General features: G+C 35.6%; 1 protein-coding gene across 1 annotated transcript; it reads right to left on the bottom strand.

The window, feature by feature from the left end:
• Positions 1-27,626: 27,626 nt before the first annotated feature.
• ARAP2 (ArfGAP with RhoGAP domain, ankyrin repeat and PH domain 2) lies at positions 27,627-143,239 on the bottom strand. The gene is made up of 33 exons (XM_009101440.4): positions 143,066-143,239; positions 136,976-138,012; positions 130,748-130,818; positions 129,726-129,805; positions 124,976-125,058; positions 123,830-124,186; positions 120,763-120,832; positions 114,839-114,959; positions 111,999-112,180; positions 87,650-87,765; positions 86,274-86,473; positions 85,499-85,584; positions 84,630-84,812; positions 82,784-82,958; positions 81,172-81,306; positions 77,419-77,563; positions 75,084-75,186; positions 74,242-74,440; positions 72,152-72,215; positions 64,379-64,542; positions 62,787-62,999; positions 60,679-60,784; positions 58,681-58,828; positions 58,049-58,117; positions 55,747-55,821; positions 54,614-54,731; positions 50,016-50,144; positions 44,350-44,489; positions 39,780-39,862; positions 38,361-38,396; positions 37,819-37,882; positions 34,100-34,231; positions 27,627-30,770 (listed from the first exon to the last, which is right to left on the bottom strand). Exons 2-33 carry the CDS (start codon positions 137,836-137,838, stop codon positions 30,423-30,425), a joined length of 5,058 nt encoding a protein of 1,685 aa, XP_009099688.1. The 5' UTR covers positions 137,839-138,012; positions 143,066-143,239; the 3' UTR covers positions 27,627-30,422.
• Positions 143,240-144,179: the final 940 nt, after the last annotated feature.

Genomic DNA, 144,179 nt, shown 5'->3' with positions numbered 1-144,179 from the left:
GTACACATTTTTAACTGTGAGGGGAAGTAATTAGAACAGGTTGTACGGGTTCCTCTTGAAAACTTAAAAATCAAGACATTATTTTCTTTTGTTGCAGGTGAAAAGTTGAGGATGTCCTATGGCCTACAGTCTGAAACTAAATCATCACATTGAATGTATCTGATCACTGATTCAGAAGGTCCTTCAAAGAGATACTGGCTTTGCCATCTGCTAACTACCACAGATATTGAAGTTGTAATGCTACTGGAATGTTCACAGCTTAAAACCCAAGAGAAAGCAAGAATTAAAAGGAGATGAGATTTTTCTGAAAAGGTTAAGTGAAAAGGGGAAACAGGACTAAGGAGACAAGCAAGATTAGGGGAACAGAAATGATTCTACAGGTTTAAACAGATATGATACATTCTGAGATCGAAGTTAGGAATAGTCATTCTGTGCTTAATTTATTATGTTATTCATTTTTATTAACATATTTATTATGTTTGAAAGGAAAAAGGAGGTCAGTATCTGTAGAATAGATAAGATTTTTCCAAGAATGAAAAAAAAAAAAAAAAAAAGAAAATTATGCCAAAGGTTATATTTCCCCTACTGTGCATGATGAGCACTCTGCAGACCCCAAAATCTGTTCCTAATGTGTTCTAGGTGTTCAATAATGCTACAAATAAAGAAAATAAGCATTTCTATTAATTCTTTAGAAAGCAGTATCTTTAACTCAGCTTTAGCTTTAATAGAAAGGACAAAGCAGGACAAAGAAGTGCCAATTTTTTCTATATCCACTGCATCAAGGCTTAGTACACAGGCTGAGGAGAGCACGGATACTTATTAAAGATGCTGACAGTGGCATAAAAAGTAATTACAGTATTGTGCCTCCCTTTATAACAAACAACTCTACTTCCCTATCTCAGTTTGAGGTGACTCAAAGCCCTAAATTAGAATTCTCAGGGTTTCCCACATAGGCAAACACTGCAGGATTTGAACAAGTGGATATGCTTACTGCTCATATTGCTTACTGCTAACTGTAATTATAGCATTTGTGAATTTAAATCTTAATGACAACAAATGCAGTAGCTCCACTGCTTTTGTACTTGAGATGACACTTTTAGTTTTTACTCAAATGCTGTATTAAAAATGGGGGGACATTCAGAGGGTAAAAGAGAGAAATTTTTTTCCCCTTCCCTCCCTCCATTTTTATCTTTTCAACTCAGGCACTGGGACTCTTGGAGAGACTTCCATGCTGCACACAGAAACACTGATGCAAACCCTTAAATATTTGTTAAATCTTTCCTGAAAATAAATTAATAAATGAAAAGGAATAATGGACAACTGTGATCATACACCTCCAGCAGAGGGGACATGCAATGAGACCTTTTCCCTGCACCACTGTGAAATGATGTCCCATCAGAAGACTTCTGCTATTAAAATCAGTGAACCCAGAACTGCAGCCACAGCCTGAAGTCTACAACGGAGCTGAAGCAGCTCTTCACTGTGGAGGTTGTCTGCTTGGTGATGGTATCACCCTTACAGAAATGAACTACCAGAAGTTTGGGAGTACTTTCATGGTTCTCACAGGAATATATTATCTGGTATATTCTCCATCTAGAATGAACCTTTTCAGTTAAAAGAAAATTTAAATTCCTGGTGGTCTTAGATTGACATCATAAAGTAGGAGCATCTTTTGTTCCTAAAAGCTCTGAGAAACAGAAAAGTTATACACAGATCATGAAAAATAAATAGAAACCCAGAATATGTATGAATATTTTAGATATATGATTTATATATACATTAGTGTTTGAAAGCAAAAAAATTAAGCTATATGATTTATAAAGATAATTTTCCTGCAATTCGCAAGGAATTTTATAATTCCTTTTCTTTGTTTTACGCTTCAATAGATTACTTTGCTTTGTAATGACTATCAATGCATCAAAACTTTTGCTAAAGTATTTTAATTTAAATGGTTGTATTTACAGTTATTATATCATATTAATATTCCAGTAGGTATAAAATTTTCACTAAATAATATTGAATAATTAAGAAGAAATACATTATTGATCAGATAGGAATGGTTTCATACAATATAAAATGCTATTGTGCTGTGCTGTGTTTTTAATATCTGTTATTGAAACCTCAAGTTGATATTGGTAAATTACTTTCCACCATATAGACTAAGGAAATTTTAATTGCAAAACTACTGTTGTAGAGATTCAGAGGGCATTATCTAGTTTTGTAAATATGAAAATGAACATAAGTCTTGTTTATTCTCCACTCCAATATAAAAAGGGGGAGGGGAGGGGTTTAAATACCTGAAGATAGTAAAAGCTAAATTTTCTACTTCCTGTACTTATTAGTAAGTTGTCTACTTAGCATCTCACAATTCCCTTTGCGTCACTACCCAAAGGGACACTTTATCAAGTAATTCTTTATGTATAAATGCTCTTCTTTGTTATGTGCCTTGTGATATTTTTCAGAAAAAGCCTGAAATAAGTATTATGGGGTATCCTGAAAGTGATTATGAAAAGGAGATCATATTCTGAAATGAGAGTAATTGAGACTTTTCTCTTGCAAAAATAGTCTGTCGATGTAGAATTTCACAGTTTGAATTTTCTGTGGAGTCTCCTGGTTTCTCTTCATAAATGTTTAATGAATAGTCTTTGAAAATGCTCTCACACCATATATGTATATAGATAAATTTACCAAAATCCCATCTATTCAATCCCTATTATTCTTTTTTGACCCCTTTCTTGAAAATAAACCTTACAAATCTGAAGCAAATCTAATACAAAGGTGATGTTTCCTCTACGTATTAACCTTGTATCTTCAGAAATTGACTTCCTGTGATATCATTGTTTCTTCCCTTTCCCTCACATCTGCACACATTTTTGATCTTGTTTTCCAGGTCTGACTCTTTACAAGGCAGTCTCAAAGGCTTTCTCTAAACTTGAGGACATACATACCTGAGCCCAGCCCAGCTGGCCACTCACTGGCCTCATGGGATTCAGCTTTCTCTTCCCCAAGGGTGAAGGAAAACTCCTGCCCTGTAAAGAGCAGCAAGTGACTGGTGATACAGTGGGATGGGCCAAAAAACAGGAGCAGGATCTGGAGATAACAGCAGTAAGGAAGTTAAATATATTGTGGATGTAGAGAGAGACAGTAATATCATAGGGGGAGATGGAACACCTGCCATAAATGCACAAATAGCACACTCAGAATGGATGTTTGTACAGATTCCAGTTATTCTCAAAATGTCAGTTAACATTCCTGACCGTCATAATCCGTGATACACTCAAATGGCAGAGAATTAGAAATAACATGAACACCAGAGAACTGCAGTCAGTGCAGGGTACTGCCAGCAGTCCAGCTCTAGGAGAATTCTAGGATCAAATCCCTGAGATGCACAGTAGAAGCAGAGAAGCAAGCAGCACAAACATGCTGAGGTCCCTTGACAAAGAAATAGACTGAAGCTATGGCACTGGCTGCAGCTGGGCTTGGGAGGTGGGGAATGATTCTTTCTTTCTGTAGCAACACTCTGCAAACCCTTGGATGCTGCCATTGGAATCTGAAGTTACTATACAGTGATAAAAACTACTTCTTACTGGCACATTTTTAAAATGTTAGAAGCAGCTGTTCATCAGAAATCCTAATGCTGAGTGTAACTCCAGCACCTCAAGGAAAGCAGCACAAAGGTATCTCAATTGAGGTCTGGAAGAGTGATGATACAAATCATTTTATTTGCCATTCATTTTTTTGCCTGAAAAGAGGATAATCCAAATTACTCTTCATCCTAGAGGGAGTCAAACCTTCTACCTAAAGGTAAACAACACTGACAGCAATAACAAAAGTGCAGAGGTGATTATAACTTGATACTGAAAAGCATTTGAGTAAAGATTTTAAAATGAAAGTGGACTTTGTGTGCTCTGAATGACTCAAGTAGTGAGATAATTACTCTCTTGCACTAAAAAAACCTGGAAAAAATTCATTGAGATGGCAGATGTTTTAGGGCTCCTTGATTTCTCTGCTTTGTAAATGATAGAATTCTATTTAAAATTCTAATTCTTTCAGTAAAGTATTTCATCAAGCAGACACATAAAAAATGTACCTAAACAGCACAGAATAAAACATTATTTATCTGCACCTCACACAAAACTTTTTGTCTTTTTTTTCAAGTTAGTTTAACCCATCATAAAATTCTGTTCTGAGACACATACTTTTACAACATTCTGTTTTGAGACTGCTGTTTAGAACATGAAACTTCTTTAGCAGGTATTACATACCTACACTAGGATTTATATTACAGTATTTTATCACTTAAATTGTTGGATTGTGTCTGTAGGGAAAGGGAATTACAGTCATGAACAAGGCTTTTTGTTTGGGTTATGTATCTTTTGTTCATTTCTCTGTTGTTTTACTTGGAGAAACCAGGAGACATTGTTTGTTTTGCATTTAAGGAAATATGAGTCAAATTTCTCAAGGTGGAATCAACATATGAAAAATACAATAAAAATCATGCAAATGCTTGGACTATGATGGAAATAAATCTGATATAAAAAATAAAACATGATTAAACTTGAGTTAAAATATCAATTAAATATATAGATATTTCATCTATTTTCCTATTCATCGTAATTTTTATATTGCCACTGAACCATTAAATAAAACAGACATAACCTTTTCAAAAACACAACAGTAGGTGCAAATACAGCAACAATCAAAATAAATATGCTCACTGCTATTGAAAGACATGCTTCTGTTGGTTAAATACACTTGGGAATATTATTTTCTGTCAGAGCAAAAATATAATTTTACTTTAATCCCTATAGATACCTCAAAATTTACAGAAAGTCCAGGGCTATATTGCCATACAAATGGGAAATTTTTGATAGATTGGGTTACAAAGTGTAAAATTGACTGCAGAGAAAATCCTGAATATTTTTGCAGCAAGTGAGTCCTGGTGCAGGGGTGCGGGGGAATCATGAAAGTGTTTCTAATATGGCATTTGCAGGTGCTGAAATGTTATTACTAAGCTACCAACTGCTCTGAGGAGTCAGATGTAAAAAATTCATTTCTGGTATCAGAGGATCCACCGCTGAAACAAGGTAAGAAAGAATTTGTATGCGAGTGGCTTCAGTTTCTGCAGAAATCTTTTGCACATCATGAAACCTGAAAGGCTCCTCATTAGGATTCATTTGTAGATAAATGAACATGCTTTGCATGAAATCCAAACAAACTCAAGTGAAAAAGCTGCTTTTTAAAAGCGTGGAAGCAATCTGCCAGACATTGCAATGCAGCAGTTTCCAAATAATTTATTTAAATCTCTGACTGTAGGACCCATTTTTTACTAATTATGAATTGGAAGCACCAGTTTGCAGCATGTCCTGGCAATGTTGTGCTGAACCTGTAAACCATTCAATATGAAATTATCATGAAACAATACAATACAATAGTGAGTAAAATCTCAAATCAGTGGGAACAGAATAACCTCAGGTGTTGGAAAAGGGCTCCACAACCTCTCCTTCCTCAGAGGCTACATGCACTCAGCCCCGTTTGCAACTTGGTGTTTCAGAATCTAGTGAAGGTTTGTCCAGGGAGCAAACCATAAGTGCAGGAGGAACCATGCTGGTGAGGTCCATGGCAGCCCTCCCGCTGCTCCTGGCATCACATGGCATTGAGCAACAGGGGAAGAAATGGAGGTTCCCACTCTGGCAAAATAAATATATTTTGACACCAAATATTCAAGCAGCCACGATGAAAACAAGAGATTACACAAAATGAACCCTATTAAAAAACTTATTTGTATATTTACCTGCTCAACATAGGGCATCAAAGAACGAGAGATTTGTCATCTCAGCAGGTAAAATCAGTGGGATACACTCTGATTCCTTCCAAGAAAGGACATTCTTGCTGGTGGTGGCAACTCAGCCTAGACCACAAGTGTCCATCAGCCTGGCTGAATCCAGCCATACTAGCCCATGGTGGTGTCCAGGCACAGGCAGGAGGAGCTGTGGGATGGCTGGGAACTGCTGGCTCCAGCCAGTTCCAATTGACCCACGGCAGGGCATGGTGGAATTCCTCAACCAAGACAGCAGCACCTCTGGGAAAACATATTTGAGAAAGGGCAAAGATGCTGCATGGCTGCTGTGAGAGAGAGGAGTGACAGGAATCAGAAACAGCCCTGTGGACACCTAGGTGGAGTCCACGAAGAAGGAGGGGCAAGAGGTTCTCAAGGCACTGGAGTAGGGATTCCCCTCAGCCCATGGAGCAGATATCCTTCTCCAGCCCCCGAAGGATCCACCACTAGAGCACATGGGCTGCATCTCACACAAGTGAGCCATGCTTGAGCAGTCTGTGAAGAACTGCAGCCCATGGGAAGGACATTGGCAAAGCAACTGGAAGACTGCAGCCTGTGGGCTGAACCCCACGCTGGAGCAAGGGAACAGCCTGAGGCAAAATGAGTAGCAGGGAAAGTTTATTTTAGTTTCTCAGTATAAGCCTGTGGTTACCTTGACATTTCCTTTTCTGTCCTGTGACTCTGCAGGAATATATGACGCATGAAAATAAACCTCTCCTTGCTCGTAATAATAAAATTTCTAAAAGCAGGTTAGCCCATTTTGAAATTTTGACTTACCTTTACTTGAAATTATCATGTTTTCTTGCTGCTTTGAGGTAATGCATGAGAAGATCATGACCAAAAATTAGCAGGAAAGCCATAAAGTTACTTTCTTTTAACTTGAAGCCAATTTCAGTTGTTTCAAGTGAAGCAAGTTTTAGCAAAAAAAGAAATTATGTACTTTTTAAAGCATCCAAAAATGTATGAAAAAATTTTCATATGCATTTTTACTGAAATAAATATAAAACTTCCTTATAATGGTACTGTTGCCCCATATAATCCAGTTCACAGCAGTATTAGTTAAGGACAGGTAATTTTACACATAAAGAAAATAATAATTTTTAAAAGTTTTGCCATGAACATTGTGTTGAAAATTTCATTAATCTTATCATGAATGGCATGAAAATCATGCTGATTCTTAAAGTTAATCAATACTATTCAAATTCTATATAAAAGAAAATATATGACCTACATACCCCAGGAAAGCAAGCCAGAAGCTCTGAAATTTTGAGCACTAAAAAAATGTTGACAAATTTTATCTCATTAATTATGTGTAAAATTTATCAAAGGAATCAATTTATATACAGGAAAAATAATACAAGACTTTTTATCAAAAATATATTAGTTTTATCAATTTATTTATTTTTCATCTGGTTTTGCTTGTGTTTTATAATAAAGCTAATAATTCGCTTTGGCAAATCTCTTTCTTTACCTCATTCTTTTACAGTGCTAAAAATACTATGGAAAGAAGCCAAAAGTCCAAGTAAATAGGCACCTGTTTTTTGCTGCCCAGGTTTGAGCACCACTGAAGTGCTCTGTTCATCTTTAGGCCATGGCATATTATAGCAACATTATCTCCATACATGGCACCAGAAGGGAGCTGGAAAGATAACCCAGTGCCTGTCCAATGCAGGATCGCTCTCAGCTGCTTCATTCCTGACAGATCATGTACTCAGAGGCTCCTTTAACTCCTTAGACAACATGCAGTGCCTCACGGGCATCTGTTAAATTTCCCAACATCTGAACTGAATAACAGGCACTTCAATTCAGCCCAATTGTTCTTGTTCAGTCATAAATGAAAATAACAGAGGGGCTTTTTCTTACTTTTCAGTAACTGTGTTGGCATCTTGAGACAGTTAATGACCTGCTCTCCTGAAATTAAGTAGTGCTTGTATTTTAAAATCTTTCTCACCAAAATGGAAAATGACTAGACAGAAAAACATGCCATAGAAAAGGATGGGGGAATTACATTGGATCATAGGCTTAATATAAGTCAGTGTCACATTGTGACAATGTAGAAGGGGGAAACACCATACTGATGTGCAAAGTCTTTCCTTCTACTCTTCACCCCACTTACTTGAAAGAAAAATAGTAAATTTCTTTCCCTTTGTTTTCTTGGTCAATGCAATATGCACTTTCATATCCTACAGCAAGTGTATATGCTCAAAATAATTGTCTTGCTTTCAAAACCTGAAGATTAAAAAACCCTTATATTTCCATCAGATTAAGATTATCCCACTTTAACACAAGTTTAAGACTGACAAAATAAGGAATTTAATTTTAAATTCTTTCATGAGGGGTGCCCCAGGGTGACACCATGCCAACATAACCACATGCTTTGCTTTACAGAGGTAGCTTTGGCATCATAAGGGCTTGTGCTTTCTTCTTGGTTTTGATTTGTTTGTTTGTGTTGTTGTTGTTGGTTGATTGGCTTTTTTTAGCAGTGTGCGTATACATATGTATGCATACATATATAAATATGTATATAAGTATGCATACACATATAAATATGTATATATGTATGTATACACGTATACATTACATAGAGTACATAATTGCAAATGTATAATTGTGCTAATAAACTTTGAGTTTAATTAATTTCCTCATTATCAACATTCAATACTGCTGGCCAACTCCTTTGCCACACTTTTCATGTGGATATTGAAGAGGCTTCAGCAGAGCTTCACACATTCATGTAAATTATATCTTCATATTGTGCCATGACATATCCCGCTTTCCTTCTTACACTACTGATTAGTCCTTTCACACTTTCTTTCTTCTTGTGGTTTATCCAATGTGTAGAAAATACAGCACCCTTCCTGGTGGCACAGATTAAACTGAAACCATTTGTTTTTACTCTCACCCTACTCCTCCTGGACATATACAAAATAGAAATCAAAATGAGGTCCCTGGTTAGACCAAGGTGTATATTTCAGCCACCTTCAAGGAAAACAGGGCTTCATACCAAAGGACCACATTCAGCCTTCAGTTGCCTTTCATCTCTGAAAACTAGCAAGTACCAAAAAAGGAAATAATTTTTATTTAATATTTAACTGTTTCTTGACAGTAATGCAGACAGCACCTATATTTTCTCAGTCAGGTGTTCTCTGTACGGTTGATACAACATTGATTACTACAAATATACAGGTTACACCTAGGAAGAAAACAAAAAAATATTCCTAGTTTGCAGCAAATCACTGATTCTAAACCTTTCCTGCTTCCCACAAACACCAGTGCACCTGCATGGCAGCATAGGTGTCCATTCTTTTGAAGGGGTACTTGAAGGACCAGTTCACACTGTGCACTGATGACAGGGAGACTCTGAGCTAGGAAAGGACAAGACCAGTCTTGAAAGCAATGATTTTGGAAACCTAAGGAAGGAGTTCTAGTAAGGATCATAATTTAACTCACCAGACAATATAAAGAAACTAAAACCACCAGCAAAGAACAACACATACAAAGGATGGGGGTATGTGTGAAGTACTGCCTTTCTTGGTGCTGATGATTTAGGGCTCAAGGGAAACCTTGAGTTCACAGTTTAAAACTCTGTCACAGAGCAAGACATCCCCACTGTCCTTCAGAAAGGAGCAAAAAGTTCTCAGATTTTGCTTTTAAGAAAATGACAAAAGAGATTGAAATTTAGATGTATATTCAAAAGGAGTCAGAAAGGAAGCAACAAAAAAAGGATCAAATTTTAATGGAAAGTACATGAATAGGCATGAAAAAAATTTAATGAGATATTTTAAATTAATTTTAATTGCCACAAAAATGGTGGCAATCAAGAATGAAAAGTTATGTAAGGGAAAGACAAAGCTCAAAAGAAACACATTGTTAGTGAAAAATAACATTTTAAGGAAAAGTACTAGGGTCATAATTCTCTAAATAGCTCAGGAACCCTCTGGAGGCTTTTCCTGCATGCAGTGCTTGTGCAGGCAGCACCACAGCACACACACAACCAAGGTTATGATGCTTGCATATTCTACCAAGCATGACAATTAGGACACAGATGTGCAATCATTGCATATCACTGAAAGAGCAACTGCATTGAAGTAAGAGAAAAAATGCTGTTATTTGATAAACATGCTGCTATTTGAGAAAAACATACACATGTCAGAAAACTGGAAATAGGAATTTGTTTTTGCTAGGGCTAATTTGATCTTAGTGGGCTTGGGTTTTTTGTTTGGTTGGGTTTTTAAACAATAATGAAAAGTATCATTTTTGAATCTCTGATTTTATTTCTGTTTAGATAGTGTGCCATTTTTAGACTGTCTTAATGTCTGATAAGGGTGTAGGTTTCTGCAGATAGAATTTGGCAGTGAGTAAGGCGAGCAGATGAAAATCCTGATTCTAGTTTAGTTGTTCTGTCTCATCTGAGCAGCCTTGGAGAGCTCAAGGAGATATTTTACAGTTTTCAGTACAATTGAAAACTGCCAGGTTTATTTCCACAGACTTTTTCTATAAGGTCTGTTTTGTTTCAGAGATAACTTTATGCTTCTGAAATACATTTTCCCTCTTTTGTCTTAAGATCCTGTGTTCTATAATTCACTTTTTGGTTTTCATGTTAATCCTTTTAGCGATATCTGAGTGCTTAGGAAATGATCCATCAGACATTGAGGTTACCACTGAGCTTGTACACCAGTTAATTTTGCATAAGTATGATACTTCATAAAATCCAGACTATAAAGTGGTCAATGTGTCAATGATTAAGAAAACAAGTGAATCACTATGACACTGTTTACTGTACTTGGTAAAAAACCCAAATTAAAGCCTCCTATATAACTCTAAATACCTGAAATCTGAAAGAATCTTACACTGACCACATCATCAACCCTTCCACTGCTAGATACGCCATAGCATATCAGGAAAAAACAAAAAGAAAAAACTGAAGAAGGTATTGCACTCAACAGCATGGTAGAGTTCCTGTACTGCAGCAACATTCTAAGGTCATACATCTTACAAACCCTGCTGTCTCCTGTGGATTTAGTTAATAACAGAAGAAAGTTTCTTTGGGTTTACCTGCCAGATGTATGATGCACACTTCAATGAGAGAAATTTTTTACCATTCTACAATGGTGGCTTCAGAAGGAATTATTATTTCTAATTCATCTGTCTTGTAGAGACAAGTCAGAAGTACTAAAATGTAAAGCTCTTTTGTCAGCTGAATAGGTGTACTAAACACTTGTCACTTGCATATGTTAAACGAGCAACTATAAAGAGATAATTGCTCCTAATACATGTCAAAGCAGAAGAATTCTTTTATTGTTCAGTAATTTCTTTGTGTGGTTTGATTGCTCTACACTTCTAGCACTTCTCATATATGGAAGAAGAGTGACTAACGTGTTGCTACACCTTTTTAAATTCCAGGAACCCACAGTTGCTGTTACACATTCATTCTATCCTTCTATCAAAATGCAGAGAGTTTATGACCTTGGAATGGAGAAATACATGGTAAAATATTCCTAATAAAGTGCAAATGCTGAGTTCCACCAAACCTTAACTTAAAACTTCATTCTCTTTAACTTTTCTGGAATGGACATACTTTGCAGCAAGAGAACAATTTTCTTGGTAGACCATGATGTTTTCATTTTCTTAAAGATTTAACAGCCTTTAGAGGTTTTGTTGTCATTGCTGTTGCATTTTTAAGAAAAGTGAAATGGAAAACTTTCTTCTAAAATAAAAGGAATATTTTCTATTTGATTACTAAAATCCAAAGATTGTCACTGTTATCAAAAAGAAATTAAATATATTTTCATCCTGTGGAAAAATAACTTAAGTGACAAAAATAATGTGGCAATATAAAAACTATAAAGACATTCAAGAACTATTCTTGAATTCCCACATATAAATTATTCTTTTACTCTATTCTTTTACCTTAAATCACCTGCAGGCTATTCTAATTCTGGGAGATGCACCATAAAATGCTGAATCCTGACTTGGCTTTGTTCCTATTGAAATACAGTAAGAATGAAAACTACATCATCCAAACTAAGATGCCCAAAATACGTGAAGATATTTAAATCCTGAAAATAATAGTAGTTTTGCTTGAACAAAGAAACAATATTGTACATTTTGCAAGCACTCTTCAGAATTCTGGTAGAAAGAAAGGGAGCTTATCAGCCAGAGCTGTTATAAACAAACTGCAGCTCAGGTTAAGACATCCTTCAAGAATAAGTGCCTAACAAGACATTTCCTGGTGAAGCATTCAGTTAGTCAAGAGAGTGAGCATTAAAATAAGTGATATTTTTAAACATTCCCTCTGAGTCAAAACTCAATCTCATTTCCTGCTATCTTCAAGAAAAAAATCAAGCACTGGTAACACATTTCCAGTGTTCCACAATCTTGCACAGGTTGTCTTCCTTAGCTTCTGCAGGCTTACAGTCCCTACTCTCTTCTGGAAAAGTAAGAAACAAAGGTGCCGGTGAATTTATCAAGAAAATATTAACAGTGTTGGTGGATAATTTGCATTTGGGGCCCCAAATGAAACTGCAGCCTCTTCATCTCCAGCCTGGCTAAGCAGACCTTCTATCTTCTTACAGCCATTAAAAAATCAAAATAATAATAAATTTTAAAAACAGGTAAAAAGAAAAGTATTCCAATCTTACTTGCCAACTACAGACAAAAAAAAAATATGAAAGGACATCAAGCAGGAAATTATTGCAAATCTCTGGACAAATACTGTAATGTATTATTTTCTTCTATTCCACCAATGAAATACAGTTCCTATAATTTGTATAATGACTTCTGTCAAACACATGAAAACAAAACCAAAGCTGTGCAAGCTGTACTTGCAGTGTGACCTCAAACCTCTGTTTCCACACTAATCTGCACACAGACATAAATCCCTGTACATGCATTTCTGAAATAATGGAGGAAGGCTGAAATCACCTGAGGAAACTTGTGCTGTCTCATTTGTTTTTTGCAGCATGAGGAGTAATCTCTTTTCTGTGTAATGCCAGAAGGTACCAATTGCATTGCAGGAGGATTCCCCTCCTCTTCTTGCTCTCTTTCAAGAAAAAACTTCTTGTGAAACACTGGAGATTGTCTACATCAAAAGCTGGTCACAATGCATGGTTATGCTGGGGGTTCTGGAATCTTTAGGTCATTACTGAAATTTCTTGATCATTTAAAATTTTCATCTGGATTTTTTTTTCCTCTCTCTCAGAAAAAAAAAAAGGATTTTAAAATCTATCTTGGCCAAACATGGTATACTATACCTCCCACAGTCAGCTCAGCATGTGATCCATTGGTAACCCATCTCCTTTTCTTTCTCTTCCCTGTTCCCATAATTGTGCTCCTTTAGGTTAAGCAGCACTAACCTTTGCTTTGCCATTTAGTGTGGCCAGTGTGGCACCTCTAGTGTGAGTGTCAGGGAAGATGAAGATTCTGTTTTGGATTTGGGGTTTTGTTTGTTTTGCAGATTTTTTGCACAAGTAATTTTAGGAGGCTGGATACAGTTGCAGCAGGCCCCTTCTAGTTCTAAAGCCCTGTGCTGAGGTATTTAAAAATCCCTAAGATTTACTGGTTTAGGAACAGTAAAATGATTGCATTTTACTTGAATAGCACTCCTCCTACTAGAGAGCAACTCCAGCATTACTTTACTGCTGAATTCACCCTTCAATATACATCATTACTGATTTTTCTGCCACCACCAACACCCCCACCTCCATGCTATGCATTTCTGCATATTCTAGAACATTAAGACTGAAATTTCTGGGTAAAGCCACAGTGAAACTAATTTTAAAGGAAAAAAAAAATTCCACTTCTAAACAAAAAGCCTGCCCATAGATAAAGTTACAAAGTTAACATTGAGTGTAAAAAAAGAAGCAAGGAACTGTACATTCTCAATGTCACAAGTTGAAAGGACTTACAGAGCATAGTTGTCTGTCTCAAAACACTGTCAAAGCCAGAGAAGGAACTTGCCATAATTAAGCCACCACAGTGAGTTCTTGAAATAAAAATAAGAGGAAGGTGCAAATGCCAGGCCTAGCAGAGGTAAGTTCTGGTTAAAACATCCTGGTTACTGCATCTGGACAAAAATCACCTCTGTAGCAAACTATGGAAAAGGAAGAAACTGCTTATACAGTTGCTACTCCAAATTATAGCAAATAATTGGGGGTGGCATTTGTATAAACTATGCCAAATATTTGCATCCACCCTGTGGATAATTGTAACCTGGATTGCATAAAGGTGATGACTGAAAAGAACTTTACATAAAGTCCATATTACTGATTTCAGCATATGGTTTGCACATTAATTCGAATAGAATCAGGTCTGACTAATCAGATTATAACATGTGGTCAATTTGAATAGAAGGGAGAAGATAACCAAATTCTAATTCCAATCAAATAAGTCAACACTACATTGAAACATCTAATGCTTAGATGTTCTTTTTACAACCTATACAAAGTAAAAGCATTCCACTTGGATACAGTTTTAAATTTTTTTCATTGGGCTTAAGAGAAAGAAAAGGGACAAAATTAAATATAACAAGTAGACAATTCATAAAGTACACTAAGCTCGTCAATTCTTCACAAAAAAATACTGGGAAACAGCCAAGTTATTTAACTTTGCAGAGCAGCTGCTCAGCATTCACAATACTCAGAAATACTGATACTATGAATGTCTCAAAAAGCTCAGAATACTTTTATTTGGGTTAAAAGAAAGTAATTTGCAAAAGCAGTTCAGAAAGAAAAGCTGTTCAAAACATCTTTGAGAAGCTTCAACCCAGCTCTGATGGCTATACCTTGATTTCAGTTTTATCTAATCCTAAATAAGAGAAATTTATTTACCAGCTAATTTTCAGTGCAACTTCATGAAGTCAGTGGGTTTGCTTGAAGTATACTCCACTGTTAATATCACCATGTCTGCTGTCCCAGATCCATGAAAACAACTTCATCCACAAAGAGAAAACTACAATCCCAATATCAGTTTTCTACCACTTTTGTGCGTGTGTGTTTTGTCTTTTTTTCCTTCAGTCTGTTGTTATGGGACGAGGTTTTAAAAAGGCTTAGCAGCATAACAAAACCTTGAGCTTTCAGCAGAGCTATAGGCTAAAATACTTAACAGCTCAACCAGTGCAGGGAGTAGGGAACTGGTTGTTGCAGGGTGCTGGTAACCTAATTCTAGTCTGCAGCAAAAGAGAGTCCTTGGTCCAGGCTGATTCTGGGAAGGACAAATGAAGTTATTCTGCTTGCAATTCTGTCACTTTGATCAAGACTAGCAGAAGAGATGGGCAGAGCCATGTAAAATTAGCCATTTACATGTGGCAGGAACAGGGAGAAAATATTACAGCAGATGATCTTGATCCTTCTTGAGCAGGGTCAGAATGTAGAGTGCAGCATAAGAGAATGGCAAGAAAGGCATTAAGCTGACAATCTGAGCCTGGGAAACTTACCTGATCTCATGCTGGTGACTGAAAATCTGTGACATTTCTTAGTCTTGATGCTAGAAAATACATCTTCCAGTAAAACCACAAAAGAATATCTATATTTTCCTCCAAAGTAACTCCCATCTCTCTCTTTTGAAAAGAATTTTAAAAAGCTTGCATAGTTCATAAAAGCATCAATTTCTTCTAATAACTTCATCCATTCCTTTTGTCAAAGTTATTGTGCTGTTTTGAGAACTTTTTTTTTCCTTTTATAATTTCAAGGTTTACTGTGTTGTATTTCTATTGAGAGATCTACTTTTCATTCTGTGAAGTTTACCTTCTGTGCTGACAGACTTCCAAAGGCAATAAAGCAACAGCTGCCACAGGAACTGGCTATCATTTGTAGAGGAAACTCTCTACTCTGAAGCTGTCAGTCTGCTGTGAAAACATGACTGATTTTTCATCACTAAAACAATGAAATATAAAGCTTCACATATCAGGATTACAAAAAAATGTTATCGTTCGTTGTTCCTTTAGAAATTCTTTCATTTTCTTTTTAACCTACTAACCCAAGACTTCTCAATTTTTTTCTCTAATGTTTTTAAAATTCCTTTTAGGTCTTTTAATGATGCTTTTTTTTCCTCATTGCTAGCTAAGTAAGCATTATCTTCACAGAAAAGTTCACAACTACATTTTGTAGCTGCTACTTCTTTCACTTTATGTTGATATACACTAATATTTTTGTCTTTTGAACAAGAGTGTATATAAAATTGAAGTTGAATGTCCTTACTACAACACCAAAGATGGTTTGCTGGAATACATATGAATAATTCAATTTCTATATGAGTCATCTTATATTTTTTCAAAACTGTGCACCTGAACTTACATTCATGTTCTGCAATCTGCAGAACTCCTTACCTTTTCCCATTGTTTCTGCCACTAAATTCAGAAGCAAACACATATATCAAAGTGATCAGTGAAAAAAGACAGGACAATTTTCAAAGACTTCTTTTCCATGACTGCTGGTTGTGAATTTTTAGAGTGATAATATTTTATAAACAAAGTTAAGGCAAGATATATCTATATATATATATAGATATATATAGATATAGATATAGATATAGATATACAGATAGATATAGATAGAGATAGAGATATATATAGATATATAGATATATATATAGATATATATATGGATTATTTTCTTAACTCCACAGCACTAGGCAGGAAACACATGGGATGCATTCATAATGGATGGTACACCACATGGAAAAACTAGACTTCAATCTGAAATAATTTTTCTAAATACCATTAAGTAGCTGGAAGCTGCTGCAGGCAAACTGCTGTCTCCATCCAGGAAATATATCTGGTTTTCTGTTCAGTAAACCTTTTTCTAAAAAAAATGTTTTTAATTTTTAGAAAACATTAAAAAAAAAAAAAAACACATAGCATTGCAGGCTGTCCTGAAAAAAACAAAGTGAACATGATGTTGGATTTTTTTGCTAGTCTCAAGGAAGAGCATTCAGCAGAGTCAGTCAACACAAAAAAAAAATGTGCATTTATAAAAACTACAAAAAGACTTCCATGCCCATGACAGGAGGTGATTCAACTAGCTGTCTGGCAGTAAAGGTTGTTTACCAGGTTTTGGATTCCTAATTGGGTGCCTAGCTCGCTAAGTAGCAGCTGGTCTTTAATTAGTTGAAAAATTATTATCACTAAAAATTGCCATAAAAAGAAAGAGAACAATATAATTAAAGTGTTAGAATCCATATGGTGGGATATGTATCTTCACTTGTCAATAGCTGTTTTTCCTCTCTTTTCCACTCAGCACTAATAAGGAAAAACTGTTCATTTGCCAAAAAGTTCTCATTTTCTAATTTGAATTGAAAGTAACATTGAATTGGAAGTGTGCTGAAATACTGTACATAGTGTAATGTTTCTCTTTGACTGTGAAGTTATCCAAGAAGCTGTTTTCCACAGGGATGAGCTAGGATTGATGAGTCACCCTTGCCAGCACACCTAATCATGGTAGGACATCATTATCTCACCTTCATTCATTATTTATAAAGTAAAACTAGATGAAAACCTCTTTGCATGTAAGACTTAGCAAAACACAAATTTTATGCCTCTGATGTATTAAATATGATCATAGCCTGAATGCACATTACAATCTGCAACTGGAAATTTGCACTATAATTGCCTGAAAATATTTTATACACCACTTTCTCTGGTGGTTTACAGACCTTCTCTGCACTTCAGGATTATTTGCCTAATGCATGTGGAATGATGAGACTACATGTGAAGCAATAGCTTGTTGCTATAAATAATGTCCAGGCATATTTTATCTATAATATTTTTAACACCTGTGCTATCAATTTTAATATTAGAGTATTAAATTGTTTTTATATTTACTGTACTTACTGATTTTGTCAAGGGGGAATGGAATAGGATAATATTACTTAGTTTTGTAATAGCTGAATCGTCTCCAGTTCAAAACCTGGCAGAATCATCTTGTCTAAGGATCCATTTTGTGGTGGAGAAATTAAGTAGCTGGGAAAGATATTTCCTTCTAACAGTGGTGCAGTATTAAAGGAAAAAAACAGAAAAATACTAACTGTTTAGTGTCCAGATTAGAGATGAAAAATTGATAAATTCTACATTGCTCATATTAGCAATGTAGAATTTATGGATGAACTCCACTTATCTGCATCTGTTACTGTTTAAATAAGAGCAGAGAAATCTAGGAAATAATCTTCTACTGTACAGGAGCAGACTGCCAGTATTCCAAGTCTAGATAATCTCTCTTGGCTGAAGGTAAGATCAGGACATTCAGCATAAAAGAAAGGAAAGTTTCCAAGTGACTCAATTATCCTGAACTATCTGTTGAGAGAGTTGAGAAAATATGTTTTAAAATAGCCCTTCACCATAAAATAAATTGATTCCTGGCAGTAACTACATACAGTGGAAACAACCTTTTGTAACTTTACATAAGCCTTTCTTTAAGGTTATGAATTTTTAGACAAAGTAGAAAATATACATCAGATAAGCAGCACAGAGGAACATGCATCAGCTTCAGCCCTTCACTGTAATGCCTTCCAAAAGCTAAGTCATTATTTTTTTCCCTGCTGAAGTGGTCTTTTCTATCTAGATTGCTCCACATTCAGACCTCACTGGTATTAGGTCACAGCAAGGCACCACAAGAGATGAATGTGCTGTAAAGCAACTATAATAATAAAGTAAAAATTGTATTGACATTCCATCTTCAAACACTTACCACCAGGTCTCCAAATTACATTGCAGGGATTAGGAAAAAAGGTTTATCTAGGAATTCCATTCCATTTTTCCCTTGACCTGATTTTAATAGGATGCTAGTAATTTTCTGAATGTTAATATACAAATGGGTTTTTTGGTTGAACTTGAATTTAACACTTAAATGTATATAAAAAATGTGATTCCACTTTGGTACATGATACTGGACTTCCATTTAGATTTAAGGTTTGATCTGTGCCAATTTAAATTTTTGAAGAAAATAGCTTGAAAATGAAAATTTCTTAAATATTTTTTTCCATTAAACTTTAAATATTAATTTATGATTCAAAGACTACTGAAATAATGCTGTGTTCAACTACTAACTACTGATTCAACTACTAACTACTATTCTTCTATAATGCTTGAAAACAGGACTTAGCACTCCTGGAGAAGTGAGACAAAATTTTTTTAGTGTTTCATAAACAATCACTGCTTTTTACAGGCAGGGGAATTTGTGTGGGGATGGTGGTGTTTAAATTAATATATTTAGTTCTTCTACACTACTGCATTAATGATGGTAAACTTTTTTTTCTATCTCCCTGTCACCCAAAAATCAACAAAAATCTCTATGGTATGAAAAACATCAGTTGCATTCTTGACTCATTTTCTGGTGAAGAACTTCAAGAAACTATAAAAAGAAAGTGAAGGCACTTGTCTCTCATCTCTGCACTGCTGTTTTAAAAATATCACTACTAGTGTTTGAACCCACAATGTTCCCACCAATATTTTGGTTAACTGAGGTGTGTGACCATTTCTCAGTCTGTGTAGAACAGAGAGATCCTAATTTAATCTGTCCCCAGAAGTGTGTCAGTAGGATTGCAGGATGCTCTCCCCCTACAATTCTAGGAAGCATGGGTAGGAGGAGCTTGAAGAAAGGGAAAAATGGAGCCAGAGTAGCAAAGGTCAGGTTGGCATTCCTGGACAATGCAATCCACTGGGTGTCAACAGCACACCTGCTATGAGTATCACCACAAGGCAATGACAGCAGCTTTGAAATATATTTAATATACACATGCATAGCAACTCACAGCAGCAGAAGGGGCATCAGCATTAAAGAAAAAAAATTATGAACTGCAAAGAGAAGTGCATGACTAAATCTTTTGCATTCAAAATATTTAGTTATGCAAGCACAAAAGTGTATGTGTTCCCAGTCTGCTAAACAACCATTTTCTTCAAGTTTATAGTAGACATACAACAGTGGACTGCCATTTATTTACACTTACAGACAGCTTTGTTGTAGTCAGGACCCCAAAAGTTTTCCTCCAATTAAGCTGAATCCATATTTATACAAGTTTTTCTCTACTTTAAAATTCATTTTCATTTGAATCTGTATGGAAAAATGTATCAAAAAAAGACATCCTAGCTGCCAGATTGCTGCATGGACCTGGATTCAACCTTCATGTAATTTCCAGGGGCAGGTGATAAATGAAGAGCTGAAAAAAGAGAACTGGTACAGAATTCTGATGAGCAAGCCCTTTCTAACTACAATCACAAAAAATGAAAACTCTATTTGATTTCCATGAAACAGACTGTATATTATAAGCAGCAGCTGGAAAAGAGCTTATTAAAAGCATAACTGCTAAAAGATGACACTTATGGTATCTATTTTCTGTGAGGGCTGAGACTCCCTGACCTGTCTCACTGAAAATTCTTTAAACTCAGTAAAGCTTACAAGGGAAGCAGGATTAAACACAAAATAACAGCAGTAAAATAATAAAGTGAGAAAATCTTTATTTCTTTAATCAGAGTTATCAAATATAGTAATACTAGCCAGCATTCTGCACTGCAGAGTAGAGACTGGTACAAAAGATTATAAAAAATAAAAAGAAATTTTTGATTCTCTAATCTAAATCAAATCTCTGCCTAGTGAACCTGATATTTAATTTTCTGGAAAATCAGGCCATACTTTAAATTGGAAAAATAAAAATTTCACTTGGTAGAGTCCCTCAATATAATGTGAACAAGCTATAAAACTTAGTGTTTGTACTTCATAATTTCACTAGATATTGCAAGTGTGGACAACTTTTCTCCTGGTAAGTGGTCACAAAGACCATCTGCAAGACATTTAGATATTACGAACATCATCAGTTTAGAGATGTATATTTTTAAAACAGTCTAATACACATCAGTTGAAAATCTTGCAATCTATTATTCACTAGACTGGTTTGGTGGGGAAAAACAAACAAAAAACAAACAAAAAGAACCTACTTGATATCTTTTCTATGTAGAATTTGTTCATTGTTTCTGGGTTTTATGCTTCAATGAGGTGAGATGCCTGGTAGATTTTTCCCTCACAGCTTCAAGTTAATGCAAAGTTGTGAGATTTCAGAGACCACGAGGGGCAAAAATAAGCAACCTATAATAGCTTGCTTACATTATTCAGCATGTGGTATATAAGCACACATTATTTACAAGATTCATTTTACATGCACATTAATTATGGAAAATTAGAGACACCAAGAGAGAGTCATTAAGTGTCGATTAGACACTAAGAACAAGAATGCTGGCAGTGCTGGTAATGAGAAACCTAGATTACTTCCAAAGGGAAGGCAGTTCATTAATATTTTGCTTCTCAACAGTTCAATTATACCATGCCTAATGTGCTGGACATTAGCCTTTGGGGGCCTGAATCAAATTGTAGATCAGAGTGAGATGATCTTCCTTGTTTCTTAAAGATGCAGATGCAGCTTCCTGGGGAACTTTCACTGCTGTCAAACCAGTTGATCAATCATCTTATTCTGAAACGTCTTTAAAGACACACACCTCCTCCACCGGTAAACGTTTGGGCAACACCAAATAATCTGATGAGAAATTCTTCTCTTCCACCAGAAACTGGAGCTCCACAACTTAAAATAAAGAGGAAAAAAATACCAGGGAACACAAGAACAAGCATTTGGTCTTAAAAAGGAACATAAAAATTGGCAACATATCTTTTTTTTCAATTGTGTAAAATGTCTGGCACGCTGAATGGGGGAGGTGTCAGCCTACATGGGAAAGCTTTCTCGTGGTTCGGTTAATTGTCCACTGAGATAACTGATTGCAAAACAAATTTAAAAATACTTTTAAATTATAAATCCAGTTTGTTTCTAGAAATCCATGGCAAAAGTTCCGATTCAGGGAAAGAAAACAGTTTCTAGTCTACATATTAGTTCAAAAGTTGTTACTGAAAGCAGATGGTGATGTGAACTCTAGCTTCTTCATAAACTACAGCTATTGTCTGAAAATGGAATATATAAATAGCAATGTTCATGAGACATTTTTACTCAGAATAAAGCCTATGTACTTTTGCTTGCATTCAGAATTTTTACTCCTATTGGCCTACTAGACATTTCATCTTGATAATAAAAATATAGTGGGAGAAAGTAAGTAATTTTTCCAATCCAAGTACCCTATAAACTGGCCTTCCATTTAAGACCTAATCATAAATACAGCAACATTCTTTCACTGTGCAATTTCTTTTCACAGTTCATTAATTGCAAAGAGATAACTTGAATGGTGAGTTTACAATTTTATAATAGGGTCCTGTAAGGGCATGAGGGAAGGATCCACTTTTATGTGTTCATCTCACTAATGATGCATTAGGGAATGGAAAAGTGAATATCAAGAGCTAGAGCTGAAAACATTTATAAAAAGAGGCAGTATACACCATACTGTACTTTTGGAAGCAACAGACCTGTCTTAATTTTTACTACTTATTTTTCATCTCTGAACAGCTGTCAACAGGCCAGAAAAGGATCCTCTTCATAATAACAAGGAGCATGAGTGCACCAGAAAAAAAATTTCACCACTCTTTATTTAACAAATTTTGAAAAAAAAATTAAAGGTGTTGAAAACTGAGGTGTTAGGGTGAAATAAGGTATTTACAACAACATTTCTTATCTATTCATTGCTTTTGCTTAGTGCAATCAGGATAAACACTGTATCTGCTTAAAAAGCCCAAACAAAAACTTGAAAGTAAAACTCGAATGCCTGACGTTAGTTGATTTGTAAAATATCTTTGAATCACTTTTTAATTGTAATGAAATTTTTAGTATGAAAACCAAAGTGATGTAAGAGGATCATCAAAAAAGGTTACCAACAGGTAACACATGGCATAATTTAACACTTTCTGGTTTGTTACACACCTTCAAACGTACTAGGTTATGTCTACCAGAGATCCAATATCTGGCTGTATGACATGCCTGATTTGCCAAAAAAACCAAATCACATCTCACCTCCAGCATGTGTGAGGATGGAGGTTCTATTTATGCTAAACATTCAAAAGGAGATTTCACCACTGTTTTAGTTAATGAAAATCTGGACAAAAATCCACACAAAACACTTTGTCCATTTAAAACATGGTTGCATTTCAGAATATATCAAAAAAAGAAATTAGGCTAGCTCCACAAAAAAATAACTATCTATTTGGCTATAGACTTCATTAGTCTCTCTCAAAAAGTCCAGAGTGACAAAAAACTGTAAGGAAACCTACTTACTAATAAGATATGCTTTTGATATGGCTCAGGAGTGCAAGTCTAGGTACAGGTCAGAGCACTTGCTCAAAAGTGGAAAACTGCTGTGATCTTTACAGAACTACAGTGTCCACAGGCTGGAAGAGAATTATAGAAAGTCCTAAATTCTACCTTAAACTGCCTCAGGATATCTGCAATAACTGAAACAAAAATTTGATGAAACCATATAGACAACATTCACCTTTCAGCAAAACACAGGTGCAACACCTTCCCATTGAATTCTGATCTCAAGTCAAGTACTTTGAAACATTTGCTTGATCACCATAACCCACCTGAATGAAAAATAATTCTTCTAAGGCAAATAGCATCCATCCTCTGCAAAACTGATCTGAATTTCAGCATGGGTGTCCTCCCTCTGTTTTGTTAAATGGCTCTCAAAAATAATTCAATAAAGGAAGCTTCTGAAAACATGTTAAAGAGGAAGGTTATTTGTTGTAGGTGGTGTGTGGTTTTATTTTTTTTGTAATAGAATTTTCAAGATGAATTTCTGGCTTTACATTTTGAAGTCTAAGCTAGCATCTTTTTTTGAAACCCAAGAAGTCTGGAGAAACAGGAGATGGGCTGCAAGAGACTCAACTGGAGATAAATTAACACCTTGCTGCAGAAATATCAGATTTACTGTAACTAGTTACTCATCATTGTCCATAACCAATCAAGGTTGCATTACTTAAGTAAACAACACATTTGGGGCTGTTGAATCTCAATAGCAATATTTTCTGTAATACTGTCAGGTTATTTTTACAAACCCCAAAAGTAAATGGTAAATAACGTAAAGTTGGATTTTTTTATTAATTCAGTCATAGGTGGAAAACTTTTGAATTTTTTTCATAACTGACATTAAAAAAGATCAATAGTTATCACAAGATATGCATTTATCCCAGAAATACTATTCAGAGAGAACTAAAGTTAATGCTGCTATGAGATAACTAGCATAAACAAAAGAAAGCCTTTATACAAGGTCCCATAAAAAAATTATCTCTAGTACCTTATTTGTATCAAGATTTATGTTTTGAAAAATAAAATTTCTAAATTAGACTTGGTGACTAATACTCAAAATCCATAGAAAGCTCAATCTACTGAGAACTTTTCTCTAAAATCTGGAAGGAAAAAAAAGTGAAAACACATTTGTTATTTAATGAAATAGCAGAAACTTTCTTAAACTAATGGTTAGATTTATTGCTATTTTAGAGATGCTTTATATTTGATTTTCTGTGTTCTAGTTCTTAGAACAGATCCTATGCAAACATTTTCAAAACTCATTTACCTGGCCAAGCTGCACTTTATGAGATCAAGAAATGACAGAAAGGGAACCTATCCTACTGTCTCCACATTATGGATAAAGTGTACTCTCGTTCTACTCAGTGATTTAAACAAGACTCAAAGACACATTCTACTACATCAAAGTTCTGTAATCTCTCATGAAACATGATTTCGTCTGGAAGGAAAGCTTGTAAGGATTCTCATGTGAAAAATGTTCTACCTGTAACAGCCTGGGAACATCACAGAATTGTTATATGCAGTTTAAAATATTTATCATCTAATGAGCTTTAACAGTCCCAATACGTGGGATGAATGAGTAAACAGTGGGAAAGAGACAATCTGAAAGCAAATGTAAGTGCTGGACACAATAAACTAAAGGCTAATGGCTACAATCTATTTGAAGAAATGATATTTCAGTCATGCTGTAATTTAAATAGATATATAAAGCCAATACAGTCAAATACAAAGAAATTATCTGCTTTTAAATGAAACATATTGTAAATGTGGATGGGGAGATAACAATGTAATAAAACTCATACACAGAGCAAACCTCAACCTATTAGTTCTAAAACAGTCTGCAGTACTGGACAAACCAATGTTAATTAAATTCTGAAAGAAAAAACTTTATGTAGCCAAAGGTATAATTTCCAAGAAACTGTGTTATTACCAGGCACAAGAAATTATTATAGGATCATTAAGGAGCTGAACTAAAATAATTTAAAAAGGCAAAGAGAGTACATTTTCTTTAGTTTGCCTTCTGATTGGGTGAGGAATACAAATGTAAGTATGTGGAAGATTTTCAGAGGCATTTATAGGAATGAAGGTTAGAGAACTTTGGAATACCTATTGGCCAACAGCTAAACCTCTTTCTCTCTCGCTCTCTCTCTCAGTTACTTCAGCAAAATCCCTTTCTTTATGGTGGCACTGAGTAAAGCTCTAACAGGACTTAAAAAAAGGTTAAGGCAACCCTGACATGATGTCTTGACCACAATGCACATACTATCTGCAAACAGAGGCAAAAAAAATATTCAGAGATGTCATGGGATCTAACCAGAAATGGCTAGAGTTTGAACCAGACATTAGACCAGAGTGGGAGTGTGTATATAAGATACCTTAAAGATTAGGATACTCCTGAGTCTAAGACACAGAACAGGGTCTAGAGCAAAAAGAGGCAGGGCTAAAGTAAGGTCAGGTAGACTAAGCAAAATTCAGAATTGCAGTGAAAGTACAGGTAAGCAGGAAGATACAGTTGTCTGTTTGGCATTAACAACCACATCCTCCTTCCTCATCAGTATAACAGATCATAATGAATTTGTAGTGAAAAATGAGTGGCAAAGCATAACAGGAAAATTCCCAGAGAAATTTCAGCAAAGACAATAACTAAACCATTAAGCTACAGCAGAGGTAGGAGCTAAAAAGCAAGATTGGTTTTCCCCTTAACTGAGCTGCAGATGGATCCCATTTTCAGTGGAGCCACAAGTAAAGCAGTGTCATCTCCAAACTGACTGTGAACCACTGAAAAAAATTTGCGAGGTTTTCTGCCTTTCTACATAGAACAGTCTAATCTCAAGAAACAGTGAGCTGGACAAATGCATCATTTTTTAACAGCACAGAGAATCTCTCCAGTGGTTCAGAAGCAGGAATACTGTATTGGAGAATCCTGACTCTTCCCAGGCAACACTTTGCTCAGTTTTGCAAGTTAGTACATATTCTTGCAAACAATTCCACTTGGAATACACTCAACCCATCTATCAAGGTAGTCTGTTTCTATACAGTTCAGTCCCAACGTAACTTACTGAATCCAAAAACTTCTCTTAAGTAGCCCAAATCTAAATAATTTTGTAGAGCATTCCATGGTTCAAACAGGGACTCAAGTCAGCACTTTCTCGAGTCAATACTTTTTTTTTTTTTTTTAGTTTCCATTGGACTCAAGCAGAACTGAAGCTGCTCTAGTCCAAGCACAGTCTGAGACAGCTGACTCTCCCACTGAAACAGACTGCACTGGAAAACAGGATATAAAAATCAGAGTGGTGACATAACGGGGCAGGCCTATAACAAAGTGTCATAGCCAGTGAGAGATGAACCCCTTACTTCCTTACTCCTGCAGGTACCAACCCTGTCCCCAGCAGAGCATGTAATTTTTTCTTAGACTTCTTAATCTTGAATTTGAGCTGTGGAGATGGTAGAAACCTGGCAGCACTCATAGGAACACAAACTGTGCCAGCACTGTATCAGGGGAGAGGAAAATCATTGCAGTGAGATAAAATTGCTGTAACTTTTACTCTCAGATAAACCCTGTATCTCCAGAGCAGTCTAAAACTACCCCAATACATGACAGCAAAAGGCACCCCAGGGGTGCCTCTGGCAGACAGAGCTGGAGGCATCCTAACAACTTGCCTTAGGCAGAACAGCCCAGAGCTCTTCCCAAGGAAGAAACAAAAATCAATGATATGGCCAAACCTTCCCCATTAAGTGAAGAAATCTTTGGGGATATCCTTTCCCCACTGGACAGATTCTCAGATAACACTTGCAAAACCTTTTAATGCAAAAATTGCATCTCAGCCCCAGTGACATAGTAAAGGCAAGGTCTGCATGAATACACTCTGCAGATCCCAGCTGGTGAAACTGATCCCACACTAAGGCAGTCTCTGCTGAGGCACAAAACCTATTAGTCAAACTGCTTTTTTGAACTGGCATCCCAAAATAGTACCTCAGAAAGAGATCTGTTTTGAGGAAAAATTCTAAAATAGCAGACAATATCCAGCTCAAGTAAAGAAAAAGAAAATGAAGAATCTAGTTCATGTTTCTGCTTGGGTTTTCACTTGTTTTACTTGCTTAAGAAAGTAAGCTCTTACCTCACCCATCCTAATAAATATGAAAAAAAAACCCACACAAACAGAACACGGACATTATATTAACAACAAAAACAATACTTACATGTCAACTTTACACCTACCTATCATGATTATAGAAGTTTAACAAGGTGATGATGAACCTGAGATTTACTAAGATTTATTAAGATATTAATCTTAGCCTTCTAACTGTTACAGGCCCATACATAAAATACCAGTCTGCCATTTAATTTCATTTTGCAGATGAGAAAGTAAGCTCTTACCAGGTTATTCAGCAGTTTTCATATGGGCAGACACAGATTATATTTTTTTAACTCTTTTACTGGTTTTTTTCTGAAAACATCCATCACCTAGTTCTGAGAAGTAGCATCTGTTCAATTACAATTCTCTAAAAATTACACTTTACCAGTCCTCAACATGGCACAGGAACAACAAAAGATCAGCAGCCATTAAGATATTGCAACAAACCACATTTATTCTGCAGGTCTTAGATCAGTCTGAAACGTGTAGTGCAACAATAATGTCAGATTTTTGTTCAAAACTTTGATACCTATCTAAAAGAATTAATTTAAAATTTAATTTCGACTTCCCCAAATAAACTTTACTTGTGTTAACATTGTCATCATTCGGTGTGCCTCTGTGAATGTGCACATAAATGTGTTTGTGCATGAATACATACAATGCCAAATTTAAACACATTTTAATAAACATCTTGATTTTTATGGCCTGTTAGCAGCAGTTACACAGATATTTTACCTGTGACATGGCTTTGAAATAGTACAAATGTTTCTGCAGTCCTTAGACTACAGAATCATAAAAATACACAAACCATTTTCTTTGTGGATTTATTCACTCCAATGCACAAAACCCTTCCACTGCTCCATGTATTCCATTAGTGTGGTGGCTTAAATGATGCATGAGGCATCATTTCAGCAGTGAAGTGAATGTCATTCTTAAGGTCCCAATAAAAAGATGAACAATATAAGAACCAATATAACTCAATACTGAGAAATATCTGCTAATAAAAGTACAACTGTAAGTACTACATTCAAGTTCAGCCTGACAGAAAATAAAGCAATTTTTCTCCTGCTGGCATTAGTCCCCAGTTCAAACCAGCATTTAAGAATGTGTTTATTAACATTAAGCACCAGCTTTAATCAATAAAATGTGAGTTCAGGCTGATATGCTTCCATGAGACAGAGCCTCAATGATTAGAAGAGGCTCAATTACAAAGTGAAGGCAGCAAAACAGTCACTAGTGCACTGGGAAAATTAAAATCTACAAACTTGTTTCAGTTTGGTCAAATAAGTTAGGTGCAAAGTCTGAAAGACTAGACTTGCTTTGTCAGTGCTACATTCCAGATTAATAAATACTACTATAAAATATTTGAGTTTGATCTCATTTTCTCTCTGCTTCCTAGCAGAGTTGCCGGATACATTATTTGAGTCACTTGTCTAATTTCTTCAATCAAACAAATTATTTTTCCAATTAAGCTGCTCAATGTAATCAGGAATAGAAGTAAATGATGTGAGAAATGTTAGGGCACCTGTGACTACCAAAAATAGAAAGAGTAAGTGAGCATACTGCTTCTGTGCTTCCTCTCTCCTACTCCAAGAGATCTGGCCAATTCCAATCAAACACTAAAGGCATCACTAAGTTCTTAAAAGGCTGGTGAAAATCTGTGGCAGTCTGACTAGTCAGACCACAAAAGGGACAGCAGCAAAAATGAGCAGATGCCCTTATTAATGCCTCCCTTGAAGCAAAGTGCCTTGTGAGCTCATGAGAGCTCAGGTCTGTCGGTCCTGCTGCTTAACCAGACAGCATCTACAGCACCTGAAAACAGCCTCGGCACAGCAGTGCCTTCTGCCCATCCAGGTGCTATGGAACAAAGTCAAATCAGCAGTCCCAAGGGATATGTGAAGATAAAATCTACAAAACAACTGAAAATAATTTGAATAGGTTTTGTTTTGAAAAGAGATGCTGAATTTTAAATTTAAGGAACTCTGGGCCTAAAAATCAAAGTAGCTGTACTGTGCTACATCACCATCTTCAGGAACTGCTACCTACACACTCAGCAGGCAGCAAGCAAGGCTGCTCTCTCACCCTGGGAGCAGCCCTCACACTCAGAAGAGCAGTGGTAAAGTTGTAGGACAAGCATTTGCTAGTCCCTACAAACAGAATATTATTACCTTGGTCCTCATGGTAAAGAGAGGGGTAAATCTCTTCCTCTGTTTAGGATTTGGCACTTCTTAACACTTGGTGTGTTGGTACCATTCTGATTTGTTTGTGTGGGCACCATTTCTTCTTAAAGGAATTAATTTCTCTTTTAAATACCAAATATTTATGGGAGGTCAGCAACTTTGTTAGCACCAAGCAAGCTCTATCTAAAGAGCAATAGAAAAGCTTGCATTTGTCACCCTGAGCTGAGCAAGGCCTGTTCAGAAAAGTACTTCAGCCCTCTGACATAGAGATTTTCTTCCAATTTGCATACCCATTAGACGTTGCTTTGAAAACTTTTTTTTGTCCTCCTCAATAGTCTCATTACTTAGATGTAATAATCAGATGTACACCCTAGAGACACAGTTTCAAGATACAAGAATTAATACATTGTCTTATCTAATACATTTCTCTCCCTTTTGATTCCTTCACATGATGCCTTGTCAGAGGACAATTCTATGGAAGCAAATACTAATTTTCTCCTTAAAAAACCCCACAAAGTAAAAAAAATTAAACCAACAAAAACAACAAAAAATCAATTTCAAGTCAGATGTTACTAATTTTATAGTGTTAGACGATAAAAAAATTTTGCAGGCCAATAGAATGAATTTCAGAGTATATCTTGTCTTTTAAAAATCTCTCCAGTATTTACAAGGTGGTACAGAGTACAAAGAGCAAAAGCTTTTGACAGTTCTTAGAATCCTTGTATCAAACAAAATCTGAAACAAACAGCAACAAAATAGAAAAAACCCTGGTGTCCTCACACTGGACAGAAAAACTTCCAAACTTCAGGAGATTTACATAATCAGTTCTCCCAGTTCAGTCGTAAATTATAACGTGGGGCAAAATCAATAGCTGCATAAAAACAAATTATATTTCCTTATTTCCTCTGCACTGTACAAACTAGATACATCAAAACAGAACACTTTTGAACAGAAAATACACACACAAATATATTTATATATGTATATATACACATATATAACACAAGAATATACATATAAGTACTACACTTCAGGCTCAGGAAATCAGCTGGAGGTTTCATGAAGTGCTCTGTTCTTCTGCAGCACTGTATTTAGTTCCTGAATCACATCTGATGGCAATTTACTATCTAGTTCCATAGTTTTGTTTGTTTTGTTTTTATTTTTCTTCAGTGTCTTATGTGTTATTTGTGGTAATTCAGTCACTCCTGAGCCTGCATCATCCTCAGAAATCAAGTTTCGATGTGTTTTGGCATGATTTCGCCCTTTCTCCTCCTTTCTTTCCAAACATTGTGCCACAATAGATGCTTTTTCTTTCAAGTTTTTTCTTTCTTCCAGAAGTTCATCATCATGATGCTCACCTGATCTTGACTTTCCAGCTTGTAGTTCTATATTCTTACCAAACAAGCAAAGACAAATAAGTTCATTCTCACCATATTAAAAAAATGTTTAGATTGCAATTTTTGCTCATTAGTTTCACATAAGTTTTAAAGAAAAAAAATTAATTTTACTCAAGATCTGAGACAGCAAAGTCAGTTTTAAATTACCACAATTGTCATGTTATTATTTAGTAATCATTTTTAGTGAGCAAATTCTCAATTAGCTATACTTCTGAAATTTACATAAATCATGCACCATGCCAATGAAGACATAAAGATTTATTTTCATATAATCACAATTTGATTTTCCATTCTACCACAGTAGACTAAATTTTAGCATTTTACAGCAGATCCCTATACTCTTAAAGACCTAGAATTTTTTGGTGGAATTAATACAGTTGTGTATATTACAGTTTTGATAATCTAATGACTGAGCAACATGAATATATGAGAGAAAATTTTAAACAATCATATAAAAATTTTCAGCAGCTTTTAAATACTAACTGATAAGTTATAAAGACTGGCTTCTTTTACAATTTTCATATTGATGGGCTGTTTTCAAGTTCTTAAGCTGTAGAAAATTAAAGGTAAACCAGATGCTGCATCTAAATTTGGATTATTGTATTCTGGCTACTCAGGGGGTGCAGCAGTAGGTAGATAATTGCTTTTGTGAAAAACCCTGGTAGTTCTAAAGGAAAATTAGGTCCTGGAATACTTTTTCCACGTGTACCATCTTTCTTGACAACCAAAAGGTGGAGAAAGCTGAGGGAGACTTTGGGTCTTTTTGTATTTCCTGTGTGGAACTTGTTCAGTTTGACTGCATTTTTTATGGAGTTATTCATCCACATATGAACAACTAGTTCCTTGGAATCTTAATACCTCCTATATGGTAAAACAAACATTAAAAACTACTCAAACACTAGGGAGGAGCTGGTTTAGATACACAGAATTACAGAATGGTTGGTGCCTTTCTTGTATGACCTATTCTAGGTCAGTATGCTATTTGATTGTGCTTGAAAAAAAACGTTTTTCCTCATTCCTCAGCCTTCTTGTATTTTGAAATAAAATAAAATACTGCAGATACACAACAATATATTTCTATTTCAATTAAATAATTCCATATGAGAAATATGCATATTTCAAATACATTGTCCACATGTGCAAAAAGTGGTACAGAAACAACCAAAATGTTTTGGTTCTATTTGTTATTAGGCTTCTTAGTTATTGAGCCTTTCAAACCTTTGGTACTGCACATTTATCTTGCTAACACCAATAAAACTGCTTCCAAAGATGAGGAAAAACCAGACATTCAATATAGACATTTTAGCAACAAATAATAATATTATTAAACTCAGCTTCTGAGTATCTTCGAGCTTTTAGTGGTTTGGGTTTTTCTCCCCCTCAGTCATCCTTCTCTCTCAAAGATATCCCTTTTTTCACTGTTTGGAAAACTTTCAGTCTCTTTTCCTGCCTGTATAAATTGATGACATTTCTACTACATGTTCATTGATCTGAGACTTCCATTTCCCATAAACCAGCATATTTCAGAAAATGCTTGTTCCTGATATTACTTTCTAATGCTTTAAAACTGAGATATTCTTGCATGTTGGAAGAGTACTCAAATTCAAAGACTGAAGGACTGAAGGCATGGTCTCCCAATGGTACATTTCTTTTAACTGACTCCACTGGGGTATAATATTTCTTCTTAATAAACCGTATCATATATATACTTTCTACCACTATTTTACTGTTCATTCCAGTTTTAGCTTTCCATAAAAAAAAACCTTAGTTTTTATTTTTTATTATGTATTGTGTTAACCTTCCTAAAGTATGCAAATACCTTTTTCATAAAAAATTCTCTAGATTTAATCATGGCATAAATAATGAAAATGGTGGATTTTTGATTTTAAATTAAATGCAGACCTCCTCAAAGCTGCAGTGTACGAAACATTAAAGTTCTCCCTAATAAAGCAAATTATCCACCAAAAAAAAACCCCAAAAACATACAGTAACTATAAGGCATTAAGGATTTTTAATAATGAAGCTCAGAATTCAATAAAACTTTTATCCTAGAATGTTTGAATTTGTAGCCATCTCAAACAATGTACTGAGAGGTTTCAAGTATACCTGCATAAAGAACACGTACAAGACACACCTAAGGGTTATGAAGTTTTTTGACTGACGAGACCTGATTACTTTCATCAAAGAAGTTTGAAAATACAAGCATCAGAAAGAACTTAATTAAAATTGCAAAAATAATTTTTGAGAGAAGGCTAAAAAAGACAAACAAAATACAAAAGTTTGTAAACAAATTACAAAATGCTTATATACACAAAGCTTTATACTCTTGTAATTAGGCAGAGCAGAAATTCTTTCTGGAAGGAAGTGTAACATGAGATGGAGTTGTATTTTACATAAAGCACTATGCCTGCCCTTTTGCTTTACTATGGAAATAGCCATCTTTACCATTCTGTACCTGAACCACCATCTCTGTTAGTGGTGATAACACATCCCATAATAACCCCTATATTCAAAATGTTCCAAAATGTGCAAGAAATGATACTGCTGCAGTCAAAGGACCAATCTGTTGTTTCAACAGTTATGCAGTGCTGCAGTCAGGCCAGTTACCACTACTATTCCCAAGCAGAACAGTGCCTCCACTGCTTCATCTCAGCTGGAATAAAGGCAAGTAAGTTCTCCCCACAGGCATCAGTTTCTCTATGTGGATACCAGAAAGTAATCTCAAGCTCATATAATAAGGTTAAGACACATCACTAGAGCACTAGTGCAGTAATGCAGTAACAAAGCTCAGTCCATTCAAAGAGTTGTAACTAAAGCCCCTCAGTCTTCTTTGAGACCAATAATAGCACAACTTAAATGTATTGACATTAGTTCGATCTGAGCTTTTCCATTACATTCACAGAGCAGATAACTAAAATCATGCAGTTATTTTAGACAGAAGAAAAAATATTTTAAGATGTGCATGCAGGACAGTTTTCAAGGAGCTTATTAAAAATAAAACCCGTACTGTAATAATGTGCATAATATTTCCAGCTAGAAGTCTTATTTACTCCTAATGAACAATCTCTACTCAAAAAAAAGCAAGCACAAATAAAACTCCATTATGATTTACTAAACAGCCAGAGAGGTTATGTAACTTGAGACTACAATAGTTTTAATTAAATTTTCCTAAATGTTCCTTTCATGACAAAATATTGGAAGAGGCATTGATAATAAGAGCACCTGCATTCTATATTAATCCAGCTCAAGGGAGTTCATTATTACTGGACTATTTATTACAGCATTGTGGTTAAAAGTTCTGCATCAAGTTTAAACCCCACTTACCTCTGTATTCCCTTGGATTTTACAAGTGTTCTTCTCCTGATGAATGGGAATTAGTGGTAAGCCTCTGATCTTTGGGCTTTTAGTTATGGATTGTTTTCTTGCTTTCCCAGCAGGTGGCCATATATCTGCATGCTGAAGAAGAAAATGATTCCTTATTTTCCATCTACAATTTCATAAATACATAAGATTCTTTGGTATGCAAAACTCCCTTGGAAAAAGCTATATACTGCACAATACCATGTCCTACTATTGTGGGAGAAAGGGAAAAACACTATCATGCTTAAAATTGTATTAGTATTTTGTAAGTGCTGCACAATGTTGAGTGAAAAGAACCAAAATGTCTCTACATAATTGTCATGTATCAAACATCTTCCTTCCTTAAGATTATTCTCATTATCCTCAAAAAGTAGAAAATATCATTAAACATGACACACATTTTGACTTGTTTCACAATTTCAAAATTCCACAGAAACATGCTTTCATGAGTCCCAACAAAAGCTTCTGAAATAAGATAAAATCACCTCCTGAACATTTCAAATATGAGCACATGAGCTCACAGTCCTCAAGTAATGCTAATAAAAACCAGAAAGATTTGAGGACAAGGTATTTCAAGACTATTTTACTGAAAAATCATCAACATGAGATTCTGTGAATCAAAGTCAATATCCAAGGCCTACAGCAAAATCAGCAAATCTTTGAAGGAAACTGGCAAGCCAGAACTGCAAATCAATGAACCAAGTCTCTTGAAGACTGTATTTAAAAAACCAGTTTCAATCTATGAGGAGGTATGATCATACTTGCACATGATCTGCAAGTAAAAAGAGGACTACCATTAAAACCCATCAGAATCAGTGATTACTGACTCATGATGGCTGACTAGAAATTGAAAGCCATGGTTCCAAATTTAGAAGTATTTTATAGACTCATATCTTGATGAAGTAAAAAATTCTCACACATGATGTGACCAGAGTGATGCAAAAGTCTGTGATAGGAGTTCTGTCCAGTGAAGAGGAGACTTCACTCCATTAGGAACATTTTCTTCTAATAAAATGAGAAATTATTATCTGAAAGAGCAGCTCTTGCCAATCAAAATCAGTTTATTGTGGATCAAGATACAACAAACAAATACAATCCAGAAAGTGATGGAGAAACTTTAATCAGCTTCTGAAGAAAACTATCTGCCTTAAATCCCAGCAAGCCTAAGGACACCATCCCTGTCAACTAAGCAGCCTGATCTCCCTTTTGTGCCTGCAACATTTCTTGAAATAGAACTGAGAAAGTATATCAGAAACACTAGCAATGCATTAGGCCACATAAAAAATGTATTTATTCATAGTTTTGACCCCTCTGTTCAACTGCACCTCATGGTAGTATAATGTGCCTCCAGCTGATCAAAGACAAGGAAACTGGAAGAAAACTATTGTGTCCATCTTCATACGAATTAATTACTTCCAACTGAATTCTATGCATGCTCTTAAGAGAATCAGTACAGAACTATTACAGAATTCAAGAATCGTGCTTTTCAGGATGGTTTTACATAGAACTGAAAGAAACACTGGTCCTACTTCAAACACTTATTATGTACCAGTTTGAAATGGAAGATTAATAACCCCTGGGTTTACTTGATTGCCTGTATCAAAGTACTCTTGTACCCAGATTACAGTGGTACCTACACTTTGCTATTTATATACTCTGCACTGGTTATACTACAGGAATAAACATTATTAGACACCAGGAAAAAAACAGTACTAGTACTACTACCTTACTGATATTAATTACTAATAAAACTTGAGTCTTCTCAAGCACTGAGGAATGCAGTAATATTGGTTTATGTCCCTCTTAATTGCACAAGATCATTAAATGTCAATGTGTTAACTCTTCAAAACCAATTTTACAGTATTTATCAATTTCCAATCTAAGTTATTCCACTCACAAAGATGTGCTGCCCACAGTTTCTCTAACATGTCTGTTCAAATACAGTGACAACATATACAGTAAAAAAAATAGCTGACTTCCCTAAAGATGGTCTCAACCTGAAAATTCTAATTAGAAATAATCTCAGCTGACATTTACAGCTTTCTGGTTTAGAAATGGGATAATGTGGTAATTATTGTCTGCTGTTGTATGATGCAAGACTTTTTAGAGATCTTACAGCAAAATTTACCAATATGAGGCATTGCATTCTTAAGGAAATTTTCTCTGTAATGAAGTAGTAGATTGCAATAAGAACAATACAATAAATCTGCATCTGCATCATTAGCACATAATTTCTCATGTAGTCTATAGACCGACAACTTTACTGATGTCCAGAATGCTTGTAAAAAAAAAAAAAATCAACAATTTCCACAAAATATCAAGCCAAACCAAAAAACCCTTTCAAAGTAGTACTGCCAATTCATTGCACTGTTCATTCATTGGAATAAAGTTTTAAAATTAACAGTATGATTTCATAGCAATTTTTTTTAATGTACATGAAATGATTTAGTCTTTTTTTTCTTTTAGGAAAATTTATCCTGGACAGTGAGCAATGCCTCCCAGTTTTTATCTATATTGTCAAAGGAACACTGTACATCTGCCTGAGCAGAATCGTAAGACTGTCCTTCATCGTGATTTTATGTCAAAAGGACTTCAACAGTTACCAACCTTGCATGAGTTACTTCTAAGTTTCCTATATCAATAACCTCTGAGCCTATTTGCTGTGACACTGCTCATGTTATGCCCAGAAGATGTATGCCAGCTGTTTCCATAGAAACAGCAATTGTCATTTCAGTTAAGAGACCTGAAAAGGACAAGAATTTGGAAGTCTTACTTTCAAGGCACGCATTATACTTCTAGCACTACTATCTGTGAAAGTCAGATTCTGTTTTAGGAAGTCACTAAGTCTGTATTTCAACTAAGTCTTGTGCTCAGCCTACTTTATGAAACACAAAGCTCCCAGGTAATCATAAATCTAGCAATGTTTATTCACAGTGATATCCTGCAAAGCTCCTTGAACATCATGGGAAAAAGCAAAATCTGACACAGACACAAAATCCTGTTAAAACCTTTAACTATGTTCCAGTCTCCTGTCAGGCTAAATTCTTCCCATCTTGCTTACTTCCACTTCTCCAATGCAAACATTAAACTCCATTTCCAAGGATGTGTTGTATGCCACTCAAACATATACCCACCTTACAATCTCATAGCAAGCAGAAGAGTACTTAATTTAGGATAAAGCCTACCCAACACATTGAATTGTCAGTGTTAACAAAACAAACCCAGATACCAGAGAAATAAAGCTGTATTGGCACAGCTCTTCAACTGGGCTAGTTCACACCACCATGCTTTTAAACATTACACCTGTCTTTCATGACTACTTTAATAGCATCCTAACTAGTGAGCAGAGAAATAGCACTTGGGTATTGTGGCACACAGACACACCCTTTAGGTCAATGGCCAAAATTTCACCCACAAGAGCTTTCTGCAAAGGAAATAATTGTCCTTCTTTACCAAGCTTCTCTACACAACACAGTGGGGTGGGAAGGGGAGGTGATGTCAGAATCTAATGTTCTTACTCTCAGAGCACCCATAGTCTTCATGGACTAAGACACATCTTTTGGCACTTTTATTACATGAAGTATTCCAGAAACTTTGGCACTGAACCTTATATATAACACATACATATTTAATGGGATTTTTATAACAGCAGAATGAGTTACATTTTCTGATGAGATTAGTACCTGTGCCATAAAAATGCTGATCATCCACTCCATCTGCACATCTTGTCCATCACAACATATATACCTAGAACACAATACATAATTAATATTAAAAACAATGGAGACACCTGTTAAACATATTAAAGAATAGGCTTCTAAACTACATCAAATAGTGCTTAAATTCATTCCTCCTATCCATATTTACTATTAACACTCCCCAAAAAAACAGGCATATATAAATACTTCAAATTATCACTTTACCTATTTTGAAGACAATGCCTGTGCTTCCTTTTAAGCATGTGCACAGGACTAAAATCTATCATTCTAACTTTATGACTATTTTTTGGTCTCTGCTCACAGAAGGAAGCCAGACACCTAAACCCAAAAGATGAACCAAACATACCAACTAAGAAAGTTTCTTTAATTAAAAAAACAAAAATAAAATTTGACATGAAAGCAAAATAATGCCCATTAGTTTTCAAACACTCTTATTTTGAAATTGAATATTTCAACAAATGTTAGACAGTGAAGTTAAACCAAGCATGAATTTCATGTTTACCTACCACTGGTGTTTTTCAGAAAATACTGCAAGTCCCCAGCTGAAAAAAAGAAGATTTTCAAAAATTAGTTCCATAAACAGGGACTACTCCTCAAACTGCAGAAATTAATTACCTTTATATAGTCCTTTTAAATAAACAAAATTTTTTTTTTGCAAAGTCTAAATGTGTACTGCAAATCCAGAATAAAGTTGTGGGTTTCAGTATGGATTTTGCTAATTTTCTTTCAACTGATTCACAGTTAATGAACTTTCAGTTTTAGACAAAGGGTTATAGCAAAGCACTGCAGATGACAGCTGACTAGCTGCCGCATTTTTTCTGTGGCTGTGCTTTCTAAAAGGAGCTGGAAATAAAACTGTCTGGTAAAGAATCCACTGCAGTGTGAAAGTCACAGAGAGAAAAGAGCTATGCTTGTACTATAAACAAAAGGAATCACGTGATTTTATAAGGATTTAATAATTACTAGGGAAACAAAAAGGGAGTGTGTACACAATCAAGCCTCTGAGGTGAAACAGACGCTTCTGGAGATCCAGAAGAGACTTGGTAAACTCTTCTTTTTTAAAGTAGACTAAAAATAAACCTCAAGGTAAAAAAACCTGCAAAGACACATTTACATAATCTTTTTACTCCTATTTTGGACTAATCTCCTACTCATTCTGCACTTGAATTGAAAAAAAAAAAACACACCCAAAAAAACCACCAACATTTTCTTTAACATGGCTAAGCTTTGAAATTCACAGACTCTTTTGGGGTGTTTTGATTTGCCAGCTGTAAAGGAAAAGTTCAAGCAGATCTGTTTAAAGGCTACAGCCAACCTAGACTCCCTCTGGGATAAGATCCTATGTGCATTGTCTCAGTATCTCAAAGCTTTGACTGAACAAGAACTGGAAACATCTGAGAAAAACAGGTGTCATTTTCCAGTGCTCTTTTCCTGAGAGACAGTCACTGATGTTTGTAAAGGGCACTGTAGTCTTCAACTAGCAGAAATATCAAAATAACAAAGATCCTGAAAAGGGAAAATCCTCTGCTGAACAACAGGAACTGCCAGTAAGGGCCATGACTAACTGGTTTTCTCTTCTCTCTTTTTACTTGGTGCAAGGAAAGTGTGTCCACCAATGACATGCAGGACATATACCACAAAACTAAGTGAGCCAGGAACGACCATATCCACAAGAGATTAAAAATGCACCTTAGATTACAAAGAGAAAATCAATAAAGTAATTTAGTTGCACAGATTAGTTAATATGGAACATGAAAACAAATATAGGAACAGAACAAATAATATTACAGGGGATAATTTAATTCAGCATACTGCTATAGGCTTCTTTACTTTTCCTTGTTACACAATTTTCTATTCTACCCTTTATTGATGATACTACAATACTTTTTACACAGTGTTTATTTTCTTTTCTTTTCTATTCTTACTTTGTTGGTGGCTTCATTTTCTTTTTCACTCCAAGATAAAGCTTCAGAGAACTGACAGGCAACACTTTTTCAGGTTTGCTAGCCTGCAAATAAAGTAAGATTCTAAGTAATGAATCAGGAATGTGCCAAAGAGAAAATGCCACATGACTGATTTCACAGTTCAGTTTCTTTCATGGAGTGCACTCCTCTTTTCTAGCAAATCCTTAAAATATTTTATCTCTTTTTTGCCATTAATAAAGTGTACCAGTCACTATTACTGGAAGCAGACTGATTAAGAACTTAAGATTCACATGAAATCACAAAACTGTAACACAATCAGAATAATAAAGACGTGATGCTATATAAGAACACAAACTCTTCATGAGACAGGAAGATGGGAAATAGGATTGCTCGCTGTTAAATAACCTCTTCTGTGGAATGGTGAAAATTTTCTTCATATCAGAGAATGTTTTGGGTTGGAAGGGACTTTAAAGACTATCTAGTTCCAACCCCCCTCCCATGAACAGGAACATCTTTCACTAGACCAGGTTGCTCTGAGCCCTATCTAGCCTGACCGTGAACACTTCCAGTGATAGGGCATCCCCAGATTTTCTGGGTAACCTGTTCCAGTGCCTCACCACCCTCACAGGAAAGAATTCTTCCTAATAGTCTATACCTACTCTCAGTTTGAAGGCATTCCTGTTGTTCTGCTGCATTACACTCTTCTAAAACATCTGTTTCCGTCTTTCTTCTAGGCTCCTTTCAGGTACTAGAAGGCCACAAGTAGGTCTCTTTTCCAGGCTGACCAAACCCAGGTCTTTCAGACTTCTTTCAGAGATGAGGTGCTCCACCCCTCTAATCAACCAGGCAACCTCCCTTGGACTCGCTCTAACACACCCATGTCCTTCCTGTGCTGGGCTCTCACCAGAGCAGAGCAGAGGGGCAGAATCCCCTCCCTCCCCTGCTGCCCACGGGGCACTCACAGCCCAGGACACCTTTGGCTCTCTGGGCTGTGAGTGCCCATGCTGGATCATGTCCAGCCTCTCACCCACCAGCATCACCATTTCCTCCCTGGCAGGGCTGCTCTGGATCTGTTCATCCCCCAGACTGGGCTGATATCATGAGTTGGCCCAAACAAGGTGCAACACCTTGCACTTGATCATGTTAAGCCTGCTGAGATTCCCATGGGTTTACTTTTCATACTTGTCCAGGCCCTTCTGGATGGCATCCTGTTCCCAAGGTGTATCAACCATACCCCCAGCTTGCTGACATCTGTTGAAGATGCACTCAATCCCCCTTTCTGTGTCACTAATAAATATATTAAGTAGCACTAATCCCAGTAAGGACCTCTGAAGGACACCACATGTCAGTGATGTCCATCAGGACCCTGAGCCATTGATCACTACCCTGTGGATGTGACTATCCAACCACTTTCTTATCCATCTAACAATCCACTCCATCAATTCCATCCCTCTCCAATTTAGAGAAAATAATATTGGGAGGGACCGTGTCAAGGGTTTTACAGAATTCCAGATACATGGCACCTGCAACTCCTCCCTTGTCCACTGACATAGTCAATTTATCATAGAAGGCCACTAAGTTGGTCAGGCAGGACTTGCCCTTGATGAAGCTGTGCTGACTGACTCAAACCCACAATCCCTGGTTTAGACAGTGCTTCATCCATTAGGCCACCGGGGCCACTAAATCAGGATGAAGAATAAAGCAAAATATGTCTTCAAACAAACCATAGAAGTCTCTGGATAACATATCCTGACTTTTATGGGACAGAGGATGGGGAGGGCAGGGCTTTGTTCCTCCTGATATCTTCAGGAAGGGCAGCCCAGTGAGACAGCAGGAATACACCTGGTTTCTGGAGAACACCAGTATTGGGACTTTTAGAGGAACCTACACAGCACAAAGAAATGGAACAACAGGAATCTCATTACATTTAACAATAGTATACACAAACTCCTGCACAGGTGAAGGGAAAAACTCTTTGACAGAGAGTGGGAGGCAGTTCTGCTGATAGGGACCAGAGCATGCTGGTAGGTGCCAAGCTGGGCATAAACCAACAGAGTATCCTAACAGCAAAGGTGGTCTTGCTTTCCTGAGCTAGCAGAAGCCCAGTGAGGAGGTGGAGGAGAATGATTCTCCTGCTTTCCTTATTACTTGCGTGACTGCACCTTTGGGATCCTTGAGACAAAAAAAGAGAATCAGTAATCTGGAGAGGGTTCAGTAGGGGCCCACCAGGCCATCTGGGGGCTGGAGCACTTGCCCTGGAGGAGAGGCTGACCCAACAGCAGCCCCCCAGAGCCTACAGGGAAATTTCAAAGCAGACCAAGTGAGGCATCTTGTATTGGGAGAAGACTACACCTAAGGACAGACAAACTTTCTCCCATGAGGACAGTCAGGTACTGCAACAGGCTGCTCAGAAAGGTTGTGCTACCTGTCCTCAGGGTTTTCGAAGACTTTAACAGATTAAAGCCATGCACAACATGTCCTGACCTCAGCTGCTATCCCTGCTGTGCACAGGAAGCTGGACAAGGATCTCCTGAGGTTCCTTGCTTGCTCCTTCTTGAACAAACTACCTCTAGTCAATCTACAGAAGACATAGACCCACAGGTGTGAGAACTGAATGTTACTGGAAGATGAAGTGCTGAAAGGAAACAATAGATGCACACTATTACGGAGAAAAATATTTAACACAAAAGCATTCCTTTAGTACTTTTAGGTCAAGTGTTTTAGCTTTCAATGTAGAAAAAACTGCACCAAACAATTTAACAAATGTTATAATCCCAGTTCACAAAGCTACTCCCTAGTGTTTACTGTCCCTGGATTCTCAATTTCCCATTCTGTAGCTTTCAATTTCTAACACTCCAGTGTGGGAAAAAAGAGACACTTAAGAGAACTTAAGAAAACAACAGAACACACAACAGTTTAATGGTTGGTATTCTTGTGCAACTTCCTGCTCAAAAGAAGGGTACTGCCAGGATGAAAAAATACCCCTGCAGAATATAGTAATAACTTAAACAATTGCATACTTCTCACAATAATGCACCTTAAGGGAGCCATTTCTTTGTCTGTGAGCTTATCTCTTAGCAACAGAACATTAAAGGGGTAAGTTATTTCAGTCAATTAGCACAATATAGCAATTTAGAATACAGTATTCATGGAAACTTTCAATGTTTTTGATAATTGCTCTTGAACAAGAGAAACACTGAACAGAATGAATCTCCACCTGCATATACAAATTTAATTTGCTATTAATGAGAATTTATAAATTAATTAGCACATGTGGCCTTATTAACTACAATTTTCCATCTGCAATGTCAAGCGTTCCTACTATTTATTCCTAAATATGACTAAAATTAAACCAAGATTATTCATGGTAGATTAATATCTCTCAAAAAATGTAAAACAAACTCAGATACTATTTGATCAGAATGGTATTGCCATTTGCATTAAAAAAATATAATTTAAAAATAAGTGTTTAAAGCACCTCCTGAGTTGGGGAATTCAATTTTTTATAAATTAGAATGGCTTAAAAGAGGAGATTATAAAGTGGTAAAACAATCCTGTCATAAATTCTTTCCAAGATACTAATTAAGGTTTTATGGGCATATTAATTTATTCTCACATATGTGCCAATTTGAGTTTTAGCACTAAATTGTAAGACACTATTTGTGACATTCTGGGGTCATTCTAATTAAGATTGTATCCACAGCTTCACAAGAAGACACAGTGCATTAGCTTACGTGAGCAAAAGATATGTCTTAAAAAAGTACTTTAGGAGGGTCAGCAATATGCATCTATATTTTTTGGATGGGAAAAAAACAGCGGTCAGCAAAAATAAAAGCACTTGAAACTTTGATTTTTTTTTTTTAAACAAGAAATAATTGGAACTAAAACATAGTTCTTTATTAATATTATTTGGCTTTATACTTAAATACAAGCTGCATACACTCAAACCCACTGTTCTGAGAAAACTCCCATGAAATATTTAAAACAGAATCCTTCCTGCTATTAATCATGACTAAATTCAGTTCTATGGAATTCTGAGGTATACATAACTTAATTATCCATACTAGCTTTTAGAGGACTGAGAACACATCTGAAAAATATTGTTGGGAAGTGGGGAATTATTTTCCTAGTGTATTGAGAGTTATTGTTTCCTATAATCTCTTCTCTCATGAGACGTGCATGAATAAGAACCCTGCTGTTTGAATTTGTAAGGGCTTTGTGTGAAATACCGAGAAAAAAATGGCATGCACTCCTTTAGGCTCCATATTACTTCTGCAGATTTCTACAGCAGGTTTCAAATAATTTAATGTCAGCACAAAGCACCCAAACATTATTCTATTTTTAATTTTTAAAGCTTAGAGTAATGCATAACTACAACAGCTAAATTACAAACTTACACAAACTCCTTCTACTAAGACACCTTCAAAAGAGCAAGACAAAAGTCTTAGATGTTAACTTCTTAGATTCTAGAAGTTGCCATTTCATATGAGAAATGTTGATCTTTTCTTTTTCAAACAAAACAGAAAAGAAAGCTTAAAGCCAAGTTGGTTGGAGAGTTTGTCTGCTGTACCTTCATATCCTTATACAGAAGCAAGTTTCCTTCCCGTAACACAAAGTAACGCTCCTGAAATTTGTTTCCAGACAGCAGTTTTGATGGCTCTTCCTTGCACTTCAGATTGCCTGCTTTCACACTACCTTTCTCATTTTTCTCTACCAAGAAAAAAAAAAGCATTTTGTTAGAGGATTTTACAACAATGGAAGCTCCTAAAAATTACATTGGTAAAATTGATTTTGTATTATGCTATATATATACATATAAATAATTATATTAATTATATAAATACAGACACACACACACACACACACATATATATATATATACACACTAAATATTACATTTTAATACGTATTGCACATTAATGTATTCTACATTCATACATTCTACATTCATTCTTAAATATACACACCATTATTATTTTAATTACTGGTGGGAAAAAAGTCTGTTTCACTTGTATGATAACAGGTAAAGAATCTACCATCAAACTTTAATTAAAAGAATGTTTTCAGCATATATGTAGTTAAAACCAAGAGTACGACACTGATACTTTTAATCTCTGTGCTTGAGAGGCATAACATTTCAATAAAGATCCGATTTTGTCATGAGTCCGTCTGATTTTTTTGGGTTAAAATACACACAAACCCACATATATTTGGTAAAATTAATAAAAAACTCAAGCAAAATAACACCTCCCACACAAACCCAAACAGTAACTTTGCAGTCAGCTTTATAAAGTATTTAACTTTGTACTGAGAAAGTTTTTATTTAAAAAAAAAAGGTACCAGAACTATCAAGGGCTTTCAGTGTTAAAGACCAGATTTTTCAGTGCATTCTCAGATATTTAAAATCCTAAATAAAATAATGCAAAGAAGTATTACTAGTATATATAAATTACTGCACCACCACTTCTAGGTATTTTCAAGTTTCCTATTCTGCTCAATATCCATATATTTTTCCACTCCTTTGTCAGCTTTTCCCTGTAAGTACCCTTCCCCAGCAAAAACTTCTGGACAGTAAATTACAGCCATTGCCATGCTGCTTTGACTCATGCACATAAAATGAAACTCAAACCAAAATGGCACTTTAATAGTTAAAGTGAGGAAAAACAAAGGAAAATACAGTAATTTCTACTGTCTTTATGACAGAACAGAAAATTCAACAGAATTTTGAAGTATTCTTTTCTCCCTGAGGTAAGCAGAGCAGACTGCAGACATGAGAAGAGAGCAGGTAGGCAGATGTAGCCTTCTCCTCCATTCCACTCAATATCTTTTCACCTTGAACAGGGAGCCAAATTAACAGGGCTGATAATTAGCCCCAAACACTACAAGCCTACTACTTATGCCATATATTGGCTTTCACCACCTATTATTTTATCTAAGTGTAGCTACCTCCTGTAAGTCATTCATTTTTTTAAGAAATACTGAACCAACTTGTTTAGGAGTCACAGAATGATGCCACTAGCTTTTATACTATATTACTTTCAGGATAAGAAATAAACCTCTGATGTAAAAGGGGTGTAATGTGTATTGAAAATCTCATTCTTACACAAGTACTCAATTGGCTTTTTTCATTAAAATTCCACTTAGACTTTGAACATACGATATCAAAACTATTATTAAGAAGCAGTACGTGATAAAATATCAAAAAATAAGAATCTAAATCCAGAATCATTACATTTTAACAATTAAAATCAGAAATTAGTTAAAAGTCCTCAGTTGTAAGTGCAAATATACGTGCACAGTTAAAAAAAAAAACTGATTATCTTTTTGCCAATAAGAATATTTATTTCATGTTCAGAACAGAATATCAATCCTTATCCACTCAATCATAACCACTTTTTTCTAATTTTTTCTATAAACTATACACAATGAGAGTAGCAGAGTACTTAATGAGAGTAGCAGGATACTTCCACATCTTTACCAAGATGGAAGATTTTAAATTTCTGCACACAGCTTGCAACATGACAAAAACTCATTCTAAACTTCACAGCACTCCTATGGCAGCAAATCTGCCAAACACTTGATACTTACAAAGATATTAGAATAGCCTGAAGGAGGAAAAAAAAATTTTGCTAAACTGATGATATTCCATATACTTTAGAAGCCAGCATTTCATTAACTAAACCTAAGACAATAGGGATGTGTCCTAATCAGAATGTATTTTGCAGACACGAACTTTACCAAACATGATAAAATTGCTAGAGCTTTGCAACTAGGAAGTAGGTACTCTTAATCCATGGAGGATAGATCCACCTATGGTTTAGAAGCTTGCATTTCAAAGAATATCTCTGAATAAAAGCCCCTGTTCTCAGAAATCAATACTTACCACTCAAATTATACAACACTGTACTGGAAAAATTTCAAGGACCTATATACACAGAATTTATAGTAAATTTAACAAATAAATATATCTGGTTTTCCAACAAATAAAACTTTAATATGAGAAATTTTTAGATAAAGAGAAGAAAATGGGTCTTGAAATAGAATTAAGCTGTCCTTGAGTATCTCTTATACCAAAATGCAATGCACATCTTCCCCTAATGAGTAACACTTGAAAGAGTGCTCCTACAACAAGCATGAAAAGCTATGGAATTAATTGTCAGGAACTAGCAACTAAAAACTGTAATAAAATAGAAAACTCACTACAAATTTGCTGAAACATACCAATACAAATAAACTATTTTTTCCTTGAAAAGGAAAGTTGGTTTCTATACAAGAAAAAACATACATCTAGACCTCAGTGTAAGGTTTGGATCAGAACAGTCTGAGTCGGGAGGGACCCACCAGGACCCCAGAATTCAACTCTTGGGTGTATGCCCCACACAGGGATCAAACCCACAACCAGTGTTATTAGCACCCTGCTCTGAGCAACTGATCTCATCTTGGCTGCAGAACATGAGAAAATAGTTTAAAATGGACAAGATGAGAATAAGTATCAAAATCAAGAATGTACTATGTATAAGGAACACGGGAAAAGTTGCACTGACAGAGAAGACTATGCTAAGTTGCCAAAATGAAATGAGGCTGAAAGAGCTGTTCCTTATGCTCACTACTGAGCCAATATTATTTCAAACAACATCATAGACTCAGGAAGAAAAGGAGACAAGAGCTGAGAATGAAAATCTCTCAAGCAATATTAACAGAAAAAAAAAGTCTGGAATATAATAATTAGTCTTTAAGATTATTTCATAAATCAGGGAAATAAGGAATATTCATGGAATTAAATACTAAACATTAAAAGATCACAGTCCTACTAATTTTACTGCAAAGTAGGAGGACATCCATCCACCCAGTTGCCCATTAGTGAATCCACTTTTAAAAAACATACTTCAAATCATAGTGGTTGGACATCTGGCCCTAGCCCTATTATTCTGTGAAAAGGAGTTATCCACATATAGAGTGTAAGAGACAGAAAAGATTGAGGTCTCCCCTTCTTCCTTTAAGCTGGAGTTATTTCTTGTGCACTTTGAGGTGGAGAGCCCCACTATAACCATAAGTGCCTTGTACACTGGGAACATCCCTTCCCCAATAACTTTGTTCGATATATTTTCTCATTCTGACACTATGTAGTGATGGATTCACAAGATTACTCTGCCACATGGAATTTGCAGGCATCAACACTCTCAATCTGCAATATGGCAGAAATTTCCCTCTTCAAACCACTGAGAAAACCAATTTATTTGGTAAGGTTTTAATTATTTTAAAACAAACATTAAAAAATTAATAAATTTAAACAGTCAAAAGACTGTGTGTCTACAGTAACATCACACTGAACGGAACTGATGAAAACAATTACTGTAGTAAAGTGGGGGAATAAATGGATGCAAAATCTAGGAGACAGGAAGGAGTGCAAATAGAAGCAGATCTTTAGTACATTGCTGACACTAGCCTAATCTTTATGTGCTTCTTAGAGCAGTGAGCCACACAAATCCTTATGACCCATTCCCTCTTCTGATCTCAACACATACCTAGTGAGGTGATGGGGCAATTTCTCTCCATTCATGATCTGCTATCACACATTCATTGACAGTGAAACACAACCATAAAAGTCATGAACAGCACACTTGTTCAGGTTCATTCACATTTGTGAAATATGCTTTTCCAGGAATAAAGCATGGTGGGAGAAGGTCATTACTTTCAGAAGAATAAGCACAATATGATAAATTTTACTTCTTGAAATCAAGACAAGATATATAGAATGGAAAGAGTAACATTTCCGTGTATGAGAAAGAGAAGAAAATATAGATATATTTGAATGAGTCATTAGATAAAATAAGATTATTAAACCAGGCATCATGTGTTACCACCACACATTACACAGTGATAGCACACAGGATTTCAACTGCTTGAAAACAGGATATAATGTTTGAACTCCCTAACCTCCACTTCTCGCAAAGCAGATAACACATATTACACAGGAGACTTAAAGCCAGGTATTATGTGGCGGAAAAAATAGAGTAGGGCAATGTGTAAACTGTATATTTTCACTATATACTTGATGTGTATTTTAAGTGTCAGCTCCCTTTTAAAGGCCACATACCCTCCAAATTATTTAGTGATGGAGTATGTAATTCAAATGAGTATGTCAACTGGGATGGGGCAACCCTGGATACCTCTGGACAGACTGGGGAATGAGATGTTGGAAAGCAGTGCCACAGAAGGGGACCTGGGAGTCCTGGTCAACAGAAAGCTCAATGTGAGCCAGCAGCCAGGCAGGCCAACCCTGTCCTGGGGTTCATCAGGCACAGCATCACCAGGTGGGCAAGGGAGGGGATTGTCCTGCTCTCCCCTCTGCACTGGGGCAGCCTCACCTCGAGTGCTGGGGACAGTTTTGCGCACCACAATATAAGAAGGCTATAAAGCAATTAGGGAGTGTCCAAAGGAAGGCAACAAAGATGGTGAAGGGCCTTGAGGGGAAGCCCTCAAGTACAAAGAGTGGCTGAGGTCATTTGGTCTGTTCAGCCTGGAGAAGACTGAGGGGAGACCTCATCTCAGTCAAAAACTTCCTTCTGAGGGGAAGCAGAGGGGCTGACAGTGATCTCTTCTCTTTGGTGACCAGTGTCAAGGTAACTCTGACCAGTGTCAGAATGATCTGAAGTTCTACAAGGGGAATTCAGGTTGGATATCAGGACAGCTTCCCCCAGAGGTGGTCGGGCAATGGAAATGGCTCCCCAGGGAAATGGTCACAGCACAAGCCTGAGAGTTCAAGAAGTGCCTGAACAATGCTCTCAGGCACAGGTGTTATTCCTGGGGCTGTCCTGTGTAAGGCAAGGAGCTGGACTTTGATGATCCTTCTGGGTTCCTTCCAACTCAGAATATTCTGGTTCTGTGAAATTAGCTTTGTAGTTTGAAGGCATCAAATTAGATAATAGAAATTTCTATTAGCATACCATCATTATATAAATACATTCCCACAGTATGACCTAGATAAGAGCAGTTTCAAGCTTCACAGTAGAAGTTCACAAAGTGTGAACTGAGTGCAGAATTTCATTTTTATATTTCAATGGGAGAGCTTATAGTTTGTAGAAACAAACATTCACAATCTCTGTGTTTCCACAGGGAGTCACCAAAGTACAGTAGCAGTAATTCAGTTGTTCTGGGACACTTTGCTCCACTGAAAACAATTGCCATCCTCATATTTCCATGTAAAATAACTAAATTTAAAAAAAAAATACATACCATTGTAGAGATTCACCATGTCTGCTGTTAGAAATCTCTTTATTATTAGATATGCAGTGCCAGGCTCTGGTAGTGAACTCCAGTGAAGAACTTGTTCTAGTACATTCTCTGTATAATGCAGAGGACGTTCTGAAAAATGCCAAAGAAACAAAACACAAAAAACCAGAATTAAAATAAAAGAGAAAACCCAACAATATTGGAGGCCCTCACAAGGTACATTTGTCTGTAAACAACAAGGCCTCATTGACTTTGAACTATGGAAGAAAAATACTGCTTTCAAAATAAGAGAATTAGGCACTTTACTGACAATACTTTTGCTGGCAGTGTGTGCACAAGTAATGAATATAAAACTAAACAAACAGTAGCCAAACATTCAGTGACTCTTTTGTAATGTTAAATTTTTAATGTAAAGACACTAAAGCACTGCTTTCAAACTAAATACAAAAGTTAGGACCAATTGCAGGACATGCCTAAATATGATCAAACAGAACTGAGACCTTCAGCTATACTGTGCCTTATTGGCCTATGCTCAGTATGAAAATGAAGCATCATAGCTACCAATTCTCTGCATTCAAAGAACCAAAGAATTTGGAGTGATGACAGTGAAAAAAAATGCCTCCAACTGGTATGGATTATACTGTTATTGATCAAAGCAGACTGAAACCAACTCCTGGTTTCATTCTTTTTACTAGAGGGGAAAAGCATGTGGTCTTACTAGATCTTCTCCCTGTTGCAGTGGCTAGGGAGTATACAAACTTGCACCTGTGTATTTCAATCTTGTACAAAAAGTACAGCAAGATTAAACTACCACTGAATTCATTACTAGACTGTATGTGTGCACTGCAAAACTTCACATGCTCAAACACACATTTTTTGATAGGCATCATCCATCCTAGAAGAGAAACTCTGAGACCTAGCACAGAACTGAAAAACTGCAGTGATAAGAAAGCCCAGCCAGTACTCCATACAAACCCCAGTTCACCTACCAAATGAAGGCAGAAAAGATTTTGCAAATCATCCCTAAATCTGCATTACCGGATCCAGCAGAAATCTGAGTGTCACATGAACACATGAGCACAGCCTGATGAAACACTGATATGAAAAGGAGAAGACACACATCCCTGAAGGCTTTTACCTGCTCAGCAGCAAACATCTGCTGTAATTCATGAACCCACAAAAGCCTTCACAATGGCTTTGTGGGTTCAAATGTCATTTAATCTCCAAAGAGGGATTTTTCCAATAGATCTGTGTTCCCATTTGAATGCCAATTTCTGTGGGTCAGGTCTTGAGAAGAGCTGGGTATGGCTCCTGAAAAGTCACACCTCTATGACACTGTCATGTTGGGTCACACAGTCTAGCCATGTCCCTTGAGTACTGAAGGGCAAAGTATGCAGCCATAATATCATTTTTCATTCCTGCTATGGTAGATGAATATGAAATGTCAACAGCTGCTTTGGGACTCTCCAGCACTACAGTCTAGCAAAAGGCATTTTCTAGAACACCTGAACACTAGAGCCTCAGAAAGCAGCAGCCACAAATAACACACTTTCGTGACAGAAAAAACCACTGCTATTTCAGGATACCAAACTACCTATGCTACCTGTAGAGCTGTGATACCACCCATATAAAGATTTCATTATCCAGATATGACACCAAAACAGCCTAACAAGAATAGCATTCTGTAGATAGCAGAAAGTAGATACCCCTACTTTATTAACACTACTTCTTCTGGCCCCTTTGTTTTAAAAGTTCAAACTTCTGAATTTTTGGGAAACGCTGGACTCAGACATGATAAAGCTTAAACACTTGATGCCTTTGTACAAGAGAGAAAATCTACTTTAAGGAGAAGAAGTTTACAAATCAGAGGCAAGAGACTGGCAAATCACCACATCTTCCTAGAACACCAGCACTCCCGCAGTAAACACCTACTGTTTTATTTATGGTTACATTTTAGACCATCTGTCATCATGGATTACATGGTACATAAATCATGCTGAAAACCATTAGCTATTTTACTGGTAACACACCTCATTTACAAACTATCCATCAATCACTTATTATTAAAAAAAATTATACATACCCTATTTTGTAAAAGCATATGGTATTAAATATTTTGCATTAGGCTTGATAAAATCATCAATTACTGCAACTTTTCCATGTGCAAATAATTTAGCTGATTTTTTAATACTGCAATTCTAATATTTTGAACAGCAAGGAGTCAACACATACATTCAATTACCCTTTCTTTCACTTAGGTCATCATATGCTGGTGAATATTCTAAACCAGTCATTTGAACCTTAAACAACATTAACTATTAGTAGAAACTGACTTTCTATAAAATATGATTGTAATTTTCTTGCTTTTTCAGGATTTTTTTCCTGACAGTATGTATTAAAAAGTAAAATAAAAACTTAAAATTAAAAAAATTCAGGGTTGAGTGTAACAAGCAGAATACCACCATGCACTGGACAGGCAGCAGACCACACCAGGAAAAAAGGCAGATAATTATTTTTGATCAGAAAGACACCATGATTACTGATGTACATTTGAAACAAATATGCAAACTTTTTTTCTGTCATTAAGTGTCACTATCTGAACTAATTTTTAAATGCATCATGGTGTTTGTCAAATGACACTAGCACAATCAACTTGCAGGAGCAAAGACTCTTTTAGTTCTTCAGTGTCACATTTGGACCAAATATTTTCTAGAATTAATTTTCTCTGTGCTCTTGCCCTCGGCAAACCTGTTAGGTTCAGCCATAGGATTACAGGAGTCTACCTGACTGTATCTTAACGACAAAATTATTTTCATTTTGAAACAGTAATTCACTTTTTCTGATGCACTGATTCTTCCAGAAAGGGATCCTTGAAGAACACATTTCAGCAACACAGTCTCTACTGACAGGAGTCAGGTGATGAATTAGGACTTAATTTAGTTTGCTTTTTGGTTGGTTGTTTTGGATTTAAAACACTGGTGTGCCATTTCACTTTGTGTTGGAAACTCTTCTTTCAGTAGGATATACTCTAATGTCCTGCCCATATTTATTGTGTTATGTAGGGCCTCTAGTGTCTCACTCTTAGCTTAGTTTTGTTTGTCTTCCATAGTCATTAGTCCAGACACCATTTCAATATCCCACTAAAACATTAGTTGTTGCAGCTAAATACCTGAAGAAGCTGTTGTGGGGTCTATCTCTTTATTTAATTTAATGTTCTCTTGGCCATATCTAGTTTAGTTTTCATGTTCCTGTGTCATCTATCAAGTTTAAGAAAATAAAACTCAATTTTTTTTCCATTATTCAGTCTAAAGAAATATTATTTCTACTGCACTTGTAGGAATTATCAGGACTCTTCTAAAGATTAGAGATGCTAGCATTCTTTGTCAGTTGTCACCCACATCTATGAACCTGGAAACAAACTCTGTATTACACTTCTATACAGCATCACCAGCAGACTGTAAGATGTGAAGAGGGCTCAGGATAATTGATTTTCAGCTGAAAGGGAGAACACACTTCCATCCTAGTTTTTATTCTGCCAGGCTCAAGACTGAGGATGTAAGTAATATTAGTAAAACTGAAAGAATTATTGTAAGCACACCTGAAAATCAAATACAACAAAACTAACAAAAATATTAGAACAATATTTAGTAATCTTATTTTTTTCCACTTTCCTAATTTTTTTTCTGGACTTGAAAACACATGTCTTCACTATAGAAATAAGTAAGTTCACAGTCCTCCTCTGTAACATGAAAATAGTTAAGATCAGCAACTTACTAAGAAATGCAAATAGGTGTTGCATATTTCTGTCTCCATATATTCTTCAAAAATTCCCTAAGATTACCTTAGGGAATATTCATCAAAATATGTTTTAATTGCCAAAATCCCTACTACTTTACATTGTTTTAGTTAGCTCTAACAATAAAATTCTCCATGATTTTAAACACGCTCCAGCATGTATGAAGTATTCCCAATGTTAAAGACTCTACCATTCATGAATACTGTGGCCATGTGACATTTACTTTTGGTGGCAGCAGAACCATATTTCAAACAAATTTTTCCAGATTCTGCTACATACACCATAATGCCACTTGCCAAAAACACACTTTAAAGCATGTAAAGAGGTACATACTTTATGCCTCCTTTTTTCACCTACGTCCATTAAATGTTTGAATTAGCAAAACAGAAAAGTTTCTTTCTCCTAAGAATGACATGTACTCTCTCATTTAATTTTTTGGAAAGCATTATTGCTTATAAAATCAAGTGCTGACATTCTTATGAAAATAGGGTTTTCCTCTATGACTTACTGGTAAGAACTACTTTTCTATAGCTGATGATTAATGAACTGCAAAGCACTGTAATAGAAAGGACACCTTCTCAGCCCTTAATTTATAAGTAGTTTAAAACAATTCATGACATCATTTCTGGCAAAGTGAAGAAAGAAATCATGCAAATGCCACAACAACCAAACGGAAAACATTGGCATGAAGGCTATTTTTTGTTTGTTTCCATGAAGTCTTTAACTAAACTTTTGATGATATTAAGTACTGAAAAACTAAAATAATAAAAGCTGATTGACATGCATACATTTAAATGTCACTAACCTAATTCTCCATTTTCAAGTACTTCAAAAGCTGCCCAGATATCATCTTTGCTGGGAATAATGTTTTTGATTCCTAAAACATCATTAGTTAATTCCTCTGCTTCCATCAAAGGTGATACCTGTAATATAAATTGAGTCAGTTTATCATACATTTCAATTACTGATTTCTGATACATTTTTTCAAAGTCTGCCTCCCTGCAATTTCCCTAAAGGAAAAAAAAAAAAAAAGGAAGAAAAAAAAAAAAAAAAGAGCTGGAACTCCATAAAATATCCATCAGATTCTAGCAAGCTTTCCTTCTTCGGTTCCATGAGACTGAAGTTATATTTTAAAGATGAAAATTAACTTGATAGCTTTAAATTCGTTTTCTCTACCCCAGAAAAATTTGGAAAAAAAAAAAAAGCTTTGATATAATTTCCTGGGTGTGGGAAGATAAATATTAGAGAAGCACCATTTTTTTAATCTTAGTGATGCATATTCCTATTTTAAGAAGCATTTTTTATGTGTATATTTCCATCTATGTATATAATATACCCCATATGTACAAACAAAAGTGTTTGAGAGTCATATGCTGAGCAGAACAAAAAGGAAACAAAACTGTAATAAAAAATAACAGAACACTACTACATGGAGAGGCAGGTGTTTAAATACACTATTAAACAGAAAGCTCAAAAATCTCTATTCTAGTTAGTAACAAGCTTTGGTTTCTTAACAGTCAAAGAAAGAAGAAAGCCACAGAGAAAAAGAAAGGAGGAATGTCATTTTAATGGTCATAACTGCTAAACAGAACCAACATTCATTGTGTATTTATTACTGCTCTCGGGTGTTGCACATGAAGATTTGGGAGAATTTACACTGTTGCATACTACAGCAAAACTAAAGCAGGACATCTCCACTTTAAAATTGTATAATTTTCCTTAAAATTCTTCTCAAAAAATCAAAAATGCAGAATAATCAGTCTTTATGTAATTAAGACAACACTACAAATTCTAAACCAAAATGTTTAAAAGAACAGTGATAAACATAAATTCATACTTTCATTGTGTACTTATACAAAAACATATATTAAAATAAATGCAATATACTTCAAGAAAAAGTGCTTCATAAAAATTACTGTATCATTTTTATACACTAACCCTGATTATAATACTGCAGTCTGGCTCCTTTCTTTCCACATAAACATCAATAAGCAAATCTCCAGCCTGGGAAACCTAAAAAGAAAGAATTAAAACATTTGATTGTTAAAAATAAACATTTGAATCAAGGAGAATACCATTATTTAACTAATGTAAGGAAAAAAATAACAATTCGGGAGAAAAATCCAAACCCTGAATAAATCCAACCAAATCACATCAAACAAAAATTAACATTAGTTTACAAATATACATCCAAGAGCAGAAAAACTTAGGGCAACATGGCATAAGTGAAAATTTTAAATTTACATTTAAGACTACAAAGTCCAAGACATGGGTTTATCACAGCGTCTTGAATTGCCAGACCTGTAACCTCCAAAGCCTCCTGCTTTGGATGTTAGTCAGGTTCACTTCAGAATCAAAACAGATAAATAGAATTTAAAACAATCAAAAAGGACTGTAACCCCAAAATTACTTAGTTAAAAGTGAGATGAAAAATTACAAATTACAGACTATTTCAGCCACACAGCCATATGAACATAGCAATAAACTAAAAATTCATTACTACAAGTAGTGTATTTATGATTATTAATCACAGTGAAAACTTGTCATTACCCAATTAAATAAGGAATTAAAACAAATGGTCCTGATATCAAGCTCTGTTAAATATAGCTCTTCAAATTTGTTGGAGAAAAGGCTAGACTTTGTACACAATGCTAATGTGGAATAATCAGATAAAGCAAATTTATGATATATATAAATTTCATATGCTCAAGACTAACAAATGTTATTTAAGAATGTCTAACAAAAAACTCAGAAAGAAATTAGAAAGGCATTAAATCCAACACTTTATGATCATGACGAAAAGTATGATTTATGAGAAGGGATATGTAGTATTTTCCATTGTAACTAGGTTTGCTCATCTATGGCAATAAAATTGTTTTCATGGATGAGAAATTACTTTATTTTTCTGAAGCTAAAAATGTTGGCTCACATTTTTTCTGTTCCAATTCCCTTTTTAGTATAGTCATAAGCACCTTCAAAAGATTGCAATTCATCTCAGTCCAGTACCAAAAAAATATTTCCTATAACATAAGTGATGATCAGAGCACAGGAATAAAAATTAAGGCAGAAACAGGGACTCACCAGAAGACGTACCATTCCATTAATAGGAAAATATAAATACTTAATAATCAAATTATCAATAAGATCCCAATTTGTGTCTTCATTTTTGAGGATGGTATTTATAGTGATGCTACTTATTTATATACTACTACAAACAGAGGAAAAGTTTAAGAAAAATATATATTCACATATATATATATATAAAAACAGTTGAACTTTGGGATACATTTCGACCAATTTACAGAAGCTAAGATTACATTTCTATAGAAAAGTAACTGGCAGTGTGAATTTTAAAGAATATTCACATTCTGAAAAAATGCCACTTTTAAGTTAGTTGAGTCTTTGAGAATAGAAAACTAATGGAAACATTTGTGGGGAAAAGCATTACAAAGCTACTTTGAAGAAAGCTGCTTAATTATAGTGGCACAGACTCAAAAAGGCTCATTTAGTTATAAAATTTGCTTTTCAGATGATATTACAGAAAAAGGTTGGAAATAAGAATGAAGCTGACACATGATTTCCACTGGGCTCACATAAACAACCGTATGGAGAGAAAATGTGATGTAAATTACTGCAACAGCTGGCATAAGTATATGGTGGACAGAAAATGAAAAGCGACTAATGAAGTGCCACCTGGAACACAACTTCAGTGACATTTCAGACATGTGAACTTTGAGTAATTCAGCAGAAATTCAATTCAGTTGTTCTCTGAATCATGCATAACCAGAGATAGTAGTACTGTGGTAACCTATATATTCCAAAGTATTAAGTATCTACATCACTGATTTTCCCACAAATATGCACACATTTTGATGCAATGATGTCAAACTATCAGTTGTTAAATGTAAAGAATTCTTACAATTCTTAATTGTAGCTGCTTGATGCCTAAGTTGCCAATTACCCACGAGGGTTACATGACTACAGCGCTGCTGTTTCATCACTCAATTGCACATCATTAGTTTTAACCCTAACTGGAAGCCTGTGGCAAACTGCTGTGGAGAACTGATGAGGGGAGCAAGAAGCTGAGCCACTTTACCTTGCACCTGATTCAAGCATGACTTAGCAACTGTGCAGTGCCTGGGGTGATGCTGTCTCAATGATGAACAGAAGAGCATCCTCACCTATGTACAGAGATGTTATGGCCTCACTCCCTTTTATCCATGCCTAACTGGACACTTACCTGAGTGTCTTTCCATTTGGTAATAAAACTGTTCTCTATGTCCATTTGTTTGACTTGGTCTTCATTTATCTGTGTAAATAAATAATTTTGGAGTGATTAATATTAGTTATGGTAACGATTGCTAATACCGCCAATCACGTTCTCAGAGAAGCAGGTATGCAAAATATTCCATAAGTCAGAAACAGCTCTTCATTGATGGGACTCATTATTATGAACTTCATGGAATACATATTGAAACAGAGAGGAATCAATGAAAAACTGCAGAACAATGTTAAAATCTTTCTATGCTTCAGTTCAGATCAGGCATATAAAATATGATTAGAAGCACTATTTTTAATAGTCATAAAAATAAAATTTTCCTCAATTTAGTAAGCTTTTGACAGCCAGGCGAATGAGCATCATTTTGGAAAACAGTAGCTCACAGCATGCTATAAACAGTCTTTCCTACCCAGGTTAAACTAACTGGGAAATAAAATTTAAAGCAGGACAAGAAAAACATCCACTGAATTAGAGTTCAAAAACCCTGTAAATCCTCAGATCATTGAACTAGTAGGAAGACCATTTTAAATCAGATTTTTATATTTTTGAATCTCTAACATCTGAGCAGTTATGATACATATAAAGATACGTACATGAAAAAGTTGCACATAATTTTTAATTAGATCTTCAATTACATTGACTTCTTCACTGGTTTGGCCTTTAGTTTGAAATAAGCATGAAGAAAACACCACAGCTAAATTGTGAGGGTTCATTTGGTTAATTTCAGAACATTTCTGCACCCTGTTGAAGGAAAAATGAACATATTTAGATAGTTTCATTGCTCCTTTGATTGTCTGAGGCTCCTTTACAGAATATGGAGAGCACTTACAAAAGGGAACTACATTAAATGCAGTGAAAACATGTACTATTACTTATTTAATATTTTTATACTCTTTATTTCTCATTACAGAAATGAAAACTTTCTAACTGCATTTCAAGTGATATCAAAACTACTTAGAATAGAAAACAATAAAAACAGAATAGAATACCTGAGTTGGAAGGGACCTATAACGATCCTCTAGTCCAACTGCTGGATCGCTTAAAGGCTGACCAAAAGTTAAAGCATGTGCAGTGCTATGGGCACTGTCCAACTGCACTGACAGGCTTGGCTCATCCACCATCCCTCTAAAAAGCCTGTTACAATAACTGACCACCCTTTTAGTAAGAAGTCCTTCCTAATGTAAAGTTGGTACTTCTCTGGATGCAGTTTTGAATCATTTCCATGCGCCCTACCACTGGACACCAGGAAGAAGAGATCAGTACCTCCCTCTCCCCTTCTCCTCCTCAGGAAGCTGCACAAAGCAATGAGGTCACCCCTCAGCCTCCTTTTCTCTGAAGTAGAAAAGCCCAGAGTCTTCAGCCACTCCCCCACAGGTGATTCATTCCAGCCCTTTCACCAGCATTGCTGCCTTCCTCTGGATGTATTCAAACACCTTAACATCCTTTAACTGCAGACCCCAGAACTGCACAGAGCGCTCCAGGTGAGGCCAAACCAATGCCAAACACAGTTTCACTGTATTATGTAATGTAAGCACATCCTACAAACTTGAGATCAAAGATCAAACAAAATGTGGAAAGAAATTAGGTCCTTCTTAGTTCTTATCCCTACACTAAAGTTTTCCTATCAGTCCTGTTGTTCACGTCCTCTTTTAGAGGCAAGCACTTTAAACTACTACAGAATTTTGGCCATTAAATGCATGAATTCTCATTACTTTCAGAACAGATGCAACATCATATTAATATCTCTAACTGGACATGCTTAGAAACTTCTTAAACACAATATCTAGTACAATCTTTATCCAAATAATGGCATCAATCAATTTCATAATCACATAAATATTTTTAAATTACACTGGCTATGTACCTGGCTATGTCCCATAGTTTCTGAATAGAACATCCTGTAAAGAGAAGTTTCTGCACATTCTATACTCACTGTCATTCACCAAAAATATAATCTGACTTGTTCAATAGATGATATAACATAGACCTGTACTATTTAACCATGACACCTCAGAATCATCCTGTCACATATTTTTTACACATTTTCTACATCTTATTTGACCTAGGAATAAGTCATGACCTTTGGTGTTAAAACAAGTTTGTATTTTGGATATTCTCTACTGCTACCTCAGTTGTAAAATGACCACTGATGAAAAACAGGAAGGGTAGGAAATTCTCAAAGTTAATATGTGCAAAACAGATGGCAGAGAAGGACATTTTCACTGGAAAAGATATTTTAATTTCAAGAACCATTTGCAACAATCCTCTGGAAGACTAGCAGACTGGAGTAAAATTAAATTGCATAAAGAAGCCACATCAAAAATTACCCTACTTGGACACATACACTGGCAGCCCTCTCTCTTTGTAAGGCTCTTCCAATCCATTGATTTTTATAGATACCTACTGCTAAAAATACAACCAAAGAAATAACACATTATCAATTAAAGGAATTCAAATGCAATTAATTGCTGCAACTAGATAAGCTTTTGTGATTACTGGTGATTGAAACAAGCTACATTTCATATATTGTAGAGTTATACTGAGAACACATTTTAGTAATTTCTCTGCTACAATGCTTTATTTGCAATGACCTGTAAAGATGTTCAATTAAAGCAGCCAAAGTTGCTCTATTCACTGGTGGAAGACTTTGAATAAAAGCTCTGTACTTCCTCACACGTTCCTTTTCATTCTGTGTATCTGCCAGAAAATAATAATTGTTGAGCATTAATAACAATGCACACTAAAAACCAACAGCAGTTCTCATTAACTACATTAGCAGCATCTAGACTTTTAAAATTACTATTTACCAAATCAACCTCTTCTTCAAAAAGGCAATGCTGAAAATATACTATTAAAAAAGCCTACTATTGTACACCAGGTCAGAGAAACACCAGTAAAGAGGGACAGTTCTGTATTCAAGCACCATTTGTCACTGTTTAAGACTAAAGCCCAGAACAGCAATTGCATTTTCTCTCAAAGCATATTTAATCTGTAGTTTGTGCATGTACATGAGTGAGTGCAACTGCGTATGCACAAGTGCAAATGTACTTCTAAGAGTTCCCAGCAATGAGAAAGGAAAAGACCTTTTCATATTTTAAATATTTACTGGAAAAGTGTCTGAAGGTACAAAGCAGTTTAAGGATCTAAGCATATGTAAGACTGATTAGAGGAGAGCAAGGGGAAAGGGCTGGTAAATAAGTTACATACAGCTGAACAATGGCAAGGACAATGTCAGGAATTCCAGTTTTGGGAATGACAGTATCTGAAACACAACCACATCTCTCTACCTTAAGTCTGCCTCCCTGTGCTGCCCCCTTATGCTCAGGACATATACAAAGTTAATGTAGACTGTATTTTAGTTAATTAGCTTTTCCCTCTCAGTCCCTTGCTTCTCTCAAGTTTCTGAAAAGGAAGGACAGAAATCTTCTAGCTGATTGATGGTGCCCTCTACTAACTACTGACTGTGTTTTGGTTTCTTTGGTAATTGGAAGAAAAAGTAAATAATAAAACAACAGTTTAAAGGCCCTTTACTCAATTTTCTTAAATGTTTTAGTCTTCCTAGAAGCACCTTCTGTATCACTTAACAGCACAGGATTTTCTGTTGTAAAGCTGAAGTAGAATTTTGTGGTATTGTCCACAAGGGTCCCAGGATGAGGGAAGAGACGAGAAAGTTGACTCCATGTATCAAAAGGCTTGATTTATTATTTTATGATAGATAATATATTAAAACTATACTAAAAGAATAGAATAAAGGATTTCATCAGAAGGCTAAGCTAAGAATAGAAAAGGAATGAATAACAAAGTCTTGTCTCTGACCGAGACAGTCCGGCCAGGTGAACTGTGATTGGCCCTTAATTGGAAACAGCCTGATGAGACCAATCACAGATTACCCCTGTTGCATTCCACAGCAGCAGATAAGAATTGTTTACAGTTTGTTCCTGAGGCCTCTCAGCTTCTCAGGAGGGGAAAAATCCTAAGGAAAGGATTTTTCATAAAACATGTTGGTGACAGAATTTTAGCCATGTGTACAGATCAGGAAGGGGAATCATCATAACGCTATTAAATTAAAAGAGCTGACAAATCTAAATTGCCTCAGAACTTCTGTTTTCTGATGCAATTAACCATGTGGTAAGTGAATAAACTCTTAATACTTTTTCTTCTAGTTTTTGAAATTGAGTTTAAAGGTTGAAAATGTGTAACATTGATAATATTTTAATTTCCTGAAAATCTAGTGGCTCATTTAAAGCAACATCCATATATTTGAACTTAAATAAAATCAAAGAGGAATATGCTTTTAAAATCTTTTTATAAAGACAAAACGTGCCACACAGAAATATGCCTATGTGACTCCTATGCATTAAGATAGAAACTAACGTTCTGTCAGCATTTCCCATGCATCTCCTACTGCTGTGCTTGCAATTTTATAGCACAGTTTGGCAGGGAAACCACTTCTTTCTTGCAGTTTGCAAATATTCCAATATACAAACTAACATTTTAAAAGAACATTATAAAAATCATCTCTGATTAACATGTGTCTATTGCAGCCATGCCCCAAATATTTTTTTTCTCCCTGCATTGTTTTGCCAGTAATGAAATAACATAGGTTGACACAGGGCAAGTAAATTAACAAGCCCCTCAAACTTGATACTGAAAATGTACATACAACCTTTATTGTATGGAATGCTATTGAATACTTTACCTAATGCAGAGATCCAGAATGGATAAAGTTCTTTAGTGAGAAGTGCATCATCTATTTGAGAAAGAAAACTTTTCAGTACATCTGTCACATCTTCAAGCTGATGTTTTCCTGCTCTCAGTTTAACACTTCTTGCATCTTTTTTGAAGCTTTCCAGCAGTTCAGCCACATTGGAAGAATCACCATTCTTAAGATAGATTTGCTTGCTACCTAAACCTAAGGCACAAAAATACAGGAGAGAAAAATAAATGAATGTAAAATTAAGTATTCTTTCAAGAATTCCAGACATCATTACATGAAAATGATATGTGGCTGCCAAACAATTAGATGTGGTTGCATTTCCTAACAGTATCTTTCTGACCTTTTACTCATTCTCCCTTTTTTAGTGAAAACACTGCCAAGTCTTCTTCTACCCAACTAGACCTCTTTGCAAAAATACTCATCATAATAGTAAGCAAGCCTGGGATCACTATTTCAAGAGTATTCTACAGGCATTTCAAATCCCCAAACCTCTTCAGGGCTTCCTAAAACAGTACTTTCGAAAGGCACAGTAAAGAGAAGAAGCTTTGATGATAGCTATTATATTGCACATAAAACACAGCTGTTTTCATGAGAAAACTCCTTCTATTTTATTACTCTATGGATGAACTCATCTTAAGACTCAAAGTATTACTGCATTCATCCAACCTGAAATATTTCATTCTTAAAAGCCTCAAGTTAGTAGAAAATACCCTTTTTTCTGATTTTTCTGATGTTCTGGAAGACATCATTCAGCTACTATTCTTACATGAAAAAAAAAAACCACTAAAGTAAAATTAAAAAGGAAACATATAGTTTAAAATGAAGTCATGACTACCTTCAATCACTGCATATGTTATTGAAGTCAAAACTTTTGTTTTATAAAATTTCAGTTCTATTGCTAATAACTAAAAATAATTTAGCAAAGGCTTTCTTCTTTACTTTTAGGCACTAAGTGTAACCCGAATACAACTATTTACAATACAGCAGTGTTGCTCTATCCAAAGGTTATTTAGTTAAACTTCAATGACTCAAACAGGAATTAGGTGCTCTCTCATTGACAGAGGTTACAGACACATTTATACCAAAACCAGATTTGCACAGGGTTGATATGCATTGAGCAATCTCACAAGAAAATTCATGAATTTGCAGTAGTAAAAGGACACAAACATCATCTGCATATAACCTAATGCCATGGAAAGTTAGTTTTGACCAACTAATCCTTAGGTTATTTCACTGAAAAAACAGCAGCCTAAGACTGAACTCAGCTCCACAGTTAATGCCAGCTTGCAAGACAGCTTCTCCAGTTTTGCAGAGTTTATTTTCTGGGCTGAGTTGTCTGCACTGGGGCAGTGGACCCCGAGGCTGAGTTTCAAAAGGCAAACAATGCAATAATTAAAAGAGAAAAGTGTCCATAAAGGGCACTTACCGAGCTGTATTTCCCCAAAATGGCCATTCTCAGCTGTGTGGTAGTATATTGCACCATCTCATTAAAGAATGTCAAGGCTAATGAGGGGCATTTTACTTTAAGTAATATATAAACTGATCTTAGCTTGAATAAAATCCACTCTACTTACCATACTGTGTAACAAACGCTATGCAGCTGTTCACTATAATAGGAACATCATTTTTGCTGAGCTGCTGATCTTGTAGTGCATTACCATCTGTACCTGCTGCTTTTTCAATTGCAGTATACCAGACCATGAAATCCAGCTTTGTATGGCCATGGATGTATAGCGTTCTGAAAATTATAAAAATATTTTGAGTTCAGGAAAGAAATGAAAAACTGATGTTATTGCACCATGGCAACAAAGCAGATGTTCAGAAAAGAAAAAAATATATATATACTTGGAGTGAGACATCAAGACACCTTTCACAACATAAAGCTGTGATGGTGGTCTATTGTTACAGCATCTTTTTTTTCCAAATTCATTTGTATTACCAGTGCCATAAAAAATGAAAGAAGATCCACAAACACTGTCACAAGCCTTTGAAAGAACCTGCCAACACTTTAATTACTCTTCTTCAGTCTCACTCCTACATTATGCATTCATACATCCAAGCCATGGCTAAGAAGAAAACAAATTTAGAGACAACCTTCAACACCGTAAAAAGCTTTCCTTCTTTTGTATTCACAACCCAAAGCACCCCAGACATACACCAACCTCTTCTATAGAGTAGCTGAGACATACTGAACTTCCCTGCTTACACAAGTATCAAAATGATCATCCACTACCACAAAGCTAAGGAACATAGATGAAAAAGCTACGAGTTGAGGTGGAATTAAGTTAATGGAACACTTTGCCTGTATCTCAAAGCCCAGCCTTGTTCTGACTCTTTTATTTAAGCGTGCTACAGTAATCTCCTATGTGCCACCCTGACAAGCTAGCTTCTAAGAGAAAATATCAAAATTGAAAAGTTTAAGGGGGCATATCCAACCATATGCATGCGTGTAATAAACAGCTCTTTAAAGTGTTAAAATAGTGAGCAAACTTTTGTACACAACTTTTGTCTTATCTCCCACTAAAGACATGTAAGGGATCAAATTTTTTCTAATGACCATTTATTCTCTAATTAGGATAAGTCAAAATGCTCTACTGAACTTCTATAAAACCAGTTTCATCTAAACAGAAAATATATTTATTTTGATTACTTCATTTTTGGAGGGGGAAAGGATTTTATATGATGAGGGAATAGGTAATTTCATTTCTTTTTGTTAATGTCTTTCAATTTTGCTTTTATAAAGGTTTTCATTCTAGCATTCCTATCTTGGTAGGAAATGGGGATGCAGTTGATATATTACATACACACAGCCAGGATCCAAACTTTTCTCAGGATCCACCATACAGACCGAGCCTTACAGCAGCAGAGTAGATGACACTAAAATATTTCATCCCATTGAACCACATTCTGAGGAAGTCTTTACTTCATTACTTCAAAAGTCATGTTAACTACCACATATGCCTGAATAGTAGAAACACAGCCTCTCTCTTCCACTGACAAAAAAAAATTTTAAAAACCTCTCCAATTTTTGCAGCAAAATGAGTGAGCCTAATTCAGTGCTGTCCAAAGTTTCCTTAAGACTTGTCAGAACAGGTAGTTCTCAATCAATGCCTTCCAAAGAATACATCACCACATTTTCTGGCATTGCTATTGCCATACATATATAAGGAAGTAAAAGGTTAGGAGTAGAAAAAATTTGACAGTGCAAGATACTCTACTCATTTCCTACTATTATTCACAGACCAGAAGAGGTTAGGACAATGATTTATAAAAGATTAATGGTGCTTTCCAACACAAGAAATGTACATATATATGCATTTTACTGGGTGTTTATTTCCCCTGCAGAACAGCAGGACTCACATGACGGTATTATGCAAAAGGATAAATGGAAGTCTCAACAGATTATTTTTTATCCAAAGAATTATGATATATACAGGAAGCACATATTGTAAAGTGAAAATATTATTACTTCTAAACAAGAAAAGGGCAACTCTGCTGCATATCAATGAATTGATACCAGGGGAGGAAAGAAAAAATACCGTACTGAACTTCAAAGGTCACATGAACTTATCAGCATTTTTCATAGAGATACGAAAGTCTAATCATGGGCCTGTCAATCAATTGTTGTGATATATGAAATACCTAAACTGTGTGGAAAAGATCACCTTGTATTTTATGGATCTTTCCATCTTCCCCTCAATGCATCACATTAGAAAAAAGATTTCAGAAGTACAAAGTGATGATGTTCTCATTGTTTTCTAAAATTTGAGAAGCTGTTGAGCTCAATTCAGTTACAGAGGAAGAGGCCACTTAATAATTAGCAAAGAAAATGTGGTATTTGTTTAAGTTGTAGTCCCAAGGGACCAAAACAGGCATGCAAGAGAAATTGCTGCTAAGAAATATAAATATGAAAATCATATTGTTATCATGGAACATGGATTGTTCATAGAAGGCAACTAATTAATTTTGAAAAAATTATACTTGCCAAGTCAAAAATCTCCAGAGTGGCAGCATCAAAAAGTAAGATAAATCAGAGACACATTTTCATTACAATACCACAAGAGCAAAAAAGGGACAAACAAAAAAATTAACTAGTGCCAGACACATTTCAGAACTCAGTCAATTCCCCATGGAAGTGGCTTAAAAAGCTCATCTCAAACCTCAATAATTTTTGGCTGAGAGAGAACACACCTGGGATAAATTTAAATCAGAAAAACATAAAACAATTTAAAAATAAGATGCAAAAAACCATTCTTCTAAGTTCAGTCCTTCTGGACAATTTTAACAAATATTTTTTTTCCTAAATTGAAAGGATTTTTTTATCTCCTTGAACCTGGAAGTAATGAAAAGGAAAGGGGAAATATTTTCCAGCAGAAGAGCAGAACTTTCCTCAAGCACAGTAGAAGTCTTCTACAGAACTTCATGAAACAACGGAGATAACTTTGCAGATTTAACCTCTGTGTTTATCTCTTTCACAGAGTTTTCAGACAATTAATAACAAATACATGCATTTCTCACTGAACTAATTGTCATTATCAAAATATAAAGTAATATTAAATCCAAAGCTTAAGATTAAGCATAAACAAAGGGTGAAATATCCTGATGTCCCATGTAGCACAAAACTGAGGAATTTAAAGAGTTTATAGAAGTAATCATGTTTGAAAGAATTTATACTGTAATGTTTATGAAGATCTACCATATAGATTACCAACTATTTTCCACAGACTGAAGCAAAATTAATTCCTTCAACACAAATTCTATAGTATGCTTACCATGTGCTATTTTTCAGTTCTAAAAATTGATAAAGATCTCACATTTCATAACAAATAGTTAGCAATAATGACAACATGGTGAAAAGCGGCAGAATTTTTGCTATGTTGAGTGAAGCACATACAGTCCATAGCCAAGAAATTAATAATTTAAATACTCAAGCAAACAAGGCAGCCTGCCAATGTAGGTTTCTGCCCTAGTGAATTGAGAGAATTGAATTGGCACAAGTGACTGCAGCAGATCAATGATTCTCAACATTAAGGAAGCTACCATTAACTACACAGCTTTATTGTTGACTACCAGCACATCCTTCTGCCCCAGCAACAACAAATGTGACCACACAAATCAGACAAACAACAAATGTGACCACACACCATCCACAAGAGTGCAAAGGCTTCTCTTTAACCCATCCTGCAAAGACCCCTAGCCTCAGCTATGTCTATAGGCTTTGTTGCACAGCTGTGCATTGGGAAAGCAGTGCTAAGGTGATTTTGGGTAAGGTGGGCAGGGAGAGTGAGAAGCAGACATTGGCACAACTCAGTGCCCTCTGGCAATTCCCACAAGATTCTAATAATTTACCTGTCTGAAAACAGAGGTACTAAGAATGTAAATATCAATATGAAATTGTTTTGCAAAATCAAATTGCAACTGAAGCATGGATATTCCATTAAAAATATTTCTTCAAGCAATATTTAATCAAGGGACCCTTCAAAAGGTCTTACATCCAGCATACCATATTGGAAGCACAAGTCCTTTCATCTGACTCTTAAGTTTATATTAATTCTGGATTTTAGAACTTTGTGCCCATAACTGCATTTTATGAGAAAACTTACTGTTATCATCAAAGGGTTAAGAAGAAAGCATTGAATGAACCATCAGCCTAAAGAAATTGTGCCAGGATGTAGGGAAGGTTTATTATCCACAATAAGAAAGAGCTAACCACATCAGAAGCATAACAGGGGAAAAAAAAAAGCACCATCTGGATTATATTATGGTCTGAAAACATTCACTGACACCTAAGAAAGAGCTTAAGTTATTTCAGAAAAATGCAAGAAATGTTTGAAACTGAACTACCTGTATAACTGTTTCTTTAAAACTTAGCATTAGAGGTTTTGCATTAAATTCCACATATAGAAGATATATTTAAAAACTACTGTATACAGATGTTTTCAGACAACTTCCTTCTTTTCATGGTGCAGATCCCTCTGCTGGCCTCTGCTGAACTACACTGGAGTAGCTGTTTCACCACTATGCTATGCAACTTCTGTTTGGATAGCATATTATAGATAGCAACAGAAGGTTAAGCATCACCCGTCACTTCAAGCATTTTAAAAATACAGAGATCAAGGGAAAAAATCAAGACTGAATATGGATCAAATCAGAGGAGACCTCTGTGACAAAGGGAAGCCTCAAACACAGAAAGCCTTAAAATGGTTTGCCACTTCTAGCAAGAAGTCAAGAAGCATTTCAACTACGAAACTAGAATATTTCAGCTATGAAAGTGAAAGCAAGAAGGGGCAAATGGCCACCTGATTAGGGTGTGAAAGTATACACCCCAGTGCTGTGAGAAGTCAAGATTTCCAGCTGAGTTAGATACAGTTCTAGGAGTCCGGACAATATGCTCCAATAAAGACCAGAATGTAATAAAATTCCAGTAGGTGTTAAAAAAAGTGTGTTCTGTAATTTACTTTAGTGAAGATACACAAACACAAGCATTAACATGTACAAGATCTGAAAAAAAAAAATGTAAAATTAAAAGTCATCTAAAATTATGGTGAAAATTTACATTGAGCTTCAAAACACTGAGTACATTGAGCTCCAAAAAAGACAACATACTTCAAAAGAGAAGCAGTCTTGTGGTTTCAGAAATCTTTCAGTGTGGTTCAGCCTCTGATGATATGCTATTACCTGGTATGATTGCCCCCTCTTATTTCTGAGCTGATAGACATTATCAGCTGAATATGTCATATAGAGAATAAATGAACAGCAGGGTGCCAAGCAGGGTAAAGGAAGAGGTAGAAAAAAAAAAAAAGGTAGGAGTGAGGTGTATTAATATCTAAGACAATTAATGAAAATCTCACATGCTGCCTTTTTTGGTAGCATTCTCTCTGAATTATTGCATTTTATATAAACTCTAAAATATTATGTACATTATGTCCCAAAAGTAATTGCAAATTCTTCTTCTGAGTAGATATGTATCAGATTAATGTTACTTTTTTATCCCAAATTTATTATCTTTTCAAGAATCAAGATTTCATAGATTTATTACATTGTAATAATTTCAGCAGTAAGACTTGAAGGTTTTATCGTTTCGGAAAATGTTTACTTGCATATGCAACCATTCTTAAGTGAGAAGTCCATTTGTAACAACTGAAGTCATTCTTTTGCTTACAGTAATTAACTGAAAGGATGGGAAACAGAAAGGTATGATACATGTAAATGTGTGACTTTCCCTAACTAATCAGTCCAAAGACTGAGACTTGAAACAAACAGCATAAGTATTTGTAAGAAATGGAAATTCAGTAGAAAAATACCTCAAGAAATTTTCAAAAAACTTTCTAATAAAATTTAATGAGACACTGTAAGAAATTCACCACATTATTTTTTTAATGCAAAGGAGAGTGGCTTTTTTGGTTTATGGTTGTTGGGTTGTTTTTTTCCTTCTAAACTTTTCCTAATACTGGAAAAATTCTTAATTGTTTAACTTAATTCTTTCAATACTATTCTTTATTTATTTTATAATTTATCCTGCATTTAAGCGACTAACAAGTTAACAAGAAAGTCATCAGCTACACAGAGTCTCTTCCAAGTGATCAATCTGTGCCACAGTTGACATTAGACAAGCACTGATACAAAATAACAGAATAGGAAAACCTAGAGACTTTGACATTTCATTTAGCTGATGCTGATGACATCTCAAGGATATTAATTTATCGAGAGTTTGGAGGAGCACAAGGAAGATTAGTGGCTCTATTTCCATTTACAGTAATTGAGTCTAAAGACAAAGGTGATTTTGTATTTAATCATCTTCCACACACACATTAAATTGCTTATCACTTTAAGATGCCATCTCATATAATTGCACTGCACACCTGGATAGTTTTGAAGCAATATCCTAAAAACAATCACCATGCCAAAGCCTATAGACCCATATGGCTTTCAATACTTAAGATATTATGAAGACTATGCACTTAAAATTTTTATGGCAGACTTCAGTGAAGAAAAATTAAATATATTCATGTCCACCTTAAATCAGCCAGTTTGCCTGCTGAAATTATTTCCAAATAGTCTATAATTTTCTTAAAACTACTAGAGTGGTTCAGGGAAAACCTTGCTTCACTTGAAAGAAATATATTAATGAAATAAATAATAAACCCTGACTTGGAGCTGAAAGTTTTGCTCAGCATTAATACCTATGAAATTATATGCTTGGTTTATATCCATCTTTGGACTGCACTGGGTATCCTAGTCCATCCTTGACTAGGATACCCAGGTTCCCTGTTTGGTGTATGTAGCTTACTTAACACTGCATATTTCAATATGCTTTTTTTGAAAAAATAAACAAACAAACCAAACCAACAAACAAACAAAAACCCAAAACAAAACAGAACCCCCTCCCCCAAAAAGACAAGAAAAAGTGTTTCCTTCTAACCTGCATAGCCTTACTCAGTTCTAAAACTTACACAACATCCTAGAAAGAGTTAAAATTCAGAACATACAAGTTACAATGCATTTTTGACAAGCTATTCCAACTCTGAATAGATTTCAAAGGTATCCATGAAGTTTATTTGTTTGCCAAAGAGAAAAACACCCTTTATTTACTAACCTATTATTGGCTGTTCAGAAGACTGTATAAATACTGCACCACTTAAGACAGACTCCTGTCCAATAAACTATCACTGAAATATAAAAAGCCTCAACTTATTAAAAACTAAGAATTATCTTCCACAATTTTTACTTTCATCTTTGAATTTGTACCCATATTTGAGGCAGAAATACCTACCTCACCTCAAGTTCCACCCTCCCTTAGCACAATAAATATGACACAGTCATCTCCACGGAATATTACCTCCTTAGAAGCAGATATGGATCATGTTTTTTTCGTAAGGATGCTTTTTCCTAGACAGTATATTGTTAACTGAGATCAGATATTACAATAAGATTAACCAGAGGGCTCATTCATATCCTCTCAAACCTGACCCTGGCAGTTTGAGATACAGAATTCTGAGACATAAGAATTAAAAAAATCAAGTAGTTTGTAGTAAAAGCTCCAAAGAGGTACTCCTTTTTCACAAGGTAAAAGAAGTTAGTTCCTTTTGAAGAAGTCATTATTGGCAGACTAATCTGGGAATAATTTTCTCAGTGGGAAAACAGTTTTTAATTAAGTAGTGCTTGTTAACATTTTGTGACACAGAGTAAAATGTAATTAATACACAAAGATATTCCTACCTTTAAAAACTCTGCAAATTTACTCTCTTGCTATCAGCCCTAAGTGAAAAAACTCCAGAACCTATGAACATAATTCTAAGATATGACTATAAAAATAGCTAAAATATTTTTTCAGATAGGAACCCTACCTTCCTTTTTCAACAAGCAGCAGGACATCTATTCTCTCTCCATTTTGCATCACACTGCTGGTTGCTGAAAACAAAACACATACACATTCATATGACCTTCACAGCTCATTTCTATAGACAAACACATACATACATGCAATACAGACAGAACTGTTTTTTTCAAAATTATCTCCAGTGGCAAAAGGAGCATGGAATTCCTTAACTTTGCAAATAAAGAATGCTGCTGATAATTGTAACAAAACTCCACAAAATACCACACCACATTTACATTTATAAGAAAAACTAACACAAAACATTATCAAGAAAGTTTAAACATACTTTCTAATGCGAAAATATGCTACAGTGTTTTATTATACTCAACTTGTAAATACAAGTTGTAGAAGACATAATGATTCAGAAGTAAGCTGGATTTAGGAATCCATTAACTTTTTGCACCTTAATGGCTGCACATATTTACAGTAAGATAATGCAAGTTATCTGTTTAGCATGAAGATCATTTCCACCCTTCTTTATGTTGCCTTATGTTATCCCTGAAAAAAAAGCACCCTGTAAAACACCTACATTGTACAGCACACATCAATTACATCTGGATAGCTTTCAGCTGCACTGCTTAAAAACTATAGCATGCACTATTCTAAAACCAGTAAATTAAATGTATCCTGCTTACTAATTTGAAATTCTGACAACTTCATTTCTCAAAATGCATGTCATATATAATCCACACCTTATTTCAACTAATTTCCAGAGAAAGTAGAGTCCTAAAATACCAATGAAAACTAATAAACACATTGCGTGTTACATGATGTTTTTGTATCATACATGAGGCTATAGCCTCATTTATATTTACTGAGTCAAATATTAAGAAGGTAAGTTACTATACTTCCACAAATGATTCATTATTTTCCAAGTTTCATTTACACAAATCAGTATTAATAGTGAAGCAGATATATTCTGGAGAAAGCAGAAATCAAAGAAAAGAGTTTGGATATATAATATTTCCAAGAAATACAATTAATATTAAAAACCCCAAGCAAAGCAAATTCTCAACTGAAAGTCAAAAGTGTTTCATTTTTATACATGAGATATAATATACACAGATTTTGCACGCTCTTATTATTCTGGCAGAGGCAGTTACAGTTGCATCATCAAAAAAAATATCAGGAATAGTTCTCCTTATGCCTAATCTTTTAATTTTGAATTAGGATCAAAAGTATTCACAAGTTAAAAGACACTTAGAGGCATAAAAACATTCCTGATTAAAAACCACCTTCATGGTTTTATTTACACCAAATATAAGGTGGCAGTAACTAAAAAGTAGAAAACCCAATGGTATTTAGGGAAGCTCCTGCAAAATAGTCCACAATCTGTCAGCATTTATAAAGAGCATCATCAATAAACAGCTAAATTATCTTCTCTCTGTTACTTTATTATAAACCTCAAATTATATGTATTTTTTTATGTAACATATTGCCTTGTTCAATATAAAAACAAGTAGAGCAGATATGCTTAAAATTGGATTCAGAGCATAATTACAAACAATTATATAAAATTGGTCATAGAGGATTATTTATAAAAATATTCTTATCTTTCCAAATCGTGATATTGAGCAAATAATATTTTTTGTATAGGAAAAAGTCTATTAGTCTGTGAAATAGTTTTCCAAGAGAATTATAATTTTCCAGTATGTTTGAGTATTTTAAAACTAGACCTGTCAATCATGTCAAGAATGTGTTTTGCAGTGAGTATTTCTGCCCTGTCAAAAATATGAGACAATAATCCCAAAAGGTTATATATTATTATTCAGTTCTGTACTCTTGTAAGAAAGATACTGCTGCAACTGGAACAAAAACTGTCATCATTCATTTTAAAGCTGTGAAAAATTTCCCTGGCATGTGCCAAAAAGTAGGAAAAAAAACCCCAAGACAGAAATTAACCAACCCCATATTTAGATAAGAGTTGGAAGAACATCTGACTCATGTGAAGGAATAGTTACTGAACTTCTCAATATTTATTACTTTGAAATGTAATAGAAATGTCCTTAAGAGTGAATTAATCCCACAGAACACTTTCTGAATACTAGACATTCTTACTTAGTTCTTGCAACCTCCTTAGATATATGGAATCTTCTTCAGCATCCTCCATTTCAAGACAAAAATAAAGGCTTGACTTCTCTATAGCAAACCAGCCTTTTCTCCACTGATCCAGGTTATGGCAATCTTTGTAGTACAGCTGCCCAATAAGGTCACAGTCTCGCTCTAACAATGATTCAGCCACCGGGGGAACAAAATGCTACCAAAGAAAATGGGGTCAGTCAGATGAAGAAAAAAACCCTCTGCCCCTAAAAAACAAAATCAAAATATTGCAAATCTACAGGATTCCAGGATTAAGGTCACAGTAAAAAACCTCAAACTTTGAGATATAAAACCCACACTCATAAGCCCACAGACACACTAAATTTAAAATGCAAAATCAAGTTTAACATTTTTTTCCATTCATGCTCTACAATTCAAACATTTTTGCTCTTAAACTACCATTGATTTAATTAGTAACGTGATTATTAACATTTGGAACAGTATAAAATATGGTACTGCCTTATGAATTTCATTTTAGCAAATAAATTTAATAGAACTGCAACCATAAAAAACTTAGCTGAAATATACTCATACAGTATATGTCTTTATATTAGAGCACGTTTCGCATATTCCTAAGGTCGGCATTCAATTGCTCCTCCAATTCCTTTCACATTTTATTATCTTGTTTCAAACATTAAATCACAAAAGTTATTTCTTCCTGCTGCACAAGAAATCTTTACATGCAGGAGAGATCAGTATTCATCAATAATGGCTTCTCAAAGGTTTTAAGCTAACAATGGCACTTTATTATTTGTGCAAAGGCTCCTGGCCTTAGTGAAAAAGGTAATTATCAGTATTACCTTAGCTATTGCTGAAGTCCATTTTCTTTGTGAATGTGCAGTTTCAGCTCCAAACAGAAAAACTCGTTCTGACAGTAAGTATATTTCAAATGTAAAGATGTCCCTAAAGCAAGTAAGAGAAGAAACACAGCTGTATTTAGTCTCCAAAAGAGTAGACATACTCGTGTTGTTTTATTTCATTATTTTTTCATTCTTTCATACATATGAAATGGAATCCATTTGCATTTCCCATCCAATATTACAAGTAGGGCCTAGCTAATAATAAAGCACTTTACAATACATCAGCATCAAAGTACTTTGCAGGTCAGTAATACATGTTTAAAGGCTATGGTGTAATAGTTTTTTGAATAATTCCAAAATGCATAAAAATGTTTACATACAGTCATTAAAAATGCATAGGGAATTTTTTGCTTTCGCAAGCTCATGTTATTTGATCAAGCACATTTCTGTGATGCATTCAAAAGATTTTTTTGTATGTTTAATATAAGCTGAACAGCCAGTTGAATGGGAAGTGGTAAACAAGCTGGAAAGCTGGTTCATAGGGACTTTTAGATGTCAATTGGTCTCACCTCCTTTTCAAAGAGGGATTATCACAATGCGAAGCCTTGAAAACAGCCAAGGGATGGAGAGTACTATTCTTGTCACCAACCTGTTCCTGCCCTCCACCTGCCCTCTTAACTGAAGAGGCTTTTCCTGTCAGACAGCCTGAATCTGCTGGGGTGAAATGTGTGGTCACTGTGTATCACCTGCCATCACCAAGAAGAGTAGGAATACTTTGAAGTTGCTGTAGCTCAAGAAACTCTTAAAAGTTTTCTTAAGGGAGGTCCTTGGGTATCTTTCCTTTTAAAAATTATACCACTATTTCATCAGATGAACCCTGTTTATTCAATTTTTAATGGACAAATAAGAAGAAAACACCAATCAGTTTATATTGGTGTGGAATTTGGAAAATAAATGGTGCTGAAGTTTGGGTCGGTCACTCTTTAACTTACAAATTATGGTTCATCAATTTATAGTCTGATTTTGTCTGTGACCTCTTGTGAGATGCCAAACAGATGGAGCAAGCTTTTTCCTTTCAATGCTGAAGACTGAGATTTGTCTAAATGTGGAGAATGGAGAATGAGTCATTTCTATAATTTTCAATAGCCACTTTGAAAATTATATAAACACTTAGCTCTGACTAACAGGCATTTTTCAGAACCCACTGTTTCACTACATGAATTGTCAAAGCTAAGTAAAGTTTCTCAGAAAACTCATCAATCACAGGTAAAGGACAACAGGAAGTTAGTTATTTCCAAAGAGTGAAGTATTCAGCCAACATGTTTTTTAATTTAGTTATTAACCTAAAATGGAACCATCTGGAAATGCAACAAACAATAGGTTAGATTTGAACACAGAAGAAAAAAGTGATTCTTTTCTTTTTTTCTGGGTACCACACAGCTAGTGCAGAATACTGAAGGTCACTTCTCTGTATTTGATAGGATATTGAGACATCATCATGTTTCAGGATTTCTCTCCCTTTTAGTAGTCTAAGTCCTTCATTCCCATTATCCTTTCAGAATCTTACTGAATAGACAGCTTTCTTTGCAGACCATTTTGTTTTGTAACTAAAAGCATTACAGTATTATACTATAGAAAGTTATTTTTACTTGAGGTGCATATACATAGGTTCAAAAACAAAGTGTTATGGAGTCTTAGACAAATACAAAGCATATTTTAAACAAAAACGTTACACTAAAGAAATTGAGCATCACTCTAATCAGATTTAGGTCACTCCCCATGTGATGTTCTTCAAGTACAAATGGCATGTGAGATAGTTATAAAAGAAAAAACAAGACCTCCCCCCCCCCCCCCCCCCCCCAAAAAGCTGGTTTCTTCCAATTAAAAATGTTCATCAGTTCCACTGCTGTCCTCAGCTACAGAACAAAGAATGGATTTCAAATACCAGTATCTCTGTAACCAAATCCAGAAACACTGTGGAGAGCTCTAGTCTGCTGTATTAGAAGGAAGAAGCAAAGTGAGAATTTTGGCTTGCAGCAGAGGTCAATCCCAGAAAAAAACAAAGAGTATTAATTGTTCAATTTATCATCATGTAACCTTTCAAGCACTGAGAATATTCATTACAGATTTAAAAAGAAATACATGTATCTAATGTAAACTGCCCTTTTAAATTACCCTAATATTTTCATTCTATCACCATTAAAAAAATCCCTAAATATCACATCGCACTAATTTCTTGAAGTCAAATAAAACCAGCTTTTTTTCTAAATTGCCTATTCAAAATTCAGGAAAAAATGAACAGTTTGTTTACTGAAATATGAATTCAGGAGCTTACCCTCTATTTAAAAAGAAGTTTGACTTGTGTACTGCAAGACAGATAACTTCATTGATGTCAATCATACCATTAGGAGTGGTAGTTTTATCATTTTCATAGTAACTCAGAAAGCCACTTTCCAAAGTGCACCATCTTTTGTTGCAATCTGTGATTAAAAAAATAATAGAAAGCTCAGATTGTCTTCATTAAGTTTTTTGGTTTTTTTTAAATAGGTAAATACAAGATGGAGAAAAAAGTCTGCAAAGCAACTTCAATGAATTATTTGGCATATTTAATTACAACTAAATATTTACTCCCTCTTATGACCTAAAATATGACTTCAATATGACATAGCATAGTAATGTCTATTTGCTAATGAAAATAGTTATGAATTCATTCTAGCTTATGTCTAGTTCTTAGAAAAAAATCTGAGGCCCATCTGTTTCCACTTCTGCAAAGAAGTAGATCATAAAAGAAAATACTCTTCTTATTTTCCACTGTTTAAAAATTCCTATACAGCTGGAAAAGTATTTCTGAGGATTTGGTAAAAAAATCTGGCAAAAAAAAATCCACAAAAATCCAGCAAAAAAACCTAGTTGTAATTTAAAAATATTAATTATGTTATCTGATATTTCATGCTTTTTATATTTTTCTATATGGTTTATATAAGTTTTATAAATATTTTGTACTATTTATTAATATTTCTTTGTATCATGCAATTTCCTACCTAGTACTATCTAGATTCTGTCTAAATACAAATGTTAAGTACTAAAATAAACATAAGATAAATGGCTTGATAACATAGGTTTATGGGAGTTGAGCACCAAATTTTAAGGTTTTGAATGTTCAGCGTTTTTTGTCCCCCAGCTTTTACTCCCCCATCTTCCAAAACCCATTCTACAAAACTGCTCTCTACTTCAATATTCATTAAACTATTAACTCTCAAGGACAATTTTGGAATATTGAAGCTTTTTAAAGGTATCCATAAAACCTTTTACACTAGAAACAAAAGCAAAAATCAAACTTGAACCCCTAAACCTCTAAGCTTTACTTTTTGATCCACTACATCAGAATGGCACCAACATTAGAGCTCTCTTCCTGCTGATATCAACAGCTGTTAATTAACAACAACTCTCCTCAAAATGCACGCGCCCCTGCTGAAAACGCTGATGCTGCTGTAATGAGAAGTACACACAGAGTTGGCTCTCTTCTGTACTGAGACAGACATAATGAAAAACGAGGCTGTGCTTCCAGATGTTCCACCTGGTTGGTATAAAACCTTGGTTAATTCACAGCACTGAATGATTTCTTCAGTGTCCTTTTACCATTAGGGCCAAGTCCACAAAGGGGTAACAGTTTTCTGTGACAACAAGCAAGCACCTAAATTTTCAGCCTTTGGTGCTAAAGGCAAGGCTGTCAACTGCCTCAGAAATTCCTAACACTTAAGAAGAACTTCATTCTAATGATTAAACAGCTTCACAGGATTCTGAGTTGGACCCCTATCCACACACAGTATTAAAAAAAAAAAAAAAAAAGAAAAAACAAGGGCCCCTATTTTGTCTAAATGCTGTGAGAAAATGGTGCTCCTCCTGGCCTGCAGAGGCCTCAATTAGCTCATGGCAAGTCAAATTGCTTCAACAGGAGTTCTCTTCTCTAGAACTAGATAGCTAGGTCAGATTTTTCAGGTAACATGACCTTATTTGAATATCTACAGGCAGAGGAGGGAACAAAATTTTCTCCCACATATTAGCACTCTAAACCTCAAATTACTTTTTAAAGAGAATAAGAATGAAAAATAGTATTTACACTTATTCACAATCATTAGCAATGAGTATTACTTCATGTTAGTGAGATTTAGAAACAGTTCTGGATGTAGTGAAAGAAGAGAAAAAGAAAGATTATATATTTTATGTTTTGAATAGCAAGAAGTACTTCTGTCACACTGCTTAAACATGGCAGAGATAGATTAGAGCCCTAAGGCAAGAGCAATTTCTCATTCAAAGTTGCAGGGATCTTTTGTTTTTTAAAGGATGTCAATATATCTCCTCCCTTGTTCCATGTGTCTCCTTGAACTGCAGATGGTCAGGGAAACCTATTTTCCTATGTATCTGTAAAGAGCCCATCCCAGAAATACCAGTCCTGACAAACCCATGGGTAATTGAACATCAATATAAAAATGAAGCAAACAAATGCCCACACCCAAAAAAGGAACATGCAAAAAGCAAAAAAATAACAAGAAAAGCAAACACCTATCATCTTCAAGACACGATCACAATTTCAGAGAACAAAACCTGACCTTTAGAAATCTGGTTCCTTTCCATTTATTGTATGTTCCCTCAAGTAGTAAGTACAATTCTAAGCAAGAGACTACAAACTTTCAAATCAGCTTCATTTCTGTCCACTAAAGACTTGAAATTGAAGACAGTCAAAATTTCTTCTTTGAGGGGTTTCCTCATAAATTTTAAGACATCCTACTAACAACACTCAGTCACAGTGCATCTCCCCCAAAAAGGGCTACAAAAGCCATTCTGTGAGCACTTTCAGTCAAATCTTCAATCTATAGAGGTATTAATAATATCCCATTTCTAATATGGCATTGTCAGAAGAGACTGCCTTGCATCTGCTCTTCACTTGGCTAAGCACTGACTTCTGTGGTTTTTAATAAACTTCTTTGTGAACATATACAGATACCCACAGCACGGAGATCAGGCCTGAACTTAGGGCAAGTAGTAATGAGGCTTTCAGTTAATACATTGTTTCCCAAATAAACTCAGTGTAATTTCAGAGCAATCCCAGCTGAAGTCCTATCCAGCAGCAGTCCTCTGTCAAAACAGGTGTGTTTGTGAAGAACTGCAAAGGTGCTAGGAAATGCCTGTGATCAGGCATTAGCACAGCTATCACCCAATGCTTTCAAGAATTTGGAGCCACGCTAACATACAGATTCTTCAAAAGCATATTTAAACAGGAGTTCCATGCTTTAGCATGCTTTCAGTATCCATTAAGAATACTAAAGGCTTATGACATGGCAATATGGGCATAATCATACAAAAATATGTATACACCAGTGCAGGATGCCATATAAGAATTTTAGAAGCAATAAATTCAATAATAAATCATCACAGATTTTAAAAATCCGTGTTATTTGTTTAGATGGAAAAAAATATAGGAAGACAAATTGGAAGAAAAAGGGAAAAATTATCTGATAACACCTCTCTCTCAGTAAAAAAAAAAAAAAAAAAACAAAAAAAAAAATCCAGAAGACTGATACAGCCAGGGGGCCAAGTATATCGACTGTGATATACACGCATTATCACCCCACAAAGCTCAAGCTGTCATAGAGTCATTGTAGATGCTCATTTCTACTTGGAAGATTTTGTAAATTTGTGAGCTTGAGAAATACTCTACTAAAAATTCAGTGCTACTCGTAAATGACTTCTGTAATAGAATCATTTTGGATGAAAATTAATTCTTGGCACTAATTTAAATCTTATTAAAGCAAGAAGTGTTTCTGTTTGTTTTTTATTTATCAATTACGTGTTAACTGAACAATTTTTCAGAAGTTCAGTTTTCTTCCTCTGTCAACTACTGAATGAAGAGATCAAGACAAACAGTATTTTCCTTATCTGAAAGAGGTCTACTGAATCAAAAGAGGACATTTCTTATCAAAGACATTTCATCTCAAAAAAAGTAATGCAAGAAGTTAAAAAGAAAAAAATTAATCCGAATCATACATATTCATGTGTTATTCAAATACATAAATTGAAAGTTAAATACCTTCTTTTAATTTCTTCTCTGTAGGAAGCTTAGCTGCATTAGAAGAAACTTTGTACAAGAATTCACAAAGAAAGGTGGAATGTGAACAATCTTCAGAGAAGCCACTTTCAGAACTAGGATCATAGTTTGGGAAATCTATTCAAAGACAAAGGAGTAAAAAACATACAGCTCTTCAGTTATATAAGTTAAAGCCATTTTTCCAAATGCCTAAATGCATGTCTGCAAATATGCAGTTGCTCTGCAGTATCTTTACTACAACACTGACAAAACTTACTGGTTTTATTTTTATAATTAGAAACAGAGTCGTTAAAAAAAAAACCTGGTTCATCTTTGTTACAATGTTGCCACTGCTTGCCAAGGTAATATAAAATAATGTCTCTGGATGTACCAATGTTTGTTTTTCATCCATAATGTAACATACTTCAACAGAAGGAGATTGCTTCTCTTGAGGGATTATTTTTTACCAGCAACTCTGACAGCAGACAGACAACAATTCTGCAACTCATCATCAACATACGCTGTCTCCCCTTCCCTAAGGCAGATGGTGCTGCCTTGGCTGGAGGGCCAAAAGTAGAAAAGACAGAGCCAAGACAAGCAAACTTCTCTCTCTATAACATAGGAACACTTGATATCATAGGTTGCAAAGAAACCACTCTAGCTACATGTCTGCACCTGACTGAGCTGCACATACTATGATCCAGTGCATGGCACTGGCCTGAGCAATATTCAGGCCAGAAATTTAGACTGTGTCTGCCCTTGGAAGCCTTAATTCATTCCTGTGTTTCCCACTAATCCTTTTTCAGTTCAGCCTGAATGTGAATCATTGTCACTTTGCAGAGTGACACAAGCCAAGGGAAAGCTGGTCCAGGACTACATCCACATAGCTTTTTTTATTCTTTCAGTGTAGACCTGCACGTGAACTTTCAGCCTCTGATGGTTTCAGATACTGCCCAGTCCTTTTAAAAGAAAAGCTCAGTTGCACCCATGCACCTCAATATATTTACTGTTAAGAGCAGCTTTCTGTTTTCAAGAGCCTCACAGCAGCCACACACCCAAACAGAACTGTCCACTTCCAAGCCAAAGTTTATCATTTACTCCTAGCTGCAACAGAGGCTGTGATGGGAAGAAGATGTTTCTAGGATAGATCATATTGCAGGTTGAAGAGGTAAGTTTTATTTTGGAAGGGGAGTTTGTGAAAAAACAGCTAGGTCTGTGTGCAATAGGAGTAGATATTAATTCAAATATTCTTTAAGGAAAAGAAAAAGCACTAGATTAATTCTTTAGATATACGTTAAATTTATGTACCCATTTTTTTTCTGGTAAAAGACTGATAATATTGGCAAAAAGATGATGGGTTTTTTCTGTGCTACAACTAAGGGTATGAGATCTATGACTTATCACTGTGTTGTATAAGTCCTAAACATGATGTCTGAGCAAAACAGCAAACCTGCACACAATTGAAATTGTGCACTAATAAAACACAGTTAATGCCATCACAACTGCCCCTCTGATATACCACTATTGTTCAAAGCAATGCCAATTCTGCTTCTTAATTATTTCCTTCTCTTTTTCATAACAAAAAATTAGATCAAAAGAAAAAAATGCATCATACCTGAGAACTTATTATGGTACAGGAATTCCATCTGCAGTCTTTGTCCAGCTTTCTTGGCCAGTAAGTATGGGGTGCTGTTAACAGGGTCTCCAGTGGCACACATGGCATCAGCCCCACTGAAGAGCAACATCAGAGTTTCTAGCACATCTTGCTTGACTACAGCAGCACACAGGGCCTTATCATAGAGAGGGAAAACAGGAAGTCTGTTTAAATTAGAAAGTTACAGGCAACAAATATATCCAACCTAGATGCAAATCCTTTCAACTCTGATGTAGCTGGACCATAAACATTGAGAAGTACCAAAGCCATGAAGTATGGCCTGAATCTAGTAAAATCCAGCAACAAAAATATCCCAGAATATAAACCCAAACCCAGCAAAATGTTGCTTTCACAGATTCCACTTGGGAAGGATAACATGTGTAAATACATTTGGAGGGGAAGCTTGCTGTTTATTTGCATCAAACTACTAAAGAAAAAACTCCTATTATTTCAGACCTCAGAAGTTCAACAAAAGAGATGAGATTAGATTTTTAAACTCTACTCCTAGGACACATATTGAAATTCCTAGGTAGATTTTTTAAAACAGTCAATAAGGCAAACTACTCTTTTTATAAGGATGTACTGTAAGATACAATAAGATAATATATACTAAGTTTTTTTAATCCTTTTTATTAACCTGTATCTTGATACTTGTTCATCTTCCTTGAAATTTAAACATCTCAATACATCTTAAATCATAAGTCTCCTTCTATTTTTGTATACACAAAGACAAACATGATAATCTTATATTTATCTTTTACAAGATTGGTCCAAAACCTTAAAACCAAAAATAGCTAGACAATTAGAGCAACCTATTCCATTAAAATTTATATGACTTAGTATTTATTTAAGTTATTTAGTTAATGAACGAGTTTTTCTTAAATGATTAAGGCAAAAGTCACTCAAAATAGGAAGATTACTCCTATAAAATTAAGCTGTTCTAATAAACACATAAGCACCCAGGACACACAAGATAACAGAGAAGACAGTTCAGTAAAAGTTATAGAATTACTTGGCAATGAATGCCTTATTACACAGTAATTTCATGTCTCTACAGAGAATTTGATAACTTTTCCCAGCATTTAAAATATTATTTGACATATATCCTTCCCACAAAAAAAAACCCCTCAAAAAACAGAATCTCTGTATATCCTTTGAGACAATTTGATTCATTAAATTGTATTAAATTGCAGAATGCATTAAAACTCTTCTGTATTCATTAACCCTGAAAAATCATGACTCAAACCATCAGATCTTAGAATTCAGTCAAATGGACATCAGACTTTACAGAGACACTAAGAATTGAAGTTCTCTGTTTTACACCTCCATTTTTGTAAAAGTAGAGAACACATATTTTCCATCATTAATTTCAGCTTTTTCATTTCCAATAAGCTACAAGCTATTATGTAAGTGTGTATGAGCTATTTTCACCATTGATAACAATGAATCATCTACTGCATTTGAATGTTAGATATCAGACAAATATATGAGGAAGTAATCTAAAGAAGTGAAGTGGAAATTTGCATCCCTAGACTACAGTTACATTAAAAAAAAGATCCATAGTTTGATGGCTAAGGAAAACATAGGAAGAACTACAATAACCTTTTTCAAATAAACTAACAGGAAAAACAACAAACTAGGTAGTTGTTCAATGGCTACTGCAAAGGCTCCTAAGTAACCCTCATTCAACTGTGTCAGAACGTCACGCAGGACACTGAATTAATTTACCAGTTTAATGAGATGACCAAATTGGACACAAATACAATACAATCCAAAACAAAGTATTGGCTTAACCATGCTATATTACCTTATTCAACTGTTCCTTGGTTTTGTAGTGGAAAGGTGTTTTTCTGAATTTTCCCTCTTTGTATTTTTGTGTAATGAATGCTATCCTTTTTTCTGCAGGGTCATCAATATGCAATTCTTCATCTGGAGGAAGATTTCCAGCCCAAAAACTGTTTGCCCTCTTATTTCCAATGACAATAAAGAGCTGGATGAGATGCAGGGAATAAATTAGCAAATTAGTATGAAGGATATGAAGCTAGCCTCTAAACAGAGTTCAGTTGCTAAAAGTTGAAAAAGTTATTAAAGAAAATTTCCTTCAGGAGACAGCAGGCTCTCTCAGTCACTGCCTATGGTCATCTACAAATGAATAATAAAGCTAGCAGCTTTATTATTCATCAATAGTAGCCAAACTTTACAAGGTTAATCAGTCATAACACTTCATTATATATTATAAAATATTAGTTCAAGTTCAGAGAAGAGTAGCATGTGTTTTAAAGAAAACACTGATGGCTCCAACCCTCTCTATCAGGACCACTTTTTTACCACCACCACCACTTTTTAACATCCCAAGCAGCTAAGCTGGTAGTGACAAGTTTTCTCTCTTTTCCCCTTTCTTCATCTTGAGCGCTCTCCAAATGCATTTTATTTCTTTTCCCCCCAAAATATTAGGTACTTGGAGAAACACGAAGAGAAACTGTACATTTTGTTAGTAAAACAAATATTTGGAATTACACAGAGATACATGATGCACAGAAACGTCAATTTTACTGTAACAGCCCCATATTTTTAAGCAGTTGTATGTTCAGTTTTCTTGTGAATAAAGCAGTAAATACCTCCCTTTCATGCAGTAGGCTTCAAGATGGAAAAAAGATTTAGAATATCACAACATACCTCAATGAGTTCATTGCTCCAAATGCTTGCATCCATTTTAAGACTCCGGACCTTTGAATCTCTTGGTCCTAAAGATCTGTGTTGTCCTGAAAATCCAAGAGCATTACTTAACTAAGGCACTTAAACAGGGTTTCTCTTATACTTAGATACCAAAAAAAATGTGATCAAGCCAGATTCCCTCTACTTTCTATTTTTAAAAAAGATTTGGTTTGACATTTGAATAATTTAAACAAAAGTATCAAAAATACATATTTTTTTAAAAAAAGTTAATTTCATTTGATAATAATGAATAAAAAAAGTAGGCTCATGTAGACTATTTCTGGGACACTTTGGTTTAAAAGAAAGCCTAGGATGATAAATTATTTCCTTGAATCTACAGCTCAACCATATATTTCAATATAAAACATGACAACTATATTTTGAGTAGTATCTAAAAAAGCTATCCCTATTGGCAGTGAAATATGTGCAGATGTAAAAAATTAATACCCAAAACTGATATACTGAAAATTGCTATTCTTTGGCATCTAGCCTTGCAAAAGCCATTCCTTTCCCATGAAGTGTTAGTCTGTCTTAATTTCCACTAATTGTGAAGGATGTTTCACCTGAGAGTCACCTTGGTATTAAAAGTTATGCTCACATTTTGTTTCTCAAAACTTCTACGAGAATAACACTTCAAAAATTTAAAAAAGAAAAAAAAAGCCAGTTCAAGGACATACATAGATATGCAAATATGACATTTTGTAGAACCCACATAGCTTGTCCTTAATTACTCTACCTGCACACTTCTTACAAATGACAACACAGAGATTGATGGATGCCCAGTCAGGACCAGGAGCTTTACAGTCAGCGCAGCTCCTGTTGGACTCATTGAACCAAATCTTCTCAGCTACTTCATAATCAGATAGAGTTTCTGCTATTGATTGCTGGAGTGCTTCAATCCAGTCTTGTTTCTCTCTTTCTGACTCTGCTGTAAAGCTGAAACAATTGACTTTTCTGTGTTATTGATCTTTATTTTAAAGCCCAATTAAACATGGTCTGTAGCCTCCTTATTTATTACATTTACACCCAAAATCACGGTCAAAAATCTTCCTCCACACAGATATAAATCCTAAGATGGAATGTATTATTTTGTATTTTTAAATTCAATTAACTCTCTCTGTTTTAGCATTGTTTTCAACACAAACACTACTAGTATAAATTACGTATCTTTTGTAACATTCATGTAACATCCCTGAGTTAATTTTAATCCTTTTATGTTAGCAATTACCAAACTTAAACACTGAACTTTAACAAAAGCATAAAATGACATAAGGAAACCTGAAGAAATTAATGAGAATTTAAAAAAGACTGGGAATTAAAAAAACTACTGAGAATTAAAAAAGTACTTGCTTTTCATTTCAATTTATCTTTTTAAAAATTAAATAGTAAAAAAGATCAACATGCCATGTCTTAAGAAAAAAATCAAAGAACTAGCTATCTATAAAGTAGCAACAGATCCAAATTGCTGATCAAGACTATTTTACCTGCTAGCTGACTGAGAGTGAAAGTATTTCCTAACATTCAACAATCCCAGGAGAACAAAGAAATTTCCTCCTTTCATTACAACATTTCAGTTAAGAAACACTACAACACTTAACAAAAGGCTTTTATTAGCATGTACTTTCATTTTCTTAAAAATCATTACAAGTCTCAGCAATCCGACAAAGTGAAACTTTAAACTACTTTCAGCCAAGGATTTCTACAAGGGATTGCACATGAAAGATTCTTTTCAAATAAAATGCATAAGACTAAATGGATGCAGCATTATTTCACTATTGAAGTTCATTATTCTTTAGGATGAAGCCAATTTATGAAAGTGGAGGAATTCATTTCTCTTTTCTTCTCCTTTTGCCCTCGCACAGAACGAACAAAGAAGGCTACATAAAAGTACAAACCTGTGGGCATAATATGCCTAGTCAAGAGCTAACAGATGAAGCACACAACTAAACAAATCAAAGAAAATCCTCCCATTTTTCTAAACATTGCTGAACATCCTTAATAAAAACATTATCTTTTCATCCAAACTAGGCATGGTGCTGCAGTATGAAACCAGCGTTTCTTTAGTGCCTTAGTTAATTGCATATTCTGTGAAGTAAATACTCAGGTTCTTACCTAAAGCTTTTATAAGGAGTAATTATTTCAAAAGATTGCTTTGCAGCCCGATCCACTTGTTTTACATTTGCTACATTCATAGGGATTAAAGTGATACCAAATCCTGTCTTAAAGTCCTAGGAAAAAGAAAATAAAGGTTTAGGTATAATGAAGGTATCATTCAAGAATAAAACATGTAAAGAAAAATTGTTTCATCATGGTCCAAACAAAACAAGATCAGTAACAGACATCTTTGCCATAACACATAAGCCACTTCTAATTTATTAATGGATAAACAAAACCTCCACTAAATTTTGTCCAACCAATAAGTCTCCAACTGCTAGAATGACCTTACTTGATTGTTGGTGGAAGTAAAAATGCATGCTCAAACTATTAATAAAGGAAAGAATTTTAAAAAATAGTGTAAACAATAGATTGCATTAAAATTTGAATGCAAACTTCTGGAAGGATCTAGCTTAAATCATGCTTTAGTGTTTAAATAAACTTTATAAATCTAAATCCTTCTAACTGACAGCAGTTTTTCTTGCTTTAAGACTGCTGTTTTAACAATTTGTTTTAACTGAATGTGTGTAGAATTCTTTCTTAAACCTTTGGTTCCTCATGCTTCTGATGTAGAACATGAACTAAACATGTCTTTGAAAAAAGGTCCTATACAGCAGCTAAAAGAGTTAGTTGTGATTCAGTTATAAGAAAGTATTTTTATCTTAAATGAACAAGTGAAACAAGTGAAATTGTTTGGGGTTTTTTTAATGCATGAAAAAATGTACTAAAAATGTACCTTTTGTATAGCCAGAACTGGGAAATAAAATGTGAGTTCACACTGAGCTCCTGTGAGGGCCTCTCAAAATGTATGGATTTTGCAAAATCAGATGAATATATACATTATTTCCTATCTACTTGGAATACCATCAGCATTTCCTTCATTAAATTTATTTACATGTTCATCTTATGCAGTCACTTCCACAAGTTTAATTTCAGGAAATATTAGCATACTTCTTGAGAATAGTAAATAAATCAGAAACAAAACCAAGCTATATCACCCAAGCAAAGAGCCAAATTGACATATCTTACCATTTGCATGTTCACTGTTACCTCTCACATAACAAGTAGTTGGGTACAGACTGATCAAAATAAAAGCACTGAAGGGTAAAAACTTCAGAGTTGCCTGCCTCTGAAGAGAGGATTATTTCTCTAATTAATACACATTTAAACCTGCATCAATGACAAGTTTCTCTTTGTAAGATTCACAAATTTTTGAGCACTAAGACCTACATGGAGAACATACTTCACAAAACTTTTAATTTTATTTCCCTATTTCAGGTATAAGCAAATAAAACTATCATTGTAGCCAGGATTGCTAAGGCTAAATCTGACAGAAGACACATAAGGGTGTGTGTTTATGCACAAGCAGAAGTATCAATTGTATCACACCAGGCACTGAAGAGAATAATGCCCCAAAAAGCATAAGGACATCCATTAAAAGATGAGATTTTTAGAATGACAGAATTCCTATGATTTAAATATACTGTGAGATAGGTTAGCTAATGTTTCCTTGCCAGACTTCTTATTAGGAATTTTTGGGTGTTTCTACATGCCATTACCTTTGACAGTAGCAGTGGGGAACTAGGTGTGAATTTCAACACAAACCTTTATAAAATATAGAAGCTTTTCAATAACTAACCTATCCTGGCCACTCCTCAGATAATTTATTTTAGAAAATAGGAAAAAAAATAGAAATATTTTTAAATATTTCCCTTTGTCTTCTACCCTCTTATTCTGTAAACTAAATATTTTTATTCTCTCCCCTCATCTTCAGCCCCCACTCAATTTGCCTTTAAATCAAGGCGTTTCATACTGACACACCTGCCTCAGAAGAGAGCAGAGAATTCTGTTAAGCCTACACAGACCCTAATTCACCCTCTATGGGAAAAGAGTGGGCAGAAAAAACCTCCTTTAGAATGTGAATTTGACAGCATCCTCTGTAGCAGTGAAGCATTCTTAACTTGACATCACCAGTGAGAAAAAGAGGAGCATGAAATAGTAAGAAAGAAAAGGACAGAAAAATAAAAAAACCTTAATTTCTATCAGTGAAATGAAGAAAAAGAAACCTAACCAAAACAACCCAAAACCATTACCCTCGTAGAATTAAATGGTTTATGCTTCTGAGATATAAATTGGTTGCAAGCTTCATTTCTTGATTCAAGTATTTCAAATTGAAATAATTTGCCTTGAGAAATCCTGATTTTCAAATGAGAGGTAATAACCCCATCCTTGAACCTGCACAGTGCAATGCATTCTTTGTTTATTAAATGACAGCTGAAAAACCACCAGAAGCTATGGTTAAAAGGTGCTCAATACACTTCTAGGTCCAGATTAAAGTTCACTGAAGGTAAATGATTAACAAAGACAACCAGAATAATAACTACCTTATTGAGCCAGATCAAAGTTCCCCTGTAGAGTAGCTTCCCTTTAGGCACTTCCTACTGGTGATGGTCATAAAAGTAATGCAAATAAGAAAAGGTACGTGCTGATCTTCCCAAAAATGCTTCCAGCAATCTAAGCACTTAAAAGTCCCCAAACAACAGTTGCAGCAAAGAAAATTATACTTACTAGCCACTGACAGACACATTCTCAAAGAATTAAAAAGCCCAACAACAACAACAACATGCTTTGAGGTCTCCACAGGACCTTACTTCATTAATTTCCCAAATACTTTGGGATTTTTTACAACCAGTATTTTTTACTGGTTGTAAAAAAAGGAAGTCCTTCTGTATATGCATATTGCCACCTGATAACTGAGAATTTTCAATTTTTTGCCCGACAACTGAGAAATTCATTACATAACATAAGGAGGAAAGAAACACTAACTAAATTTTATTCGCCTACTTATTCCATAATGTTCCTTCTTGAAAATATTTATTCTATATTCCTTTCAGACTCTTATGCCTTCAAACAGCTGGTTGCACCTCCTTTCCTTGGAGCAAAATAGAGCAAGCTGCATGGAAGCAACCTGCCACACGAAGATCACACACAAATATTTACGTCTGTGAAAACAGACACCAAACTTTGTTGTACTACATTTAACAATACAGAATCAAGAAAGCACTCTAGAAACAAAGTACATTAATATGAATTTTGGTGCAACACAAACCCTCCAAAATTTGCACAAGTGCCCAGTGTCTGAACAATCCCATTAAAGAATAACTCATTATGCTTTACATTCAGCAAGGGCATGAGAACTTACAATACTGAATTCCAATGTGAGGTATTTCAGAAATGTTAAGAAATTTGAATCGACTTTTCAGAACAGAATATGGTGGCAAATTAAGCAATTTCATTGGTACATTAGAGTGAAGTTATTTCCATGATGGTCCAAACAAACTCCTTAGGGTAACTGCACAACACTTGGCATAAATGTGGCTTTGTGAGTGACAGGTGCAGTAGAATCTAATTTTCAGTGCTCAGAATTGTATGCTTTCAGGAGTGCAGTCTTCTTCTCTACTTCAGAAACAGAAGTGGGAATTGGTACAGGGAAGAAAGAAGTGCTCCACTTTGAAAGATGAATTCATTCACTTTGAGTGCACAGAAGGACAATAGGGCTATTTAAGAACTATACAAAAAATATCGACAGCAAAAGCAAGCAGTATCTTTTCAGAATAAAAATTGTCTTGCTTCTACCCACTGAAAGCTCATTGTTTCAGATACACTGAACTGCACTATGCTTCCTGACAAAGGAAGAAAAGTTTAAGATTCAAAAACGCACAGAGAAAGATGAGGGTTGGGTTTTGTTGTTTTTTTTTTTTAATTTAAATATAGATACAACTTAAATGTCTATAGTTATACTATCTGTATGAATTAGAAAAGTTGAAAATGAGTTGACAATAGGAGCTTTAAAAAAACCCCAAAAATTCTTTATAGATATAATAATAGATCAAAAGTATTCCCTAAACAGCACAGTTAACTGAAAGCTAAAAATACTAAGATGAGTACTGGCTTTCTGATTAGCTGTTGTTCCTTCCTGAAGGGTGAATTATTATAATGTGGGAGTGTTGCTGTCATTATCACCCCTGTCTGAAAAAGACATAACCTATGAAAACCTGTCATCTGTATATAAATCATGAAATTATTTAACTGTTATTTTTAAACATCCCTTAACCATGTAGCCATAAAGTGCCTCCCAGTATACAAAACTGCCCTCTTTATTATGCATTGTCTTTTCACAGGCAAAAGCTGCCCCATGACAGGCTTTACTAACATTTCTTCCATTCTATTTTGGATTAAATTCATGGAGATTCAAAATTAGTCTCATATCTTTTCTAACATACCACTACTGTCTTACAGACACAGAAATAAAGATCAAGGCTAAGGAACACTGAAGTATACATGTATAAAATCATGCAACTATATCTGAACAAGTGAAATTTTCAGAGCTGTTGGACACCTAACTTTTGGTATGTTTTCTTGAAAAGACAGACTTGGGCACCTTTCTGCATGCAAGTCATAAATAAATTTGTAATCAAAGGCTGAACCTTGTGACTCTCAGTGAACACACTTTCTCCACAGAATGGCACTTCTAAAAATTCTTTTCTGCTACCTAGAAATGATAATTATTTTTCTTTCTATTTTTTCCCTTCCACTTGGCTTTGTTCCAATAACACTAGGGCTGGCATTCTTAATGGTTTAGTCAAACCAAAATTCATCTGAACACAGGAGTTCTAGAGATGCTGCATGTGTTCCTCAACATTTACTGTTTCAGGAGTTTTTATCATGTCTTTGCATGCACTGTCTTTCATGGATCTAACATTAGCTCCCAATGTATGAAGTTGATTAAAAAAAAAAATCTTTGCATCAGGAAAACATCTCAGAGAAATGAAATCAAAAAATGCAGCCACAATTATAGCTTTACCCATACTCCTCACATAAAAATAAAAAGTTAACTAACTTAAAATACTGAAATAAAATAAATAGTGAAAATAAAAGGTTAACTACTACTTTCATATTAGAAATATGAATCCACATTTTTATCTCTTTCTTTTTTTGGTAGAGGACTAACTGGACAACAGCAACAGCAGAGAAAAAGGAAAATTGCTGACATGAGTTCAAGAGACTATGTTTCTACATACTCACACATGCATATACACACATAAGTATATACCTTAATATATAAATGTATGTTTGCAGTTTATTTTGAAGCAAAAAGAATACAGAAGTACAGAACTCTGAAGTACAGAAATAGCACTGATATATGTTGGGAACACAGCACTTTTGGAAATTCTACATCAACAGAGTATTCTCACTGCACATCAGTTTCCTTCCTGTGTATTATGAGATCAAGGTGCATTTGCTTTTTTTGTCTTTGGCTGCCAGATCTTGAAGACATGCAATATTTAAGAGTGTGCATGCAGAGAGACAGATAGATATCTAACAGTGATAAAATGTAACAAATCAAGAACATTATATTACATATAAAGATATATTTACACACACAAATGTATATGTATGTTTATAAATGCACATTTTTGTCTCCTTTTTAACAGCTATCTTTCATACCACCCTAACACTAATTTATAAAAAGATTATTCATATTTCTAAAACTACTCTTGTCCTCCTGCCCATAGTCAGAACATCCTTGATCTTTAATTACAATATCTCTGATCAGAGTTCCCAAACAGGACCTTACATGGTTCCTTGAATTTACCATTTAATTTGCAACTGCTCTTTAGATTTACCTTGGGGAAGTTACCACGAAGTTTGTGACAACTCCACTACTCCTGCAAGATCTGAAAATTCCCTAAACAATTTAGCATGATTTAGTCTTTTCCTTCATTCTTACCCCATGGTATTTGATTCCTTCCAAACAACCAAATTATTCCAGAGAGAGTAAAAGCCAGTAACTAGAACCATTCAAATGAAGCATTCACAGTTTCTTTCCTCTCCTCATTATTTGGAGGCATTACACTTCAGCCTTTCCAGCTACTAAGGAGGGTTAATTTCTGCAACAGAAATATGGGAAAAAACTGTCTTCCATATTAATGAAAAATTAAGACCTTTATACATATTAAAGAGTTTAAGAAAGAGTGACTAATAATGCACATTGCTTTGATGATATTAAGTTTACACAAGTTTATCTTGATTTCCTCTCCTTCTCTATGTCCTGAGCTTAGGGCCCCCATTTATTTTTCATCAGGCTTCTCTACATCCCTCATCACAGTCCAAAACCTTTTAATATAGATTTCCAGTGACAGTTCTATACTGTGGATTGCAGTACAAAACCCACATAGGTACTCTGTCTTATAGTCTTCTAATGAGGTCCCAAAATACAACCACAGTGAAGCATACAGTATATAATTACACACTCAAAAAATATTGTTAAAAGAACATGAAGGTTGCTAACTCAAGCCCTGATGAGCAAGGAGATGCTAGAATTCCAGTGGTCAGTGCATGTTAGCTCTGTGGCTGCATGCTCATCTGTTATGGTATGTGAGGTAGTCACATCATCAGTTTTAAGTTCTTCACTTAATTAAGCAAAATTCTTTCCCCCATTAGAGAATGAAAATGATTCATTGTATTTTTGAAAAAAAAAATTGTAATGACAACCTGGCATCCACAATTTTGGAGGTTACAAAGAAGGAAGACAGCTAAAGACATGAAGGGCCACTTAGACTAGCTCGAGTCAGTGCCATGCAGAAAGCCTGCCTGCAGTGGAGTAGTTTGGATATACTGCTGGAATACATCCCTCTCTGTATTATTCCACATCATTATTTTATAAGAAAATGTAATAACTGTTCTTTGAGATGGCTCTATGATGAAAGCCAGTACATAAGAAGTGGGAATAACTAGGAGATTACTTTAAAAAATGCATTCCTGATGAACACTCTAAGGTAGTTACAACCTTAGATGGTACTTCTTTAATTTAGAGATCTCTCTGTTCACTTACTACAGGAGCAATTCAGAATCCTCACTTCAGCAGTTATGTGTATGTATTTTGCAATATCAATACAATTATATATTGTTTGATTATGCACCATCAGGCCCATGCTTTGCTTGTTGTATGGGATGGATCTAGGACACATGAAGATGAAAGCTCCCTTCCTTTATGGGCTGCAAAATACAAAAAAAAAAGATGAGGAGGATCACATAATTGAAGTGACTGAATACTATACTGGAGAGTTAGCTCTTATCTTTGCCTTTTCCAGTTTCTGCTCAGTGTAAATCAAAGCCTTAACATACAGTCATTTCACTGTACATTTTTCATTTCCTAGTATCTGACTTTATGCTCTAGGGTTTGATTTGCAGAACTGCTGAGCAATTGGAACTCCAGCCAAGACCTATGAAAGCACTATTTTGAGCAGGTAGAGTTTGACAGAGAACTATTCCCTCCCAGCCACCCATAAAAGACTGGAAAAACACAGAATGCTAAATATATGGATATTTGAATCCTTCATTCTGCTTCTCAGAACTGTGTGGTCACATGGAGGAGACAATCATGCTCCTTTAACTTACAGGAACTGACGAAAAAAAAATTCCTCATTGCTCCTCAAAGAACATTTCATTATCAGTGAATGAATAATTTGAATGTAAGGCACTTTTCAACAGTGTGCTACAAAAAAGGCATGGGCTACAGCATGTAAAGAAATTAAAATTACTAAACAGACAATGCACTGAAAGAGGCAGTGATCCTGTGGAAGGAAATAGCATATTATAGTATCTACTGCACAATATTACAATTGGGTGAAATTAAGGTCTTAGAAATAAGACCAGTTTTCCCATTATTAGAGGGGTGCACAGATTTGTAACTGAGATAAAGTTACCAAGGTTTTTAGCTGAGTTCTTCAAAAAAATTAAGTTTAAATAACACAGGAGCATCTGTCTCCCCATGTAACCCCAAGTAAGCTCTTACTCTAGATAGATCCTTGGCTTTGATCAATTTCAACATAATAGCAGCCAATGAATCTTCAGGTCTTAGCAAGACTTAAGGAAAGTAGGTCAGAACAGAGAACACAGCGTCTACACTTCCCCACTTCTTTATTGCCCAGTCCCATGAGAAAAGGCTTTAGTGTATGGTCACAGTGAATTGAGACAGGATGATGCAATCTGTAAGGGGATGTTCAAAGTCACCAGCCACAAACACAAATATATAAATTAAAAGCTTAGATTTCTTAATCCTCAAAAACAAAGAGAGAACATGACAACAGAGAGTAGAGAAAAAATCATAATTCCAACTATATATACATTTCTCACTTGTGCTGAAACATGCTAAAAGGGAAGAAACAATCCATGCTTTAACCATGCCATTATAAATAATTTGTATGTATGCAAATTATGTACTTCAGAAACAATATGTGCAAGTTCAATATAAGAATCTGAATTCTACATAAAGATGTACATTTAACACAAAGCAGCCTAAAGTTATTAGTAGAAAGTAGATTTCTTGACTTAAAGGTCATTTGCATTCCTGCTTTAGAAATATACTGAAGGACCTGAATTCTTCAGCTATTCCACAATTCAGAGCTCAGCTTTCTGAATCACAGAAAGTGTGATTCAGACCATATTCCATCCTTCAGACACATGCCTTCTTTTCTTGTCACTCAACATACTAGGAAAGCAAGAGTCTCACATCTGAGGCACACAAGACAAAACCAAGCATCAAAAGCAAGCTGGTAATACTGCACACAAAACCTTCCTTGCTGTCTTCCCAAATACCCTGACAGGTAGCCAAGCAAGAGAGACAAACCTGCTTTCTGTGTTATGTCCTCCTCTCCCCCACCACACACACAGAAGACAAGTAAAGGCAAAGTTCCAGCTGGAACAACTACAGTAACTCTCTTCCAGCAGGGCTTCTCTGCAGCTTGGAGCTCATTCAGAAATCAGCACCTTGTTAGCTACAGAGGCTGAAGCCACTGCAGCTGCCTGGGCTATGATCTTGACTTTTGCTGCTTCATGAAAAATCATGAGATGACATAAAGATGGTACGGCTAAATAAACACGTAAATAAAAGTCAAAGCCTGTAAGGAGCAAGTACAGTCTATATTCAAGGCTTTCACCTTTATTTTAATTCTAACAGCTATTCATAACATCATCTCTTCTTTATAGAGGCAATCATGTTCCTTAAGATGCACAACTTCTGACACATAGAAACTAATTCAATTTTAGAGCCCATTTCTTGCTACTCAATTCACATACTTTTCATCCCAAAGGGATACCAGTTTAATATGTGCAAATTCTAAAATTATGTGGAAATGCCTCAATTTGCCTCAATTTTAGTATTTGAGCCCTTCCATTGTTTTTTGTTTTTTTTTTTTTTTTCATTTAGCTGAAACAGCTATCCTTATAGTCACCATCTCAAATTCACACACCTTTTTAAACTCTTCCCTGCAATAAGCACCCAGAGCAACTCCTGTCCATACAAGGACATTTTTAAACATAGATATTACTATTACAGTTTTAAGTAGCCATCTGGACTCTTCTTTGGAAGTGCTTCACAAATGGAAACCTCCTTAGATTTAGCAAGACTGTTCTCTGCAGACCAGAAGGATCAGTGATTTTTAAGATACCACATGTAGCTGATTTTCTGAATTCATATCTTTATAATCTTCTTGCCAAAGCTTTACAAGATCTCCAAAGATCTTGTTATGCCTTCATAATCCAGAAAAACTGCTAAAAAAAGCGTTTGAACTCTTACAGGATGGACAGATTGTGACCATTTTTGCAATACCTTAAAATCTACAACTGCTGTCATGCAAAAATGACAAACTTTTTGACTGGCCTTTTAGGACAATAGTCACTAGATAAGAGAGAAAACTGTTATGACATCCCCATTGGCAAAATTCCCCTAATGAACCAAGAAATCCTCCAAATAATGGAGTGTCTGCTTTCCTCCAAAATTTGGAGGAAATAAACAAATATGATATTGGTGATAAACAAATATGATATTGACAAAAAAAGGATGAATGACCAAAACCAGTGCTTTTACTTACTGACTACTAACAGTAAGGTGTTAAGACTAACAGTCTTCACAGTAAATATCAAGACTTTTTATTTTATTTACTACCTCCTTCTTCAATAAATTGAAATTTAATTCTATGATGTAATATTTCATTAGTATAAATAATTAATAACTAACATAATTCATAATATTTCAATAACCACAAACAAAAATAAGTATTTCCTGATGGAGAAAGTTTTCAAAAGCTTTCTTTTTACTCACAAACCTAATTTCCAAGTAATCTGCATGGCTAAAAATAATGCATGGCTAAAAATAATTACAAAGGGAAATTAATTTTTTAAAAAGTTTTCAAGAGTTTTTAGAGCACCATACAAAGAGCACTAATTACTATAGACATTTTCAAATCTTAAAAAAAAATACATTTATGGCAATCTGAATATATTCCAAACATACCCCATTTTATCATAACTGGATCCCTATGGAATTTTCCAGCTGACGTCGATAAAATGAGCAGTTTAAATTTCTGATCCTATCAAACTGAATTACTCTTCTGAGATGGTGTATATTGAAAACACACACATATATATCTATATACCTTATTTCAGTTTAAATTTCTGATCCTATCAAACTGAATTACTCCTCTGAGATGGTGTACATTGAAAACACACACACACATCCACACACCTCATAAGAATAAATGAATGAATTACATGAAACATGCAGAGCTCTGGACTGTGCTAACCACTTTTTCCTGCTTGGGAGATTTCAGACACCTTCTGCTTAGAGAGCCATGAAGAAAAATGTTTCACTTTAACAGCTGACATTATGATCTTAAATTTAAAAGGAAAAAATAAGCCAAGGAGGGTACAGACCCTCACAAAAGCTTTTGGCCACACACCCTAAACTCTCAGCTATTTATTTCTCACCTTTGCAGTAAAGAAACATCAAATGCTGTAAAATTTCAGGTTTGTTAAAAATTTGAAATTCAGAACTTTTTGGACGACCTGAACCAAAAGATAATGGTTTTCCTTCTGAAATACATAAATAAATATTAAGTAGAAGATCCAAATTTTGAGAGCATGCACACATATTTGTTAACTTTGAAGAAAGTGTCAGACTTCATGAAGGTTCAGACCTTTTCTAGAAGCCAACATAAAGTAAAAAGTTACCATTAATGCCTAGAAACAGCAACCTAAGGAGACCATATTATGATTTGTGCATTCCTCCCACTTCTGTAGCACTTACTCTAAAACAGTGAAGGGACAGCAGCACCAACAGTTTTGCCACACATTCTTCTGTGCCTGGACCAAGAGAGGGCTGATGCCATGACAACAGCAACGCTGCACCACAGCTTTTTATAAGCTGAATCCTTCCTAACTCACTCAGTCATTTCAGCATTATGTCTCCTGCTTAGACATCCTCCTTACATTTGGTTCAGCCAAAAATAGAGTGGGTTTGGTTTGGGGCTTTGTTTGTTTGAGGGATTGGTTTCATTGTTTTTGTTCATAAAGAAAGTATTTTCTTCTGATGGCTATAGATTCACTCAAACTATTTTGTTTCTATGTGACAAAGATGAAAATAGCAGATAAATGCACAGAAACTGTTTTAAATTTTTGTAAAGCAAAATCACTTATGGACACACATACAGCTACTGCTTAGGAGCTATTAACTTTCATACTTGCCTAGGTTTTATGCCATGAAGATAGTGATGTCACATAAAAAATAAAAAAGTAAACATATAAAAGAGAGTTTCAAGAATTAATAAGTTTACAAATAAGCTACTTCTAAGTGCTTCTCACTTCTTACTTAAGTGGTTACAGTATTAAATACTTACAGAGATTACTGAGTTCCTAGTAAGTCCATTGTAAATAACCTTTAATATGAGCCCATGTAAAAGCCACTGCCACTTGATTTTAGTGATTATTTTTTTTCATTTTTGATTTTACAATAATCAAAGCTACGATGGGCAACTATGACAGCTAAAGAAGGATCTAGCTCTAAAATATCTGCACTATACACTCATGTTTCAGGACTGTGTGTAGAATTAATATACCCTTCCAAACAAACACAATGCCTTTGTCATAATGAATGTAATCTAATTTTTTAATGAATATTGCCTCCCATCACAAATTTTGAGCTAAAAGCACCTTACGTAAAAATAAAGTAAATTCAAGCTTTCAATGAAATTATTTTCTTCATAATGAGGAGCAAAGGCTAATATCTAACAGAAAAGGACAAACTACTGTAAAAATGTGGAGCAACCATTTTCTAAAAAATGTACTTCAACAGATTAGAAGTTAGAAAGAAACCAAAATCCTTAAAAAAGAGCCCTCCACATACATCTTTCAAATAAACTTTACACTCTGCGTTACTATCTAGACAGATAGTTAATAGAAAGAACAGTAAAATTAAATCTCTAACAAATTATCTCCATTTACACATTTATCTTCTGCTTGTTCCATTAAGCTTCCCGTTGTCACCCACTGAAAAATACAGGAAGGTCTTTTAGGACCCACAACAAGCTACAGATACATGGTTCCTTTGCAGCATACTGATTCCACCTGTCTACTACATTTATTTCACTTCTCGAGCCTCTCACTCATGCACAAATCCTTACAAGCAAGAAATAAACTCACTCACCTGAATTTAATGAGAAACTGAAAAAACAAAACTTGTCAACAGCAATGTTAACTCGTGCCTCAGAGTGCATTCTTGGGTAGGGGCAACAGGCCTAAGCTACAACTTCTTTCTTTCCCAGATGTTGTGCTAGAACAGCCTTCAAAAACGCACAGTGATAAAAAAATAATAACTTCTGAAGCACATATTGCTATGTTCAGATTAGTCAGGATGCCTTTTACAAATAGTGGTTAGTGTAGAGCAGCACCTGTGGAGGCAATTTGTTCATGGAAAGTGACCAAAGCAAACAGGGAAGCTCTGATGTACAGGCTGATCATACAGCACCATCCTGACCTAGAGAGCATCAAACTGAACCCACTTCATGCCACAGGAAAGCACGGGGATAAAAACACTGTTCTGGCTCATAACAGAAACTATGCAGATGCACCTCAGCACACACAAGTTGCATCAAAATTGCAATGACTCGATCAAGGTAACACATAAAAGAGAATGTCACAAACAGTAAAAATAGAACCAGAATTACAAAATCACTCCAATTTAGGATATTCAGAAACCCAGCAGCAGTATTTTGTACCATTTGTGGGTGAGGAGGGTTGTAACATGCTACAATGATTTTTAAGAACAGGAAATCTACCAAGAAACCCTTCTATATTAGTAGGAATGGGCAGCTGCAATCTGGAAACACACTGAACTTACAAGAAGGTATATTTTCTCAGCATGAACATGTCATTTAAGAAACTAGGATGAAGAATTCAGGAATGAAACAAAATACTGCACTAAAGGGAAAAACTGGCAATTGACATGAATGGCAAAGCTCCAACTGACATTCAAAGAGATGGAAATTCACCCCAGGTATCTGTGTACAGATCCTCCAAGAAATAGCTTTCCTTATACAGCCCCATAAATACTGAAAATGCAATGCATCTTTAACTTTTCTATTTAAAAAGACAAGCAGAGCTACAACAAAATCTGCACATGCCTCTTCAGGTTCATTTTAAAATAGATCTACATGCAGTGTAAGAGAATGAAATTTAGGTGTGAGGATAAAAGACCTGCACAAATAGAAGACTTGGAGAGCACCACAGAATCACAAAGAATTGTGATAACATCCCCTGGTTTTGTATCTACAATGCACTCTACTAACCTTTTTCTTCTCCCTGTAAAACTCCCCTACATCTCCACTTGTACATATTAAGAAATATGTTTCTGATATTCCATACCACATCAGTGAGAGACAGATGAAGAAACAGTTTGTTTCTTCTGAAACACAGAAGTTACATCTACACAGTTTGTCATGCTACTATTTCTACATTAGCATTTATTGCTGATTGTACATATTTAACATAAGCAAGAACCTAAGCGTCATTGTTGTCAACATCAACACATTGTTCAATTAAGCAAGTTGTTAAGATCATCCCCCTTTCAGCTGCAGCACACATGAAAAACCAACTGATGCACTTATTCAGGCTGAAATAAACTCTTTCTAGCTAAGTCCCATAAAGAGGTTCCTGCCTTCTGCTGGTGTGGCTGGTTTGTTTCGTACAAAATAAGATGAAAGGTCGTAGAATCATCCTTGCTACTCTTTGTGAAAAAAAAAAAAAAAAACAAAAGAAGTTCAAGGTGAAACAAACCAAGCTGGCAGTCAGACTCCATGTCACACACGGGCATCAGTGATGACCAGTCACAGCACCGTCTCCTCTTCTCTTACAGCCACTCAGGACTAATGAATTTTGCCTTGATCAGTTTCTCAACTTTTGTTATGACCCCCATCTCCCATCTCATCAGTTTTCTTGCAGCCCACTAAACTGGCAGCTGCTCAGCTCCTTCAGGGGAAAGAAGCGACAGCCAATTATAATAATGGGCTGCAATTACTCCTGTGTTGCAGGAACTGAGCTGCTGTTGCTGACTGCTGTCATTTTATCTGCCTTTGAACTTCTTTATGACCCCATGGCAAGGAATAACAGCCCTTGGCTGGAAAAAGCATCATCCACACAACATCCTGCAGAGCTTCTCAAATAAGTGCCAGACAGGCTGATTGTGAACTAGGAAGCAGGACACAAAGCCATATTTATTATACCAATGCAGCCACTCTGCTTCAAATCTTTTTTAAACCTCACTCTCTCATCTCTAACACAGGTCTGCATACTGGTATTAAACCACAGACAAGGATAAATGTGGGCAAGTGCAGTGGATACAGATTCCTCTCTGTTTGCAGAGCATAGAAACCTCTACAGTTTGGAAACATTGGCTGGTATAAGACAAACAATTTTGCAATAACTGAAACAGATACATATCCACAGACAGCAGCAGGAGGGTTTTTAAACTCTTATTTAATAACCTAACTCACCTTAAACAAGATTTGGACATAAAAATCCATGTATTGTAATAATTAATAGTGCATACCAGAATCCCCAAAAGGATAAGCAAAGTCAACAATGAAAGAGTTTATCTCCATGTAGTAAAACACACTCCTCAGCCATTGTATTATTTGGGTTAGCTTTTTTTTTTCCAAAGTAATTTTATTGAGAATGCCATGGAGGTAAAATTAAAAGGTCTACCAAGAGGAAAAAAAGAATCAAGAAAAACAGAACAAACCAAAAAAAAGTTGTCTGAAATACTCAAAACATACTAATGTGCATCACTAGGCATGACTCACAACACAACCAAGATTATTTCTACATTTCTTTCCTGAATCATAGCTTTCCATATATTTTCCTGAATATATTTTTCTTTCAACCATTGTCCAGGCCTGTTCAAATGGTTTGCTGGATGCCCACAGCCAAGTGTTTTGACAACCTCCCATCCTAAGTGAAGGTAACAAAACTTGATTTTTTTCTGCTCTTCAGTGCATGTAAGATTTCTCACCTGTATCTTTAAAAGCGTTAGATATCAATCAATCATTCTGATGGATCTCTGAGGGGTCCTGACCCACATGCTGAGATGGAAGTAACTTTTGAGTGAAGTTTTCTGGAAATATCTGAGATACTGATTTTTAATGAATCTAAAAAAATCTAAATGTGCCATCCCTAAAAAGATGTTCCTTTGTATGCAAAATATCTAAGAGAGAGAATTTAATTTAATAACCACGACATTGAAGTGTTTCATGTGGTAAGAATTCAGTCTGAGTTGATTAAGTTCAAATCTGTTGGCCTAGCAATTTATTAACTAGGGACAGAAATTATTGCTGAGAAAGCACACTGGGGTATTCCCCACATTCACACTAAGCTGTAAATCATAAATTCTCTTCCTTTGCTAGAAGGATGGCTCATTTATTTAGAATAAAATTTGTAGATATAAGATAGTGGAGTATCAAAAATAATGTTTATTACCTAAACAATACCATACTGAACCAAGCAACATAAACCAGCACAGACAAAGAAAACTAAAATATTTACGGCCCAAAAAAATTTAAAATGTCACTTGAGCTACAATGATATTAAGGATCTTAGTATTTTTAGGATCATCTCTATAATTCTTATTTTAAACCATTCACTTTGCATAACTAACAAAAACTCCAATGGCCTAATTATTTTAGTAGTCCAATAGCAACTCTAACTTACCCTCTCTGCACTGCCATCAAATCCAGTGTTCCTATTTCAAGCCAAGCAGTGCAGAAAATAACAGTTTTGGAGCAAGTGTCAATTGCTGAATTAAGCATTTGTACAAAAAGGGGTGGAAGCTGAAAAAGTATGAAGGGGAAAAAAGGGAGGGGGTACTACAAATTCTGGGTATTTTCAAAAAGTTATAATGGTCCTGATGATCTCCAACAGAGATTGAAGTAAAACCACCCAAACTCAAAAATCACCACTGAATAACTACAGAAATCCATGAATACCAAAACTGCTTTCTTTATAAACACTATGCATTTCTTGCATGATCAGCTATTGCAAGCTAAATGCATTATGATCAATCACTTGTTTTTAAGTGCTTGGAGTTCTAAACATCACAGTGTCAGCTACAAGGCTTATTAATGAATTGCAGACATGTTCTTTGGTCTCCTGCTGGTGCACACTAATCCATTTTATTTAGTTTTGCAACCAAGGAGAAAACTTCAATCATCATAAAGAGACTGCCAATGCTCATCTGATGATACTTGTAATATATTAGGCAAATCCTAGTAATATTGCAATTCAGCAATATTGCTTTTCCCCTTCAGTCTGGACAAAAGAATAACCCCACCTTGCACAGAAGGATATCCATACAACTTAATTCTTTATCACTTAGGCAATGTACCAAAAAAGAAAAACATCCTTCTGTGACATTACTTGTCTGAGCTCTGCCACAGGAAGTCTGAATTCAGAAACCACATCTACTTGAGTTGTAATGGATTTTAAACCTGGCAAATTGTTAACAGAATGTTACAATGTAAACAAATTTTTGTTTACATACTAAACAAAAATTTGCAATAGCCTATTACGGTACTTTTAAACTAATTATGACATGGAATTCACATACGCTATCAAGGAAGTCTGGTGACCACAGATGAGGAGAAAGAAGACTGAGACTTGAGACAGCCAGCTTGCCTTTATCAAGGGAAAGCCTTGCCTAAGTAACCTAGTGGCCTTCCATGATGGAATGACTACATTGGTGGACAAGAGAAATGTCACAGTTGTCATTTTTCTGAGTTTCTGTAAAGCCTTTGACACAGTCCCTCACAACATCTCTTCTCTAAATTGCAGATGTGATGAGCATACTGTTCAGCTGATAAGGAACCAGTTAGAAAGTCACATTGAGGGGGTACTGGTCAATGGCTCAGACACCCACCAGACATCAGTGACAAGTGGTGCCCCTCAGGGGTCTGCACTGGGACCAGTGTTACTTAATATCTTCATTAATGACACAGATGCAGGGATCAAATACACCCTCAGCAAATTTGAGGATGACATCAAGTTGAGTGGTGCAGTCGAAACTCCCAAGAGACAGGATGGTCTCCAGAGGGGTCTGGACAAACTTGAGAAGTGGGCACATGGGAATCTTATGAGGTTTAATGAGATCAAGTGTAGGGTGCTACATCTGGGTCAGGACAACCCTCAGTATCAGCCCAGTCTGGGGGACGAACAGATCCAGAGCAGCCCTGTTGAGAAGGATTTGGGGGTGCTGGTGGGTGAGAGGCTGGACATGACCCAGCCATGGGCACTCACAGCCCAGAGAGCCAAAGGTGTCCTGGGCTGCATCCAGAGCCCCATGGGCAGCAGGGGAGGGAGGGGATTCAGCCCCTCTGCTCTGCTCTGGTGAGAGCCCACCTGCAGTGCTGCAGCCAGCTCTGGGGGCCAGAAAGCTTGTTGGAGCATTGTTGAAAACTGACAACTTTACTGCAAACCAGATTAATCAGGAAGCTTTTTGTCATTGTGGAAGCATTAGGCTTTTTACCATATTTCATGACTGCTTTAGGTGTACTTACATCTCAACAAGATCTTAGCATAAAAACAAACGAGCAGGAAAACATCCTCAAAGCTTAGCTACACATAGAACTTAACACTAACTCTTATTTTTTTTTTTCTGGATTGAAGTCCTGTTTATGCCCTTCTTTGTGGTCTTTAATATTTTCCACAACCTAGAACAACATCACACAAAACTATATTTGAATGTAAAATGCAGATCTTCCTTATAAAGGTGGTCATTGACACATTTTTCTTCTCTGATTGAGCCACTTTAGCAGCATATTATTTTAAATCTATTTTTTAATCTTTTTTGAAGTAGGGTTGCAATTAGTTTAAAACTGAAGTAGTAATTGTCATAAACAACAAACCTTTTCCCCACTCAACACGATTTATTGTAATCATTAATTTTGTATTATAACAAGCAAGAACAAAAGATTTAAAGCTTTCTTACACCATTCAAGTTATTTCCTGTTCAGTTGTTTTTATGTCATGCACAGCAATTGATCGTTGCTATGTTTATAATTGTGGAAAATCTGAAAGAATTCTTTGGAAGGAACTGCTAGAAAATTAGGGATGTGACCTTAATCTATCATCCCAACTAAAGCTTGATGCAAACAACTATATTTAAAAGAGGCTGGATCATTCAATTCCACTAAAAGTCACCGATGTATCAGTGTATTTTGCCTTAAAACACTACTTCATATTACTCTTTCCCCCTCCAATGTACTTAGTATAGTTTTGGGTTGTTCGTTTTTGCTTTTTAATATTTGCTACAGATTTGTGTTGTTATGAAGGAAGAGCAAAGCTAGAATGAATCAAAAAACAAAGAGCAATGTTCTTTTGTTTTTCTGTTACCTCCACCTATTTAAGGTATCCCAGGACAAGCTCAGTTGTATGCTTGTAAACATGCTTGATCATGGCCTGCACTAGCAATCAAGTACATCACAGTTTCTTTAGAGTTTCCCAGTTATTACAATAAAATCTCTAAAAGCACACATCTTCTTGGGGCAAGGAAGATGAGGATGTGGGATGAGAATGGGGAACAGAAGAAACACAATTACAAGGATTGCGCTTCTTCTTGTTGCCTCATTCTCAATAATTCCTCCTTCCACTGCCACACCCCATAAACACCAGGCACTTCTCTCTCCTTCTCTACCAGCCATGTAAACGGTCATGTTCCTCCTCCTGCTTCCTTTTGTCTCCTTTACTCCCCTATCTTTTTCCCTAGCATCTTTTTCAGAACTCAGTTGCTTTTCTCAGGGTTCCTCATTGGGTCTCAAAACTTGTAAGTATTTTCCTTGCTGCTCAACTTGCATTCAACTCCTCTCCCCAATTTTTTCTTGTATTGCTGTTTCCATCACCTTGTACTCATTATATTTACAAATATAATCATGATGATACACCAAAGAATCCACATACATTAAAAAGAATTTCTCATGATGCTTTAGCATGACAACCAATCATTATTACTCATCTTCAGGAGTTCATTTAAGTGTTCTTTTTTGGTAATCTTTCATTGTTAAACATTTACGACTGTTCTTAAGAGATACTTTTTTTTTAAAAAGGATTTCTCTCACATTCATCATGTTCTTGATTATTAACCAGGACACCATTTTCTCCAGGTAAAACCAGAACATTTCCTAATAAACAATCCCATTTGCAGAGTATCATTAGAAATTCCTATTGTTGTATACCAAAAGACTTCCAAGTCTGCCCCTGAAGCCCAACCACAGTGTCTCTGGCATTGTATGTAAGTATTTCAATATGTATTTCATGGTATCACAAAATGGTTTGGGTGAGAGAGGACCTTTAAAGATTATCTAATGCAATCCCCCTGAAACATGTATCCAACAGGGGCATCTTTCACTAGATCAGGTTGCTCAAAAATGCTCCCCTTTAAGCCTGTATTTCTTAAAGAGATAAGGACATATCCCTGCTCTTATGCAGACACAGATTCATGCACACATCCCTTCTGCTTCCTTCCACTGACATTCACATCACTTCCTCTCTTTCAAGATGCCAATCTCAAGCATCAGCTTTGGCTTGTCCTTTCAGCTATCTTTGTATAAGTTCTCTACATTATCCCTCCCTTTGCCATTTTCTGCCTATCTAATATCCTTTGGTATTGTCCAGTTTTACTTTAAATGCACCATTAGCATTACAGAAGAAATTAAAATTACTAGGCACCCTTACTGGTTCATTCAACATGAATAAACATTTCCATCTGCCACAGAGTAAATCATTTAAATCTTTCACAAAACAAAACACCCTCTGAAATCAATAGGAACATTAAGTCAAAAAGAAACAAGTGGTTTTTAATAAGTAATGTATATTATTGCTTGTACATAACAGAGAGAATACCATTGTAGCTTGAACGTGGAGTCAGGCATGGAGAAAACATGTCACAAATTATTATGGCACACAGCCATATCAGTCCCCCATCTTTATATTTGGCAAAGTTTCCTCAGATATTCCAGCTAAAAGCAGTAACAAGATTACCCTGATTTCTCCTTTCAAAGCCAAATTCTAGCACAAACACTATGACACCTAGGCTCTCCCTGATGTTAGATACCAGTAAATCTTAAATGTAGCCTTACAAAGGGGATATATTCAAGCAGACCAGACAAGCATTTGTCAGACCCTTCTGATGGTAACCAAGGCTGGCACTGCCACTGCAGACTGACATTTCAAGCCAGTGTTTGAACTGCCATGAACGATCAGATTACGTTTTTTTATTTAAGCACGAATGAAACAGAAATGGAATTTCAGCAAGCTGCAGGTTGAACAAATTGATCCAGTACGATTTACTTTTCACTTCTGCTCAAGAGAGGAAGTTTAAGAAATTTACACTACATGAGTCAAAGAAATTGATGGTTTCGTACTAGCACTATATCACTGCCACAAGTTCAAGCTAAACCAATCACTTTTTAACTAGAAACAGGCCTGAGACATGATGTTCTGATCTCAATCTGAACTTCACAAAGTTCATGGCAGTAAAGTTACAATTTGGCATTTGGCTTAGGATCCTCTCCACTTTTAATACTGATGATTTTTTTTTTAAAGTAACAGCAGACTCTCCTCTATCAAGTTTATTAGAAATCAATGAATAAGCTCAATCCAATCTCATTTCAACATTGTAAGAAGTCTAAATAGGTGTCTTTTAGCACTGCAGTTATAATAAACCCCTCTAAGGCTCTCCAGGAGCCTAGTATGGATGTGAATTCCAATATGAGCAGGATTTGAGGACATCCCTGGACAGATTTGCCTAATAATTACTGGCTCAACAGCAAACTTTAGGCAGGGAAGGATTTTTAGATCAACAGCGCCTTCTAATGGATCAGTGTTGTATTGTGATGGTTTTCTTCAGTACTGCAGTAAAAATCATTCTGTTTGCCTACTTGAAATTAAAACACAAGAGGTAGCCAAAGAATTGCAGACTTTGAAAGCCTAAAGACAGAAGGTATTTCTTCTGATTCACAAACATCCAGAAATTGCATGAAGAAAGGACACTGTTCAAATGCAGAATCTGCAAAGAAATATTTCAGGACCATTTGAATTTTCTGGGGGTTAGGTAAGTAGGCTTTGGGAAGAAGATGGTTTTGCACCATTGTTTACAATATTCATACACACAGGAGGAGTTAACTGGCTGGCAGCACTTCTAACCATTCTGTTTCAGGCCTTGATTTTGGTTTGCCTTCTGCTGCACTGCAGTCAGTGATCTTTGCAGAGCATCCATGTAGTAGAAGGGAATAAATATCTAGCAACAGGGCTGTATAAGGATGTGCTTTCATGATCAGATAAAGCAATGCTGAAATGCATGATGTTGAAAGGGCAGAGCAGATAAAACCTGCCACACAACAGCACAAGCAATAGAACCAACACACATGTGCACACACAAAAAAAATTTAAAAATCTGTAAAAACAGAAAGTGATAGGGGAGGGGAGCAGTCTTAAGGTATCTGAATCATACAAACTGCACTCTGAAAATGCAGAAAAGAGCAATCAAGAACCCTTCAACAGTAAATGGCTCTGTTTTGTATCAATATACAGTCAGAAAAACTGACCCAGCACAGTGGGCAGAGCTGGGAGTGCCCCATGTCAACAGAGGAAGTTCAAAGCACTACTGGAGGCAAGAAAGATGCTCCCAACAGTTCTATTCAAGAAGAGTAAAAACAAAGGGAAAAAGCAAAATTTGATGCCTGGTACTGCAACACTCAAGAGAGACATAACTAATTTCAAATGACCTATCACTCTAGAGGAGAAATTCCTCCACAAGTCTGGATATCTTTACTCCTCAATCAAAAAAGCTCAGAACATTCACAAGAACCACTCAAAAATATTCAGGGGCATAAGACTGAAAAAGCCTAAGTCCTGAAAGGAAAAGTGGCTCGTTAACAATGAACATCCACAAAAAGATTTTCATGGATGAGAATGCTTTCCATGGACCCTTTCTGATAAAAAACCTGGAAGTGCCATAACAGAAGAGTAATATTGAGCACACTCATGGTGTGTGTCTCACAAGCAACAACTATGAAGTCAGTCAATTTCATTCTAACTGCAAGAGCACCTCAGTGCAATACAGGGTCTCAGAAAGGAGGGGTCGTGTTTGCATCTTGGTTTTGCACCTCCTTAGATACGAGCTGTGAACTTAAATAGGTCACCTATTCATTACAATAATCAGGCCTAGAGATTTCAGTATATATAAAGAGCACTGTGTTCAGCTATGAAGACAAATTTCTCTCCCTGATGATCATTCAGCAAATGATCATGCTGCAGGTTTAAATTCAAATGACACACAGCAAATACACTTTTGGTATCGTATTACATATCTAAATAATTTATGGAGGTTTTTATAGTTACAGAACAGCAGAAATCCATAAACTATATCATGTTTGTGGTGGGTTGACCCTGGATGGAAGATGCCCACCAAAGTTACCCTGTCACTCCCCCTCTCCCTCAACTGGACAGGGTAAAGAAAATATAACAGAAGTACTGAGGAAGGAGGTAAGGACAGGGTGAGATCACTCACCAGTGACTGTCACGGGCAAAGCAGACTCAACTTGGGCAAACCAGTTTAATCTTCATTTTATATTACTCATCCAACCAGAGTAGGACAATGAGAAATAAAATTAAATCGTAAAATACGGTTCCCTTACCCCTCCCTTCTTAATGGGCTTAACTTTGCTCCTGATTTTTGCTACCTCCACCCCACTCAGCACCTTAGGGGGATGGGGAATGGGGGATTGTAGTCAGCTCATTACACTCTGTCTCTGCTGGTCCTCCCTCCTCAGGTTTGCCATGCAAACCCAATTACAACATTCTTGATTTGTTGGCTGTTGACTGGCCTCAAAGAATGTACCTAACAATTAAAACTTCCCTGAAGTACAGTAAGTAGAAAGAAAAACAGGTCCTTCTCAGTCTCTAATTTCCTGCCACAGCCTGGGAAAGAATGCTAAGATTTTATATCAAATATTACGTGGACCCTCAAGCACACCTAAATAATTTCACACAGAGGATAACAGGAGAGGAAGTGAGATCAACTCCAAGAGAGACATTTGAGACAGGGATCTGCCTGCAGACAACTTTGAAAGAACAAGGCAAGAATGTAAAAACACCTCCCACAATGCTACCCCTGGTTCCAGCTACTTGAGGGTAATCAATTGCCTCTCAAAGAAATAGCACCTGCCATTTAATGTCAATAGATTTTTCTTCCACTAGTTCACACAATTATTCATTGAACCCAACTATCCCCATTTATTCCCTGCCTGTGGCACCCTAGAGAATTCCACTTTATATTATCATAGAGTCATGCCCACAACAAAACTAAAAACCCTAGATTTTGGAAGTTGAAAAGACAGGCCTACCTCACATTTTTTAATACTAGATTTGTTTAAAATATTACAGTGCACAACTGAATCTGCCCAGTCTCTACTCTTGGAAACAAAAAGAACATAATTTCTGAACACTTCCCTGAAGTATCAGTTAAATACCACTATGTATTTCTATACAGCACACTTTTCAGGGCAGTGTATTATAAAACACTGAAACCACTGCACAAAATAAGCCCTCTGATTAAGTTGAGTGCTTATGGCCCACATTTTAAGAGTGAATTAATCCCAGCCCTGACACTAACATGTTTTGACACTCAGAGCTTTTCACTTCACCTCACTATATATTCACTTTTTTTCTATTGTACAACAGACATAATGATTCTTTGCCTGCTTTGTGAAGCCTTCTGAGAATTTCAGCAATAAAGCACTACATATAAAGAGATATGCATTTATATTGAAATGCACCTGTTCACAAAGAGCCATCAATTTCCAACTCACTAGTTAAGCCATTTTTATAAGCTTTCATTCACAAAAAAAGCACATGAAAAATTTACCTGCTCATTTTTGCAGATCCATACAGTACTCCCCTGAAGTAGAATAAAGATTTTGGTTTTGTATCCTTTCAGCTCAAGATATCCACTTTTCTCAGGGGTGACAGAAGTTCGAGACTGAGAGTTATTATCAGACAGCAATTTCAAGGCATTGAGGATCGTATTAACCCAGTCATTTCTTTCTTCTAAACAAGAAAAAAAGTCAGTAAAAGACAGTTAGTAAGCAGCAGCTTCATTCTTCCCTGCACATTGGTTTTCCCAACATTGTTGCTGTGTTGGTAGATGGTACAGCAATGCCAAATAAGAGAGAACATCCACACTGATGAGGAGATGTAAATAAAAATAATGAGAATCTGTATCAGTGGTGGTTTTAGAAGGACAGACTCTAATTAACTCCCAACAATCAAAACACCAATCCAAACAAACTGATGACTGAGATTCTTAAAATCATGACTGCTAGTTCTGAGACACTTTATTCCAGACAGCTTAAAGACTGAGGTGGCAGACAGGTGGCATGCTCACCTTCTGGAAGCCAGATCAATGGGAAAGAATTACAGCAGTTATGTAAGCAGAAACCAGAGAGCCTAAATATGATCTGTCACTGAGGAGGCAAATCATCACCAGTGCTATTCCATGCTTGACCATGCTTTTAAGAAAAAAATACTTGGTAATTTACAATCTGTGCCATTAAGGTGTGGTGTTTAAGCTTGACATTGTCAAGGGTACTGAGTAATTAAGAAAATGTGTGTTTGAGCATCTTTACATGCATTATTAATGTAACATCTTACAAATACATGAACACAAGTAGGGGAAGTAATAAAGTTTCTCTCAGTCTCATTCACTATGTTCAGACATTTGACTGGACTAAGATCAATATACTTTAATGCTGAGTAGTCCAAATGAATTAGGTTTGCCTTATGCAATTGGAATATCATGAATATTTCAACTGTTGTCTCTGAAAGAGCCAGATCACAAAATACATTGGGGGCAGGGGGGAGGTAGAGGGGGGAAGGGAGTGATTGCAACTTCTATTTACAGTATGTATGAAGCTGGCAAAATTAGCTGGGAAGACTGCAGGGAGCACCACTGAAATAATAATGTGCTTACTTCATAAATGGTATATGTGCAACATACAGCAACAAATACACAAATTTAGGTATTGTAAAATACTTTGTAGAAAAGAAAGATAGCAGCCTGACAGATTAGCACAGGGAAGGTGATTCAAGTGTTCTGTAAAAAATTTTGCTTTAAAATACATATATGCTGTCTATATGGAGTATTTCAAAAGTACTTTAGTATAGCTGAGGACATCAAATTGCTCTAGAGGTGTCTTTTTTCAATGGTATTTCACTCTGGTGAAACAAAATCTCACTGCATCTGAGCAAATTATGCTCTAATTCACTACTATCCCTTGTTTGGTTATTTATTTTGCCCCCAAAAGCCCCTAAACTTTCCAAACCATTACATATAGTGCTTTTTCCTCTAGATATTTAAATCCATCCAAAAGTAATGCATTTCTGATATCTCAAAATACATGTAAAAGTCTCCGTTTCGATATCTTTGAAAGAAGTTAAGTACCCTTTGAATAGTGCCAGAACAATTCCTAAACACAAATCCACAGAAGTAATAGCATCAAGTAACAGTTTTGTTTCTTGCACATAGAAATCAAGCAGGGTTATTTACATACTTAACTGGGAATGCATCATCCAGTTCTGGGCCACATTCCTTATACAATAGGCATTTCTAACCTAAAGTGAACAGCTTTACAGACTGCTTACTATGTCCAAAGATGGTTATATACTGTATGAAAATGGAATTTCATGTATAACAAGTGGTTGCTCTGAATATATTTTACAAGTCAGCCTAAGTTTTTAACATTTTTATAGTATCCAAGGCAAAGGTCTACAAAAAAATTGCAGCCCCCCAAAATGTATTGCACCAAGATGGTTATATTATAATTTATGAAAAAAATGAAAATAAAAATAGAAAAGAAATGCAATAATAAAGAAATACATATTTTTAAACTCAGCTAAGAGCATAAAACTGATGAAATTATTTGAGCCAAACCTGATAAGAAGGATTTTTTCATTGATGCTGCACTCCTGTTACAGCCTGCAGCAAATGTTTACTACCAACTATAACCCATAAAAATGGGATTTGATAATGGAAATGCTGAGAGACCCCAGAGCTATAATGGCTCTGGCATGTACTGCTGTAAATACATATTGCACAGCTCCCTTTTTTTCCTAGGCATTCATCTTTATTTGATTGTTTCCATAAATAAATCATACCTGCACTGATATTGATTCCACATATTACAGCTGTAGGTTGACAAAGCATTCAATTAGAAGGCATACTAACTTCCTTGCTACAATTTACATTTTTAATCTCTATCAATACCTGGCTGAAAATATTCTATAGGACAGAAAACTTTGGATTTCCTTTGATCACAGCATCATATCCCAGGCATCATTCATTGTCTCTTTGTCAATTTTTTATCAAGTGGTGACTCAGATATACCTGAGAGCACACAGGCTGTAAGAGCTACTAGTGAGACTTGAGAAACGTTCAGACAAATTAATCTTTGGGAAGGACAGGGGAAGGAGGCAGAAGAGTCAGGAAAATAGTCTTCTCATTTTGATCTCTGAAAAAGCCATTGCCTAGCAATTTCCACTGTTCTTACAAAGTTTAGAGTTATCTCCAGTTTCACTTTATGAGCTTAAACCAACTGGATTCCAGAAATATTTCTCATAATAGAACAAGCTATATTTCACAAACAGAACTTATCAACAGCGATTACATGGCTTTTTGGCAATTTCTAGAAACACACATCTTCTACTTACCTTCCTTATCCACTCGGAAAACAAAAGTCCTATGGGATGTGACAACTTCAAACTTATTCTCCCCGTGAGCTCTTACTGTTGCTATTGCAGAGAGCAGTATTATTCCTTTTGAGAACACTTCCTGTAATAAAAAGGCAGTCAAAATATTTAATTCTCATAGAATTTTAAATTCCTCTGATGTAACACTACTTCTCATGATGTTTAGGGAGTTCACCACACTTAATATAACTGATTAAGTGAACCCCTTCACTACCCACATATCACCAACTTAATTGTTCTGGATCTGTGCACATCTACTACCTTCTAAAATAGAATAAAATCCCATGATGAGATAGATTGTGTGTATCTAAGATTCAGCTTCATGAATTATCTCATGGCATTAATACTGCAAAACATCACACTTTAATTTACAATTTTATGCCAAAGTGAATTACATTTACTATCTCAAAGAAAAATAATTTGAAAATATATAATTATTATACTCCTATGATAGAATCTGACATGGGAAAAATACTATACTTTCTCCAAGCAGAGAATTCCAAACAGTTTTGCTGTTCTCCCTCGAACCTTGCCCCTTCAATGGGCAGCCAATAAGAAAAGTAAATTCAGTGATTTTATCCCTAAGTTTGAACACAAACAAGGCCATCACACTGGAAAAATACACTGTCCTGTCAGTGCTAACAAGAATGCTCTAGCTTGGACCAGGTATGTGCTTTTCTGCTATATGTGTGTGCTGGTTTTGGCCAGTATGCAGCTAATTCCCTTCATTGTAGCTAGTCTGGGACTACGATTTATGATAGAAATAGGGCTCACAACACAGGGATGTTTCAGCTTTTGCTTTGCAGTGCTGAGACAGAATCAAAGCCTTTTCTGCTCCTCGTCCCACCCCACCCCTGAGGAGGCTGGAGGTGCACAAGAAGATGGGAGGTGATACAGCCTGGACAGCTGACCCCAGCAGACCTGAGGGATATCCATTCCACATGGCAGCATGTTCAGTAAAGCTGGGGGATGTTCACAGTGATGGAGTTTGTCTTCTCAAGTAACCATTAAGCAGAATAGAGTCCTGCTCTCCTGGGGATGGCCAAACACCTGCCTGCCCATGAGAAGTGGTAGATGAACTGCTTGGTTTGCTTGTGCACAGCTTTTGCTTTACCTCCTAAAGTGTCTCTAGCTCAACCCACAAGTCCTCATGTTTATTCTTCTGATTATCTCCCCATCATAGCTGTGAGAAGAGTGAGTGGATGTGGGGTGTGGTTGCTGGCTGAGGTTAAACCACAATAATTTGGGGTCAGCACAAATTTTTCCAATATTTTTAGATTTCCAACTAGATATTAGGACAACTGAATGGAACACAAATGCAAGATAGGAAAAAGGAACTGCTACAAGTACTTCCTTCAAGTAGCTCACCTTTTAAACTAATTAACCTAAGGGTTTGAGGTGGGGGTTAACAGGAAGGAAAGCTGAAGCAGACGTGCATTTCAGAAAGGCATCTGCATTATTTCTGGATTCCAGAGTTATTGCTGCTCTTGTCTTCACTACACTTTCATCAATTATTTTTCTGACCAAGACAACTCAGATATACTGATAAAATTTATGATTCAGATGCAGTAATAGTCCGAGTCAGCTCCCCACAAAGAAATTGTTCTGTAATAACTTCCCTCCTAAAGTATAAATTATTATAACAGACTTCATACAAGCACTCAAGGAACATTGTGATTGTGAAGCAGAAAGGATACACTGGATCATTTTTTGTTTACTGAGTTTAATACAGTAATGTTGTTTCACTTGGAGGTACTAATACATGCCAGCAGAGGTACTTCAGCTGATAAATAAACAGAAATATTGAAACATAGCAGAAGCAAGCATGTTACTATAGTTACACACAAGGAATAGTCAGAATGACCATAGACAGAATTGCATAGCTGTTTTCATTATGGCTATATTTGTTAAAAGTGATTTTAACATATTTTTAATGAGGTTGGATATTAAGTTAACTACTGATCCTTCCATGGTAAAACATAAAAAAATTTACATCTCCTGTTTGTGTAGGTGTTCAGTTATAAATATGTCATGGTGTTTGCAGGCATCTACTGGCTGCGTTCGGTACTACTGCGAGAGAATAACAGACTGCTGGAAGTTACAACTATTTTATTTCATTTGCTCAAAAAAAAAGTCAATTTCCTTTTAAGCTGAGCATAGTTTTGCTTTGCTATTTAAACAATCATCCATCATCCTTTTTACAGCTTTGTTCTCCAAGGCATACATATTTTCAAATACAGTTTAAACCGTAATAATTTATCAATCTATCTTTCTTGTGCAGCAGCTTTTCTTTCATGTGCAAAAAAAATGCCTGTTAAAAAGCTCTTGTAGATCAAGATACAATAACTCTCTTTGAAATACTCCAGACTAGAAATTAGGTGAATTATTTAAGAATATAGAAAACAAACCAAAACAAACACAGCCAAGATTTTCACAACTATTTATTCTGTTACTGAGTGGTGTAAACTAGTTTTAGAGCTGCTAAGAATTCTCTGACAAAAAACTTTCCTGCAGGGAAAAGCAAAATATTTGGGTTTTTTATATCAGCTGTTTGGCAGAAACTTTAATTTCAAATAAAGCCCCACATCACTCGTTGACAGTTGTGATTCAGAGATGAGCTAACAGATCCTGGAAAGTACCATTTTGGACTACTTTGGTTTTACTTCTACAACAGATTAAGCATGACCTACTTCAAGAATGACAGTGATTTATCTGTTTTGCAGTGAATTTCGCTCTTTGTAATGTTCACTTGTACCGTGACACAACAAAATACTGAAGTTCTCCACCTGAAGAGTGAAATATTTTTCATAAATCACTAATATATTTGTCAGGGATGCTAAACTGTTTTAAATAAAAACTTTCAGCATAACCAGAAGTTTTTGCTTTACTATAAAGTGCATGGTAAAACACCAGATTTCTGCCAAAAGTAGGAAGAAATCTGAAGCAAAACTTGTGCGCATAGGGTAGTTGAAAAAACGACTGAAATTCTACCTTCCCCTCCTCAGTTAACCATACTCTGTTGAGACAAAGCCACATGGGATGTTGCTGTGATTGCATGAGCTTTCTCAAGACCAGGAACACAGAAGAAATGAGAGCAACATAGATTCAACCCAAAACTTTCCCTGAGTCTAAAGTTTGTTAGAAGTTGAATCATTTTTTCACATACGCAGATACAAAGTAAAGAAGAGATCTTTATCAAGTTGAAGCTGATACATAACTAAAACAATGTCAGAAAAATATGTATAAAATTGGTGTTTAAGTAATTCAAAGAAGTATTGATATGGGCATTTTCAGGAATAATATTCTCTGTGTCTTCCCCCTATAGTCTCTGGTTATTTCACTCTTCATTAGCCAAGTAGTACACTTCCTCTTCTTGAGAACCTCACTCCTCTCTAGCTCCTAATTTGAATGACAAATAGAGCCATTTAATACTGTTAGTGTTTCTGGGTAAAATAAACAGTTCCATTCCACTGAGTCTAACCTTCTCTGCTCATAATAAGAAGAAAAATATTAAGTATGGATTGGTTTCCTTCTGAGAACTACTTTTAATTGATACATGAAACTGAAAGTATAATTTCTTTATAGCATTCTTGTCTGTGTAGGAACTTCCTAAGACAAACACAGACTAGAATAGACAGAACTTGCCATTAAGTTCTAAAATTAAAACAACAACTTCTCCATTTAAATATATAAATGGTCAGCTATGTAGTAGGAAGGGGGACATGCAAGGCCTTGCAAGGAGCTCAAGCTGCACACAGGTCTTGATGGGTCTGCAAATACTTGTTTATAATGTCACGGTAACAACACACAAGCAACAGCAGGAAATGCTGATATCCATCTTGCATGAAATACAAACACCTTAGGTGTGGAGATACTGATGCAGCAGAGACCACTGCACCAAAAACTCATTTTCTTGAGTGACACCACTGCTCATTTCAGCACAATCCCATTGGGCACTAAGAAATACTGGTACTCTACTATGTTTTCCTCCTACCTGCAAACTATTTTGAGTTGCACCAAACCTCAGTTCCCAGAATTTTGCTTCAGGCCTTGCATTTCTCAGATATAACATTTCTTCACATAGGTGACTCACCAAGTTAGCAAGTCAGACACCCAGATTTGGTGAAACTATACACAGAGACCAAGCAGCATCTCCTTCAATACCAAGAGTGAGGCTTGGACTCAGATTCCAGCAGAAGTGAGACAAAGAGGCTTCAACACAAGTGTCTGCCAAGCTGCTGATAGCCTAACCTACTACACAGACCTTTTAAATAGAGGATGCAGAGTTGGTAGCTTCCTATGCATCATGTGACACACTAAACATTCATTTCTGCAGAAGGAAATACTTCTGGAATCTCTTAGGACAAACTGACGTGTAACAAGCGCTATTCCAGCACAACTGACCCCCAAGTAACACTTTCAGTGACTTTCAAAAGGAAGAAAAAAAATAAAAATAAATTCCCAGCACAGATAAAAGACTAAGTTCTTTATTAGCATTTCTTTCCCTAATTATGCTACAGATAGTGTTAAGCAAATCCCATTTCTCTATTTTTTCAAGTCTTTCTTAATGATCAACCCTGCTTTTCTGCTCCTCTGAAGTTGTGGGATCAATACTGCAAAGGGGTACCATTTTTTGTCACTGTAATGCAAACATTATTCTCCTTATTCTATTGTTCCCTTCACCTACAAAATCATGTCTTCTACTATAAGTGAAGCAAAGTAAGCAAGTAAAAACAGATTGTTTTAAATTTGCAATCAGTAAGAATAACGACCGATGTAAATATTTTTTGAGCTTTTTCTTAGTTCCCCAGCCCATCAGAAAATAAACAGTCTCATCCTACTTCAGTTCTTACATCCTCACCCCATCATAAGGCATCTATAGATCTCTTACCACCAATCAGCATACTGTTTCAGAACTTTTACCTGAAACTGTATTTTCTCCCTAATTCAAGATGCATCTTCAGCAGGAAATGGTTTCCAGCATTTAAAATAACACACATGCATGTGGAAGGGAACCTCAACTTCCTTAACATGCATATTGTAAAATCATCTATCACTTTCAAGTCTAAGAAGGTCTTCACTACTTCCAAGAGGAAAAATTAATTAGTAAATCACAGAGCAAAAGAAAAATAATTTTGTAGCGCTCTGAAGGGTAATCAGATGGAATTCCAAAAGAATTACAAGGAATACACTCTTTGCTGAAAACTATGATGAACAAATGCATTTTGGTATCACATATAAGAGGTGAACTACTTTAATCAAAGCAGCTCACGAGTCTGCAAATGTTTCAGCAAGATTCAATCCTCAGTACAGAAACAAAACCAGCCATATACATGGTAGAACTGGTTTTGAACATTCCCATTCGAACCTAACCTAGTTCCATAACATGCGATTATGCATAGAAAACAAAGAGGAAAAAGACATTTTTAACCAAAGAGTCAAAAAGTGTATAGGTTTGGGTTGGTTTTTCTTAAATGGTCTTCCCTGCTACTTTTAATTGTGCTCTCACAATCTCCAGCATGCTAGGGTTCCACGACAAGACACTCTGCAAACACCATCAAAATAACATCTTTCTTAGAAGTGTTTAGCATGATCCTGTTCTGTTCCAAAAACAGCAGCAGGGTCAGCCTCTCACTGAAGTAAACACAAATCTGATGATATGTACCTGGAAAGGTGCGTAATACAAGCCCTTCTAGGAAACAAAAGGATAAACAATACATGAAGACAAGAACACCTTAACATAATTACATCTCACCCTAGTATTTTAGAATTGAAAATTAACCTAGGATGGATATTCATGTCTAATTATTCAGATTCTAATTATAGTACTTTGTGTGTTACACAGATGCATTTTGTTCCAAACATGATCAAAACATGTCTCTTACCTTCTCATTGTTGTAATAAGAAATGGTCTCTCCATCAAATTTAACCCAGCGCTTCTGAAACACTCGTTTGCTGTGAATCAAAAATTAACACAATTAATATACAGCTAATACTGCTTTTAACAATGTCTCAATCACAAATTATAGAGAGATCAAATTTCTGCTCAAATGAATATTTTGAACATAGAGTGTAACTGTAGTTGCCACAAGCTCTGTTAAGATGCTTTCCAAAAATGAAAGCTGAGAACCCCAAATAACCATCTCACTGTTGTGCTTATGATGAGGATATCTCTGTTTACAGGCTATGGTACCTCCAGTCATTCCATGTCAGCACATCTCCCCAGGACTCTGTTTTCTGGCCAGTGAATGGATAGCAGCACACCACATCTCCCAACAAGTACAACACGAAATTAATTTTCAATGTGTGTTATCAAATGGACACCATTAATGGGAAATTTTCAGTGTGCCATTAACTCACACTCTATAAAGACCTTCTAAAAAATATACTTTTACCTTAATCTGAAGTAGTCCATTACACTCACTAAAAACATTGACAGCTTGTTTGTTATCATCTAAAAATGTCTCCATTCTGAAATCTATTAAAACAAGGTAATTAAACAAGAACAAGACCCCACTAATGTATTTTCCCAACATTATTTCCTTTCCTTTTAAATTAGTGCTCTGCTTTAGGATTAGTAGACTGTGATAGCTTATCAAAACTTTAATCAAATAGCAGCTCTGGCTTAATTAACTTGCATTATATGACTACAATAAATCATCATTTTTCATAACCTGGAAAGGCCAATGTACCATCTTTTTTGCATTAAAATGTCAATAAACTTCAAGATTATACAGGGACGAGTGAACCTAAGTACCACATACAATGTGAGCAAACTGGAAAGCTGTACAATTTAGAGTGAATTAACTAAAAAAAAAGAGCCTGTACTTTAATTGCATGATTTCTAGCAATTTAAGAAAACAGTATATATTCTTTTCCCCAAGGAGTCACAAACTGTTGGGTGTAAATTGGAGCTTTATAAAAAGAATGGGAGGTGTAGAACAGAAGGAAATATTCTATTGATATGCAGTGAAATAAAATACGACAGTGCTTCAATAGTTTGGAAAAAAAAATTATTTTTAAAATTTTGTTGGTTTTTTTTTTAATTCTTCGGATGTTTGAAAAATGGTATTGTAAGTAAAATAAACAAAAATGTATCATTCACTGAACCACCCCTGAGACAAAGTCCTTGAAATGTAGCTGTGGACTGTCACTGGATCAAGGCTAATGATCATGCAACTCTTCTACTCAGTACCAACCACTACTAATTTTGTGGTTAATTCATTATCTTTTCCAAATAATATATTCTCACATGGCACTTTCTTGAAGTTTTCATAACTTGTTCTCAACTTTATCACTTCAAATACAGCAAGACAAGCCAGCTGGAATCAAGAATTATAATTTTCATCACTCTGCTAGCTAACTGCCAAAAATGTTAAAAATAAAAAAATCCTGAAAGTAAAATACAACAAAAGCTACAGCTAACTGCAGCTCGCAAGAGATCAATATTTCAATAATTCTGGAAAAAAAAAAAAAGAAATATGGAAACACTCTGTGAATAATTATTCTTTGATTCTTTAGTAAAGGTGAACAATGGCAATCCATAAATGTGGACAAAACTTTCAAAACAAATTAAAAAGGAAAGAAAATAGTTTTGAGCAGACTGAAATTCTGTGATGGCAAAAAAGTTTTATTAAACCTGTTATTCCATGTTATTAATTACCTTCAACAATGTATCACTGTATCAACACAAAACAAAAATAAAAAAATTTAATGTCAAATCAGATTCCCTAGAAAGGAACAAGAAAAAAATGGAAATTGCTATACAGAGCTTCTTCCAGTGAGTTCAAATAAGGTTTTATTCCAAAACAATAACACAATAACATAAATTTCTCAGTAAAAAATTATATATTTCATATACTGAATTATATTGCTGATGATTATTATGGCAACAAATAATCAAAGGAAAGGCCAAACGCTTTCAGCACAGCTCAATATACTGTCCTAACAACAAGGAATGCAGATCTATTAAGGCTTGAGTAGAAGAGGAGTAGATGTATTATAGCACTATCAAATACAATAGCTTTAATTTCTAGATGCTAAGTCCTAGTGAAGATAAGAAACAGACTTAAAAAGTAAAATTGTGCCACTTTCATATAAAAAAGGATTCATAGAATTCATAAAAACATAGGTCATAAGAAAAATGGAGACTGAGAACTACAATTTAAAAGGAGGAAGTTACAACTTCATCAGAGTTAGCAAGTATTTATGATGGAAGAAATGCTAACGAAGCATTCGTTAGTGAAAAACAGTGTAATGATAGCTGGAGTTTAAAAATCAGTAAAAATAAAACAAAGCACTTATAACAGAAATCAAATATAAGATATGTTGTTGTTCTTGTTGTCGTCATCTGACTCCCAAATGTGACAGAGAGAATTCATTTTCTATTGTGGTCCCTCCTCTTCATTATTTATAATCTTAAGACTTGAGCTCAAATTCCTACCATCAAAATTTAGGCACAAAAATACATTAAACAGGAGGAATTCAGCCCAGGTGAATTCTAAACTCAAAGCTCAAGTAACACAGACAGAAATTAACAGGGCTTCCAGTCACACTAATTATTAAATTACAATCCAGGGCCAAATTAGTAAAGTAGTATTTCAGAATCAGAGTTTGCTTTCACTTACTTTGTGGCCCACCAAAAGATCAGCAAAAATGTAGCAACAGGAAATACTGGCACAAATTCATTCTGCATTTTTCCACTATAGCTCATGAGTAGAGATCAACAATTTTATGAAAAATATTTTCCCTGAGTACATGTCCTAAAAAAACTTTAGGATAGGTAACATCACTAAAAACTTTTAAATTCACAAAAGCTTGGTGCTCTTTCAATGAAAACAATCCCCTTTGCCCTTCCACTACAAATATTAAGCAGTGACTAAATACAAATTTAGTATCTCTCATGCAAAAAATATTGTCACAATTACACAATGAGCACTGCAAATACCATACCCTTGAGGGGATAATTTATCCAGCCATCCTGCTTTAACCTTCTTTACTGATGGTCCATAAAAGCAAGCATAAGGTGTTATTGATCCATTTCCAGTCAAAGTCTGATCTCCACCACATTGCCAAAAATTCATTTGTTCACTGGCCAAGTGATCAGAATCTCCACTTTGTATCTTACTGCAAGATGCTGAGTGTGTTTTGGTTTTATTTCTCCTTTTTTTTAAAGACAAAGTATGTTGTTCCACAGTAGAATATACAGATTCACTTTCAGATTCTTCTGGTGTTAATGACTGGTCTTCCTGAGACAAGGATTCATTTTTTGCAATTTCTTTTGTCTTCTCTTTCTGATTACTTAAGTAACTGGAAAGAAAAAGTAAATTTTACTCTTAAAATGTGTTACTACAACACACAAGTACATAAAATTAGTAGTTAGAGCAAATACTGGTAAAGTATATTATGTTTATAACTTGTATAATCACAGTGAACCACAGACCTGCTAAACACAACCTATCTTACAACTATGGCCACCCTGAATCCTACTTTCTCCATTCAACAGGAATAGTACCAAGACAACACTCCTTTGGAAGTCTGAACAGAAATTTAAAAGTAAATTCTCCTTCCTCAGAAAACTAGCTTTGCTCTTTTGAATACTTTTGATGACTTTCAGTATCACCTCTCTCTTCCCTCTCCCACCTCAACAGGAGCCTGGTGCAGACTGGATAACTACAAAGCACATTAGCTCTCACTTCATCAAGCCACTGGCCACTGTCTCAGGACAGGAGTGGTGAATGTGTTTTAGTTTTGTGCTTGTTTGGATGAGTTGGTTTTTTCCTAAGGACAAAGTAAATTATGAGAGCACTCAGACACAACTAGCTATGAGATATACCAAAATGGAACTTGGTCTTCCTTATTCTGACTGGGGAAAACAGGGACACTCCAAATTCACCAGAGATTCTGAAACCTAGTTTAAAGAGTCTCAGAAAAGCCACAGTGCCCAGATTTGCCTCATATAGGATGAGGTAAAGCCTCAAACAAAAGAAAAAAAAAATATCATGGTTGTGCCCTCAAAGCTAGAGATCCACTTGTGACATCCGTAAATAGCATTTTCTTCTTTACACTTTGAGTTTCTCAGTAATTCTTATTTAATACCATAGATTCTTAGAAGAATGTTCTTCATTCATTCCTAGATCCAATTTATTTTCACAAGCCAGGAATTCATTTCCATGAAGTTCCTAGAAAAGAAATATATTGTAACTAACATTTGTAACTGAAGGGGTAAGTGATATTTAAATTACTGTAGATACAAATCACACACAAACAGCCTAGTTAGCAGCACTGTTCTTTCCCCCATTTTCAAACATGCACTTGAAAGCTGATTTTTGGATTCTAATAAATGTTATTTCCAGCATTTAAGCATGGCCCAAAGAACCTGATACAAACAAATCAGATAAAAAAATTCAGTGTATAGAAATACCACTGCTCTGATTTTTCTCAAGGCACCACTGACATCCTGGTTTTGGCAGGGATAGAGTTTATTTTCTTCCCAGCAGCTGGCACAGGGCTATGCTTTGCATTTGAGAATGAGGATAATGTTGATAACACACTGATGTTGCTGGGTACAGCTTACTCTAAGTCAAGGACTTTACAGTTTCCCATGCTCTGCCAGCAAGCACAGGAACAGGAAGCCAGGAGGGTGCATGGCCAGGACAGCTGAGCCAAACTGGCCAAAGGGATGTTCCACAGCACAGAGCATCATGCTCTCTCCTTTCCACTAGAGTTACTATCAGCATTAGTATTATTATCACATTTTGCTTTGTAGTAATTAAACTGGTCTTATTCCACCATCTAAGAGGTTACTTGTTTCCCAGGTCTCCACACTGCAGTGGGAGCAAGCAAGCAGCTGTGTTCTAGTTACCAGCTGGGGTTAAACCACAACAACTGAATATTTTTTAAGCTCAAGAGCCACATGTTATATGCAGCTTAAGTACCATTTATGATTTGCGACTGCTAGCCTATCTCTCATAACAATATTTCTTCTTGGAATAAATGCACAGCCTTCACAGAACACTAAAGATAAAATAATGGCAAATTCAAAATCCTAAAGCAAAACTGAACTCGGACACACTGAATATGTCTCATTAGGGTTTTTTGGGCTGTTTCTTGCCAAGAATTTCTTCCTAAAAGGCTCATCTATTAACTTTTGCTTAGAAATCTCTATCACACTGCTTGGTAAACTGCTTGCAGTGTACAAAATGTCAAGGTTAACACTGCTCATGAACATTACATTTCACACTTCCTAAACTTAATCTGACAATCACATTGCACTGCTAGGCTTTTCAATGTGTCTTTCTTCCTTTAAAAAAACCCTAAATTTAACATCTTCATGCTTTCTGGCAGAAGAGTTTTAATTAACTCATTTAAGCTTTTATGTACATAATGAAGCTGAACAATGGCAGAAACAAAGTGGATAAGCTTTCACAACACTGCCATTTGTTTTCTGAGTAGCAGCACCTAATCTTGTGCTTGAGGACTGTACCTTGGCAACATGGAAAGGCAAGACTAAAAAAAGACATAGTTCAAAGCAGAGGAAGTGTACAGCAGAAATGTAGAAATCAGTCTGATGCTGGGATAAATCTAAGTGAACTGTCTGTCTTCCTCTGCCAACCAGACCCATTACAAAAATAAAAACCCACCCACACATTGCAGTACTATGCTGTAGCTAAAGGGCTAAAGGGGCTAAAAAAAAAGAAAAAACAACAAAAAAACCCAACAATATCAACTCCCCCACACATCAATAAAAACCAACCAAACAAACCCAACAAAAAACTAAGCAAAAAGCATCAATATACCTTGTAAACAAATTAAATAGAAACTCTAAAGCAATCTATCCACTGTTTATCAAGTATTTGCATTGCCTGGACTCTCCCAAAAGAATGGGACATTGCCACATTTCTGCACAACAGTTAAGAGGCTAATATCATGATGCATTGTTGTATTGCACTAAAAAAAGCATCTTCAGAGTAAAAATAGTCAGTGTCCTTTATCTTCATTTGTTTATTAGGATACAATTGAAATCCATACCCACTGAAGCTACATGGTAGTACTTCCTCCTGCCTGTCACGAACCACTACAGTAACAGTTTGATGTCCTGCTTGTGCTCACTCCATAATCTTCAATACTTGAGCAAGTGAATTCAGAGAGCCAGATAACTTCCAAGCAATAACAAACAAACGGCTATTTCTATTGCCAGTAGAATTTAAAATGTAGAAGTCCACAAATGAAGACAGGCTGTGGGTAAAGGAAGTTCTATTTGCTCACAAAAATCGATTTCAAACAAATGAAAACCCAAGCATTTGCATTGTCCTGTTTACAGAAATATCCTGCAAGATGCTCAGGCTCAATACAAGACAAAATCCCCACCTCCTTCAAGTGTCTGAGGTATTATGCAAAGCATTTTCTCATGAAATGCAATGCAGCCAGCCTTCCACAGTATCCAAATACTCAGCTCACACAATTTACCAATCTCAGATTGCATGTTTACTTTAGTCTGTCTACAGCAAGAAATAAAGTCAGTATTACACTCATAAGGCCTGAACTCATTAGAATTCAATCCTCCTCTGGAGGAATTCTAATATATTTGATTCTTTTAGCTAGATACAACAATAAAATGTCACTAAAACACTTGAATTTTTGTGTTGTTTTTAAATCGGCATTTAAAAAAAACCCAGTTCCTTCTTCAGGTTGCCCTTCAGAGGTTTCTCTTTATACTTCTCTTTCTTCCTGACCCAAACCAAAGGCATATTTTCTTTACAGCCTTCACTCCCCTGTTCTCTCATGCTCACTTACTTCCAGTCTGTAGTGACTCATTACCTATTTCTACAGTCACTCCCTTCACAAAAGCCTACAGAAGCCTTTTCTTTACACCAGTGAAAGAGAAGGAAGGTTGATGGCTAACTTACAAGCCTTTAGAACAAATTTTATTCTTAAGTATAACAACTTGACACCTTTTATTCAATATGGACAAACTATACTCTCATGACTTAACAAGAAGCAGCAGCAACAAGCTCTAAAATCTCAGATACTTTACAGTGTTATCTAAATATCCTTATGTGTTCCTAGGATATTTGTTTCTGCTGAAAAAAAATCTGAAAGTGAAATGTATCTCAAGATGTTTGTTACATAGTTGTTCTTTATGACCTTTGTCCTCAACTAAGTACTAACGGAACTAAAATCAGCTTTGAAGTTTCCAACAGGCATGTGATAAACATAATGCAAGAAACTGCTCACATACATGGAAGTGATATTAAAATCCAAACCTTCAGATCAGGTAAAGGATGTCATAATATACTGCTTTAATCATGATTCGACAACCAGCAAAACAGCAATTTAGTTTCAAGCAGTTAATCCAGTTGAACAGCATGGTATTTTTGTACTTTGAGCCTTTGTAAGATAAGAAAGAGTGCTGATGACCTTTCTGGGTATGCTTTTTCATAAACAACCATTTCAATAAAATGTACAGAACAATGCTAATAAGTAACAAGAGGGCTAGGAAACTTTTTCTAGGAATTAAGCTTAGACCATTAAAACAATTACAAAGAAGTCAAATTTTGAATTTTTAAAGACATTGGCAGAGACAACAATAACTAGCACAGGCAAGGCTTTGCATTGAAGGAAAAAAAATGAACACTCAAAAGTCAGCTTTGCCTGCACATAACAAGAACAAGTAGGAAAGGCAAGGTATGATTTTATGTGTACTGTGTGATTTTATGTGTACCGTGTTGAAAGGTCAACAACAACAAAAAAGTATAGTATACATCCAAAACAAAGTATGCACCAAAAAGAGATTACTTTTATTCCTATAAAACTACTCTCATTAGAAGATGAAATTTGTAACATTTACTTTTATTGTGAATTCTAAAGAAATTAGAATGGGAGAAAAATAAAAACTATTCAAATGAATGTTTAGAGTTTTTCTTAGTCAATAGTTTACAATAGTTTGAAAATTAAACATTAGACTGAAGACCAGGACAGAAGAACTTTCTGTTTTCTTTAATTCTATGGCTTGAGACTGGCTGGGAAAAGTATAAGTAATCACAGAAACAACCATTTCTGGTCTGTCTCTTGCTGAGACAGAAGCAGGAGCTGGAAATTAATGGCATTTGGGCAGATGCCTCACTAACTAATTTACCTCCCAGATCTCCCTCCACATGATTCAGAAGTCTGTCCACTTGTCATCTGTGGCATTCACACCAACTACTGACCCCAGCAAAAACGTTCACTTCAGAGAATCCTAAAAGTGATTTTCCAGGTATACAGCAAGTTTAGGAGATGCACGAAAAATATCATGCAAGAACTAAAAACTGCAAGAACTGAGAACTTTCATAGACAGGAATTGAAAAAGGGCATGGCCAAATGTGACCATCATATCACTTAACCTAATGTGCAAGCTGCTTTCACAGGATATGCAAAAGTCTGTGCAGAGATAGCCAGTCTTGATCTGCAGTTCTCAGGTGAGAAAAAAAAAAAAAAACACTTTTATCATTCTTAGTAAATTCTAACAGTTTCAACTTTCAACAGCTTACCCTCAATTATAAAGAACTGCACATAAATACAGCAGCTCTGTCCAATGGGGTTCAGATAAAAAAGAAAAAAAAAAAAAAAAACCAGAACAAACACTGGAGCTTCTTATTACTACTGAACATACAAAGTGTTTCTTGGGATTAGCAAAAGTCATTAGTCCTCATATATTTACATCATAAAACCTTTGCATATACCTAAAGTGACAGAAATCAAGTACTGGCAACTAAAAGAGCACAAAAAAAAAAAAATTAAGGCCAGTTTGAAATACCCAGCATGAAGACTGAAGACAGACTATATACATTTAGGCTTCTCAACTTACTTTAGCATCTTTAGCGTTGTCACAAAAAAAGGTTTCCCCATATGGAGAGATAATGGGTGGCTTTTCTTCAACAGAAGTATCTTAAAGCAGATAAATAAATAATAAGTAAATAGATACAGTCACACGGTGCTCTACTGTGAGTCACAAATGCTCTGCTAAAGCCATAATAAAATCAACAAGGGACACAGATTTTGCAGCTTGCAATTTCTCTGTCCTTCCCAGAAAAAAACTCTGAGGAACAAGAAACAATGTCCTATTTCTACATGAACTCCAAATACCTTCTTTTCACCACATACATTAACACTATTATTTATGTAATTTGATTATAACTTGCATACAGACATTTTCTTCTTTCCTACCCTGCATCGAGTTAAAATAGAAAAACCTTCAGTTGTCTAGTCTGAGAAGCAATAGCTCCAAAGCTCTTTATTCCTACTTTTAAAAAATACCAAAAATAAACCACCACACAACTCTTTTGTGCACCATCTTCATTTTGTCACCAAGTATTTGCTTAAAATAAACACACATAACTTCAAAAAACACATCTTTTTCAAATATGAAAGAAGTTTCCAGCTGACTGCACAAGATTTCGAAACACATCAGTAAACTATTTAAAACAATAAATTTCCTGTTCTTTCCAGGAGCTATGAGCACTCATAAACAAATTAAGCAGCATAAGTCAGGAATACACTCCTTATATCTTTCAAGACATTAACTCTGCTTAAAACAATCTGGATCTAATATTAGAAACTTAAAACACTAGTCCAAAATATATATATATATTAAAATAAATGAGGCTTAAACAGTAGATTTTCTAATTTTTACTTTATCTGGACATATTGAAAAAGTAAGTAAAAATGCAGAACTGATAAATACTCTTCTATCACATAAATCAATTCTTCTAGACCTTTCAGATGCCCAGTATTTTTTAAAATATGTAATTAATACTTATTTTAGACAACCAGTCCAAGGCTTCTTTTTCCTTAATATTCAAGATGTAAATATCAGCATGCTTAACTCACTGTTTTGTGAAATTTGCCTCCCAGTGCAAGAAATATTTACAAGGCCCATATTTCTTCTTCTCTGAAGGGAACTTGAACAAAACAAAGCACAGAATGAAAACATTAATTGAAATTTCCCAGAAAATAAGCAAAACCATCTCATGCAGTTAAACAATTAAAATTATAAACAAATATAGAAACAATAGTTTTTAATATTGGGAAATTTTCTGATTTTTTTTCAAAGTCACACAAATAAATTGCTCCCCTTAGGACACTGAATCCTTCTCTAATCCTAGCAGACATCCCAAATTCAGGGGTTTTTTTTGTGTTCTGAATTGACATTAAAAACATTCAGATTTCTTGAAGAATGGAGATCCCAGAGTTTTCCCCAACCTCTTCCTTCCCTTCTCCTTCACAATGATTACCAATGACTGTATTTAAAAAAGGATGTACTATGAAAATCTCCTTTAACAATAAACTTGCAAGGGGCCTGAGAATCCAGCCAGAACATGCTCCCAAACACTGAAAAAAAATTACAGTAAAGTTTAGATTTCCTTAAGTGAATTATTTCCCTCTACAAAATTTTAAAACCAAGATGTAAATGGCATTGCATTGCAACTGCCAGTGACAACCTCTACACATTTTGCACATGGGTAAGAAGGTATCTCCACACACGGCAGAAAAGTTCTTTTATTAGTGGCATGCTGGCCCCATGTATTTCAGTAATTTCAAGTATAGTGCAATATTATTGCTACTATTAATATTTCAGGCCAAGACAGCTTTATTATCAAAAGCTTGGAAAAAAAAAAAAAGTGTGAATTAGAAAATTTCTAATCCACTTTCCAGTCAAGCTCTGAATTCCCCTATTAACACAACTGTCAATTTTTCCTCTTACTTTTATTTTCTCTGCTTAAAATAGGAGTACTAAAGGTTCTCATGCATTCTTATAGAATATTCTGAGGCTTATAAATGCCATGTAAGATTCTTATCAGTTTTCCTAACAGTTTGTGGGTTCTCCATCATTTAAGGCCAAAGGCAATTATCTCCTACTAAAAATATCTCCTAACTTCTGTTTCCCCTTGTAACATATTGAGAAATTTTATTATTTTAAGATAAGCTACATTTAGGAGTTTAGACCTACTGTCCCATGAAGTCCAACTTGAGTTACTCCTAACTACAAAATGATGTTTCTTGGTGACAGAAGGCAGGCGTTCATGAACTACTATTTCACATAATTTTTACTCCACACCTAAATCTGCCTCAAAATTTTTATTAGATTAAATTCAAGATGGAAGCCACACCTTATAAAGTTACTTGACATTTCAAATGTTATCCAGGTTACATAAACTAAGCACCCCAATGATTACTTTATAAAATCCTGGGTTTAGAAAGCACAGGGTGAGTTGGGCCAATGAAAGTGGATCATAGCCTAGTTCCCAGATATAATTGCCCACTCTCCTGAGTCATAATTACAATAAATACATAGCAAATACTTTAAAAGTCAGTGTTTCATCATACATTTTACTAAAATTCATCCAGTTACACCTTTTGAAGCTTCATCAGCAAACTTACTTAATGTGTTTGTGCAAACTTAGTATGCTTAAAAAAACCCCGAAACCTAACCAAGTGAATTTCAACACAGATCAGATTTTTTGTTGGTAGGTTGGTATCTTTTGAAGGGTATTAGCAGCATTAAACTAAATTAAGACTTAAAGACAAACAGCTTTGACTTGTAGAGCCTTTAAAATTATGGAGGCTTTCCTTATGTAAAACAGTGAGTCATTTGCTTAGTTTCAGGGTGGATGGATAATTTTACCGGGTAATGAAAAATAACAAGTCAGCTTAAAAAACAAACAAAAAAAAAATCACACACACACACAACATACCCCACTTTTTTTTTTTTTTTTTTTTAATCCATATACTTTTCAGGACTAGTGTATTCTTTTTGATCATGCACCTATATTTATGTATACATGGCACAAAATCCTGCTGAAAAACCAACTATAGTTTTTTATTCCAGCATTCCAGAACTACATCTCTTTGCCATTTTTGGAAAGCAAATTTCTAACTTATGTAAACTAAAAACTTTCTGAAGATAAAAATAAATGAAATGAGCTCATTTTAAGTATATGCTTGAAAGATTATGTGTCATAAAAACACAACAGAGCAAGCTATAAAATGATAATAATTTGTGAATGCTTAATAGAATCGTAAACTACTTCTTGTACAGATTAAATACCTGGATTAAAAGAGAGAAAAATACTGAAGACATCTGTTGGAGGAAAAAAATGGAAAAAAAATGGAAAAAAAATCTTATAACTGTATCAATTTATGCCTTTTTCTTAGCTATTTCAGAAAGTGAATACCTCTTCTCTTGAATTTTTTCAATTCAAAAATTGAGTACCTCAAACAAGACTGATGATATTCTTTCTTTTGCTCTTTATTGGAAGGTTAGCACAAGCAGTCTGCCAATCACAAAGTGCACCAATTTTTCAAAGATATAATAATAATTTCAATTATTATTCAATGTTGACTTTGTTCCACCCTGTTTTCATATATGAAGAGGTACCGGATGCAGCTCAGGCTGCACACACTTCTCTAGCACCCCATATTCAGCATAAACAGGATGAAAGGATGTGATGAGGCAGTGACTGGTCTTGCTAAATGATGAAAGGCTGGAAAACTAAAACTTTGCACAGAGCTTTGCACCAAGCTGGTTTATTCACTATACTCCTGTCACCTTGAAAAAAAGTCAGGGAAGGAGGTCAGTGCAAGCAGTCAGTGCCTCAAAGTCTTTACTTGGCACTCATCTGCTGAGTGTTTTAAATGAAAGAAGCTTTTGTTTTCAAACTCATTCAAGACATGTTTTCTTTTCTATCTATCTCAAGACCTAACCCTCCCATAATGCAAACACATCAAAACTGCTCTGGCACGCTGTGTAAAGCTTTGGGGTTCATAGACTGCTAGCAGAGGTAAAGTAATAATGACACTTTACTACAGCAAAAGAGAGGGAGCAGCTTCTCTTCTAAAAAATTTATTTTGCACAGCAGACCACAGTAGAGATAGACAGCAACACCAGCTTGGCACCTCATTAGCAATCTTGAGTACTTGTATGCTAAGAAATGGAGTCTAAAAGATACCAGATATCTTGCACCAAGCAAGAAATTCCAACTACAGGATCTGCCAACTGCAGAAAACAAATGGCCAAGCACCATTATCTGTTTTACTTATTTATATCTTCTCCCATGTGCAGGATGTTGCTCAGAATTTTGGTCTAGTTTTCTTATTTCTCTTCATAAAGAATCAGAGCAATCCCACTACTGCACAACACAAGTAACAAAGATGAGTGACATGAAAAAGTCTAAAAAATTACATAATTCATCAATCTGAAATTTTATCTGCATATTATTCATATAAAAATCATATCTACCATGTTATAAGTCTGCTTGAGCTTTTTGTTTGAACAGATTGCTTCCCAGAATAATGCAATGTTAACTATTTCACAGAAGAGTGACTGCTAGTTGACATTATCCAAAGTATCCAAAGCCTCTCAAAATTAATTATGTTTAATCTTGTCCTAAAGACACATTAGTGGTTAGTTCCACCCACTGCAATATTTTGTCTTACAAAAACCTTGAATTTTTCAATTTGTGGTTTTAAACACCTTTTGACCAATCTTTAATTATTCTCTAACAAGAGAGAGCTCATAATGATACAATAAGGAAAAGTCCAGCTGAAAATAATCCCATATAACTACACATCAATACTGTAACAAAAACAAGTACTAAAATCTGCACAGTAACTCCCCTATTAAGAAAAAAGTGTAATTGTCACTTTTTTCTTTTTTTTTTTTTTTTATAATTCTGCACCCCCCCAGTATTACAGTACTGCCACACTGTTGGGCCATAATTCAAAAAAAGAAATAAGCCCAAAGTATTTTCAACTTCTAAAATGTTATGGTGTCTTTCCAGATGCCAGCACGCTTTGTAACAGGCAGGAGCCAGGAGCAGAAGTGAGGCACAGGGAAGTAGATAAAATTGGAAGGGAGATAAGTGCATTATTAGCAATAAAAAATGATATTGTTACAGCCCTACTATGGGGACAAGGAGACCCACTGTAAGAACTTTTTGTGCTAAAGGCACACAGAGGTGATGAGAAAAGTATTCCTTGCATAAAAATTTAATGACTTATATCCATGAATGACTAGAAGGAAATGCTGAGTTTACCAGATTTCAGCAGGATTTCCCTGCCTCTACAGAACAGCCTTTATACAATGTAATAAGGATGAAACCAGCATCTGTCAATAAGGCCACTTGAGGCTGTTTGCTCATGCATTCTGTGAGAAAGATAAAATCTTTCCTGAGGTTAAAGATGTTTGCACAATGCCATTTTAAAGTTCTCTGTATTAGTATTAGTTCTCTGCCCCTATGAAAAGGTTGTCCGAAAGGTTATCAAGAGAGTTTCTGCCAGGTTTTAGTTCTGCTGTGAAGTTCTTGTTTAGTCTCGATCTTTGGCAGACAGACTGGCCCCTCAGGATTTCCATATTATTATAACCAGAGCATAAAGACCAAGAAAAGATACTGGAGCTCACAAGTCAAACTGGTGGGTAATGAAGTTAGTGACCCAGTCACACATCAATCACTAACAGACTGGGAACTGGAGGATTTACTCCAGCAGTGGGAAGACTACTATATATTCTCTCAACTGGATGACTGTTTCTCAAAAGACAGTGAGAATACTCTTTTGGTATGTAATTATTTTTTAGGTTAAGAATCCTATTTTGTCTCAGCATGAATAGCTTTACTAAATGAAGTAGGGATAATCACTCTACAAAAGTTAACACAAATCTGCTCCTCACTGGAGCAGTATACCCCACTGGATGGGTACACTTAAGTTTCAATGAGCACAATTTCTTTGTCATTTAGAAGACACCAATGAAGCAGTTTTTAAGGCACTCAAAAAAAATCACTAATTGTTGCAAAGAAACTTTGCCTCTCCACCTGTTCAAACAATTGTACTACAAGATTAATTTTGACACTGTTCAGTAATCTAAAAACTTGGGAAACCCCTGCATTTAGAGCATGTATAAACTCGATGATGTTTCTAACTGCTGAGATATGCAGATGAAAAACTCAAGATAAATACAAAACATTCTTAGACATGTCCCTTCCAAGCATAGCTTGTGGTTCAAAAAATATTGGGAAAAAAAAAATGCAACCTAATGATCTGGATATGGCTACACCAACAAAACTTTGCATATGCCTCTGCATTAATTTTTCCTCTGTTTAAGACACTTAGACAGCATGACAACTATAACTTATTTAATAGATCCAACTCTGTCACAAATTACCCTGTGTGGAGATTTTTTGCTTAAAGACTACAATATTGTATTGTGATTGACTACATACCCAGTGCCTATTATTCTTAACATTCCAAGAATTATACTTTTATTAAGATAGGTCTTAAATTAAGTCCCAACAGAAGATATTTTTCTCAACATTCCATCATATTTTTCCAAGACAACCTATAACAACTAAAGCTTATTCAAGAAATAAATGACACTCAGTAATTTCTGATTTCAAATTATGAACTCAGCCATTTTGAAGGAAGAAAAATACACAGTCACATCATCTGAATACATAGAAACACATTAAAAGATTCCATAAACTCTAAAAAACCATCCACAGCTATCATCTTTTTTTTCCTCCTTTTTCTTCTGCTGTTTTCCCTTGCTGGAATGTCTCGGAAATATTTTTATACTAGAAACATCATTAAAAGCTAAGGTTTTGTTGTTATGAGACCACCAGCAAAAGCCAGCACATAATATGAATAAATGGTTGCCTTCATTCGCCAAAGTTAACAATTAAATGACTACTAGTTCAGAAATTAACCCAAAAGCCATCCTAAAGTTCTTGCTTATGCTTTATACTTTTTAGGAGCTCTATCTAAATCAATAAAGATTCCTTTATTTGTTAATATGTACATCCAGAGAAAATTGAGGAGATTATAAGGACACATTGTTCTATAATTTCCCTTTACGCTCTCATTTTTGCTTTTAAAGTATATTGAAGCTTAATCCTTCTTCAGTTAATTTGGCAACATTCATATCAGATCCAGTGTATTTACAATGCATATTAAAAAAATACACACCAAAAAAAATAGACATAAGAAAAAAGACAAAACCAAGAAACCCCAAACTGTAAGTTCTACCATTATAGTAATTTCTCATTAGTAATGAAGAGCAATTACCTTGATGAAGGTTGAACTTTACTTGATTCAGGAATTTCTGGTACAGGTCGATGCCTTAAGATAAAAGATCGGCTTGCTCTCGGAAATACTTTCATGCAGTTTAGCGTACAGGAATCATACAAGTCATTGTCTATCATTTCTCCTTTAAACTTATAGAATGGAGAATCTGGTTTTCTATCAGATAAACCACCCTCATCTGCAAACCTCTGCTGTTTGTTTTCCTTACATTTTGTCTCACATGAACGAACAAATGAAGGAGGATCACGGAACACTAAAGGGCCAATCAAGTGCTCATCATCTTGGTAGGCAGCAGTTTCTGTCAGTGATGCATCTTGCTGAGTATTTATGCTGGTATTTCTGTTTTGACTGACAGCTTTGAGTATGCTGTCTGAATTCTGGTATAAACTAGAAAAATCCAAATTCGTAAAGCTATCATCATTTGCCTCCATTGAGTTTTGCTCTGCAAGTTCAAACTTTTCCTTATTGACACAAGATTTTTTAGGAAGTTGTTCTGATGATGTTACAGGTATCAAGTCAGCTCGATCTACATTTGAATTACTTACAGGAGACTCCTGATCTGAGGATGAATATTGCTTCTCTTCCAAACCTTTCAAGTCTTTGAATTTTAAATTTTCATGGAAAAGAGAATTCCCTTGAATTTCCAAAAGACTGTCTAACTGTTTAAGGATCCTTCTGCGATGCCCTGTAGGCAACACTCCCATTTGCTGAAGCACGCTGTTATTGATTCCCACGCAATCTGTCACTGTGTTATAGCCATGTTTTTTAAAGTTAGGAAGATACTGTGCAAGGTTAATGTTGACCAAAAATTCTTCAATATCAGGGCCATTGCCTGTGGATGACATGACTTCATTCCATATATTGCCTCACACAGTCATGTAGAAATAGTCAGGTTGCATGCATGTTCACTAGCAAGAAAACCCTCCTGAAGTTGGTGTCCACCAGCCAGCAGAAAATATTTGTTTCCTCACGACACCTCTTCCAAGTTTCTTCAGTTCAAACTGATTTTTTTTTAAAGACTGCAAACATACAGAAAAGAAAAAGGACATTAAAAAAAATTCTCACCTGAACCTCACAATTACCTTGAATAAAATTGTGAAAGACTCCCAGTCAGTTGAACAGTAATATTTTTTAATTGTTTGTATACAATAATTTCAACAAGGGTAAACCCATCCTTTTATTTTAGACTATATAAAGATAATAGCAAAATCAAAGTCTTAGCACAAGTAATACAGCTTAAAACACATATTCCTAGTAGTTAAACATTAAGACGAACATTTAAGAGACGAACCACTTATCTACACACACACTCTTATTACACAGTACTTGCCTATCAGGGAGAGAAAGAGTTATCCAAGACCACAACTGGATCCTAAAACCTTCCTATTGCCACTTTAGCACCAATAAATTATGGAATAGGGCTTCTACTCCCTTATCTTCCAATCTCAAAATCCTTTTAACACAGAAACACACCTGCATTGGAACAAAGGGAAAATGACTGTCTAGCAGGAACACAGGAAACAGGTAACCACCAGCATCTCAACTCTGACAAGGAAGAAGTTTTCCCTTAGCCACAAAGAGAACAGGCATCACCCCATAGGCAAGTTCTGGCTGTCCATGAGTTTTTCCTTAGTACTTTCCAACTCAGCTCTTACACTCCAGATTTCATCTGTTTGAATTATTCTTTCTTTCAGGGCCATATCTAAATTCACAGTTTACAAAACCCAGGTGCTACTGTTCTGAAGGTGTTTGAAACAAGCTGAAATAATATTTCTTCAAAGAAGATTTAAGATCAGCAACACTCAACAGGTTTTTCACCTCTCTCTTTCTGTATAAAGAGTAATTTGGCCTTGGGGAAACCTGCTGATGGTAACAGCTGTCCTGGCATGCAGGTACTAGCCTTAAGCAGCCTGGAAAAGAAAGAGCAGCTTCAGTAGAAGAGCATTAAGATTTAAGTAGCATTTAGCAAGAGGAGAAATCTTATAACCAGAATTTGTCTGTGGAAGTAGGCATCAATATCTAATTCTTCAAAGTATTTCATGACAAAAAGTGCAGCACTTATGATCTGAAATTTAAGCTTAAAACATTGCCTACATTTTTACTGTACCAATTCCTATAAATGTTCCTTTATTTAAAATCAATCATCGGATTCTCTCTAGTCTCTAGCTTTATTTTTCTGGATATATTTTTATCAGTTTCGATCACTACCCACAATTCTCAGAAGTGACTTATCTTGAATATTAAATTGATACAATTAAAAGCTTTTAGACAGACAATTCTATAGGTCAATCAGATATCAGCCTCTCAAGAGAGATTAACTTTATTACAGAGTTAACCCTCAATTAAAGATTACGAATTCATTTAAATTCAAAAAGCCTTGGATTGATCTGAACAGATTAACAATCCACTTTCGTATTTACCTTTGTAAATATGAAAATCTACCCATCCTAACCTGCATGCTTATATAAACTTCCATCTTTCCTTTAAAAATTTGAAAACTCAGCATTTTTTCAAAATTTTCATGGCAGCCTCCAGTCATAAGGGATAAAATTCAACAGTACAGCCTCCACCCTCTTAAATAGATGAGTATATATTCTCAGTTTTTGACTACAGAATGAAGAAAAAATAGCACAGAAATTAATTGCAGGGGAAAATAATACCAGACAGGTACTGTTTGGGACAGAAAATAGTCTTTCAAATATTCAGTAATTAAATAAAAAACACAATCAAACAGACTACAAACAAAAGGAAAAAAAAAAAGAAAAAAACAACAAACAAAAACACCAGAAAACAAGAACCAAAGCACACACACACAAAACCCCTACAGCGTTAGCATATCAGTCTAAGGCTTTTAAAGTTGCAGCTGCAGCTGGTTATGTCAGCCATTTCCACCTTCCTTGACAGTTCTGGGTTTGATGATAGGATTTGGCTACTTTTTCCCTAAGGTGTCAGTGTTCATTTTCAGACAGTATCATCTTCTCAATCCTTCCACCTTTCATAATAACAAAAACTGCACCAGCGAGAGTAGCTTTAGCTATATTTATAAATAAGTATATATCTGTTATAGATAAACAAAAAATATTTATATCCACACATTCTCTCTTCTCTATTGTAATACTTTTTTTTCTACATGTAATAGCTTTCCCTACATCTTATTCCAGAACACCTCCAGTGTTACTTCAGGAACTCAAACAGCCATGTGTTCTCAGCTGTTTGGACTCTAACCCATTTTTGTATAAACCACATACCAATGCAAAGGGATACCTAGCAGAGAACAAACTTTGTGTACAAATCTGTAAGAACGATTACGTTTTGCTGCGTGTTTTATGAACAAAGCAGAGGAAGGAAGGAACTGCTTGCTGAGAAGACATTTTGACCACAAAATGCCAACAGTGCTGCAAGATAAAGCCCAAGCCACTTTCTGTTTCTGTAGATGTCTAGGGCAGAAGCTATCAGTGCATCCATCAAGATTTCTGAAGACATGCTATAGATCTGGCCTAGCTATGCAACTGGTTAAATAACACTGAGATTACATATTATTTTGTGGGTCTAAGCAAAGGGTTATACTGACAACTGATTTGGTTTCACTACACAAGATTAATGTAACAAACAGCTAAACAAATCTACACACACTGGTGAGCACTTTGCAGGCTAGAACATAAATATGCCTAAATCACTTCTTAAAATGTTTTATAAGGTTTGAATGCAAGAATGCAGAACTCAAGGACCACATTACTCTATTTTGATATAATTGTTATCAATTTAAAAAATAATTTCATCTTCTCCTTAGCTTTGATTACAAGCTAATTCATAACAAATCCTAAAGAACGTGAAGTATTAAAATGGAGTGGCATATACACATTTGTACAAAGAGATTCATTCTCTTTCACATCCATGTTTCTAGCACCATAAATTCGCATCTGTAAACAACATTAGTGCACATGGCTGCATACATTCCATAAAACAAATCTCAGAAGCAAGGCAAAACAGATTTTTCCTACTTATAAATAAATAGCAAAAAAAAAAAAAAAAAGAAATCAACCCAAAAAACCAAGAAAGAAACAAAAAAATGCAAGGGGAATTTGAACTTGCTTAAATAAAATTGATTCTTGTTGTAATATTATATTCTCTTAAGTAGCATAACCAAGACAAAAATCACTATTCTCAACATGGTTACGAAAAATAGGAAAATGCTATAATGGCTATTACAACAAAGAAAAACATCAAACTTCTTGGAAGACACCTGACCATTCCATTTTATCAAAATAGGGACAAAGCACCTAAACTGCTAAGTGAAAAAAGCAATACCAGGAAAACCATTTGGGCTTTTTTCTAAGAAAAAAGTTTCAGCAGCAGATGAATTGCAATGTGTGTAGCACATCTCAAGCCTTTCACAGAATCATCCAACTTTCTTTCATAGAAGATGTTTTTCACACTTCCTTATAAACTGATTGCCAATTTCTTCCTTTTCCCATCTTATGGAACGGACTTAGACAAGGAGTGGCAAAAAAACTCAAGAGTGGCCTAACAGGTCTTTTACTTTCTTTAACTTTTCTATTACTTCTTTTACTTTTCTTTTATGCTAAATAGCATCAAATAAAAATGGAAATTCTAATTCTCAGAACCCTTCCTCACACAGAGGGCAAGCACCTGTGTCTAGCATTCTGGAAAGCTAATCCACTAATTTTAAAATTCCTTAATTCTGATTTTTCAAGTTGAAAAGTCTTGAAGACAAAATTGACTGGGAGACAGACAAATCTTTGTTGAAGCAAGCAAGCAACCGAAATTTTAACAATTAAATGTGTGAACAGTAGCTTACAGGTGAACACAGAAACACTCAAGTGGGACTAGGCTTTTTTTCCCTTTGTTAATATCAATACAGATACAAGCCTGAAGAAACTGTCAAACCTTTAAAAGTTCATGGCAAGATAATCACGCTGTGAGCAATCAGTTCAACAGACACAAGCAAGTTCAGGCTTGCTCCCAACTTCTGCTAAACAACACACTAGATTAAGATCCTAATAAATATGTTAAAAAAAAAAAAACACCCAGCAAACAGTGCAACAGGTCTTACCTGAAAGAACAAAATCTGCAAGTAGTAAATTTCATCCTCATATTAAAATTGACTCCATAAAAACTGACAAGATTAACATAGAAATCATTGTAGAATAAAAGTCTTTCCCAAAGCTGATATTATACAATCAGCATATAGATTGCTTTTAAAAAAAAAAAATACTGATTGCAGCAATTGCGATAGAACTATTGCCTCTACCAATACAAGGAAGTAACTAAACATAGGTCAACCTAGAGGATAATTACAAAATAACTTTAATCACATCCTCTGTCAAACTGTTTCTTTGTTTGTCTTTCTTTTTTTTTTTTTTTTGTTTCAGAGCACTTGCCTTCTAGAAATAGGTTCAGCAACTTTCGTTACCTCGGAGTCAAACCTCATACTGCAAGAAATTCCAGTGGAACAACTTGCAGAGTCGCTGGAGTAAGGAATGGCATGGCATGAATAAGCAAAACTCAGGGTGGAATTGGAACTTTGGGAAGTTGCAGTGGCAACATTAAGGGTGCTGTACCCTTCATTCATATTCTCCATCCATTACATACTACAGCTTCTTTTACTTTCTTAAGTTTTCTGATAACATTTCCAGGTATATCATGGCAGCTAATATGAGGTCAGTTCATGTCTTCCTTCACAATAACGACTCGTGGAGTAAATAAACACTCAACAGTAAAGCACTGTTCTTTAGCATGACATTTACATACAAATAGTTGAAACAATTGAAGCTACAAAGAAAAGAGGCAGCAATACACTCCTTATTTTCTACCGTCCTAATTCCAGTCCGATCCCAACTTCGGTAAGTGTCGCTCATCTGGGACATGTCGCGTCCCCAGACACCGGGCACTCTCCAGCAGCTCTCCATGGAGGGCGCAGCAGCAGCGCGGGGCTCGCTGCCGGCGGCACCGGCAGCCGCAGCATCACCCCCGGCAGGGGCCGGCCCGGCCCGGCGGCGGCCAGAGCCTGCCCAAACCCCGCACAGCCCGCGCCCGCCGAGCCCGCCTTACCTCTGCCAAAAGCCAGCAGCTCACAGGGACTGGGAGGCAGAAGACGGAAGCGCAGGGCTTTAGAGTGCTTCAGTTTTCAGTTCTCCCTCCGGCTCCCCGCTCGCTCACTTTCTTGCTTGCTTTCTCTCCTTCCTTCCTGCCTGCCTGCCTGGCTGGCTGGCTGGCTCCACACCCCCCCCCCCCCCCCCCCCCCCCCGCGCTGCTCCCCGGCAGGCCGCGCCCGCGGAGCTCCTTCCCTCCCTCCGTCCCTCCCTGCCGCAGGCGGGGCCGCACCTGGGCGCGTCGCACCGCCCGTCGCCCTCCGCGCCCGGCTCAGGGAGTTCTGGCCGGGCCACATATTTCCGGAGGAGTCACTCGGAAAACCGGGCAGGCTTCGGCCCCGGGGTGCCGTGCGCCCCGGCGCATCGCTTCACAGGCCTCCCGTGCTGCCCAGCCCGGGCTGGCCAGGCGGCGAGTGTCCCTTCCCGCCCGGGCAGTGAGCGAAGGGCGTCCCGGCACCGCGCGGAGCCGCGCTGAGGACGAGCGCTCCGGCTGCGTGGGAGCAGGACAGCCTGCCAGTAATGACAGCTGTGAGCACTTGCTAGAAAAAAAAAACAGAAAAAAACCACCAAAAACAAAAACAAAAATCCAAACCCTAAAGGTACGAAGCTTACAGTAATTTCCAAGAATTCCCCAATTCTTGGAACTCACCCTTGTCTGTGAAAAACTGTCACTCAGATGAAACCAGCATTTTGTTACACAGAATGATACAGAAAGTACTTTAATGTGGTTCATTGGTGGACACGTCTTCTTCTTGACACTTCAATTAACACTTCAATTCTCATCTTGTCTAAATTCAAGGAGGTTTCAGAGGGTTTACAGTGTTGCACTCACCCTACTGAAGCAAAACAGAAGCAAAGATATACAGAGATAAAGAGGCCAATTATACAGGTGCTAATTTAGGAGCAAGTAAACCCGCGTTCTTTTTAAGACTGCTTCCTACACACTAAATATAGCCTTACTAGTAGGGGGACTGTTAAAAACTGCTGGTACCATGGTACTAAAATGAAGTTTCAGGATCAAAATTTTGAATGCAAACAGCTTTTTCCCTCTCCAAAGCTTCCAATTAGAAGTT

The sequence above is a fragment of the Serinus canaria genome, chromosome 4 (genome assembly GCF_022539315.1).
Source record: "Serinus canaria isolate serCan28SL12 chromosome 4, serCan2020, whole genome shotgun sequence".
NCBI lineage: Eukaryota > Metazoa > Chordata > Aves > Passeriformes > Fringillidae > Serinus > Serinus canaria.
This window is presented reverse-complemented; position numbering and strand designations above follow the sequence as displayed.

What these genes read in the sequence shown, in the direction of transcription:
- ARAP2 (XM_009101440.4), bottom strand. Translation starts at nt 137,838, where the DNA reads ATGTCATCCACAGGCAATGGCCCTGATATTGAAGAATTTTTGGTCAAC. An exon ending in AACTTCTTTTTAAATAGAGG is followed by an intron (nt 75,187 to 77,418) that starts GTAAGCTCCTGA and finishes TACTTGCTTTAG; the next exon opens with GGACATCTTTACATTTGAAA. An exon ending in CTGCTTGTTGAAAAAGGAAG is followed by an intron (nt 64,543 to 72,151) that starts GTAGGGTTCCTA and finishes TATAATTTTCAG; the next exon opens with AACGCTATACATCCATGGCC.